At 38.2% G+C, this 119,733-nt stretch overlaps 6 protein-coding genes and 1 non-coding gene across 9 annotated transcripts; 3 read left to right on the top strand and 4 right to left on the bottom strand.

The window, feature by feature from the left end:
* Positions 1-13,577: 13,577 nt before the first annotated feature.
* Positions 13,578-15,295, top strand: LOC109399573 (farnesol dehydrogenase). Of its 2 annotated transcripts, XR_009998600.1 has the most exons (3): positions 13,578-14,223; positions 14,294-14,531; positions 14,604-15,295. XR_009998600.1 is itself a non-coding variant. In XM_029875319.2 (2 exons), exons 1-2 carry the CDS (start codon positions 13,660-13,662, stop codon positions 14,465-14,467), a joined length of 738 nt encoding a protein of 245 aa, XP_029731179.2. In that variant the 5' UTR covers positions 13,578-13,659; the 3' UTR covers positions 14,468-14,617. The 2 variants fall into 2 exon arrangements, 1 of the variants encoding a protein (XP_029731179.2); XM_029875319.2 differs by having other exon boundaries at positions 14,294-14,617.
* Positions 15,296-23,777: 8,482 nt separating this feature from the next.
* LOC109400781 (farnesol dehydrogenase) lies at positions 23,778-24,778 on the top strand. The gene is made up of 2 exons (XM_019673282.3): positions 23,778-24,408; positions 24,479-24,778. The coding sequence occupies exons 1-2, from the start codon at positions 23,845-23,847 to the stop codon at positions 24,650-24,652; spliced, it is 738 nt and encodes a 245-aa protein (XP_019528827.2). The 5' UTR covers positions 23,778-23,844; the 3' UTR covers positions 24,653-24,778.
* Positions 24,779-42,394: 17,616 nt separating this feature from the next.
* Positions 42,395-43,783, top strand: LOC109399572 (farnesol dehydrogenase). The gene is made up of 2 exons (XM_019672047.3): positions 42,395-43,236; positions 43,316-43,783. Exons 1-2 carry the CDS (start codon positions 42,673-42,675, stop codon positions 43,490-43,492), a joined length of 741 nt encoding a protein of 246 aa, XP_019527592.2. The 5' UTR covers positions 42,395-42,672; the 3' UTR covers positions 43,493-43,783.
* Positions 43,784-44,145: 362 nt separating this feature from the next.
* LOC115267834 (farnesol dehydrogenase-like) lies at positions 44,146-52,058 on the bottom strand. The gene is made up of 2 exons (XM_029875318.2): positions 51,346-52,058; positions 44,146-51,283 (listed from the first exon to the last, which is right to left on the bottom strand). Exons 1-2 carry the CDS (start codon positions 51,907-51,909, stop codon positions 51,113-51,115), a joined length of 735 nt encoding a protein of 244 aa, XP_029731178.1. The 5' UTR covers positions 51,910-52,058; the 3' UTR covers positions 44,146-51,112.
* Positions 52,059-71,260: 19,202 nt separating this feature from the next.
* LOC115267833 (farnesol dehydrogenase) lies at positions 71,261-72,650 on the bottom strand. The gene is made up of 2 exons (XM_029875317.2): positions 71,596-72,650; positions 71,261-71,530 (listed from the first exon to the last, which is right to left on the bottom strand). The coding sequence occupies exons 1-2, from the start codon at positions 72,157-72,159 to the stop codon at positions 71,357-71,359; spliced, it is 738 nt and encodes a 245-aa protein (XP_029731177.1). The 5' UTR covers positions 72,160-72,650; the 3' UTR covers positions 71,261-71,356.
* Positions 72,651-73,976: 1,326 nt separating this feature from the next.
* LOC115267832 (farnesol dehydrogenase) lies at positions 73,977-75,287 on the bottom strand. 2 transcript variants are annotated; one of them, XM_029875316.2, is made up of 3 exons: positions 74,646-75,287; positions 74,367-74,578; positions 73,977-74,318 (listed from the first exon to the last, which is right to left on the bottom strand). In XM_029875316.2, exons 1-2 carry the CDS (start codon positions 75,207-75,209, stop codon positions 74,405-74,407), a joined length of 738 nt encoding a protein of 245 aa, XP_029731176.2. In that variant the 5' UTR covers positions 75,210-75,287; the 3' UTR covers positions 73,977-74,318; positions 74,367-74,404. The 2 variants fall into 2 exon arrangements, with proteins under 2 accessions (XP_029731176.2, XP_029731174.2); XM_029875314.2 differs by having other exon boundaries at positions 73,977-74,298.
* Positions 75,288-96,306: 21,019 nt separating this feature from the next.
* Trnaa-agc (transfer RNA alanine (anticodon AGC)) lies at positions 96,307-96,378 on the bottom strand. Its single transcript has one exon. It is a non-coding gene; the product is annotated as a tRNA-Ala (tRNA).
* Between the last annotated feature and the right edge of the window lie 23,355 nt (positions 96,379-119,733).

Below are 119,733 nucleotides of genomic sequence, written 5' to 3'. Positions count from 1 at the left end.
AATTTGAAACACTGATGCACAACTAGTTGATGAACTTACAGTAAAAATTTGAGAATATTCGATGAACTTTTCGAAAAGTTAGAGCTAGTTGAACATTTTTTGAAAAGTGAAAATTTTTTCTGTCGCGTTCATTTTGTCTATCCCTTGTAGAAGTTAATTTAAAGTAATTCTATCATTCTGCTAGAATTACGCCAAATTTATTTCTATACAATTAAAGCTTGCGCTGCCATAACTCTTATATGGCATGTGTGTTGCTTGGGATCTCTCCTCTTCTATCTTCTCCGATTTGGCTTCCGCCTTTTAGCTTTTAACTTCCATTATCCATTCATATCTTTTTGTTGATGTGTAGTTCATGCTCCTAGTATTTAAATTTTTTGGTTTCTTTTTGGAATCCACATGCTAGTTAATTTCTTTTATATTTATTATTATTTTTTTTTTCAAACGAATGCAGATCGTTGACTGCAGCCCTCAAGAGCTCAGTTTACACGCACAGTAATTAAGATTCTACCAAGCAGAATCGAAGTGAGCTAATGAAGAACATTTTTCCGCATGCAGCATGCATAATTTCGGAGCAAACTGTTCTCCGCTCCGGCACTTTATGCAAACGTGCGAGAACAGCAATTTCACCAGTCAGAGCGCTGTTGGCTGAGTGGCGATTAAAGAGTACTGTTTATTAGCCACGTTTTTCCGGAATGCATTGGCCTGCCAGGCCCGGTGCTTCCCGCTCGACTCGAATCCGTTTTCCAACCATAACATAGGAACGCAATGTTGAGGCTACAAGTTTCGTCATGCGTGCTCTGTTTCCCTTTCATTTCGCTGCCACTGAAAAGTTGTAATTTGGCATTCGTTACTCTGCTGCTGCTGCTGCGTTCAGTGGAATGACTCCACACCATTTGAACGTCGCCATTCGGAAAGTTTACTTTACAACCCCGTTGCGTCGCGTCCATCACTCAGCTCAACTCAGCATCATTCCGAAGTTTCATTTCAAATGGGACAGCTTGTCACTTTGGGCACACACACACACCTTCTGCCAGCCACCCACACCCATAATCGTCACCGGGGTTGGTTGACTGACAGCGTGTGATGCGAATGACATAAAAAAGCTAAGGGAGCCGCCTAATCTCCAAACCAAATCTGCGATCGCGTAAAGCCCATCTAGGGGTGAGCGGACGGACGAGATGACTACCGAATGGAGTACCATTTCGTTGCCAGCCGCTTGAACACTCGGGTACCCGGTAGCTTTATTAGCCTTCTTTGAAGTTTGCCAGCTCTCTCAGATCGTACCTGAGGCGATAAACTTCAGCAGTTGGACTGCATAATACAGTCCAACTTGGTCTAGGCAATCAGTGCCGCTCCATTCAATCGGACGGTCAGTTTTGACGGAATAGCAGCTGTTTGTCACCACACAGTACTAACTGCTGACTTTGACGGCTAGTTTGAACTTTTCCATCAAGCTACGCGTAAGCTCACTTCAAAGCGACTGGATAGATAGTTGCGACAGTAGCGAGTATGGTTTCCAACCACCCACATCACGCCTACATGGTTCCGCGTCGGTGGTAGCCGTTCATATAAAAGTAAATCTTGAAAATATCTACTATGTGTCAAACATACAAGTTTCTTTACAAAAATCATCTAAATATTTTGGAAAATTAAACAGAATTGTACAACAGTAGGCTGCGGCTTATTTTTCAAAAGTTGTTGAAACCTGAAATTCGTATGCTCTTTTGGATTCAAATGACGCAAAAAGAGAAACCTCTGAGTTTGAGTCAAAAAACCTATTGAGATTTAGAGGTGGCGCAGTCGCCTCAAAGTTGAATTTCCGAGTGATAAAAAGGTGTTTCCACTTCAAGTTTCATAACTTATTCAATTTTCAACCGATTTTCAATCTTTTTTTATGAATCTCTCACAATTTAAATTTCAAATGAACTTGTAGAATTTTTTTTTTCAAAGCCACGTAAAATATGAGTTTTTAAAGATTTCATTTATTTTTTTCTTCTTTTTGCAAATATATTTGACTTTGGGACCCGATAGCTTTTTAACCGCTTGACCAATTTCAAATCTTTTGGCGTGCTTTTGTAGATATTTTTGTTTCGACTTATAAGGAGAATTCATGAAGAGAATTCAAAGAAATTCCTGGGTGTTGCAGAGGAATTGAATAAAGGTTTCAGGGACGTCCCCAGAGTTTCAGGGTCCCTGGGTATTTCGGGAGCGTTTCAAGATGTTCCAAAGGGTTTCAGGGGGTTTCAGAGGGACTTCAGAGGGTTTCTGTGAGTTTAGGAGGTGGTTGGGTGGTTCAAGAGGAAATTCAGGAAAATTTAGGGGTGCTTCAGAGGAGTTGCAGAGGAACTCCGGAAGACTTTCTCTTAAACAGCAGAGGCGTTTTAAAGGGTTTCGGAGCTTCAAGCGACCCCTGGTGGATTTCAGGAGGTTTTGATGAGTTTCGGGTTTTCAGCGTTGTTTCATGGGGATTCTGGAGGTTCCAGAGGCATTTCATGAGCGTTTCAAGGTGATTTTGGGTAAGTTTTTGTCAATCTATGAAACAACTCCTTCAAAATTCCAGCAACAGACATTAAATCCCTCGCCTGATGCTCTTTAGAACTCAAGAGGAACCAAGAGGTCTCAGGAGTCTTTAAGGGGGTTTCAAGGGGGTTCCAGCGGGCCACATGAACGCTTCAAGGGGTCTCAAGGGGTTCCAGGGGAGTTCCGGCGAGTCTGAAGGGCTTTTAAGGCTGTTTTATGGGCATTTAAAGGGGTACCAGGGTGTACCATGAGGGCCAGGGGCGTTTAAGGGGATCCTCATGGCGTCTCAGGGGGTCTCAAGGTGTTCCCGGGAGTCTCTGGGGTGATTCAGTGGGTTCCTGGGGTGATTCAAGGGGTCTCAGTGGTATTTTAGGAGGACCTAGGGGCGTTTGAAAGGAGTACACTACAGATACACCATTACCAGACTATGTATATGCAGTACCATGCGGCTCAGACGATGGAAAGATTTACGTAGGACAAACAGGTAGAATGTTAGAGATGCGGCTAAACGAGCATAGAAATAACATAAGGAAGAAGGATGCGAAAATAGGACTAGGACAACATCACATTGAAGAAGGACACAATTTCGACTTCCAGAACACCGAGATCCTGGAAAGAGTTGACAACCAGGAGAGCAGAACTATCGCAGAGGTCTTCCATATAAAGCTACTAGGGAGCAATACCACTGTAAACCTACAGCGCGAGTGTGGTGGTATCGACGCAGCGTACAGCGGACTAGTGTGCAAAATACAAATGTTGTCGAAGCGCACACAGCCGAGAAGATCCGAATGACGTAATATGACAAAATAATATACATAGAAGTAGGGCTTAAGGATTAGTTGATAGACCACAGTGATGGAGAACAAACGTTTTGTGTAAGTGGGTGGTAGTTTCAAATTGTAGACCAAGAAGGAAAATTGTACTAACTTGACTCAATAAATGTTCACAGATCTGATGATGGCTGAATGAAGTAGGGTACTATTACAACGGTGACCAGGGGGTGTTTATAGGAGAAAGCAAAGGAAGGTTACAGGGGCGTTTCAGGAGGTCCCAAGGGGTTTCAGGAGTACCAGATCATCTCAGGGGGGGTTTCGGAGGAGTTTTCGGGGGTTTCGGAGCCTCTCAGGTGCGTTACATGGGGTCCGAGGGGATTTAGGGGGGATCTTGGAGGCATTTCAGGAAGTTTCTGAAGATTTTTAGAGACCTCATCACATATCTTTTGAAATGCCCCTGAAATACCCTTTGATTTATAGGTGTTCTTGAAACCCCCTTACCTAAAATGCCTCGAAACGTCCCTGAAAATCCCATTGAAACGCCCTAGAAATCATCATAATCAATTTGAAATGCCTCTGAAACCCTTTTGACACCGTTAATAGGGTTCATAGACTCCCTGAAACTCACCTGAAAACCCCTTGAAACGCCCCTAAAATGTTATCAAACGCTCCTAAAACCTCTAGGAATGCACTCAAATGTTCCTGAAACACCCTGAAACTCTCTAAAATTACTCTGAAACGCCTCTCAAACCCCTTGCAACTCCCTTTAACCTTTTGGGGACGGATGGGTCCTATATGCCCAGCCGAGAAAATTGACCATCACAAACGTGTTTTGCATCCAGAAAGGTCAAAATTCCGTTTCCAAAGGGTTAAAGGCTCCTGAGATCCCTTGAATCGCCCTTAAGGCCTCTTGAAACGTCCCTGAAACCCCATTAAAACTATTGAAATACCCCTGAATTCTCCGTAATCCCATCAAAACGCCAACCAATCTTGACAGATAGCCCTTAAATGGCTCCTCAAATCCCCTGCAACAACCCCTTAAAACGCCCCCTAAAGCCCCCTTTTCTTGGGTTTTCTGGGAAATTTCTGAAACCCCCTTAGCCCCACCTCAAATGCCCAGGATCAAGATTGTCAAACTCTAGCAAACTTGATTCCCTCATTGAAGCCCAAACTTAATTTATGCATGAATTTCCCTCTTTTTTGCCTTTTCTTAATTTATGCACATGTTTAATTTATGCAGTCCCTGCCATATGCATAAATAGAGGTTCCAGTGTACATATATTTCAAGTGCGGGAGGGGCTAGCAAAAGTTTTAAGGGGCTTCAGGAGAGAGGATTCAAGCGGGCTGCAGGGATTTTAAGGTGTTGTATAAGAGTTTGACAAAAGCTCACCGAAAATCATCTTGGGAAGCATCCACAAGTGACGTAGGATTTTTTGGCCAATTTTCAAAATCCCCATCCGCCCTCGTAGCCTATTTTCCCATACCTAATACATGACTGGTAGCAATTTCAGGGACCCCTCCCCCACCCCTAAAATGCTACGTAATTTATGGATGGTTTCTTGAAATGCTTTCGGAAATTTCTTTGACAATTGCTTCGGAAATTGTTTTGTTAATTGATTTAGCACTTACTACGAAAAACCACCCTTCTGCATTTCATTTGAGAGCTCATTTACAAACTTTTTATTTTTTATCTTTATTTTTTCAGCTCTTCGACTTTTATTTCAAGAAATTATCAGGCAATTCCTTCGGGAAGTGCCTAGAAAATTTTACAAAAAGTTCTTTGGTATTTTTTTAGACAACACTTTTACAATTTCTTTGGAAATCCCTTTCAAAATAAAACTTTTGGAATTACTTTTGGGAATTCATTGAGCCATGCCCTGGAGGATTCAATGAGCAGTCTTTTTTCTGACTTCTTTCGTTAATTTATTTGAAATCTCATACGGTAGTTGCGATCATTTGCTTCGAACATTTCTTCAGCAATTTGTCAAGGAATAAGCATTCGAGAGGAGAATTTAAATGTACAAAATTGATCAAACCCCTTAGGCAGGGTTCGAAAAGTTGGTAAAAGAATTCCTGCGATACCTTATTTCTGCAAAGCCTTTGTTTTTATTTGGCAATTTCTTACAATATTTCTTTAGAATATTCGTTCGGCAATTATTATGGAGATTCAATCAGAAATTTCTTTACAAATTTCTTTCAATTTCTTTGAGAATTAATTCGACAATTCCTTTGGAACTTCCATCGAAGATGGCTTTGGGAATTTATCGTACTATTTCAATAACATTTATTTCAGCAAGTTCTCTTGGAAATCTTCCGGAAATATGAAATTAGAAATTCTTTTTGCATGCTTCTTTAAAAATTACTTTGGGATGTCCTATGATGGTCTTTCTTTTGGAATTCCCTTCGGTAACTTTTGAGACAATGCCTTTGGAAAGTCATTCAGTTATTCGTTTAAGGTGTGTTCAGCTATGTGGCTTTGTGAAATTTTTCAGAAAATTTGTTGGGAACTTCTCTTGGTTACCTTGGTTGTTAGGCATTCCTATGGTCATTCTTTCAAAATTTTTTTCCTGCCGTTCCATTCCAAATTCTCAGATTCTTTTTTAATTTGCAAGAGAATTTCTAGTTGACTTTCCGAAGTAATAAATGACGGATTTCCGATATGAACTACCAAAGAAAATACCAGAGAAATCTTCAAAAATTGCCAGCTTATTGACTGAGGATTTTTTTAAATATCTGTCAAATGAATTCCGAAAGAAACTTTAGAAGAAAAAAAAACAAAGTAATTGCCAAATAAATAACTAAAAAGTTTATCAGCAAAACTCTCAAAGTTGCTCAATTATTAAAAATATCCCGTAGGAGTTGCCTAGTAGATTTGAAAAGCAAATACCTAAGAAATTTCCACATGAAATGCCATGCCGTAGCTGTTTTCAAAAAATAATAACCCTAAACAAAAATACGAAAATTCGAAAATAATTGCCAAAGAAGTTTCTAAAAAAATTGCCAAACAAAATTCCAAAGGAATAACCGAAGTATTCTTCTTAAAGTTGCCAATGAATAACTCCAAAAAACCTCATGCGAATTGTTGGATCATTTTCAATAGAAATTGCTGAAAGCATTTCCAGAGGAATTACCGAAGAAATTCTGCCAAAGGTCATTCCAAAGACATTACCAGAAAAACAAGTCGAAGGGGATTTATTAAATAAATTTCCAAAGGAAATGCCGAGAGACTTGCCCTATCAACTTTCGTAGGAATTGACGAAGAAGTTTCCAGAAGGGTGTGGAAGAAATTCCCAAAGTAATTACAAAATGATTTTCCAAAGGAATTGTCAAAGGAAATCAGGAAGCAATTTTAAAAGGAATTCCCAAACAGATTGCCGTAGAAATTCTAGAAGACATTTCTGAAAAAGCTCCCAAAGCCATTTCCTACAAGAATTGATAAAAGGAGTTTCCAAAGGAATTGCCTAAAAATTTCTCAAAAGAACTACCGAAGAAATATCCAAAGAAATTTCTGAGGGAATTCTTACCTGCCAAAAATGTTTAGGGTGCAGAACGGTCCAATAACGTGAGTTGTACACGACTCAAGATAAACTGTAAGATCATTGCCACACTAGTGCCACGTAGTGGGCGAATTTGGAACTTATTTGATTTCTAGATTAAAGCAACTTTGGCAGAAACTGTATCCTGTATCCCTATGTAAGTGACCTACATAGAACGTGAGATATGCAAAGCACTAGAGTGTGAGCGAAATTCGTACTTAATTTTTTTAACAAAGTTGCTATTTTCCATCGTTCGACTGTCCCTCAAAGCTCATCAATTGTTTTTTAATGGTATGCGATTACACTGTGGTAACTGTGGTGCGATTGCTCGATAAAAAATATTCAATTAAAACAGTGAATGACAAGTGAGGGGCCCAGATGCAAAGGGGTGTAAGTGAACATTTTGACGTTTTTGAGCTAAGCATACACAGCTAATCGCGTTTGGTAATTTTTACCGAAATCTCAACCGCTGAGCGTTCGGCAATGGATTCTTACCGAAATTATGTAAAAAATTACAAAATTTCGGTAAAATGTTATCGTTTATCTGTCAAACCCTAACGAAGTTCGGTAGAAGTTGCAAGTTTTACACTCAAACCTCCATTTAGGTAGGATCCATTTAGGTAAAATCTATTAACCGTTATGTGGCCGGAAAACTTTTTGCTTTTTTCTACACCGTGTATGTTAAATGGGTGCTGGGTACCCGGGTACCCTGCCGGCCACATAAGGGTTAAGGTCCCTCCATTTAGGTAACGTTACCTAAATGGAATTTGATTGTGTTCACCATCATTGATGACGTCAAACCCGACATCAACCTATCATTGACCTGTTTTCTTTTTGGCCGGCAAACCCAATATAGACCCAACAGTTGTTCGATGTTGGTCCAACAGTGGCCCAACATACGATAAAAATTGACCCGACTTTGACCCGACATTGAATACTTTTTCAGTCTGGCGGAATTTTGCAGGGTTTTTCGTGTTTCGTGCCCATCTAGTTATTTGAATGAAAAATCTGACCTGAGACCCTCCAAAACCCCCGAAAATGCCCGAAAAGTTCCTCCTTTCCTGAGACTCCCTTGAAAATCCTCTGAAACTCCGCATGACCCCCTTTGAATCTCCTAGTCACTCTCCCTTCTTGAACTTCTTTTCAACCCTTTACTCCATTTAGGTAATAGACTGATCCCATTTAGGTAATGAATCCATTTAGGTAAAAATTCTATTTAGGCAGTCCCGACTCATTACCTAAATAGAGGTTTTGGTGTACCGAATTTTTCCTGTAAAACAAACTTAACGGTTGAGATTTCGGTGAAACATTACAGAAGTCGATGATTTTTTTTTTGTGTGTATCAAAAAAATTTTCAAATTACAAGCTTTAAGGATTTTTTTAAAGATTACTTTTACGATGTTTAGAAAAATTACAATAAATTGGAGAAAATTGGGTCGGTGTTGAAACTTCATACATTTTGTATGGGATGAAACATTTATGAAAAACCTTATTTACACGGAAGTGTCTGTTCGATATAGTAGAATAATAGAATAAATGTTGGCGCTGTACAAAAGTTGAAGTGCAGCTGCCAATTGGAATCTCTAACGTAGTGCCCTAGTGAACAAAAGAGTCAATTAGGTTAAGGGGTTAAGAATTATAAAAAAACCCTTCGAAACATCTTTGGAAATCTCTTTTTGCAATTTGACAATTCTGATTGAGAATTCCTCAATTTCCAAAAACAAAAACTGTCTTAGAAAATTCCGAAAACAATGGCCGAAAGATGTTACAAAAAGATTGTCGAAAGAACTTCCGAAAAGGAATAACTGAACAAATAAAACAAAAAAAAACAACGAAATTTCCAAAGAAATTGCCGTAAGAATTGAAAGAGGTTGCCGTTAAAATTTCCAGTAGAATGCTTAAAGGAATTGCTAAACATATTTTAAAAGAATTGCCGAATGAATTTTCAAAAGACTTGCCTAAGGAATTTTCAAAGAAATTACTGAAGCAATAAATACCAAAGAAATAATCAAAATTTCGAAAATATTTTGAAAGGTTCCTAAAAAAAAATGTCAAAAAAATTAACTAAGAACATTTTGAAGAAATTCACAAAGCAATTGTCAAAGTAAATCCCCAAAGAAATTGCGAAATAAATTACAAAAAAGATTCATTGAACATTTTTAAAGATTTTGCCATAGACATTATCAGATACATTTTCAAGGAAAATTTCTAAAGAATTTGCAAACAAATTGTTGAATAAAATTAAAGAACTTCCGAAAGATCCAACAATACTGAACAAATTGAAAAAAAAAACAGAATTCCCAGAGAAATCACCGTAAGAATTTAAAAGAAACTGATTTTGAAGTTACCAATGGACGTACTGAAGGAAGTATTAAAAGGCTTGTCTAAGGAATTCTCATAGAAATTACTAAAACATTTGAAATTTATTTCCGAAGAAATTCAAAACAAAAAAGACGAACAAATTTCAAACAAAATAACAACAAAATCCACAAAGCAGGAATTTTCGAAGAAATTGCCGAGTGAATTACCGAAGGAGTCACAAGATTTTTTTAAGATATTGTCGCCGACAATTCCAGATGCATTATCGAGGGTAAATTCGAAAGATTTTGCAAACAATTTGCCGAATAAAATTGAAAGAAATATCCGAATGAATCAACAATTGTCAAATTTATTGCCGAACCAATTAACAATGTAAATTCCGAGCAAACTTCCAAAGAGATTACGACAGCGCGAGTACAGAAAAGATAAGTATTTCCTGACTAGATGAGAAAAACAATATTATTACAGGTTGTGTTATTTTGTTACAGCGATTTTTGTAACAACTGTTTGTTATGAAACATATACCGTTAGTAGTTAAAACAACAAAAATTCAAGCAAAACTCGTTCCAGTTAAAACAAAAATATAACAATATGGATATAATCAAAACAAGATTACCGTAAAATGGGGTGTTAAGAACTCATGGGGTGTTAAGGGATTCATCTTCAGACACTACTTTGAAAAATCGCCAAACCGTTTACAAATTGATTTACTTATTCCAAATTCGCTTCAAATGTGTGTTGGAAATAAAGGCATACTATAAGGATTACCACTCATGAAAATACGCTTTTAACTGGACACTAGACATCAAAAATAGAACGGCATTGCTTTTTCTCAATTTCGCTACCATTGAAACATTCATTTGTGAGATCTGAAATATTATTAGGAAAAATATGTGAGTACTCGTAAGGTGTTCCACAACTCATTTCAAACGAAACCAAGGTAAAATATTTGATCTAACTACGGTGGTTTTCGAACACCGACATTTTTTGTGAAAAAAGTCAAGTTTCCTAAACTGGTGGGGTGTTAAGGGATGAAATTTCTCATATAACTATTTTATTTGTAACATGAAGTTTTCAGGCGATTGATTCATCCTATAGCAGTTACTATTCTGAATGACGTATTGCGGATTTCATTTTGAGTCATAGACATCCCAACAGTTGCTATGGACGATAAATTCAACTAATACAATATGGATTTAAAAAAAAACAAGTGTTAGTGATACAAACCAGTGGAAAGTGGCCAAAGGCTTAAACTTAATGCCGCAGTAGTCCCCTCTTTACAGAAGTTTGTGTTCTTTAGGTGTTTTGTTATGTTTTAACGAAGGCGTATTTTTTAAAATAGATTTTCCTTCTGTTTTCTTATTTAAATATTATTAATGATTGGTGCTAAAACGTGACAGCTTTTTGAAAATGTGGAATATGCTCACTTGTTCCATATATTATGTAAACCAGACTGCCACTAACTCTTGCAAACGAAAGTATTTATGAAGATGACTCGTGGCTACTAAAATATCTCAGAATTTAAAATACGACCTATCAGCGGTGCTCCAGAGTAGAAATAACAGCATTGAATAAACATTTTACACCCTGGGCCATCTAATGATGCTTGCATATAAAACATTTCAATATAGATGAGTTTTTAAGTGAACGAAAAACTATCAATACACATCCTTAGTTTACAACCTGTTGGTCAGTCTGAACTATTCAATTTGGTTACACTAAATAGTAACTGTGAATAATGTGTTTGTTCAAAATTGAAGCCACTCAGGTACAATTGACGGTATTTTTTTTCAAATTTCGAGGCTTTAACAAAAAAAAAACATATACACAAGTAGATGACAATGAAACTGTCCCTGCACCTTCAGGACTATGATAATATTTTTCGGTGGTGTTCAAGAAATAATACAGTCACAGTTTACAATTAATCAATTTTTACCTTTCCTTGAAATATAAGAACTTTTACATTCATTACCTTAAATTCCTTAACACCCCATTTTCATATTTTCTAAAAATTCGCACATTTTGTTAAATATCTTCAATTTCTCCAAAAAATCGTCAAATTTTGTAATCTATATGCGTAGCAGGCAGCAAGACAATGATCGGACTGCTTTTCCTGAAAGTTTCAAGAAGGAGAACTCATGAATTAATGGGGACGAAAATTTTTTCCGTCCCTTAACACCCCATTTTACGGTATATCAAATTTTGTTAGACTGAACTTGCGGAATCATAACAAAATTATAACAAGTTGTGTTTTATATTTCAGAACAAATTTGTTACAATTTTTGTTATAAATCTTTTGGCTCGAGTGACCGAAATAACAAAAAATATCAATCTTTTTCGCGACAACACAAAAAATCTTTTAAATTTTGATATAATTTTGTTACAAAAAATAAAACAAAGATTGCAATAAACGTGTTACAAAATTATTTTAGAGGCAATTATATTATGATGCATAATATAACAAATGTTGTTATACATTTGTTTGAATAAATAAAACAAGTTAATGTTAATACAATGTTGTTATGGATCCTTATCCTTATAACAGAATTATTTCAACTATTGTTATATCTAACGACAGTTGTCATAATTTTGTTATGACTTTGTTATGTGTTGCTCCGGCGACTTCAAGGAGAAATTATAACTGAAAAAGTAGCAGCCATAAAACCGGTATTTACCCACCCTAAGCTGATTTTCAAAAAAGCCTTCAATCGGTTTATTGTAAAGCTAGATAAATACTTTTGCTTAATGTTGTTGAAGAAAATTTTTGAAAAATTGTTGGTGGTATGACAATTTGAAACATTTTTCGCCAGGCGACGGATTTTACAGTAATGCTTGACACTCCTCAGTTAATTTTAAGAAAAAAATCTTGTGAAAATCTAGAAATCATGCGTTAAAATCATGTTGAAATTTCGAGCCAATGTATGAAATAGTTTGGTGTTGTCATTCTCGAAGAATTCTTCAATTGCTATCTGTAAGAATAAATTTCTAGAAAATTCCTAAGACATTTGAGACGTATTTTTTATGATTTTCGGCCCCAAAATAAAACTTTCGATAGGAGGCATATGAAATTGGATTCTGATCCACAGTGCGCTAACTTGTTAGCAGGGTTCACCTGAATTGTCACCCTGCCAAAGCCAGTGTGCAGATTGGTGTGACTTGCCGTTTGGGAGTAATCTATAATTCAGCTGTTGACAGAATGTGTTGTTGCTGTCACATGTCCACCACATCAGCGCTGCAGCGCCAGCCATCCAATCAACTACATCGAACTGTAACTATTTCAAATTTCCACCGATTCCCGCCTGCATTCCGCGCCGGTCCGTGTTGTTCGAGAATTCATCCATTAGCATTCCGGCACGGTTTTGTGCGTTTAGAGAACATGACATGCATCGGGTTTCGAGTGTTGTTCGCAGTCCGGGTACGCGCGACACTCGCTCGCGCACCGAAAACCATGGGACACACCAGTGAACGTATTTAATTTTAATTAAATGTTATGTTTGCTAAATTACATCTTTTCCCAAAATGGGGTAAATAGGAGTGAATCGTTTCGCACCGAAGCGTGCAAATGCAACACAACAACGTGGCCAATATTTGCATTCCAAAAACGTTCGGGAATTTGGAGTGGTTGGTTGTTATATTGCTGTTTCCCCGTACGGGAACTGTTTAGTCAACTTGTCCGATGACGAGACTGCTACTGAAAGCTTCGGTATACTATGGAGAAATTTTTGAATTTTCGACCAAGTTCTTGGGCGTCAAATGCTCGCAGTAAGATTTCAAGTGATTTTTACAGATTGTTCATAGTTCAAATATTGATGTATTTTGTAAAGTTTCTGTAGTTTTTAAGTGTATTTCGCTTTAATGGAGACTTGTATAACTTTAGTTTTTTCGTTACAATAACAAGCAGTAGGGATTTCAAACATGTGGGTGGATATGAGAACTTTCAAAACTTGAAATCAATGTTCGAGTCATCCTCAATACACCGTAGAGTTTATACATAAGGAACAACCAGTATTATACATATGTAATGATGACTTAGCTCTAATCCAAGAGGAAACAATCATTGCGTGATTCGCACAAACGGCTTGCTGTATCTTCACTTTTCAAACAAATGAATTAGACAAACACTCCAGGGAATCGCTTGCAATTGAAGATGCAACGTATTTCTCAAGACCGTCGGGCTCCAAACTATGAAAAGCACGTGCTTCATGACAAGGCAGTCTCTCCACTCCGCATGTGACGCTCCTCCAGTCCACTAGTTTCGATTGTCGACTTTTCAAATACGATGAAGAACTGCAAATAGATAACCTGCAAGTGCACGCGACAAAATTATGCAAAGTCATTTTACTATCACTTGCTACTAGCCAGTATCCACTCAGGTTAGAAATGACGAAATACAATCATCATTGGTTAGGATAAAAATAAGTAGCTAGAGTTTTTGCAATCAAAGCCTAGTCGCAATCGAGCGAGCAGCACAATCGCATCACGTTATCTTACAATATCTTCGGAAATCGGAAATGGATCGTTGGGCAGGAAAAGTGGCCGTTGTGACCGGAGCAAGTTCCGGCATTGGAGCCGGTATCGCAAAGGATTTGGCCAAGGCCGGAATGGTGGTCGTTGGCCTGGCACGCCGAGTGGAACGTGTTGAAGCGTTAAAAGCGGATTTACCGGAATCAGCTAGAAGTCGGCTACATGCGGTTAAGTGCGACGTGTCCAAGGAGGAGAACATCCAACAGGTGTTCCAATGGGTGGAGAAGAAGTTCGGGGGAGTTGACGTGTTGATCAACAATGCCGGAATCCTGCGGCAAACGGACCTGTTGGAGGCCGGGAATGCTCAAATATTGCGTGACACGTTGGATGTCAATGTGGTAGGGCTGGTGCTGTGCAGTCAGATCGCTTATCAATCGATGAAGAAGCGCTCGGTCGATGGCCATATTGTGCATATCAATAGTGTTGTCGGTCACAAAGTGGTCGATTTTCCGCAATTTAACGTCTATCCTGCAACGAAGCACGCAGTCACAGCCATCACGGAAACGATGAGAAACGAAATGAGGAATGCCGGATCCAAAATTAAGGTTACGGTAGGTTTTTGGGGATAATTTGTAAACAATAGCTAAGCTTGATTTGTGCCTTTTTATTATCTATTTTCAGAGCATTAGTCCAGGTGCGGTTAGCACCGAAATCATACCGGATGCAATGCTAGGAGCAGGCCATCCAATGTTGGAAGCGGAGGACATTTCAGAAGCTGTACTGTACGTTCTTGGAACACCTCCACGGGTACAAGTTCATGAATTGATCATTAAACCAGTTGGCGAAAAATTTTAGTTACTGAATCGATGTGCTGTGTTGATGTTGTTGTGGAATCGAGTTACGTTACATCAAATCATAGGTATACAAATCTGCATTTAACCATGATAAATTATCAATTCGTAGACAAAACAAATTGTTTGAATAAAATCAGAAATCAGCTGTCAACTCCTCCTCTTCTTGGCGTAAGTTCCTTTTGGAATTACAGCAGGATCCATTGGAAGAACACAAGAAGAATCAAGTCCAGGAGAAATCCCAAAAATAACTCCTTGAGAAATATTAGAAGGACCATCTGGAGCCTGGAGGTATTCCAGAAAAAACTGAAGGAAAACCACAAGGTGTCCCTTAAACAATCCAGCGGTAAATCCAGGAGAAATTTCAGAGAAAAAAACCGCACAAACCCCTAAAAGAGTTTCTTGAGGAATCTATGAAAGATCTTCTGAAAGAATCAGAAGATCCTTTTAGAGAAAACACAGGAAAAGAACATTCACACCTCATCCTACCTTACTAACAAATCTTCCTTCTCGCATTGGCGTAGCTAGAGAGGGGGCCTGGGGGGCCAGCCCCCCCAGAATCCACTGCCCCCCCCCCCAGAAATTTGTCATGACTTTATATATGGAAATTAGAAAAAATCTGAAAGCCATTGTGTTAATGATAAACATAGATCTATAAAAGATATTGATTTGGCATAATATGCGTTTAAATTGGTAGTTATTGGAGACTATTTTCAACTTGTCACACTTTACAAGATCATTGTCCCATTTAGACTATGTGATTGACTCTATTAGCTTTGTTTGGAAATATGATAGCAGAAATATGAATTAGAATTACATATATAAATAGCAATGCTTTGTACGACTTCTTTTTAAATCGCCGAATAATGAAATCTTTAGTTTTCAAATGAATTCTTTCTTGGGTATTCCAAAGAAGATCTGAAATTTCTAGTAGCATAACAGAATAATATTGATAAATGTTTGGATAAATGCTTCCTTGTGGAATTCAAGTATCATATGGAAAAAAAATCTGTTAGAATTTGAAATGGAATACAGCAGAAGTTTTTGGAGCCCCAGAGAAAATAGATATCACATTATAAAGGGCCCATATAGCTGAAGCGTAAACGCGAGTGTATTCATTAAAACCATACTGAAGGTGATTTCTAGTCAGATACATTTCATTGACTTTCTTGGGCATCGAGTATTAGCGTGTCTATCAAACAATGCATAAATTCAAATGTTCATTGAAGAAGTTATAATATTTTTCAGCGTTCTCATTAAACTCTAAGCGATTCAGGCGTTATTCTAGTTTAGACGTTACGCCAAAAAGAAGATGTAGACAACAATATGGTCAAGCCCCCCCCCCCCCCCCCCTTGGGTTTGAGCAGCCTCAGTAAATTAATACCAACTACCTTTTATAATTAAACGTAACACGATGAAATTGAAAATAATAACATTATGTTCTTGAAAAGCATTACTGCACTCTTCAGCATTCACGCTGTTGTATTTTGTACATTGCGTTTAAAAAAACCTCACCTATTCTATAAAAATCAGTGTGGTGCTGGTAGCGGTGATCAATTTCTGTTTTTTTCCTGATGAACCTCCATACAAACTTCAGACGAGTTTAGCACCGCCCAATTGTGAATGAATTAGGCTGAAAATCAGAACGAACTGAAATGGGTGCCCATCTAACTTTTTGAAATGTGTTTTTCCCATATAAGCTTGAGATGTCCTAGTAAGAATCTCTGCAGGGAATCCATGGAGAATTTCTTGGAAGTATTTCCGGAGAAAAATACTGGAATTCTTCAGGAGGAATTCCTGGGCAGTTTCTGGGAGAATTCCGAAATAATCTTCTCTGGATGAATTCCTGAAGGATTACCTGGAGAAATGTCCGAAGGCGTAAGTACTTATTTATTAAAAGTAAGTTACAGTGACTGTGTAAGAATCATAGGATATATTTCCGAAAGAATCGCAGGACGACTTTATGAGGAAACTACTGTACAGGAACTGCAGGGAGTATTTTTGAAGAAATTCATGGATGGATTCCTGAATAAATCTGTGGATGAACTCCTTAAAGATTTCTCGGAGATAAATTTGAAAAACACCTGGAAGACTTCTTGGAGAATTTCCTTGCTACTGTATACCTCTAAAATTAAATTAAAGAATTCCAATACAAATCGCTGGAGCAATTCCTCTAGAAATGCTTCAAGTAATTCAAAAACTCTTCAGGAAATCCTGGAAAAAAAATCTTGGGTGATTCTTTGGAAAATATGATTGACGGGTTACTGAAATTTTTTATCGAACCCTTGAATAATTTTTTGAAAAGATCCCGAGAGGAATGCCTGAAGGAATAACTACAGGAATTCCCAGAGTAATCCCTGAAGGAATTCTTGGAAAAATCTCTTAAGAATTCCTGTAGGTATGTCTGGAGTACATACTGTAGGAATCCCTGGAGGAATTTCTGAAAGTATGCCTCGAGGAATCCCTGGATGAATTCCTGGAGGAATCCTTAGAAACCGCATCAGGAATCCCTGTAAGAATTACTAGAAACATTCCTGGATGGACCCTTTGAGGAATTTCTGGATGAATTCCTGGAGGAATCCCAAGAGAAATTCTTTGAGAAATCGCAGAAGGAATTCCTGGAGAAATCCCTGAAGCAATTCCTAGATGAATCTCTGGAGGAAATCCTGGAGAATCTTCTGGACAAATCCCTGGTGGAACCCCTGGAGACCTTCCTCGATGAATTTCAGAAGGAATAATTGAAGGATTTTTTGGAGGCATCCTTGGAGAAATTCCTGGACGAATGCCTTGGACAATCTCTGGATAAATTCCTAGATGAATTCCTGATGAAACCTTTAGAGGAATTCTGGGAGGATTCCCGGAGCAATCCCTAGATGAATTCCTATAGCAATCCCTGGAGGAATTCTCGGATGAATTCCTATAAAAATCCCTGGAAGAATTCCTGGATTAATCAGTGGAGGAATTCCCAAAGGAATTCATGCAGGAATATCTGGAAGAATCCCTGGAAGAATTCCAGTAGAAATTCCTTGTGGACTCCCTGGAGAAATTCCTGTATAAATTCCTGGAGCAAACCCTGGAAGATATCCTGAAGGAATCCCTGGATGAATTTCTGGATGATTCCCTAGAGGAATTCTAGGAGGACTCTCTGGAGAAATTTCAGAAGAACCCTTTTGGCAAATTCCAGAAGGAATCCTTAGAGATATTTCTACAGAAATTCTTGGAAGAATCCCTTTGCGAATTCTTGGAAAAAATCCCTGAAGAAATTTTTTTGAGGAACCTCAGAAGAAATGCCTGACGGAACTTCTGGACAAATTCTTGTCGGAAACCCAGGAAGAATTCCTGGATACATCCCTGGAGGAATTCTTGGGGAAATTCTTGGAGGAATTGCTCTAGGAATTTCTGAAGAAATTCCTGAATCAATACCTAAAGGAATTCCTGGAGGCATTTCTAAAGGAATTCCACGGCACAAATGATTGTATCTTTTGTTCATGACTTCTTAGAATTCGACAAAATTGTTCTGGAGACCAAGGGCAATCTTATGATAAATTAATGGAATTTCTGAAAAAAAAAACTCTTGAGGAATACCTGGAGGAAACCTTAGAGAAATTTCTAGAGAAACTCTTGGAAAAATCCTTGGAGAGTTTCTCTAGAAATTTCTCTAAGGTTTCCTCCAGGTATTCCCCAGGATTTTTTTTTTCAGAAATTCCATTAATTTATCATAAGATTGCCCTTGGTCTCCAGAACAATTTCTAGAGAATCCTCAGGAGGAATGCCTGGAGGAACTTCTGGACAAATTCCTGTCGGAAATCTAGGCAGAATTCTTGGAGAAATCCCTAGAGGAATTATTGGAGAAACATCTGTGTAGTGATTTCTAGAGGAATCACTTTAAGAGAATTTCTTGGATTAATTCCTGGAGGAAACCATGGAAGAATTTACGGAGGAATCCCTGAAAAAAATCCTGGAGGAATTTGTGCAGAAATTCCTAAAACAATTTCTGAGGGAATCCTTGGAGGATTTCCTGCAGAAATTCCTGGATGATTTGCTTGTTCTGGAGACCAAGAGCAATCTTATGATAAATTAATGGAATTTCTGAAAAAAAAATCGCAAAGGAATTCCTGAACCAATTCCTCAAGAAATTCCTGGATGAATTCCTGAAGAAATACCTGGGGTAATTCCTGAAGGAATTCTTGGTGGAATTTCTGGAGAAGTTCCTCGAGAAATGCCTGGAGGAATATCTGAAATAATTCCAGGATAAATTCCAGGAGAAATTTCTGAGGTAATTCCTGAAGAAATCCTTGAAGGAATTCCTAGAGGACACTCAGGAGGAGTTCATGCTGGAATCCCTGGAGGAATTCTTGGAGTAATTCCTGGAATCCGGGAGGAAGTTCTGGGGGAATTTCTGAAGGAAATTGCAGTTTAAATTTCTGTAGAAATTTCAGGAGGAACTCCAGGATCAATGTCTGGAGGAATTTTTAAAGGAGTTCCTGGGGGAATGTTGAAAAAACCTCTTGATGAGTTCCTGGAGGAATCTTCAGAGAAATTTCTAGAGAAACTCTTGAATAATCCCTGTGGGAATTCTTGGAGAAAAACCCTGGAGGAACCCCTTAAGCAATTTTTGGAGAAACTTCAGGAGGAATGCCTGGAGCAACTTCTGGACAGATTTTTGTCGGAAACCCAGGAGGAATTCCTGGTGGAACTCTGGACAAAATCATGGCGGAATCTTAGGAGGAATTCCTGGAGAAATCCCTAGAGGAATTCTTGGGACATTTCCGTGGAACTATCCCTGGGAGAATTCCTGGAGGAATCCTTGAATTAATTCCGGGAGGAATCTCTATCGGAGTTTTGGACGGAATCCCTGGAGAAATTTCTGAAGAAATTCCTAGAGGAATTTCCAGATGAATATCTGGAGGAATTCCAGGAGGAATTTCCCGAGGAATTTCAGGAGGAATTGCTACAGCAACTTCTGGAGGAATTCCATGAGGAATTTTTGGAGGAATTTCTGGAGGAAATACTAGAGGAATCATCGGAGGAATTCCTGGAAGAATCTCTGGAAGAATCCTCAGAGGAATCCTGAAGAATTCCTGGGGCAATTTTTGGAGGATACATGAAAAATTTCTGGCGGAATCTCTAGAGAAATCCCTGGAGGAGAAATTCCTGGTGAAATTTCCTAATGAATCCCTGGAAAATTTCCTGAAGAAATTTCTGAATTTACCTGAGGTAATTCCTGGAGAAATTGTTGGTGGAATTTCTGGAGGAGTTCACGGAGAAATGCTTGGATGAAATCCTAAAGGAATGCCTGGATGAATACCTGGAATAACTCCTGAAGAAATTTCTAGAGGAATATCAGAAGGAATTTATGCAGGAATCCCTGGAGGAATTCTTAGAGTTATTCCTGGACTAACTCTGTGAGAAATTCCTGGGGGAGTTTCTTAAGGAATCCCTGGAGGATTTTCTGGAGATATTCCTGGAGGAGCTGCGATAATTGTTTCTGAAGGAATTTCTGTAGGGATTCCCAGGATAATTCTGGAGGAATCCCTATAGAAATCCTTGGAGGAACTCCTGGGGGAATGCCTGGAGACATGCCTGTAAGAATATCTGGAGGAATCTCTAGAGAAATTCCTTAAGAAATTTCTTGAGGGGTTCCTGGAGGACTCCCTGCATAAATTCCATTAGTAATCCCTGGAGGAATTCCTGGAGAATTTCCTTAAAGACTCACTGGAACAATTGCAGAAGGAATCCCTGGTGGAGTTTCTGGACGAATCCTTGTAGAAATTTTAAGAGGAATCCATGCAGGAATTCTCAGAGGAATCCTGGAAGAATTCCTAGAGGAATATTTGGAGAAATCCCTTGAGCAGTTCCCGCAGGAATCCCAGGAAGAATTCCAGAAGAAATAGAAAGTACAATTTCTGAGGGAATTCCAGAAGGTGTTTCTGAGGAAATCTCAGTACTGAAGAAATTGCTGAAATTCCTGAGGAAATCCTGAAATCCTGGTTTAATTCCTGGAGGAGTTTCTAAGGAAATCCAGGCATTTTTAAAATAATCCCGGAAGTTGTTCCTGAAAGAATTATAGAAGGAATTCGCGGGTGATTCCCTGCAGGAATTCTTGGAGAAATTTCTGAAATAACCCCTTGAGGAATTCCTTAGGGAATCTCAGGAAAGCTTTCTTAGCGAATTCCTGGAAGCATTTTTGTAGGAATCCCTGGAAAAAAAAAATCTGAAGACATCCGTGTCTGTAGTAATTTCTGGACGAATTATTGAAGGAATACTTGTATGGGCCCTTAAAGAATTTTTTGTACAAATGTTTTAAGCAACTCCTGGAGTATTTTTAAATATTCACTGGTATAGTTTTCTGGAAGTTTTTTTAAAATAAATTCCTGCAAAAATACTTCGAATTATTCCAGATGGAATTATTGGAGCAATCTCTAGCGAAATTCTGGAAGGAATATATGGAGAAATCCCTATAGATATCTCTGAAGAAATACCTTGAAGGATCTCTGGAGAAATTCCTGAAGGAAACCTCAAAGAGGAGGAACCACTAAAGATATCTCAGGACAAATCCTCGAAGATATGTCTGGGTGAATTCTTAAAAGTCATTACATGTCAGGCCCCCCTGGGCCCCCTCCAGAAAAAAAATGCTAGCTACGCCAATGCCTTCTCGAGACAACTGTGGGGATGCTGTGGATTTCACGGTTCCTAGTAGCAACGGTTGTCGAACTAATATTCCTTTGCTTTCCCGATAACCGTGAGGACGACGGCAGCCTCGATATAATTTGGAGTGGCTGAAGCAACCGGATATTGCCACCGCATCGGCGCAGAACTTCGAGGCAGCGTTGCCGGACGAAAACGAGCTCAATGAAGCCCCTCTAGAGGACTGCTGGTGTACGATAAAAACAGCTGAGACCAACGTTGGCTATGTAGAACGGAGCCAAAGAAACGATTGGTTCGACGATGAATGGGTGGTTCATGCTGCAGCGAGGGCGGTCATGCTGCAGCACGAGACCCGGCAGAACGTGAAGCGACATAAAAGAACGCGAAAAAAGCAGACCCCTCTCTTCTACGACGAACACTTGAATGGTGTGGAGAGCGCAGACATGGAGGATCAAGACAGCGGATGAAATGACTACGTCAGTACAGCAGGGAGCAACAACGAGCCAACGAGGGAAGTAAAGGAAGCTATCCAACAGCTGAAGTACAATAAGTCAGCTGGTAAGGATGGTATCGGAGCTGAACTCAACAAATGTGCAGTTATGGGCAGTTCAAGGCGGCGTACGACAGTATCGACCGTACAGAGCTATGTATGGAAAATCATGAGCCAGAACGGCTTCTCCGGGAAAGTCATTAGATTGATCAAAGCGACGATGGATGCTGTAAGAAACTGCGTAAGGGTTTCTGGCGATCTGTCTAGTTCGTTGGAATCTCGCCGGGGTTACTACGACAAGGTGATGGACTCTCATGCCTGCTGTTCATCACCCATCCGGCTCTGCGATGAGCCGGGTTCAACAGCCGAGGTACGACTTTCACGAAATCCGGACAATTTGTCTGTTTTGTGGATGACATAGATATTATTGCTAGAACATCTTCTGGAGGATCAACTGAGGATTTTAATATACGATTTAAACAGCTATGCAGCCTTTTAATACGGGAAAACGAGGTTTAGTTTTTGCCCGACGTTTCGTCACTAGGGTTTTGTGTCATCATTACCCCTGTTCTAGCAATCTTAAATTTATACGGCTACGCAGACTTTTAATATCGGAAAACGAGGTTTATTATTTGCCCGACATTTCGACACTAGGGTTTTGTCATCTTCAGGTGTAATGATGACACAAAACCCTAGTGTCGAAATGTCGGGCAAATAATAAACCTCGTTTTCCGATATTAAAAGTCTGCGTAGCCGTTTAAATCTTAGATTGCTAGAACATTTGGAATGGTGGCAGGCCTACACCCGCCTTAAACTTGAAGCATCAAAGGTCGGACTCACGGTGAACGCGTCGAAAACAAAGTGCATGCTGGCAGGCGGAACCACGATCGACAGGGCAAGCCTAGGCAACAGTGTAATGATAGACGGCGACACTGAGGTGGTGGAGGACTTCATCTACGGCAGACAGCAACGTTAGCCGCGAAATGCGAAGGCGCTTCATCAGCAGAATTCGAAGAGTGCATAAAGAGGAGTTTACGTCGGGAATGGAGGAGAACATGCAAAGGTTGAGGGGGTTCTTGGATGTCTAAAATAAGTTCGGAGTTGTTTGTGGGTTCCAAGGGGGTTTTCAGAGGATTTTATTGAGGGTTATGTGGAAACGGAGGCAATTGATGTATAAGAAGTGGAAGGGATAGTGCAAGAGGTGTTACTGGAGAATTGCATGAGGGACTTCATGGGAAAACGCAGAGGAAGTTTATAGGTGAGTTTAATGAGAGAAAGAAGATTCAGGGGAGTTGTACGATGACGAGACTGCTGCTGAAAAGCTTCTTACATACGGAACTACCAGTGTTATATATATACACTGTGGTGCATAATTAATCGGACAAACGCCGATTTTCATACAAAATGGCCAAGTTTAAGATGCTGTAACTATGGTTTGCTTTGTTGGATTGAGCTCAATTTTTGACACGGAACTACAAATATGCTGAATTTTGTGTATACAAAGTATAAAATGTTTTCGTTCACAGGTCTGGGCGTGGCAAGGCGTTGAAAATATTGCAAAAGTGATCGGACAGCGGTACCCCTTTGATTTACACGCGTGCCACTGTCCGATCACTTTTGCAATTTTTTCAACGCCTTGCAACGCCCAGACCTGTGAACGAAAACATTTTATACTTTGTATACACAAAATTCAGCATATCAGTATGTAATGATGACTTGACTCTAATCTAAGAGAAAACAATCGTCACGTGATTCGTACAAATGGTTTTGAGAAGACTTGAAGTACCACTTTTCAAACAAATGTAGACAAACACTTCAGGGAATTGCTTGCCGTTGAAGATGAAACGTATTACTTAAGACCGTCGGGATCAAAACTTTGAGAAGCACGTGCTCGTGACAAGGCAGTTTCCTCACTTTACGTTTGCTACCTACAAAAGACAAGAATTTGCCGATCTTCCACTCTGCATGTGACGATCCTCCAGTCCCAGTCGATACTGTGTAGTGTCGAGTGTCGACTTATCAAATAAGATGCCACTGCAAATAAGAGAACCGCAAGTGCACGCGAAAAGTTATGCAAAGTCATTTTACCATCACTTACTACTAGCCAGTATCCACTCAGGTTAGAAATGAAGAAATACAATCATCATCGGATAGAATAAAAATAAATAGCTAGAGTATTCACAATCAAAGTCTAGTCGTAATCGAGCGAGCAGCACAATCGCATCTCTGTTCGGAAATCGGAAATGGATCGTTGGGCAGGAAAAGTGGCCGTTGTGACCGGAGCAAGTTCCGGTATTGGTGCCGGTATTGCAACGGATTTGGCCAAGGCGGGAATGGTGGTCGTTGGCCTGGCACGCCGAGTGGAGCGTGTTGAAGCGTTAAAAGCGGATTTGCCGGAATCGGCTAGAAGTCGGCTACATGCGGTCAAGTGCGATGTGTCCAAGGAGGAGAACATCCAACAGGTGTTCCATTGGGTGGAGAAGAAGTTCGGAGGGGTTGACGTGCTGATCAACAATGCCGGAATGCTGCGGCAAACGGACCTGTTGGAGGCCGGGAATGCTCAAATATTGCGTGACACGTTGGATGTCAATGTGGTAGGGCTGGTGCTGTGCAGTCAGATCGCTTATCAATCGATGAAGAAGCGCTCGGTCGATGGCCATATTGTGCATATCAATAGTGTTGTCGGTCACAAAGTGGTCGATTTTCCGCAATTTAACGTCTATCCTGCAACGAAGCACGCAGTCACAGCCATCACGGAAACGATGAGAAACGAAATGAGGAATGCCGGATCCAAAATTAAGGTTACGGTAGGTTTTTGGGGATAATTTGTGAAGAATAGCTAAGCTTGATTTGTGCCTTTTTATTATCTATTTTCAGAGTATTAGTCCAGGTGTGGTTAGCACCGAAATCATACCGGATGCAATGCTAGGAGCAGGCCTTCCAATGTTGGAAGCGGAAGACATTTCGGAAGCCGTATTGTACGTTCTTGGGACAGCTCCACGGGTGCAAGTTCACGAATTGATCATTAAACCAGTTGGTGAAAAGTTTTAGTTACTGAATCGATGGCTGAGAATATGTGTTATTCATATGAATCATAGGCATAACAACCTGTATTTAATCATGATAAAATGGTAGGCAAACCAAATTGTCGGAATAAAAATATGTATCAGGAATCAAGTGTCAACTTTTTTATATACGAACGAACCATTATCATGTTTAAATTTTCTTAAACGCCGAAAACAGGAGGAATAGAGTGAGCAGCATACGCATTAAAAATGCCATTCAATAACCAGCAGAGCAGAAAACGTCTTTTATGCAATTCAGTATCATAATTTCAATTGTATACTACTCATTTCATTATCATAATGTCCTACTTTTCCGTACCGGTTCATTGCGCAACTGAAATGAGTTGCATAATGAAAAATAGTTGCATAATGTTCATAATGCAACTAATGTGAGTTGCATTATGAATATTATGCAACTCGAATGAGTTGTATAATGAAAAAAATCATTGCATAAAATTTTGTATGGAACTCGTTGCAAAACTCGATTTTTCAACACTCATCGTATTTATCCAACTCGGAGAGCCTCGTTGGATAAATGTACGACTCGAAAAAAATCAACTTTTTGCAACTCGTTACATAAATAACTGTTTCGCAATACTAGTCGCAACATCATTTTCTAGTAGGCCGAAGTAGGCCGAATAGCACAACCTCACCAAGTGCTGTTTTTGATATTTGAATCTGTTGTGAATTTGATAGTAAAAAAATAATGAAAATAAATACCAAACATTAGTATCCGTCATAGTCAACTCATAACCAACTTGACACCTGCAGAACAATGTCAACGTAACCAACAATGTTGGTCCGGGTGGTACTGTCGAACTGAATAATCGGCCGAAGTGCAGGCCAGTTTCCAATCCGTGAGTATCGGAGAAAAACCAGGAAGTCCTGGATTTCTCATGAATATCTGGTAACTATTAGATTTTACAAAAATTTATGATTTTTTTATTTTTCTACAAAAACCTTTTTCTTAGCCACTATGCATTTTTCAGATTTTTAGAACTTTATTTCGATAACAAAAAACAATTTTAAAGAGATTTTTTTATATCACCTTTTGACAGATGGGCACTGTTTGACGGCTCCGTCCAGTGCAAAATCCGACGAGGGGTGATCCAACTAATCGCTTCCATACAAACTTAAAATTGATTTCTAAAAGGTTCACGCCGTGGAAATTTGGATTTGAACCCGTCAAAACGTGCAGATTTTAAATATGGCAGTTCTTTATCGTAAAAGAAGCCAATTGAGGAATTTATGCTTGTGGGGTATTTTATGGATAAAAAAAGTACAGTCAGCGCACAAGTATAATCAAATGAATGTCCACTATTCTGTAAAAAGCTTAAAATTTTCCTTTGAAAACTCTGGACGGAAGTTTTCAATACATTTCTACACTGTTTTTAATTTAGGTTGTTACAACTATTTATTTCACTTGTTGTCCCACCACTCTTTGGCTCGTCAAGGGTGGGATAAAAATAATAAAGCATTTAATCTGAAAAATATTTTAAACTCATCGGATTTGGGTTGAAGAATTTTTAGCAAGACCCAATATTGTGATATATATTTTTTATATCTGCCCCTCTAAATTCAAAATTCACCCAAAAGTTTTTAATGCGGGGGGGGGGGGGGGGGTTGGACACAAAAAGTTAAAATTAAATTTGTATCAGCCTGAGCCTGAATCTACTTGGGACTGTTTTTGGAAGATCTTTTGGAATTCTTTCTAACAGAACTTTTTGCCTTTCTCGTGCACCAAGGTGTAGGCTACATGTTCACTCCAAAAACGAAAATTGGATAGAGCCCCCGGAGAGGTCAAGTCTTATATACCAATCGACTCAGCTCGACGAGTTGAGATGATGTCTGTGTGTATGTATGTGTGTGTGTGTGTGTGTATGTGTGTGTGTGTGTGTGTGTATGTGTACAAAAAGGTCACCTCATTTTTAGATAGTAAATATGATCCGATTTCAACGACCGATGGTTCATTCGACGCGGCATATTGTCCCATTGTTTCCTATTGAAAATGGTTCAGATCGGTCCAGCCGTTCCGGAGTTACGGCCATTTAGGTGTTCCGGACCGGTACCTCAGGAAGGGGCCAGATATAAAAATGCAACAAACCAATGCATGCGACCCATCAAACCACGGCATTTTCGATTATGTGATGATCGGTAAGCAGGAAAATAGTCGCAGACTACATCTGAACCGGAAGTGTTCCGGAATCGGTTCTGGGTGTCCCGCCGGAAGTGGCCATATATAATAGTGAACCAAACTCATGCATGCGACACATCAAATCGCCGCTTTTCCTATGACCTGATGAACGGTAAACAGGGAAATAGTCTCACTGAACTGGTAGCATTCCGGAACCGGCTCCGAGTGTCCCACCGGAAGTGGCCAAATATAAAAGTGATCCAAACTCATGCATGCGACACATCAAATCGCCGCTTTTCCTATGACCAGATGAACGGTAAACAGGAAAATAGTCTCACTGAACCGGTAGCATTCCGGAACCGGTTCCGGGTGTCCACCGGAAGTGGCCAAATATATAAGTGAAGCAAACTCATACATGCGACACATCAAATCGTGGCCTCCTCAATAAACTAATTGTGCGGTTAGCAAGAAACTAGACTAAGCCCACATTAGAAACTACTTGTACATCTGTCTCGCGGAGAGTGGCCGAATGTAAAAAAGAATCAAACCAATATTCGCGACACATCAAATGGCTTTTTAGGTATCCTGATGAACGAATAACCAGAAAAAATATCTCAGATCATAATTGGGAAAACTAATAGTGTCCCGGAATCGGTTCCGGGTGTTCCTCCGGAAGTGGTCAAATGTGGAAGGAAACCGAACCCCATGCATGCGACACATCAAATCGCGGCTTTTTCGATAACCTGATGAACGGTTTTCAAAAGAAAGCCTTAGATTACGTTAGAGACCACCGGTAGTGTTCCACTACGGGTTCCGTGTGTCCCGCAGGAATTGGTCAAATATAAAAATGAACCGGTTTAGAGTGTTCCACCGAAAGTGGACCAATATAAAAACGAATCAATTCCATGCTTGCGGTACATCAAATCGATTTTTTGTCAGTAACCTGATGCATGGATAATAAGTAAATCGGCACAGTCCACAGAAGTTACTACCGGTAGCTTGACCGGTAGTATTACTAGTTCTGGGTAATCTGTATCTGATAACAGTTAGTATTTACATAAGCTCAGACCACACTACCGGTAGTGTTTCAGAATCATTTCCGGGTGTCCCATCGTAAGTGGTCTAGTATAAAGTATACCAAACTCATGCATGGCACACATCAAATCGTGACATTTCGATAACCTGATGAACGATTAGCAAGAATATTTTCTTCTTGAGCCTATTGGCTCAGACCACATAAAAGGCTAGCGGTAGTGTTACAGAAGCAGCGTTGAGTGCTTCAGCGGAATTTCGAAAGTGAACAAAATCATTGCAAGCGATAGATATGTGTAAGAGAACCAAAAACCTAAAAATTACTGGAGCGATCTCATCAAACCACACCATTTTAGATTCCTGAGATGTTAACATACAGTAGGATGGGTCAACGTTGTATGGAATTAAAATTTTAGCGCATCAGCCCCGTACATTTTTTTAAAATCCCCTTTTGCGTCTAAAATTACTGCGCAAAATTTTGCTGCGACTGGAGGGCGAGCTCTGTAATGCGTTTAAAATTTGAATAAGATTTAAAATTGGCAATTCAAATTACTATATCACAAATTTTACATGAATTTCGTAACCAATGATAATAAAATATAGCCTAAAGTGTGCAGAATAGCTTTGTAGAAGACCTCAAAGTGACCTGTGAAAAAAGTTATATCCTAGCTTGTCAAGCAGTCAACTGAGAGAACTGATATTTTCAGCTCTGTCCATACGTTGAACATAACATCGGAATAAGTGCCCCAATTCGATGATGATTTTGATAAAATTCTCGTTTTTTCTAAATAATGTATTCTCAGGATTCAGAAATTCGTTGGTGGTACAGTCCAAGATCGCTGATATGAGAATTTCCTCCTTCTCATCCGTTATCAAGGCACAGAGCTTTGGGGCTGATCACTGACTCTAAGGCAAGATTGATTGCGCCGACGGAATGATCATGAGTACATATTCAATGAGAAAGGCACTATCACCACTAGGTGGATTAATCTGGGTTTTTAGTTTTTGTTTCCTAAACATTTGAAAATATTTTTAAAATGTTTTTCAAACATGGGCGTATTAAAGAGTACATATTTCTTCATGGTTTCCATGTGTTTAAAAGTTTTTATCTTAGTTCATTTTGCTCTGAAAATTAGAGGAAAACTTGATTTTATTTAGAAATTGTTAACAATTATAAGTTATCCCACATACGTAACCAATGAATATTTTGACAAAAAATTCAGAGATCCTGTATGACAATGACCTCCTTATTGAATCCTAATCAAAAAAGTTTAAATCATTAGGATTATTTAATCAAAAATCAAATACCGCAAAAAATGGAATGTCGCATTTTTTAATGGGTCATACTGTATAGCCAGTCTAAGCTAAGCTAAGTTAACCTAAATCTGACTAAAGCTTCGAAGGGGATTCTAGAGAATTTTTTCGATGAATTTAGCAAAGAAACTGATCAAATTTACGAAGTACCTGACTGCCAGACGATAAGAAATGTGGCCAGTTTAATAAAATATTGTCGACTGCACAAAAAAAACTGCAACAATTCTTATAACTAATTTCAGAAATTGCTGTTACGTAATAAGCTGGCAAACGAAACACAAACATCAAAGTCACACCATATTTATAAGAACTTAGAGTATGTTCTCCACACTTTGGCAGTATTCCAGGGGTTTTTATAGGCGTTCCACTGCTTTCCAATGGGTTTCAAGAGCGTTGCAGAGGTGCTCCGGATGGTTGCAGATGGTATCAGAGGCGTTCCATGATGCTTCAGGGAGTTTCAGGGGTGTTTCAGAAGGTCTCAGGTTTGAGCGGGTTCCAAATGTATTCCAGGGGTTTCAGAAGCATTCCAGGGGCATTCTAGGGTTATACCTCGGGTGTTTCAGAGGGCTTTATGAGGTCCAGGGACATTCCAGGGGTGATCCTGGACGCCTCAGGTGGTTGCAGAGGCGTTCCATGGATTTTCAGGGGGTTTTGGGAGCGTTTTAGAGGTGTTCCAGGGATATTTAAGGGATATTCCTGGGGTCTCAAAAGTCTTAGGGTGATCATTGGTATTCCATAGATTTTCAGAGGGTTGCAAAGGCTTTTCAGGGGCGTTATTGTGACTTCAGAGGGTTTTAGGGGGACTTCGGTTTGAAGGGCGTTTCCGGGGTTTTATGAGGGTTCCAGGGGTCGTTTCAGGGATGCCCCTGGAGTCTCTTGCAATGTTGCTGAACACCGGTGAAACATGCGAAGGGCGATGAATATTGCTTTGCCACGGACATGAGAATTGCGAGTGAACATATTTTCCAAAGCTTGAGTTTTGTTCGTCATCAACGAAGCGACGTCGTCGCTCGTGACTACTGGGAAAAATAACTTCATCGCCCGAAGATATGATTGCTTCGATGTACCCTGCGAAGATCAGAAAACTACAGTTGACTCTCGACATCTCAATATTGAAGGTACCATCTTGATAGGGAGATATCAAACTGAAGAACCAATTTGTAATGCACACTAGATTGAAAACGTCCTCCGTAACTAGGAAAAACCGCCAACAAACACCTGTCACTTCGTATTCCTAGAATATTTTGCACCTAAAAACGTGATCTAGCAACATGTAAAAACGGACATATCGACATATGGAGAGAAAATCTAGAACAAAAACGAACGAGATCGCATCGAGATAGAGACACATCGAAATAAGGAGATAGATATGTAGAAAGATAAAATGTATGTAGCTTGAAGGGACCGACCAAACCATCGAGTCTCGAGATAGGGAGAGATATCGAGATGCAGAACATCGACATATGGAGAGTCGTTTGTATTCGCCACGAGCACGGTGTACAACATTTAGAAGGTGATACATTGCAGATAACTAACATTTGGTGATGGCGTAGTTAATATCGCTGATCGAACGAGTGCAAGAGAAAACATAGCCTGCTACCTCCCAAGTAACCAAAAGTTCCGCTGCCCATGACAAAATGCTCTTTCAAGTTCCGCGAAATTCAGATTAAGTTCCGAATGGAACTTTCTGGCTGCTTAACAGCCCAACGATTTTCCCAAATGTATACCAGCCTAACGATGAGCCTTGCTGGAACTTCATACACAATTTCCGGAAAGGCTCATTATTAGCCTCTTAAGTAGCTTGAAACCCTAACAACCCCCCCCCCCCGTGGCTACGCCAGTGACAATAACACAACAGTAACAAATTATGAAATCAAAGCAACAATTAAGTGCAAAAATGGATCTTCGGCTCCGTAAAGCGTTATACGCAATTGAGCCTCAAATAAATAAATGAACTAGATAAATCAAAGCAACAATTCGATAATAATGACCTGTCCTTTTGTTTTGTTCCATTTTTGTATTCAGTTAGGATGGAAATTTCTGAACGAATCCTCTGAAAATTCCTTAAATAATATACGGAAAAACACTTGGAAGTTCTGGATGAACCCTTCGATACCCTGGAGAAGTCTTCAAAAGAACTCCTGGCGTAATTTTCTTAGAAATTCCAAAAGTAATTCTTCTGGACAATTATTGGAACTCTTGGCAAAATCTTTTGAAGGAGAATTCTTCGAAAAAAAACTCCTGGTGAAATTCTCAAAGAAATTTTCAGAGAAATCAGAAGATGAAATTCGGGACAAATAATCACGGGAAATTCTGAAGAAATCCTTGAAGGGATTCTGTTCATAATTTTGGAGGTATTTCTAGAGGTGTCTTTGAAAATCTGTAAATGATTTTGTGGAAAAATTCTCGAAGTAATTTCTGGAACATTTTTCTTTTACATTCTCTTAGAATGAATTAAAAACTGAATATAGTATTTTTCGATCATTTCAAGTATTGTTACTTATGTTATTGGTGGGTTTTTGAGACAAAGTGAATAATTTTATTTAATAAGTACCATAATTCACTTAGTAACGATTTTGATATTATAACAAACTTTGCTTTCCGATTATTATCAATAACATATTAATATCAAAATTTGTTTTTGAAATGTTTTCCAAATTCACTGTTATTAAGTTGTTATTCAAACTAACAAAACAAGTTACTAAAATGGTTTTCCAAGAACATTTTTTTGTTATGATATTTGTTATTTTGCCGCTTATGACAGACAAGTTTATATCATAATATGTTATGTTAATAACTTAAAAATAACCGACTTTATTATTCAGTTATTTTACACAAATAACACAGCTTCTTATGCTGTTGTTATTCCCATCTGCTCGGGAAGGGGGAGGGAGGGGATCTGAAATGCCCGATTTTAGCGTTACGTAATTGTGTACCATGCCAAACCTCCTTGAAAGCCTTATAAGTCCCCATTGAAACCGCCGGAAACCTTATCTGGAACCCTGCTGAAAACCCCTGAAAAGCCTAGAAACGCCTCTTAAACATCCAGGAAACCCTCTCTAGAAGCCCCAAGGACTTAAGTTCCAAATTTCCGATACAAATGTTCTGTTTTCTCGCAAAAAAAATGCAATTTAAGGGAAGGCAAATTCAATGGGAAATATGAGAAACGAGTGGATCTATACTTTCACTAGACATTTTCTACAACCATAGAGTTATACATGGGAAAACAAATAAAAACAACAAGTTGCATTTTCGTTTCAGCTATATAATCGAAAACTATTACCGGATATTTCAATTTAAAATCTTTGGCGGTCCTAGAACAACAGAGATCTGGAATTTTTAGTAATTTTACGATATCCGAAATTGTATAAAAAGTAAAGATTATGGAGGCATAACGTTCAAAACAGGTTTGGAAGTGAGTTGATGAATATTCAATGACAGGAGCACAGGCAAGCACAGTATTCGTACTGTAATTGAAAAAATGGGAGCAGATTTCAGGAGTTTTAAATAAATGCCATATCCCAACCAGAAGCACATAACAAGATCATAACAAAATTATGACAACTGTTGTTGAAAAATAGCAGAAGTTGATATAATTCTGTTGTAAGGATTTTTCGTGTGGATTAGTGAATATCCATAACAAAATTATATTACCATTTGTTATTATTTCAGTAACAACATTTTAACAAGACATGTTTTGTTTATTCAAACAGATATGGAACAACATTTGTTATATTTGCATTATAACATTATAACATTATAACATGTTTATTGCAATCTTTGTTATATTTTCTGTAACAACATTATTTCAGAATTTATTAGATTTTTTGTATTGTTGCGAAAAACCCAGGTAATTTTTGATATTTTGGTTGCACGAGCCAAGAGATTTATTACAAATTTTGTAACAAATTTGTTCTGAAATATATAACAGAACTTGTTAGAATTTTGTTATGATTTCACAAATTTAATCTAACAAAGTTTGATATCTCAACTTGTTATATGTGTATTTCAATTGGAACGAGTTTTGTTAGATTTTTTGTTTTTTTTTTAATTACTAACGGTACATGTTTTATAACAACCGTTGTTACAAAAATCATTGTAACAAAATAACACAACATGTAACAATTTTGTTTTTCCCATCTAGTCGGGATGTGATTCCAGGGAGCGAGGAGATCTAGGGATGTCAAAGGTATACCAGAAGAGTTTCGGAAGAGATTTGGGGGAGTTTCAAATGGGTTTAGGAGGGTTTCTAAAATAAAAGAAATAAATAAATAAAGTTTAAGGAAGATTCGAGGTGGAAAAACGTAAATTAGGTCAAGAGTTTCCAGTACCTAGAGTGCTAGAGAGAGTTAAAAGCGTTGATTAAGATTAAGGTTCAAGAGAGTTCCAGGGAGGTTTCAGGTGTATTTCAGGGGTTAAAGGAAGTTTTCAGAGAAGAGGAGATTTGAGAGGTGGAGGGGGTTGTCATAAAGGAGCACTTTTTCACGTTAACACGTGAAGTGTTGTCATTCTTATCGAGTACTAGACCGTTTTGTTCACACCTTTGAACGATTTGAATTACATGAACGAATAACTGTCCGTTTTCCGGAATGTTCTTCTCTTCTTCTTCTTCTTCTTCTTTTTCTTCTCCTTGGCGTAACGTCTTCACTGGGACAAAGCCTGCTTCTCAGCTAAGTATTTTATGAGCACATTCACATTTTTTTGAACTGAGAGTTTCCTCTGCCAGTGACCATTTTGCATGTGTATATCGTGTGGTTACCCGACTAGATGAACATAACAAGAATATATCATAATTATATCTTAATGTGATATAACTAACAAATTATGTTATAATTTTGTTATGACATGGACTGTTCATTACTTTTTCAAACTAAATTATAACAAAATGTATTATAATCTTTTGTAACTAATTTTGTTACAAATAAATCAAAACAAACTCTGTTATAACTTTGTTATTTTTGCAACTGAACAAAATGATCAGTTGAAAAAATAACATAATTATATAAGAATATGAAATAATTTTAATTTTTAACTATATTACAAAAAATGAGAAATTTGATTATGTATTCGTTTTTTTCATTGCTTGTAGAGCAAAACATCGATGGATAGCAGGTAAAAGATCAAAATATGCTTATCAGGAAACAGCTTTATTCTGTGTAATTGAAAAATTTAAGAAAAAACGTTCAATTGCTGTTGAGGGGCTGCAGTTTTGCTTGTTTTTTATTGCATAGAATGCCGGAAGCGTACCCTCAAAACTGAAAAGTACTCATATATTTCCATCTTTGAACCGATTTAAGCATAAGCGTAACTAGGTCATAGCTCTAGGGGGGCCAAGGCCATGTCGTTGTAAATTTTTTATACTAAAAATATACTTTTCGCCTGAATTGCGTGGTTTTTTTTTCCGAAATGCATCATTCTGGAGGAGGCCAACTAGTTTTGTTACAAATAAATCAGAACAAACTCTGTTATAACTTTGTTATTTTTGCAACTGAACAAAATGATCAGTTGAAAAAATAACATAATTATATCAGAATATGAAATTATTTCAATTTTTAGCTATATTACAAAAAAAAATGAGAAATTTGATTATGTATTCGTTTTTTTCATTGCTTGTAGAACAAAAGGTCGATGGATGCAGGTAAAAGATCAAAAAAATGCTTATAAGGAAACAGCTTTATTCTATGTAATTGAAAAATTTATGAAAAAAAACATTCAATTGCTATTGAGGGGCTGCAGTTTTGCTTGTTTTTATTGCGTAGAATGCCAGAAGCGTATCCGGCTACCCTCAAAACTGAAATTTTTCATATTTTTTCAACTTTGAACCGATTTAAGTGAACTTCGACTCGTTTAAATAAGAAATCTTTTTTTTATTGATTGGTTATGCGAATAGAACGATTGGGTTACGCGGTATTCCCAAAAGTCCAAATTTTCTGGAACATGTTTTTGCTATTGAGGGGCCCAGATGCAAAGAGGTGTAAGTGACCATTTTGTCGAGTTTGAGCTGAGCATATCAAAAAATCTTCAGATTTCAAGCATCCCGACTAGAAAATTGTAACAAAAATATAACATAATCCTAACATATCATGATATTTATATCTTATTGTGATATAATCATGTTCAAAATCCTTGGTGTTTTCAAAATACTATAAGGCGGATACAAATTTATTTTTGACTTTTTGTCCCCCCCCCTTCAAAAAATTTTGGCAAGATTTAGCATTTTGAGGGGGCAGATAAAAAAATATTTATCAAAATATCAGGTCTTGCTAAAAATTCTTTAACAAATCCGATGAGTTTTTAATTTTTTTTTCAGATTAAATGTTTTATTATTTTTATCCCCCCCCTCGACCAGTCAAAGAGTGATGGGACAAAAAGTGAAATAAATATTTGTAACGGCCTAACTCAATTATATCACATTATGTTATAAATGTTGTTTCATAACTCATTGTATTATAATTTAGTTTTGAATCTTCGACATTTGAGAAATAATGTAACAAATTTATATCAAATTATGATAGAAACCAGTAATCCAGAGGCTAAAGTTCATATCACATTTTGTTATAATTTCGATATGATTATAACAAAATAGGATATAATCTTGATTAGACCAGTGTACTTTTTGTTACAATTTTAGTTATTTTAACATCATCCTGCACCTAGCTTATAACATAATAAGATAGAGAAAAATATTATAACATCATAACACAATATGATACAAACTTGATATAATTTTCTAGTCGGGTTATTTTTATGATGATTAGAAAAAATACAGTAATCAGAGATAATTGGGTTGATATTGAAACTTGCTTTAATTAGAGTTTTTGGGTAAATATAGCATCATAGCTATTGATATGTTTATCTAAGTATTTATTTCCTTCTTTCAATATCCCAGTCCCGTTACGGTGCCAAAATCCTATCACTTTTCTACGATTCCCAATTCTTATAGGTTAAGTAAAATTTTAGCTTCAAAAAGTGATACATCTGCACATGAGTTTTTTTTTATCTAAAATTGAGTAAACTTACACCTTACACACTTAATTTTGAATACCGTGTTCGGTACTTTTTTGACGAAAATAGAACAGCTGAATACAGCAATAACGGATTGTTTACCTTTTGCACCCGTTTTTGACAGTTGGTGTACTGAGCCTCAGTAAAATCGATTACCGTAGCTACCGAAAAAGTTTTGCTGTTCTATTTTCGTCAAAAAAGTATCGAACAGGCAATTCAGGATTGATTGTGTAGTTGGATTTATATGTCATTTTAACAGTACTGCTATTCTAACTTCTAATTATAACGTCAAAAAGTACCGAACAGACTATATATTATGAAGTAATGAATGTTAGTGAGCATGGAGATAGCAAATGTGGTACCTACTAAATAATTCTAATCAATGAAAATGTCTACTATGTATATAGACAATTCTGCTCAATTGATGATTGCATTTGTCTATTATATTTTTTTTCTCTCGATGTATTATTATTCGACCATATATTATTTGACATTATATCATAAATATCTTTTTTCTTTACTAAAAATAATCTAAAACAGAATAAAACTAAACAGCATCTGCAGAAGTAATCATATCGGCATATGATATAATTGTGATCAATTAAAACAAAGCCACATTTTACCTTCGCTCACGTAGGTACGGGTATAATCGCCGTTCTCGCAGCGTGAACAAATTAAAAAATAAAATAAAAAATCATCTCCGTCCGGAAAGAATCTTTGTCGCCGCCAAAATGCACCCCATGACGAAGCTCAATCAAAAATAGTCGACTAGCAACTTTTTCGTCGTTCTCTTTGTTCCTTGGAAATAGCCGACGACGGGCCATGCGAACGCCACCACTGTTATTAGTGTTTCAGTGCGCATGTCTGCGCACCGCGATAGCGCTGTTGGTAAGAGAGAGAGGTTCATTGTTTGATCTTGCATTCAAATCTCTGTCTATTTTTGTCCTGCGACTGACAAACAAGAGATGAGGGAATAGGGAAACTGGCAATACGTAGAACCAGTAAAGCTTCTTTCGTCCTGCACTTCAAGTGCTGTGATAGCCTCATTGGTAAAGGCGACTGAAAATTTACGATGGCAGGATTGGTGGTTCAAAACCCGTCCATGTTTGTAAGTTTTATAATGAACTCAAAAGTTTTTTTTAATGTGACCCATTATTTTCTAAAAATAGAATAACACACTTAAAATAATTACCCAAAAATGAGTAAAAAATCAGTTTTTACCCTATTTGATTTTTACCCTAATTGAAAATATCAAACTGTATTATAATTTTGATATATTTTATCAAAAACTTAGAACAGGGCTTGATATATTTTTGATGTATTTGTAACAAACTCTGATACACTTTTGTTAGAACCCTCATGATTTTTAGTTAGAATTTTTGTTATTTTAACAACATCCTGCATCTAAATTATATCTGCCTATGTTAGAAAAAATATGTATAACATAATAACATATTATGATATAATTTTGTTATGATCGCCTAGTCGGGTAGCGTATTGAAAAGACATGGTCTCTCGTCAAACATGCTCCGTAATCAATGAGAGTCTAATGAAGGTGTGGAAGAAGATACTTCGTGTGCGTGAGATCCGTGTTTGGTGCAAAACATGTCACTACTACAAGCGAAGCGAGCTCCCATAAGAACGCGTGTCAAATAGTGACGTCACTATTTGTGTTTACATTTTTCTTTGCTTACTAATACATAGCCATCTCTTCTTCTTCCCCACCTGTAATATACTCTCATTGCTCCGTAATGATTACTTTGAAGTCAATACTTTGGGCCAAGACTGGGCAGATATGCTATTGCAGCTAGTCTATGGAAAATTCCACGGATTAAATGAGATCAATATTGTCGAAATCGGAGAACATTTATCGCAGATATAACCATTACATAGTTAACCTTCGTTAGTTTATTGACTGCTGTTTTATATTATGAAGTAAAAAATAAAGGCATTGGAACTTCTAGAAACTTTATCAGACTCTTCCGTATTTTTTATTTGATTCATTGCTTCAATTTGAGTTTTTGAGCAGTCCCGTTAGGGAGCGTCCATAAATTACGTCACGCAAAAATTGCTCATTTTCAACCCCCCCTCCCCCCTATGTCACACTTTTTGTATGAGACCTCTGAAATTTTTGTATGGACTGTCACGCTTTGCTAAACCCCCCCTCCCCCCTAAAAGCGTGACGTAATTTATGGACGCTCCCTTACGGTGCCAAATTCATATCACTTTTCTACGATTCCCAATTCTTATAGGTTAAGACAAAAATTTAGCTTTAAAAAGTGATACCACATGAGTTTTTTTTAATCTCAAAATTGAGTAAACATAGTTGTCATTTTAACAGTACTGCTATTCTAACTTCTTATTATAACATCAAAAAGTACCGAACAGACTATGTTTTATGAAGTAATGAATGTTAGTGAGCGTGGAGAGGGTATATGTAGTACTAAATAATTCTAATCAATACAAATGTCAACTATACAGACAATTCTGCTCAATTGAAGTCATCTCCGTCCGGAAAGAATCTTTGTCGCCGCCAAAATGCACCTCATGACGAAGCTCAATCATTAATAATTTTTTCGTCGTTCTCTTTGTTCCTTGCAAACAGCCGACGACGGGCCATGCGAACGCCACCACTGTTATTAGTGTTTCAGTGCGCATGTCTGCGCACCGCGATAGCGCTGTTGGTAAGAGAGAGAGAAGTTCGTTGTTTGATCTTGCATCCAAATCTCTGTCTATTTTTGTCCTGCGACTGACAAACAAGAGATGGGGGAATAGGGAAACTGACAATACGTAGAACCAGTAAAGCTTCTTTCGTCACTCACTTCAGGTGCTATGATAGCCTCATTGGTAAAGGCGACTGAAAATTTATGATGGCAGGATTGGTGGTTCAAATCCCGTCCGAGTTTGCAAGTTTATAAAATGAACTCGAAAGTTTTTTTATGTGGTCTATTATTTTCTAAAAATAGAATAACACACTAAAAAAATAATTACCGAAAAATGAGTATAAAAAATTTAGTTTTTACCCTATTTGATTTTTACCCTAATTGAAAATATCAAACAGTATTACAATTTTGATATATTTTATCAAAAACTTAGAACAGGGCTTGATATATTTTTGATGTATTTGTAACAAACTCTGATACACTTTTGTTAGAACTCTTATGATTTTTAGTTAGAATTTTTGTTATTTTAACAACATCCTGCATCTAAATTATAACTGTCTATGTTAGAAAAAATCTGTATAACATAACAACATATTATGATATAATTTTATTATGATCGCCTAGTCGGGAGGCACGAAGACACTCTATGCCCAAGGAAGTCAAAGAAATTTCCTTTACGAAAAATTTCTGTACCGACCGGGTATCGCACCCGGCACCTCCAACATGGTCATGCTGGATAAACACGCCTTTACAGCGGTGGCTATATGGGCCCACTGAATATATCACCTTCTAATTGTTGAACACCGTGGGTTGTAATGGAGTGGATTTGCGGGGGAATTCAAAGCGTGAAAGATGAGGAGTTTGCAACCTCGCTGGTATCGAACACGTTTGCTATGCACGGTTCCATAGCCGGGATCATATATGATACCTTCGGTTACAAAGGGTTAAAGCGGGAAAGAAAGAGAACATGCAAAGGAAATTGCAAAGTGTGGGGGGGCTTTTGGATGTTTTAAAATATGTTTTACGCTGGTATAAGGAGGATTTCAGAGGAAGTTAGCAATCAAACCACGGTCCTCCACCATGAAGGAAACGCGACCCGGACAGCACACCGGTCAGTGCACCGAGTCACGAACGTTGAGTGCTAAGGTTTGCAGAAATAGTGTGTAGGTCCAAAGGGTAGTTGCTGGGTAGTACCGATCGTGTGATCGATATACATTTTCTGTGGAAAAAAAGTTAGTCTTGACTCAACTGTTATGATGTGCAGTCTTTTTTAAAACTCCGAAACCTTCGGTTAGAAAATTCTGAAGAGATTATGTGGAAACGAAGGCAACCGTACTAAAACCCTTTCGGGACGGAGCGCAAAAAAGTGAATTTTCCATACAAATTGCACAACTTTGACTTTCCAGAACTCTTATATTTCCCAACAAAACAACAATTATTGATCCTCATTTGGAAGAACTAGTCTTCAACGTTCGATTTCTAGCTTTGACTACCTTTATAAATCGGAAATAAAATATATGCGACAGATAAAACATTTTAATGTTTAACGGAATTTGTCCACTTTTTGTTTAACTTGTTGTGGTAAATCTAACATGCAACGTAGACAAAAGTTTGTTTGCACACATGCAAGTATACATAATGGGTCAATTATTAATAGTTATTTATGTAACGAGTTGCAAAAAGTTGATTTTTTCAGCACGAGTCGTACATTTATCTAACGAGACTTGCCGAGTTGGATAAATACGAAGAGTGCTGAAAAAATCGAGTTTTGCAACGAGTTTCATACAAAATTTTATGCAATGATTTTTTCATTATACAATTCATTGATTGATTTATCTTTATTTGAGAGACTTTCAGCCCTTGGCTGGTTCGTCTCTTATACAATTCATTTGAGTTGCATAATATTCATAATGCAACCCAAATGAGTTGCATTATGAATATAATGCAACTCATTTTCATTATGCAACTCATTAAAGTTGCATTATGAACCAGTTCGGAAAAAATGGCTATTAGGGGCTGTCCATAAACCACGTGGTCATTAGGGGGGGGGGGGGGGTTCGGCCAATGACCATTTTGTATGGACAAATAAAAAAATTTGTATGGACTAATGACCACGCGGGGGGGTTGAAAAGTCCCAAAAAAATGACCACGTGGTTTATGGACAGCCCCTTATCATACCAAAATGAGTTACATAAAATAGAAATTATGATACTGAATTGCATAAAACAGTTTACATTACATAAAACGAAGACTAAACAGATGAAAAAATTATGCAAAACTGTTATTGCTCAACAGCACAATTGTGCTGGTTCGTCACGAAAGGAATAAGCAGTAGAAGGGGTAGTGCAAGAGGTGTTACTGAAGGATTGTACGAGGGGCTTCAGTGGAAAAGATGAGTTTAATGTGGGAAAGAAAACTCAGGACTGAAGTTTCAGAGCAGGTATACACATGGTATTAGGGAATTTTAATAGGCTTCAGCAAGGGATATACCAAGATTTTTTTGAGTTTTCAGTTGTAAAAAGAACGGGATGTTATAGGATGTTATGAGAAGATTTGAAAATCAGGGGCGTCTCAGAGGGACTTCAGAAATGTTTCAAAGAGATTCAAGGGTGTACTAAGTGTCTTAGAGAAATAGAGAGGGACAAGGGGGTGAGTTTCGGAGAATTTTGAAGAAGTGAAGTGCATAAAATTGGTTGTATAGAAGAAAAAAGTGGAATAAGATGAGAACGAGGATTTTTTAGGGCTTTAAAAGAGCAAACGGGTTTCAGGAGGGGATTCGGGGACAAGAAGAGTTAAGTGGTGGCCTACAGGGGTCACAAAGGATCCAGAGAGAGCCATGGCGTTCAAGCCACTATAATCTTTAACTACAATTTATGACTTACGGCAATATGTCAAATGACGATTATGATAAATGGTTTATGTCAAATGGCTTTCTGTCAAAAAGGGAAGAGCCTTCTTGGAGAGCGTTAAAACTTAAACAGTCATTAACGACGAACGAAACAAAGTTGTAGTAGACAGTGTGAGATTGAACTTCGTTCTTGATTTTTTTTTTGTATTTCTTAAGCACCATCCATAAATGACGTACCATTCAAGGGGAGAGGGACATTTCTAATTGTGCGATGAGTCAAAATGGGCAAAGGTGATACACAAATTATGTGACGCAAAATTGGACCTTTTCCAACCACCCCTACCCTCCTCTCTATGTCACACTTTTTATAGGTATGTTACCCCAATATATAAACAATGTATCATAACTGCTAAAAGGCTTAACATTTACCAAGAATTGCATCAGAATCGAACCGACAGAATTTCAAAACAAATGCTATCCCCTTACATCATCGAGAACGACTCAGCATTTTTGCGATCCAAAATAATCCAGTCCTTATGCTTCATTATCACATTCACACGAGTTCCCATCGTAAGGTATGTTTGAAATCCAGTAATCCAACAATTGATAAGTACTCACCGTGTATCTGTTTCAGTAGCAAATGGCAGTGGGAATGTTCGCTTATCAAGTTTTCTATCTGTTGCTGAAATCTTTGCGAAACATTGCGTGTATTCGCTGTCCATCCCTAGCTGCGTTCAGTGTCGATTCGGTGTTGACTTTACAATTGCTGTACGGCCAGCGAGTAGGCAGGCGGTGCCGTCACACGTTAAATCATCGAAATTTCGCTTCGTCATTTGCCCATTTATAGCCGCGGCGGTGGTGGGATCTCGAAATGATGAATCGTAATAAATTCTAATCAACGTTAGAAAGACAACCGGCGATAAGAGAGCTTGAATTTTCGGACTCAAGTTCAGTCGTAATTGGTCGTCCAGTAGGTTCAGTTCGCGCAAAGTCTCGGTCTTCTCGCAATCATGGATCGTTGGGTAGGAAAGGTAGCCGTCGTGACCGGTTCCAGCTCGGGAATTGGCGCTGCAATCGCTAAGGATTTGGCCAAGGCCGGTATGGCGGTTGTGGGGTTGGCTCGTCGAGTGGAACGCGTTGAAGCGCTGAAGGGTGACTTGCCGGACTCGGCCAAGGATCTGCTGCATGCGGTCAAGTGCGATGTGTCCAAGGAAGAGGACATTTTGAAGACCTTCAGGTGGGTCGAGGAGAAGTTCGGAGGAGTTGACGTGCTGATCAACAATGCCGGCATCCTTCGGCAGACGGATTTGCTGGATGCCGACAATACCCAAATGTTGCGTGAAGTGATTGATACGAACGTGATGGGTCTGGTTCTGTGCAGTCGGGAGGCTTATCAATCGATGAAGAAGCGCTCGGTCGATGGTCACATTGTGCATATCAACAGTATTGCCGGTCACAAGGTGGTGGATTACCCAAAATTGAATATTTATTCAGCGTCCAAGCATGCGGTTACGGCCATCACGGAAACGATGAGGAACGAACTGCGGACGGCGGGAACGAAGATCAAGGTCACGGTATGTATGATTGATTTAATAATCGTGTGGGATGGTGGGATGCTCACATCGTATGTGTGTGTTTTTTTTTTCATCGCAGAGCATCAGTCCCGGAGGCGTACGAACAGAAATCCTACCAGTTGAAATCATGGACAGCACTGAATACCCGCTCTTGGAATCCGAAGACATCTCCGATGCGGTTCTTTATGTGCTTGGCACGCCTCCACGAGTGCAGATTCATGAGCTGACGATCAAGCCGATCGGCGAAAAGTTCTAACGCGTAGGAGCTAGTGGCGACCGATGTGTAGCAGTGTGGAATATTGCTAAAATCGACAGGATTGTGTGATGAATAAATTTTTTTTTCTACAATTTATCATTCACTGTGACCACAACCACACACAAACAGACGTAACACTTCGAATATTTTTTGAAGAGTTTTGCCAATCATTAACTGAGTGGCGTTAGTGAACAAATTTCAAACTCGAATAAAAACAATGCGAGTGACACGGATGGCAGTTGGAAAACTGCACTCCAAATCACTTTAGAACTCCAGAAATTTGAAACTTTATCTCTGGATGTTACTTATTTTCCATTTAGTTCATAAATCGCTATTTGGGTGACCTCCATCAGAAAAAAATCGAATTGCGTGGAACTCTATGAGAATGAATTAATGAACTGATATTCCACTTTCACTCTTGAGAATGGAGATTTTTTTTTTCATTACCGTATGGGTTTGGGCCGGAGGGTCTCAGATTTTCATGAAACTTTTTCCACAGGCAGGGCTCATGGATATATGAACAAAAAAAATGAAAAAAAAAAATCAGGGTCGCCTATTTTCCCGGAAAACTTAGGTGGAAATTTGTTGTTTTCCCCTGACACTACTTACTTTGAAAAATCATACCTCAAGAACGAAGCATCGTAGAAACAAAGTTTATAGAAGATAAAAGCAAATTTTCTCAGAAATCCAAAAAAAAAAATACGAACTGGAAAAAGTTTCCACAAAATTTCCCACAGTTGAGAAAATTCGTAAAGAAAAGCCGGAAAAACTATGCCCGAACTCGTGCAAAATTTTCAAAAAAATATTTTTGAGAAGGTTATTTCATAAGCTTTAATCGCTGAAATTTTTGGAATGGACTTTTTTTTTCGTTTTTGAGTTATGACCAATTTTGTTGAAAAATGTCCAAATGTGCCTAATAAGCCTGTTTTTGAAAAATCATAACTCAAGAACGAAGAATCACAGAAACAAAGTTTTTTTTAATGAAAATGAAAGCAAACTTTCTCAGAAATCCAAAAAAAATATGAAGTGGAAAATGTTTTTCACAAAATTTTCCACCGTTGAGAAAATTCATAAAGAAAAGTCAAAAAAACTATGCCCGAATTTGCGGAAAATTTTCAAAAAAATATTTTTGAGAAGGTTATCTAAAGTTTTGATCGCTGCAATCATAAGCTTTGATCGCTGAAGTTTTTGGAATGTCTTTTTTTTCGTTCCTGAGTTATGGCCAATTTTGTGAAAAATGACCATATATGTATATGGTAATTTTTCACAAAATTGGCCATAACTCAGGAACAAATAAGTGGAGCGGACCTGGTGTGATGGTTAGAACACTTGACTATCACGCTGAGGACCTGGGATCGAATCCCACTCCCGACAAACTCACAAAATGTGAGTTCTTCCTTCGGAAGGGAAGTAAAGCGTGGGTCCCGAGATGAACTAGCCTAGGCCTAAAAATCTCGTTAATACAGATAAAAAAAAAGGAACAATCATTGATCGCTAAAATAAGCTCTCAAAAATATTTTTTGTAAATTTTCCACGAGGTCGGGCATAGTTTTTCCAACTTTTCTTTACGAATTTTCTCAACTGTGGGAAATTTTGTGGAAAACTTTTTCCAGCTCATATTTTTTTGAATTTCTGAGAAAATTTGCTTTCATTTTCTAGAAAAAACTTTGTTTCTACGATGCATCGTTCTTGAGATATGAATTTTCAAAGAAAGTAGTGTTGGGGGAAAACAACAAATTTCCACCTGAGTTTTCCGGGAAAATAGGCGACCCTGATTTTTTTTCAATTTTTTTCTGGTCATATATCCATGAGCCCTGTCTGTAGAAAAAGTTTCATGAAATTCTGAAACCCTTCGGCCCAATTTGTACGATAATTAAAAAAATCCCCGATTGACAATATTAGACAACGACTTCAGAGAAAGAGACTTTCTTTATTACCTGTACGGTACAATTTCCAATAGAAGCCCTAGAAGAACCTAGAAGAAGCAATTCAGAGAGGAATTTCCGAAGGAATTTTAAGGAAATGTTACTGAATAAAAACAAAAGTATTCCTGAAGAAATTTCTGTAGGTTTTTCTAAAGAAAGCTCTGACGAGAAACATCTGAATAATAACCACTGGACGAATTCCCAAAAAAAAAACCCTGGATGAATTTCTGGAAATAATCATTGAAGAAATTCTGAAGCAATCCACGCAAGATTTTTTTTTTTTTGAAAAATTCCATCATAGATATTTTTCAAAGAATCCTTTAAATAATTCCTAGGAAAATTGTTGGAAGCATCCATGGAAAAAAGGAATCAATGGAAGAATTTCTGAAGGAATTTTTGGAAGAGTTTCCCAAAAAAAAAACGAAATCATTTCTGAATAAATCACGGAAAGATTTTTTAAAGAAATCCCAGAATAAATTTCTGAAAAAATGACTCACAACTTTTCAGTTTTGTTCACTTCTTGTTTAACTCGTTATGTTAAATCTCATATACAACGATAACTAAACTTTGTTTGCACACATGCAAGTACATTATAACTTCATTTTGTTCAGTTTATGTTTATGCACTTTACATCTATGTACCTTTTTTATGCCCTGCATCTTGCCCTGCATTGAAAGAGCTGCTCAGAACCAATATTGTGCATAAGAATGTATAATAATGACGGTTACTATGGCAACGGCACCCAGGGGGCATTCATATGGGAAACCCCCTTTCTGAGATGGTCACAAATGAGTCTACGTAGTTTATGGACAGCGCCTTAACATACTAGTTTTTTTCGCCAAAAATAACGAATCACGTATGCATAAAATCAGGAACTCTAAAATGTAGTGAATTATATATTTCCAATGAGAATGGCATTTAGCCAGATATACGTAATATTTTAAATATAAAAGTAGTGTATAAATAATAATAACTATACACTGAAAATCACTTTGCGAAGCTAAAGACCACAAAATCGTTTTTAAATTTACTATGTTAAAACATGAATATCACACCACAACCGTCTCTTTACTGTGATTGGTCTTCTTATATAGAAAATAATTCGATAGCTGATTGGTCATCATGCGATTATAACAATAACAAGGTTCTTGGTTCGGAGCCGGTTGACCGCAGAATCTTTTATTTTTTATGTGTCACATGTGCCCATATAGCCGAGGCGGTAAACGCACGGGTATTCAGCATGACCATGCTGAGGGTGACGGGATAGATTCCCGGTCGGTCCAGGATCTTTTCGTAAAGGAAATTTCCTTGACTTCCTTGGGCATAGAGTATCTTCGTACCTGCAACACGATATACACATGCAAAATGGTCATTGGCAGAGGAAGCTCTCAGTTAAAAACTGTGGAAGTGCTCATTGAACACTAAGCTGAGAAGCAGGCTTTGTCCCAGTGAGGACGTTACGCCAAGAAGAGGAGAGGAGGAGGATGGTCTCATGATAAACTTAAGAACATGTAAACAATGTGAAAGAAAAGTCTTGGAATAACTCTTAAGCCGAACTAAGTCGGGGTATTACTTTTTTAAGAGACATACATACACTCCCGATCAAAAGTTTGGGGTCACCTTCTCAAAAACATGTCATTTTTTTAAGCCCATATCTCCGCCAATTTGCGTCCGATTTCAAAACCCTAGGTTTCATTCAAAAGATAATAAGTCAAAGAAACTTTGAACATGATTTAAAATAAAGTTTTTCAAAAAACTTTGTATTTAAACTTAACTCAAAGTTGCCGAATTTTCTAAAAAATTCATATAAACTTACGGCAGTGTCGCTGGAAATTGGGTCGACCAATTTTTAAGATGAGAGCGGTAATATAACCCATTTTCTAATAGTTTTCAACTGCTTTAAACAGAACTTAGCTAAAAAATCTAGAAAAAAAAGTTATTAAGTAAATTAGCCCTTGATGTCATCGACCAAAAGTTTGGGGACACTATCGTAAAACATGGAAAAGTGATTTATTGATATCTTTGTCATCTTTCATTAAATTTTAATTCTTCATGGCTTATTTGAAACATAATGAATGATACTTACTGCATAGACATTGAACCACACATATTTTTTGAAATTTACATACTAAAACTTAACGTAAAGTTGCCTCATATTTTGAAATGTGGTGAAATGTGTTAACTTTACATAACATTTTTATATACAAAAATCGTTAAATTTGTTAAGTTAAAACATCAAACGTAAATTTAGTTAGTTATCTTTGAAATGAGCCAAAAAGAATTGAAATAGAACTATAGATGACGAAGATATCACCAAATCACTTTGCCACGTTTTACGAAAGTGACCCCAAACTTTTGGCTGATAAATCATATTGAGGGGTGATCCCAAACTTTTGGTCGATGACATCAAGGGCTAATTTACTTAATAACTTTTTTTCTAGATTTTTTAGCTAAGCTCTATAAAAAGCAGGTGAAAGCTAACAGAAAATGGGTTATATTACCGCTCTCAATCTTAAAATTTGGTCCACCCAATTTCCAGCGACACTGCCGTAAGTTAATATTCATTTTTTAGAAAATTCGGCAACTTTTGGTTAAGTTTACTTGCAAAGTTTTTTGAAAAATTTTCTTTTAAATCATGTTCAAAGTTTCTTTGACTTATTATCTTTTGAATGAAAACTAGGGTTTTGAAATCGGACGCAAATTGGCGGAGATATGGGCCTAAAAAAATGACATGTTTTTGAGGGGGTGACCCCAAACTTTTGATCGGGAGTGCACATGCTTTAGATGAGTAATTTCTTCAATGAGTTTGCGCAGCTTATTTTAACATGAGCGCTGTCCATAGTCTACGTAGAACCAATTTTGATTATCTCCAACCCCTTCCCTCCCGTTGACTTTGGTCCTCCCATTTTTTTTTTAATTTGTATAAACCGTACACTTTGGCATCATCCTTCTTCGAGTCAACGTAGATTATAAACGAGCCCTCAGTAAATTCTTTTGACTGTGGAATTGTAGAAACTATGAACGCCAATATCGTTTTAAAAATAACATGAAAAACAGGCGATTGTGCACTATGCATCTCTCTTAGAAAATCTAGAACTCATATTATTAATAAAATTGGCTTCCACTTTCCTTCCTTTTTCTGGTATGTACAAATTTGAATAGTGTGGAGCGGATCTGGTTGGATGGTTAGAACACTTGACTATCACGCCGAGGACCTGGGATCGAATCCCACTCCCGACAAACTCACAAAATGTGAGTTCTTCCTTCGGAAGGGAAGTAAAACGTGGGTCCACAGATGAACTAGCCCAGGGCTAAAAATCTCGTTAATACAGGTAAAAAAAAAATTTGAATAGTAGTTGGACATATGTGTCAAATAGATGGGCGAAGCTCGAGTGCGCAAAGATTTTTTAGCCTTAAATTCATTCAATCAACATTTGAGATCAACTGATAACTTGAAATATCTTTTTTTAAGGAAATAAAAACGTTTATAGAAATTTATCAGATGCATTGACATTGTATCCTGTATCATTTATATTTTTTTTTTTTATTTATATCAGTTTAGGCTAAATATAAGTCCAATGAGATTTCTGGTCCAATTGGCTTACGTCCCACATTGGAGTAAATCATATCAAAACCTGATCATAAGTGGAAAAACTCAAAATGAAGTAATCGGGTTTTCTGTTGTGTTTTTGCCAAGTGTAGTTATCGTGTAATCGTTTGACAGCTAAGCAGTGTCCAAATGTTTTGTTTACGCTTATCAGAAGAGGTTTAGTGAAGCTGAATTTGAGCCGTTTTCTTTGATATAACTCACAGCGTGTGCTAGTTTTGACCGTACAAAGTGAATAAAATTGATAGTCAATCAATTCAACGATGCAGTTTGTTACAGAAGGTTAATGTTGTTATTCTGTTAATTTGAAACCCAAACAAATTGACGTTAAGTTTACATACAATATATGAAAATATTGAAAAAAATACATTCAAAATGAAATAAGTTGATTTTCCGGCTGTTTCCGGGAAATCTGCTTTTAGTGTATGATAAAACTATTGTTCCTCTTTCAAATGCAGAAATAAAACCTTCCGGATGTTTCCGATTTCAAAAGTTGCAACACTTTGAAAAAATCGTGATAATTACATTATTATATGATATTATTTTCCTAAAAACACTATGTATTTGGCCCTCTGAACGTATTTTTGCTGATAACTAGAATTCAACAGCTTTCAAGCAAAAAAAAAATAAAGTTTAAAGTCGGTCAACTGGTTCAAAAGCTGTGATTTTTTGGAAAAAAATTGGTTTCGAATAATCTTGATTTTTACAATCATAAAATTGGTCACCCTAATGACGAAATGAAAAAAAATACGAGTCTAATTATTTTCGATAAACTACAAAACCACCAAGTATCACGATGTTCGAAGACACACTATATCGATTTTCTATGCAATGGTTGTATTATTTAAAAAAAAAATCTTGTTGAAGTCGGTTAGGTTGGTTGTTTCTTACTGCTAGGTGAATTTATTGTTATAAAATTCATTGAAAACTATGAAATACGATTCATTACTAATTTGGGTTGTATTTGGGTTGCGAAAATACGTTAACATAATTTTGATCAGTTTTGATGTTCTAGGTGCTCCACTGTGCGTCCCTGATAAATGAAGTGCTCTCATTTTTGTGTGTACGTTAGAAGTGGGAATTAGGCCCCTGCAATAATATCTTATTGCAAACATTTTTGAAGCCCATTCCCTGAATGAGTTACTTGAGTTGGGGTTTGCTTGGCCACATACTTATTTCTGACATATATTTTTCATTGATGTGTGGAAATGAACTTATATGCATGAAATTCCATTGCTCTAATTTTCTTCTAGAATTTCTCCTTTCTTAACGTAATATTCTTTTTAAGTTTCACCTTTTATCATGTATTAGGTACATACATATCTTCATATGTTTCGTTTTCTTGAAATTTCTTTCACGCAGTTTCATCTTTGTTGAAGTTGATCTCGATTGAAATATTCATATAGAAGTACGAACTTATTCTCATTACAACACTTAAATACTCATATTTTCATCAACAAATCAGCCAAAACTATGTTCAACACAACTGATACTCTATGCAAAACGATTGTTCGCGTGAATATTTCATCAAATTCTTATAAAAAATGGCAGAGTACATAAATATTTAGATTCTTTCCTTGAAAACAGGACTTTACGCCCTTTATAAGGGCGTAACTCCAAAATGGGTCCTACGATTTTTTTTTGAAATTTTGCCCAGACATGCAGGATAGTCATAGAAAACGAATGATGGGCACCGGTTGGATGGAGATTTTTATTTTATAATAACGGTCTGGGGAGCACCGTGGCGCCAGTTCCTAAGCTGGATTCGGTCACCACGGCTGCTTTTCCCACCCAACGAGTCAACCCCGGAGCAAATCCAATCTCCACGAAATGTTGAAATCAATATTCCTAATGCTGCATGATTATAAAAATATACTGACCTCTCTATCTTATCAAACGTGAAAAAGCATTGTCTAGCTGAAATGCGATACTGATGTCGTTATAATAACGATGACAGTAGCTGGTCGAGCAAGATTAATAATTATTTTATTTTTTAATGATGGAATTTGTTTAATAGAATTCATTTGTGGTGCTCATTCTCACCACTGAAATGGCATCGTATACATTCATTAAAAACATATTCTAGCATTACATAGTTTCCCCTATCGGTTTAATTATCAATTCATGGATTTGTACTCGTGGAGGCGTCCCAAGTACATACAGTACGGCTTCTGAAATATCCTCAGATTTCAACATTGGCATTGTAGAACGGATTGAATCTGGTAAGATTTCTGTCTCAACCATACCGGGGCTGATGCTCTGTAACAAAATAAATTCACAGTGAATTTCACGAACTTTCCACTCCCTAGAAATGTTCATACCGTAACCTTAATCCCCGTACCCGCTGTTCTTAGTTCGTTCCTCATCGTTTCTGTGATGGCCGTAACCGCATGTTTGGACGCAACGTAAATGTTCAGCTTCGGAAAATTCGGAACTCTGCGACCGGCAATACTGTTGATATGCACAACATGGCCATCGACCGAACGCTTCTTCATCGATTGATAAGCCTCCCGACTGCACAGCACCAACCCCATCACATTCGTATCCATTACATCACGCAACAGTTGAGTATTTTCGGCTTCTAACAGATCCGCCTCTGGCAGAATTCCAGCATTGTTGATCAGCACGTCAACACCTCCGAACTTCTCCTCGATCCACTTGAAGGTCCCAAGAATATCTTCCTCCTTCGAAACATCGCACTTGAACGCATTGAGTCGATTTCGAGCAGATTCCGGTAAATTCTGCTTCAGAGCTTCGACGCACTCCACTCGCCGTGCCAGCCCAACGACCACCATTCCTGCCTTGGCCAAGTCCTTGGCTACGGCGGCACCGATACCGGAGCTGGAACCGGTCACTACGGCCACTTTTCCTACCCAACGATCCATTCCGGCGGCGTACGATCCGAAGCTATCTGACTACCGATTACGAATGATCGTCCGTCTGAATGCTTACATATCGTATTATCTTATCAAACAATTGATAAGGCATTGATTCGGGCGGACATGCGTGAAAAGTGGATTACCGTTGGCAAAAATAATTTAAATTGAAATAACTTTTTATCGCAATTTCACTATAACTTGCTTGTTTCCAAACTGCGTTCCCATGAAATAAAAAAGTAGAACTTGAAAACAATACTATCGTAGTAGGGTGACAATGGGTATTATCGGCAGATTTTTTTTCTCTTCGTCATTGGGGGTTTTTGTCATCCAAATTGCCTGAAACTTGGTCATATGATTCAGCTTAGTTGGGAAGGATTTGAGTCCAACTCTGAGTTCAAAAGGTTTATAAAAACCCCAAAGACGAAGAGAACAAAACGGCCGAGAATAGGTAATTTCCCCTATTTGGTTTCGCACAGAAAGAACTCACGAAAGTCCACTTAAAATTATCAGTTCTCCTTATCTAGTACTACTGTATTATGCGAATTGCATCCACCATCTGTTTTGTTTGATGGAATTCGAACCGCATCATAGACAGGTACAGGTATCAGGTATCTGTAGGTCTGCTCCAGAGGCACGTTCTCTACATTTGAGAAATTTGTGGCATCGCCAATTTGCCGAAATATGCAGAGATAAAGACGGAGGCCACTTGACGTACGGACGTGAGGTGATCCAAATATGGGACCAGCACTTCGATCAGCACCAGGGCGGGACGAAAGTTGGAAAGGAAGGTATCGCAGCTAAACTCATCAAGATGGGCCCAGAAAAGTTGGCTACCTGTCTGCACCGGCTCATAGCCAGGACCTGGGAAACCGAACAGCTACTGGAGGAGTGGAAGGAAGGGGTAATCTGCCCCATTCAAAAGAAAGGCGGCCATTTGGTATCTGAGAACTTCAGAGCGATCACTATTTTGAATGCTGCCTACAAAGTGCAATCCCCGATCAACTTCCGTCGTCTGTCACCTAAAACGAATGAGTTCGTGGGAAGTTATAAAGCCGGCTTTATCGACGGCCGGTCGACAACGGATCAGATCTTCACCGCACGGCAAATCCTCCAGAAATGTCGTGAATTCCAGGTCCCAACGCATCACCTGTTCTTCGACTTCAAAGCGGCATACGACAGTTCATTCGAATCTCGTCGGGGACTGCGACGAGGTGACGGACTCTCATGCCTACTCTTCAACATCGCTCTGTAATGCGCCAAGCCGGGGAACGATTTTCACTAAATCTGGTCAATTTGTGTGTTTTGCGGACGACATGGACATTATCGCCAGAAAATTTGGAAGACAAATTTGGAAGCAAAGATTGGACTGGTAATGAATGTCTCAAAAACAAAGTACATGTTGGTAGGCGGAACCGGAAATGACCGCATCCGTCTGGGTAGTAGTGTTACAATAGACGGGAATACCTTCGAGGTGGTGGAGGAATTCGTCTACCTCGGTTCCTTACCGAACGACGGCTGACAACAACGTGAGTCGTGTAATTCCAAGGCGCATCATCAGCGAAAGTCTGGCCTACTGCGGTCTAAACAGATTCACCCACGCACCAAATGCACCATGTACAAAACGCTAATACATAAGACCGGTGGTCCTCTACGGACATGAGACATGGAGCATGCTCGAGGAGGACCTGTAAGCACTCGGAATTTTAGAGTGACGCGTGCTAAGGACGATCTTCGGCGGCGTGCAGGAGCATGGTGTGTGGCGGTGAAGGAGTAACCACGAGCTCGCTGAACTTTACGGCGAACCCAGCATCCAGAAGGTGGCCAAAACCGGAAGGATACGGTGGGCAGGGCATGTTGCAAGAATGCCGGACAACAACCCTGCAAAGCTGGTGTTTGGCAACTGATCCGGTTGGCACAAGAAGGCGTGGAGCGCAGAGAGCACGATGGGCGGACCAGGTGGAGCGTGACTTGGCGAGCATTGCATTGGGCGCAACCGAGATGGAGAATGGCAGCCACAAACCGAGTATTGTGGCGTACTATTGTTGATTATGTCTTGTCCTAAATGTGTTGTTGAGCAAATAAATGTATGTATGTATATATGTATGTATGTGGCACTGTGAAAATGCATGCAACGTTAGGAGAGCCTTATCTCAGCAGGTTAAAACAGCAGAACATTCTGAAGATTCAGGTTGAAGTCAATTTATTTTATTAAGTGTTTATCGAGTACCCCGAAACGCAGCTAGAATAACTTTCTAGGTTTAATCACCGCATGACTTTATGAAAATTGAATTTTATTGGCTTTTCTCGGTGAACTTAATACTACTCAAAGAAGGAGGGAGTAATGAAAGTAATGAAAGAAACAGTGGATAGAATCGCAAGTGTGCGACGAGAGAAATTGAATAGAAGTTGAAAATTAACAGAGGGCCATAATTGAACAACACAATCACAACGACGACCCCTTTGCCTAACGTCCTCGTGTTGAACGGCTAGGTACTAGTAGTTTGATGATGACTACTAGCCCTAGACAGGCAAAAAGATCGTGGTTGTGATCTGTTAAATGTTGTTCGGCTTTGATTTCGGTTCTATCGATCTGTGACACTTGTTCAGATATTCATATCGAGCGAACGTTACTTATTTGATTTTTCGCGCTTTCATCTCGTATGCTCCTATTGAATAAGATCATTTGGACACAATAGGAGCATACGAGATGAAAGCGCGAAAAATCAAATAAGTAACGTTCGCTCGATATGAAAACATTAAGTTCACCGAGAAAAGCCAATAAAATTCAATTATCGCAGCTAGAATAAACATTAAGGCGAAGACTACTTTATCGAGAATGCATAGAATTCTACAGTTTTCCCATACTAATGTTGAGCTCAGGTGCATAAAAAGGGCTGCTCAGGGTGTCCTAGAGGCGTTTAGGAGGATACCTCAAGATACCTTCAGGAGGTCTCCGGGTGTACCAGGAGGTCTCAAGGGCGTTCCAGGAATGAAGATGTGATTCAGGGGGTCTCAAAGGCACTTCATGCCATCTCGAAGGCGCTTCAGAATGTTCTTCTGGGTTTCGGTAGGACCGACGGAATTTCAGGAGGTTTCCAGAAGGTCTCAGGAGTATTTGAGGGGGTTTTAAAGCCCCCTCATACTATTGAAACATCCATGAAATCCCCGTAATTCCATTGAAACGCCAACGAAACTTGTCGCAACGCTCTGCCTAGGATGGAGAATGCAGTTTTGAAATCACCTAATGAAGAGAATCCATTTAACCACAGACAAACAGGCGTAACTTTTAAAGGAAATTCATCAAAAACTTTGGCGAGTTTTTTTTTATGAGCACACTGCTTTAAGCAGCAACCTGTTGGTAAAACCGCGCGAGACGCTGTTGGCCATGATGAATTTCGTTTTGACATTTGTCTAACACGCACGCTTGCATCATTCAGCAACGTGTACACTGGCAAACGTCAAAGCGATCGAACACTAGCGCCTCTGGTGGAAGATTCCCAGAAATCATATGAAATATGAATTGATCGCTGAGGAGAAACATCAGATAATGCAAATATGGCTGCCACAATGGCCGACTTGGTCCCCTACTCACGTTTTCAAGAAGACCAATCTTAACTCGTAAATAAATGTTCTCGCTTTGGAAAAGCTGCCTTTTTTTGCAAGTGAGCAAAGCCAGGATAAACAAGTATGGCTTGGTTCGATGCTTCGTTCGTTAGATTTGTGCCTTTAAAGTTAGTTTGTTTTGAAGAGAGTTACGTCTGTTTGTCTGTGATTCTACTGTTTGACACTTTAAACCATATCGAAATACAAAAAGTTGAAAAATGCTCATCGAAGTTTATTACTGCTACGAACGTGACACTGCTCGAATATATGTATGCTTGCCACACATTGCCGCGCTTCACACTTCCATCCACCTACTATAGATGTCCAGCAACACCAAACGCAAAAGTGCGTGGATGGTATTGCGACATAATGCGGTGCACCGCCGACGCAACACTGACAATCGCCACCACGCTGTGCACGTGGCGGAGGCGATAAACCCCAATCCATTGTTCTTCGATCAACTGTCGGTCGTCGATCGAAGTTAGCACTACCTACTGGCATGGATCAAATTTCTTTCCGGTCGCAAAGACCTGCCTGTAAATACAGTACACTCAGCCAAATAAACCTAAGATTATCATAAGGTCTAACTTATGAAATGGCCGTTAAACAATTCATAACGATTAGAATGAACTTCATAAGGTCGCTTTATGGCGCAGAATCGACTCACAGCTTGGCTCTTATACGCATTCAGCAACACCATATTCTCAAGTGTCGATAGCTGTGTGTGTTGGGCACGAGCTCAGTGATCTCGACGTCCATGGATCGATTCCAGTGTGCATCATTTTACCATTTTTCTGTTCTTTTCATAAGTTTATCTTATGTAATTAGGTCATATCGAGAATCATCAATTTTCATAAGGTATTCTCATGGCATCCATACACTTATGGCTAAATTTCATAAGGTATTTTGATGAATTTCGGTAGTTTACTTCGCTAAGTGTACGTACAATGGTAACACTCAAGTTGAGCAGGAGGCTGGCTGGCTACCGCCCCAATGCATTTTTAAAGTTCGACCCAATCCGTAAACAACGAGTCTGTTTGTATACATCGCATTTGACCGATTTGACAGCCAAACAACACGCTCCCCCGTCACCGAAGCGATAATTTGTCAAAATTAGTCATCATTCTCGTCACAACACGGAGGAGACATCTTCATCGATCGCAGAGGGACGTCCATCTCCAACACGATGATGCGTGAAATGAAATTCTTGACCAAGATGCCGTCTTTCCAGCATTCGTCGGTCGAGCCTTTCCGAATGTTTATTCCTCTGGTGTCGTCGTCGCCATACCATGCAAATGCAGAAAGACTGCTAGACGCTATAGGAGGGTGTTAATCAAACCATAAATAATAAACATAAACAACGGCACACATCGCCGGCATCATATTTGCTGGTTGCTGGTATGGACCAGCACCCGAGAGAGGAGAACCATGGTTGAAAATAGAAACATTAAATAGCATTTCTGTGTGTACACACTACTAATGCAAAGCTCTCCAGAAGTAGTGTAATATGGGGTGAGAGATCAAAATTTGTTGAAAAATAAATAGAAAACAGTTACATTTGTACAACAAATAATAAAATTTATACATTGCACGGTAGAGTGAAGGATCCTCACTCAGCGGCTATCGGTTCGAATCCGGTGGGCGACATACAGTGTATCAAACAATTGTCCGTACAGCCATTTTTTGGTCAAAATAATTTTTCATTCAAATGTTCATAACTTTTTTATACGTCAATCAAAAACGGTGAAATTTTGACCAATCATGAATTATATATTAAAGCTCTATTGGTAAAACTTTGAGCGAGATCGAATAAGTTTTCTGAAAGTTATAGAACTTTTAGAAAAACTTATAAGATTTATAAACGCATTTTTAAAACATTATATCTCAGTATGTACTCGATTAAACTTTTTCATTTTTTTGTGTGTTATAGCTGATACCTAAGGTTTTCATATGGAGCTTCTTTTGAGGTTTTATATTCATTACAAAAAATATGAAAAATGTGCTTATGTAGTTGACGATTTATAAAAATTTACCTTATTTTGCACATATAATCTGCCAAACGTTTTCCACCAATAATAGTGCATTAACTTAACGAAAAATACATATGACCTACTCTTCATATGTAGTTTAGTAGGTCCTGTATAAAAATACTACATTAAGAGAGTTTAAAAACGTTGAAAACACCTGGCACTTTTATTGATCAAAATATGATACATTTCCAAATGACACTCTGAACATATACAGATTTTTCATATTTTTTGTAGTTAATATAAAACCTCAGACGAAGCTTCATATGGAAGCCTTAGGTATAAGTTCTATTACAAAAAAACCCAGATTAATCCACCTAGTGGTGATAGTGCCTTTCTCGTCGAATATGTAGTCAAGAGCCATAAGCCGAAGTGTTCCTGAATTCTGAGAATACTCTAGAATGGAACAAATCTCATTTTCTTCTTTTGTCACAGTGCTCGTTGACTTATCAATGGGGGAGTAGAGTTGATAAATAATCAATGTATTTGATGAAAAAATATCCAGACAATTAAGCTAAGCGGATTTGGTAAGAAATTTCTGGAGGATTCTAATTTCACTTTAAAATTTAAAAATTTATTGGTTACGGGGAATTAGGGGCATAATGGACACCCTAAGCAAATGAGTACGTTAGGCCTGTATAACAGAGAAAAACTTAACATATTATTAGTTGGCTTACAACTTTAGTTTATTTCCTACGTATTTCAATCATTTACAGCAGGTAGAATGTCTTTATTGTGAAGAAATAATGAATTGTAAATCGTGTGTTTTTTTAGGGCTGGCAGAGAAGGTACGGGGCGAAATGGACACCCATCGGGACATAATGGACACGCCGGCATATTTTATGCTAATTCTTTGATTACATCGATCACTTAAATAATTTGCCCACGGAGATCGATATCATAGATAAAATACTCCATCTTAGACGAGTTTACAAAACATCAAGGTTAATTAAATAAACTTTAGGCTAAAATAATCCAATTGATTTTTTCCAAACACTCTTAAACGCATAAGAGTATGCAATGCGCGTACATCCATTCGTAAATACCAGTGTTCATTTCGCCCCAAATCGACTACAACATTGAAATTTCTATTTTGAGTAAATTCTTATCACAATTAAAATATTTTATCCGTTGCTAAATCTACGTATACATGCAGATAAGGTAGCAATTCAATGGTTTTTATGGTGGACACACTCAAACACTCGTGCACATGCCTTATTTGCTGCTGCGTTGAAATTATAAGAATTTCACCATATGAAAATCATATTTCAATTTCAATGATATTTAGGTTACTTTGGAGGCATATGAATGTTACTTTTGAAAAATAGAACGTTGACTTGTTCCTTTACACTTATGCATTAAAAGTTTAGCACAAAAGTCAACGGTTTCGGCAAAAATAGGGGTGTCTATTTCGCCCCGGGTGTCCATTATGCCCCGATCTCCCCTATTTATTTGTGCCTTTCCTCAAAATGATGAATTCCCAGTTAAATTTCCAAGGGGGACCCCTCTTGACTTAAGAGAAAATCGAAATTTGTATCAGCCTTATTCAGAAAAACAACAATTATATCAAAGCCATAATCGAATTTGGAAACTTATTGATGGCTCATATTCCGAAGTTATATATAATGTTAAACGTATAAGCAGAGCTGAAAAATATCAAACCTCTCAGTTGACTGCTTGACCCCCTTCACTAGCACTGGATGCCGATCATTATCAAGATATATCGGCAAATTTTTTTCTGAACACTTCAGCCTTTATTTTATTATCGTTGGTTATACGATTTATGTAAAATTTGACAAAAAAAAGTGCAAGCTAGTAAAATTTATCATTATAAAACCCATTCAAATTTCAACCGTTTTACAGAGCGCGAGGGCTCAACCAGTTGCATCAAAATTGTGTGTAGTAATTTCAACCGCAAAAGGGCATTGATGCTATGAAATTAAAATTTCTTCATACAACGTTGATTCATCCTACTGTATAATTACGTCTCAGGAATCTAAAACGGTGTGATTTGTCAAAAGCACTTTAATTTTTTTTTTCAAGATTTTGCTCTTTTACGCATATTTATCGCTTGCATTGATTTTGTTTACCTTCGTAATTTCAGCGATGAATCCAATTCTGATTCTGCAACACTGCTGGTAATCTTAGGTGTGGTCAGAGACTATTTTCTTGCTGCCCGTTTATCTGGTTATCCAACATTTTTGATGATTTGAGGTTTCATATACATGGGTTTAGTTCACTGTTTTAACTGGCCACTTCCGGCGGGACACCTGGAACCGGTTCCGGAACACAACCGGTTCAGATATGTTATTTGTGGATTGATTGGTAATTATCGGTGACAAATATCGGAAACAGCTTGTTAAGCGTTACGCGTTACGACCTACTATTCTTCGGTCATCGTCAGACGCATTCAGTTGGATTCACCCCTACAACTTCGTCAGTTTAATATATAAGCGGTTCAGACATGGTCTGAAAAATTTTTCCTGCTTACCGTTCATCTGGTTATCGATAATGCCGCTATTTGGTGTGTCACATGCATAGGTTATGTTCACTTTTATATTTGGCCACTTCTGGCAGGACACCTGGAACTGGTTCCGGAACACAACCGGTTCAGATAAGGTATTTTCCTACTTACCGTTCATCTGGTTATCGAAAATGCCGCTCTTTGATGCGTCACATGCATGGGTTTGGTTCACTTTTTTAATAGGCCACTTCCGGCGGGACACCCAGAACCGGTTCCGGAACACTACCGGTTCAAATATGGTCTGAAACTACTTTCCTGCTTACCATTCAACTGGTTATCGAAAAAGCCGCTCTTTGATGTGTCACATGCATGGGTTATGTTCACTTTTATATTTGGCCACTTCAGACAGGACACTCGGAACCGGTTCCGGAACACAACCGGTTCAGATCAGGTATTTTCCTGCCTACCGTTCATCTGGTTATCGATAAAGTCGCTCTTTGATGCGTCGCATGCATGGGTTTGGTTCACTTTTTTAATTGGCCACTTCCGGCACGACACCTGGAACCGGTTCCGGAACACAACCGGTTCAAACACGGTATGAAACTATTTTCCTGCAAACCACTCATCTGGTTATCGAAAAAGCCGCTCTTTGATATGTCGCATGCATGGGTTTGGTTCAATTTTTTAATTGGCTAATTCCGGCACGACAACCGGAACCGGTTCCGGAACACTACCGGTTCAAAAATGGTCTGAAACTACTTTCCTGCTTACCATTCAAGTGGTTATCGAAAAAGCCGTTCTTTGATGTGTCACATGCATGGGTTATGTTCACTTTTATATTTGGCCACTTCCGGAAGGACACCCGGAACCGGTTCCGGAACACTACCGGTTCAGACATAGTCTGAGACTATTTTCCTACTTCCCGTTTATCAGATAATCGAATATGCCGTGGTTTGATGGGTCGCATGCATGGGTTTGTTGCATTGTCATATCTGTCCCCTTCCTGGGGTATCGGTCCGGAACACCTAAATGACCATAACTCCGGAACGGCTGGACCGATTCGAACCATTTTCAATAGGAAACAATGGGACCAGATTCCGCGTCGAATGAACCGTTGGTCGTTAAAATCGGTTGATGTTTACTATCTAAAAGTTAGGTGAACTTTTTTGTACACACACACACACACACATACGCACACACATACATACACACACACACACATACACACACACAGACATCATCTCAACTCGTCGAGCTGAGTCGATTGGTATATAACACTTGACCTCTCCGGAGGCTCTATCAAATTTTCGTTTTTGGAGTGAACATATAGCCTTTCGGTACACCTTGGTGTACGAGAAAGGCAAAAAATGGAAAAAGGTTCATCGAGTACATATTGAGATATAATGTTTTAAAAATGTGTTCAAAAATCTTATAAGTTTTTCTAAAAATTCTATAACTTTCAGAAAACTTATTCGATCTCGCTCCAAATTTTACCAATAGAGCTTTAATATATAATTCATGATTGGTCAAAATTTCAGCGTTTTTGATTGACGTATAAAAAAGTTATGAACATTTGAATGAAACATTATTTTGACCAAATAATTGCTGTTGAATTCAAAAATTAAATTCAAATTTTCTGTCCTTGAAAGTTCTCTTATGAAGTTGTTTTTGCTAAAATGTCAAAAAAAAAAATCAAGTTGCTGAAACGAACTTCTAAGAACTTGAAAGTTTCAATAAAGTTCCGAGTACAGGCAAACCTTCGAATGGTAAAATTTTAAATATCCAATCAGTTCAAAACTTGCAGATTGTATTATGTTGAATTATAATGCAGGAGTTTTCAGCCTTTTGACACGCGGAGTACTTCATATCAATAAATTGTTTTGTGGAGCCCTCATAATAGAGCCAAAGCCATACCTCAGGACATACTAAGTTTAATATATTTCTCTTAATCTCATACTTCTCTTTCTGACTTTATTTTTCATATATATCTCTCGCTTTGTCGAAGATCACGATGATACTTTGCTATGGGATGATTATCTGGCGATATTTTTTTACAGATCTTTTAGCAAGGACAACATTTTTGGCTTATGCATGCAAACTGCCCGCCCATTCGCCAGACTTTTCCTCAAAGTTTTCTTACAAATTTCTTTCGACATTTTTTATCACTTCCGCATCGAGAATTGTAATATAATCCTGAAGCAATTTCTGGAGGCATCCCTGGAGGAATTCTCAAATAAATTCTAGAAGGAACTCCTGTAGGAATCGCTGGAGAAAACCCTGAAGAAATTCCTGGACGAATCCGTAGACGAATCCCTGGAGGAGTTCATGGAGTAATTCCCGAAAAAATGCCTGGTGGAATTCGAGGAGAAATTTTTTGGACGAATTCCTGGCGGAATCCCTAGAGGAATCACAACAGAAATTCTTGAGGAATCCCTGGAGGAATTTCAGGAGGAGTACCTGAAGGAATTACTGGAGAAATCCCTATAGGGTTCCCTTGAGTAATTCCTAGATGAAGATCTACAGGATGGCCTGGAAAAATGTCTGGAGGAACGCCAGGAAGAATTCCTGGAGGAGACCCTGGAGCAATTCCTTGAGGAATCCCTGAAGAAATTCCTGGAGACATGTCTGTACGAGATCCTCCTTAGCAAGGACAACATTTTTGGCGGATGCAGAATTGTAATATTATCCTGATATTTTGGTAGATGCCTTACTATCTTGTCGTGTACTTGGCTGATTGAATTCCAAAATTTGTAGCAAATTCGATGAAAAGGTCATTGTAATGCTTCGGCAGATTACTGACAAGATGTGTGATATATTTTTCCAGTGCTCCATTCCATGGTAAAATCAGAGCGCCCCTTCACTGGTACATTTCCATGGATGAATTCCTTGAGGAATCTCTGAAGGAACCGCTTGAGCAAATCCTGAAGGAACTGCTGGAACAACTTCTGAAAGAATCCATGGAGCAACTTTTGAAGAAATCCCTGCTAAAATTTCTGAAGTAATTCTAGGAATATTGGAGAAGTCTCTAAAGATACTTTCGAAAATATCGCTGAGAAAATTAAAAAAGAACTAAAAAAAACTCTGAATGAATTCCTGAAAGAATTATAAAAAAAACAGGATTATTCTAAGAATCCATAGATGATTTTTTTAAAGAAATACCAGAAGGAAAAACTGAAGAAACATCACGAAATCCCTGGTGGAATACCCAACAAAACCTCTTGAGATATTTTTGGAAAAAAATCCTGGAAAAATTCCCTAATAAAATTCCTAAACAAGTTTTTTAATCAATTCCTGGGGAAATCCATAGAGAAGTTCCTAGGGATACGCTTGGAGGAAATCCTGGAAGAATTTCTGAGAAAATGCATACCCGGTGAAATCTTTGTGTAAATTCTGCAGTAATCTCTGCAAGAATGTCTTCCAGCCTTTCCATAAGAATCCATATAAGAATCTCTGAAAGTATCGGTAGAAAAATTTCTGAAAAAATCCTGGGAAGATTTTCTAAGACTTTCTATAGAAATCATTGGAGCAATTTCTGGAAGAGAAATGTCTTGAACGAACTTCTAAAGGAATGTGAAGAAATCTTAGGAATTTCCACTTGTAGACTTTTTTTAAAGCAATCCTTAGAGAATATTATTTGGGAAGCTTCTGAGAAAATTTTGAAGGAGTTCTGAATTTCTGCTCCTCAATGTATCCGTGAATCATTTCCTAAAAAAAATCCATGGAAAATTTTTGAGAAAGTTCATGGAAGGTTTCCTATATGTATGCTTTGACAAATTTCTCAAGGAATCTCTATGAAAAAAAATTGAAGAAATTCGAAGATGAATTTTTGGAACAATCTCAAAAGGATTTCTCGAAGTATTTTCTAATGGAATCTATGCAACATTTGTAGAAGCTATCCGTTCAAGACTTTCTTTAGGAGTCCTTCTGGAAATTTCTGGAGGACATTCTAAAGTCTTAAGGAATCCCTAGAAGATTTTTAAAAAGAACTTCTGACTGAATTTCTTTAGGATTTCCTGGATGATTTTTTTAAAATAAAGCTACGAGGAGATTACATAGGAGTCCCTGAAAAATATCTTTAAGAATCCATGGGAGATTTTTTTCTTCAAGAACTCGTGAAAGATTTTTTAAAGAATCGTAGGATGGATGTAAGCAAGTGTCCATGAAATAATTATCGGAAAATCTGATGAAGTTTTTTTTTTCAACGTAATCCTTGGAAAAATTCCTGAAGAAATCTCTGAGGCAAATCTGGAGATATTTCTAAAGAAATTATTAGTCGAAATTATAATAAAAGCCATGGGAGATTTTCTGGAATAATCCGTGTTACGTTTGTAAAATAAGGTACACCGGGGCAAGTTGAAACGGGTGGTACAAGATGAAAGAGCGAGTTAACATGATGTTTTCTAATGATGATAAAGAGTTTGATCATCATAAAGCATAGTTTTTGGTTCAAACAATCTTTTAGCGAAGGATAAAAAACCAAATTGTATTGAAATCTATTTCAAAACTTCGTGTTTCAACTTGCCCCGGTGTATCTTACCCAAGAAACAATTTTTGCTTTAAGAAATGTTTCTCAAAGCAACGTTATTAAGCTGCTAGTCGTATTATATTTGAATAGCATTGAAATGAAACTGTGCTTCAACTCTTGTTCGCCCAAAAATGAGAATCTATTCAACATCAACCGTTCTATAAGCACGATGAAAAGAATGTTTATCCAATGACCGTACATCGGTTGTGAAACACTTGTTCAACGTTAGAACCATCAGCTATTTACACAACCATCATAAACTTTTCTTCAACGTTTAATAAGCAATGTTATATGACGCTATTTGTTTAATCGTTTGTGAATGGTTTTAGAAACCATTATTCTGCATTAGCAGCATATTGCGTAATAACAAGCTTTTTTCGACATTTATTCCACCATAATATAATCAAAACATGCTGGTGCCGTGGTACACCTCACGAAATTTATTTCTATTAATAGATATGGTTTTACAATGGCTACGAAAACGTTTCTTAAATGTTTCTTAAATATCATTGTAACAATAAAATAGCAAAAAATAATTTAACTTTTTACATTTCTGCATTTGTTTTTAATCTGGAATATCTCTCTCTTCTGATCTATAGCCACAACCTCTCCATTTTATTACATTTTTATGAAACAAATCACATCAATTGAAAGTCTCGAACTCTGGACCTTTGGATTCACACTCGTCTGCATCTGCTCTGCTTCAATCCGAATTACATGAATCGGCAGATTTAAAGCAGTATATAAATATTCAATCCCTGAGTCGAATACATTACCGTACATATGCTGCTTAAACATTGCTTAAATATGTTATTCAACAAATTGTCGTTATAAACATTGAAGCTGATCAATGTTTGAATAATTGTAACCGCAACGTTTAATCATAAGGCATGCATGTTGATTGTTTTTTGCTAGTCCGTCAGTATTCACGGTGGTGTGTTGTAAGATTGGTGACACTTCGAACTTTTCTTTAATTTAAACGCCCAAACAAGTGAACTTATCTGGTTATTTTCACCTCTCCTGTTTTGTGTCGAGAGGAAAATGGGTAACAATTGTGTATATCTCCAAACAGCTGAAAATATGAACATAAGGAAGCTGAGCCCGGTTTGACCGGTGCCACCATAGTGGGTAATCTAACTCGTCAATGCCAAATAGAGGAGCCGCCCAGGATCCACTTCAGTTTCATTTTCTGGTGTTTTTGTTGCTGCTGATGCTGTCGTTGGAGCGTGTAGTGTAAAAGGTGAGTCAGAATGTTTTTAAAAGTGTGAAGAGTGTGATATTTAGAGCTGCTGCAAGATGTTTGTTTGGTCTTCAAGCTTGTAGCCGGGGATGCTTTTCTTAGACCCCTAATCAGCAATCGTGTTTACAAACAGGAGCAGGGCGAACAACGATTATTGAGTGATACAGTACCACTTCTAATCAACATTGCTTGAATAAAAGCGTAACATTTGTATTAAAGAAACCTGATTACATCTAGTTGTTAAACTATATCAGTGTAGTTGAATAAAATGATCAAGCAATAGTTATTAAACTTGAGATAAACTACTTGTTCCATTGTAGATCATATGTGGAATAACGGCATCCAATACGTCGGAAGCAGCTTGTATTCTATCATTATTAGAGCACTATTAGACAGATGATGTGAATACCTAAGCAACTATCTTTAAACTTCTGTACGATTAGTTATTCAATCAACAGAAATATATTTAACAAACGTACAGTTTCCACGGCATGAAACATTTATTCGCCATTTTGTTCAAAACATACTCTTGTTCAACTGTCGGCGCCTTTGTGGAACATTTAATCAACTGGAATGCTTATTAATGATTTTGAATTGTTACTTGGGTAGTTCTAAGAATTTTCCATGAATTGCAGAATGAAATTCATGATAAATTCTTCAATTGTTCCATGGAGTGTGTTACGTTTGTAAATTGTTGTAAATTTCGTCAGTTTATTTCGAATGTTATACTGTGGTTTGAAATCTGTCCCTGACTTTAATGCGCATTTGTAGCGCTCCAGTTATTCGGGCAGCGATCCAGTACAAAATACGCAAGCCGTCCCCTAACACGGGCATCAAACGATGGACGGTCTTCTGTTGTTGCCCGAATGGGGGCATCCTGATTAGAAATTCCTAGACCAAACACAAGCTATGAAAGCAACTATCGCTGCGAACTAAAGGCAACCAGCCAGAAAAAGTACAATTACATGATTGGCTGCTGGACCAAGCACAATAATGAAACCTCGTCATCCTGGGATTGGACTTCGTTATCTATTTAGATAACTGGGCACGATTAATGTTATGTGTTGCATGTTTGTGTTTTGTGCAGTTGTAATGCTCCATTTTGCAATGCGCATTTGTAGGGTTCTGATAGCAGTTGCCCGTATTGTGGTACCCATCGGGAGCACAATGCATTTGTAGTGTTCCGCAAAATTTTATCTGTTACATTGGTATAATTTTTCGAAGGAATCCCTACGGCAGTTTCTATAGGAATCCTTGCAGAAAAGACCCAAATGGATCTCACTATTTTTTTTTAAAGAGTTCCTGAAGGAATCTCTAAAGAAATCAGGAAGATTTTCTGACAGAAATTCAGATTTAAAAAAAAATCCCTAAAGCAAACCCCGGAGATAGTTTAGGAATAAATCCTTGGAAGATCGTTTGAGAGAACGCTTGAAGTAATTTCCGAAGGATTTTTCTGAAAAAAAAAATCCTGAACGGTCCCGAAAAAAATAGTGTAAAGCTCTGAAGGATTTTGTAAAGAAATTCCTGGAGGAATTTCTGCAAAAACTCACACACATCGTAGCACACATCTTTCTTACACAACTCTTTTTCCCTAGTGGAATTCCTGGAGAAATTGGAACTTGCTGTGGGAATATCTGGTGAAATCATTGGAAAAAATTCCAAAGCAACCCCAGTACAAATTTTTGAAGGAGCTTTTAAAACATTTTCTGAAGAACTCTGGAATAGTTTCCAAAGGCATCGCTGAAAGTTTTATTAAAGGAATCTCTGGACAAATTTATGAATTAATGTCTGAATAAATTTCTGAAGAAATATTTGAACGGATTTGTTAAAGAATCCCTGGAGGAATTTCTGCTCAAATAGTAAATCATGCAAGATGTTTTGAAAGAATTAAGAATTTGTAGAGTAGGAAGAATTTCTAAACAAATCCCTGAATAAAATTTCTGAATAAATCCATGGAAGGTTTTTTGAAAGAATCCTTGAGGGAGTTTTTAGACGAATACTTGGACGAAAATTTGTCCCAATTTTTTCAGAAAGATTTTTAGAAGAATTTCTGAAGAAATTTTTGTAGACTTTCTAAAGGAATCTCCATCAGATTCTCCAAACGAACGCCTAGAGAAATTTCTGAGTAAATAACCAGCGGATTTTTTTTCTATTTAAAGAGATTTTACCCTCTAGGGGCATTTATCTCTAAGCTATCTTTATTTCTTTTTAAGTACAAGGTCACATTTTGCAAATAACTTTTTATTTTCTACCATAATTCGATCGAGTTTTCTGCAGTGATAGACATTCCATTCCTCCGTTCCCTTCATCGGCATTGTATCTTCATCGGTCTGTTCAACTGCGCAGTCCATTTCGATTATATCAGACTCTAAAGCATCACGTTCTCTTTTCGTTTCTCTCGCTGGTTCAGTTGTGTCGTCCAGTGTTGGTAAAAACTCAAATTCTCAAATCTCATGGTTGAGTTGTTTCACGCGCGATTCTTGACTCGCCAAACTCACCGCCGAAAAAATCATGCATGAGTTGACTCGTGATTTCACTCATTGCTTTATTTCTTGGTGTTCTTATTGTTTACATCGAAGTTTTTATGATTACATGAAAGAACAAAAGCAAATCTAGCGTACAACAACATTGAATGTCGTTCAAATTGATTTGAATTAGTTTTGCAAGCAAACGAAATTTCGGCGCTTGACTCGTGAGAGCGAGATTTTGCATGAAAAACTCGCGCGTGAGAAAACGATTCAGAATCGCGCACGAGTTTGCTCACGCAGGAGCGGTTCATGAGTGTGCTTTGAGTGTGAGTTTACCAACACTGGTGTCGTCAGCCTTGTCGTTTTTGTCGTTGGTTGGTTGAAGTGGTAGATTGTTCGGCCGCTGCAATGGTCCAGTCGGTCCAGTATCAGTGGTGTCACTTGGCTTCTTCGTTTTCCCTGCGTCAGAACACTTCATGTTTGGATGCGATCGTTGTGAGCAGCTTCGGCATGTAGTTGGTTGATTTCGGTAAGACACCGAACTCATTTGATTCTGAATTTGGATATATGAAGAAACATGCTTTTCCAGTTCGATACGAACTACACGAACGGGTGTTCCAGGGAAGTATTTCTTCCACAATTCACGTACAACAGATTTCACACGTCCGTATTGCTCAGTGGCGTAGCCAGAAATTTGCTCTGGGAGGGGTTTTCGATGTTCAATATTACTTTTTTTTTATTTGACACTCACATTTCGTAAAAATAAGTAGTTTAGGCAACCCTGAACCCCCCCCCCCCCGTGGCTACGCCAGTGGTATTGCTTCATATGCTCTGCAATGACAGCATTAGTAGAGGTGTCTTCAATGAAGACTGGAATGCGAAACTTTTTGATATCTACTTGTATTGAGTGCTTCAAGTTGTGCGAAGCAGCCAATGTCTCTGCTGCGTCCATGCTACCAAACTCGATGAGAGCATGCTTTCGGATGCTATGTAGCTGTAGATTCTTCACTTTTGTGACGTCGAGTTTAATTTTGTCCACAAGAAAACTGTGCACTTGTGCTGCATTGAGCCGGGTAGGTAGCACGCTAAAATCAACGACCAGTGTATTCTTGCGAGCGGTATCCATTGTTGGAGCCACACAATAGCACAACACGAGAGGCAAGACACAGCCAGAAGGGACTACTGCATCGAACAAGCGCTAGCTAACTACGACCAGCGGAATTCCAGAAGTAATCTCTGGGCAAATTTCTCAAACAATCTCTGAAATGATTTGTAAAAAATCATGGAGGAATTGGTGAAGCAATTCATGCCAGATTTCGTAAAAGAAGTCATTGTGACACTTCTGGACAGTGCTGAAAATGTCATTTAAACATAGCTGAATCCAACCATATCCAGCTAATTTTAGAGGTTCAACCTGAGAATATGGTATACGAAAAACTTGTGCGGCTAGACCAGTTCTACAAGAAAGTCACGGAAAACCGCTCTTTTCTGAATATTTAAGGTAAATGTCACGGACTACCTCCGAAAAATGCCAGTTGATATTCACCATGAATATCATTAGCATTTTTCGAAGGTAGTCCGTGACATTTATATTAAATATTCGAAAAATATCGGTTTTCCGTGACTTTCTTGTATAACTGGTCTAGCCGCACAATTTTTTTGTGTACCATATTCTCAGGATGAGCTTCTAAAATGAGCTGGATGTGGTTGAATCTAGATATGTCGAAATGACATTTTCAACACTGCTTCTGGAGGAACACATGGAAGATTTTCTGAAATGATCTGTTACATGATTGGGAAGTTCCGGGACTGTCTCCGTAATAAAGTTGAAAAATCTGGGTTCACTTAGTTTTTTTAAACCCCGCAGAATACCAACAAAAGGCGACTGAGTACACAGCGATGCAAAATTACACTACACAGAAAGATCATATGGCAAATACAGCACAGCCAGTAACCACGCACTATCAAGTGCTTGTCACGAATCTCTAAATTTCTGAGGGAGCCCCTTGAGGAATTTTAGGAGGGATCCCTGGAAGAATTTCTAAAACAATTCGTAAAGAAATTTCAGGGTAAATAAAACCTCGCATACAGTTTCAAAGGAATCCCTGAATGAATTTCAGAACTTTTTGAAGTTTTTGGGACATTTATACAAATAGCGTTATTGTGTAATGTCCATTTCTCAATATATTGTCTTTTGAATCAACCATACATCTTTTTGTAGACAAAATATTTCGATCGTTACAAGCTAGCGAGGTACATTTTTTTTTGTTATTTAGCGAGAATTACTAATATATGCCAAAAACTTCGCGACTTTTATCGAAAACTCACTTTTCATGTAGTTTTCATATGTTTTGGTACATTTTAGTGTACAATTTAAACAAAAATGAAATAAAAAAAAATGTATCGATTTTATGTAAATTTCGATTTTATAGACATTTTGAAAATTGAAATATCCACTAAATCGAGGTATACCTGTAGCATCTTAAGCAGCTTTTAAGCTGCTTAAAATGCAAACAATGAGTCATGGTGGAAGTTCCAGCAACCCTCATTGTTAGCCTCTTAAGCAGCCAGAAAGTTCCGCTTGGAATTTTATCTGAGCTTCGTGGAACTTGAAAGTGCATTTTTTCCTGGGAAGCGCAACTTTTGATTTCATGAGCATGGTAAATTTACACGGGTTCACTGATTCGGTTACATTCAATCTTTAATTATACTGAAAAGCTTCAGAGCAGGACTCACCCCAGCTTCCACTACGCCATGCTAGTGCCACAATACACCGCCCCATCGTTTGAGGACCCTTGGACCAGCAGAGTCGAGCGAAAAGTCCTCCATCATGGGCCCACACATAGCATTGCATGATGGGAGTCAGCCGTGGAATGTGGAAAGTGTGCGATACGGGATAAGCGTTGCCGGTTGGAACTGATTTGAATCTTTACGGTCGGACTGGGCTCTCCGTACAATCGTTCCGACCTAGTCATAACTATAGCTATGGGATGTGACTACGGAGAATGCGGAAAAACTTCAGCAACAGCATTGGCTTTAACATTTGTTCCACATTAAGGAAACACAATGCGTTTTTATTTAATCAAATACAACAAATTTGCATCACTTCATAGATACGAGAAATGGTTATAAAGTTTCTCCAACTGGTCTGATGGTCAATTCTTGGATCTGAACTCGTGGATGGGTTCCAAGGGCGTACAACACTGCTTCCGAAATGTCCTCGGCTTCCAGCATTGGAAATTTTCCATTGCGCATGGCTTCCGGGATGATTTCCGTTTCAACAGCTCCGGGGCTGATGCTCTGTGAAAGTTCATTGAAAAAAATGTCACACAACTGTTCGGAAAACCTCTCGCAATCAAACTTACTGTAACCTTGATCTTTGTCCCGGCGTTTCGCAGCTCGTTCATCATCGTTTCCGTGATGGCCGTCACAGCATGCTTCGAACCCGTATAAATATTTATTTTAGGAAAATTGAGCACCTTGTGTCCGGCAATGCTGTTGATATGAATGATGTGACCATCGACCGAACGTTTCTTCATCGATTGATAAGCCTCCCGACTGCACAGTACCAGTCCCATCACATTCGTGTCCAGCACTTCCCGCAGCATTTCGGTATTTCCCGCATCGAGAAGATCCGTCTGGCGACTGATTCCGGCATTGTTGATCATCACGTCAACTCCTCCGAATTTTTCCTCAACCCATTTGAAGCTCTTCAAAATGTCTTCCTCCTTGGATACATCGCACTTGACCGCGTGGAGTCGATTTCTTGCCGATTCCGGCAGTTCCTCCTTCAACGCCTCGGTACGCTCCACCCGTCGTGCCAATCCCACAACCACCATGCCAGCCTTGGCCAAATCCTTGGCAATGGCGGCACCGATGCCCGAACTGGTACCGGTCACCACAGCTACCTTTCCTACCCAGCGATCCATTCTGATTCGAGTTTGCTAATACGCGACGTGATTCTCCTGACCGACTGGCTCAGACTGAGCTTGACAAAGACATATTTTGCTTCTTATCTGCTGTATTTATTTCGAATCATTTTGAAATAGTGTAATTGGAAATGATAAGGCCAAATCGGGTTATATCACGAGACATGCTACAGTGATTTGGGATTGTAGGGGAAGACGGAGTAAGATCGCCACCCTTATCCAAAAAAAAAATCATAACTTTAAACTGACAATGAATTACACTAGTTTTAACACACCATATAATTTTACAGTGTATTAGGCATGCAAGAAAATTATCTTTTAATTCATGATGTTGGAACTTTCATAATTTTGAGCCACTTGAAAATGTGATTAAAAAGCACTTTAATTTTTTACCCCGGGGCGCCCAGCAGAGGAGTAAGAAGGACCATCACGATTTTTTTCAAATAATAGTGATTAGAAATGTTTGAGTCACATACATTCTAATAACATATGACTCCCTTAAGTCCTTCACATGGAAAATTAGTTGGCAAGGGTTAGCATTTATTATTTTTATTAGGGCAGTGTCAATATGGATACTCAAACACCCATTATTATCACAAAAATGTTCGAGCTCAAACAACGCAAACATGAGTTTATTTAATAGAAGTAGCATATTTTTAACAACTTTTTTTTTTCGAATCTCAATCCCGCTCCTCTTATGCTTTGTTAACATTCCTGGTAAGTTATGAACGGGTTATGTTTTTGGTTAGAAAACGTTTTTCCGAATCAAAATCCTTAAGGTTATATGCGACAAATTTAGATCATCATGAAGCAAAATCTTTGTTTTGTTCGTTTGTTTTGAAAATCTCAATGTAAACATTGCACAAATTGGTTCAAAATGATAAATTTCTTGCACTTGAACAGAGTACGTAGTAGGTGAAATTTTATAGAAAACGGCATTTTCATGCTGAACTGCAGGTGGTTCGTCTTACCCCGCGTTTCCCTATATCATAGCTTCCCAACCTTCGTTTCGCGACCCCCCAACCGCTTACAGGCACGCTTCGATTGTTTTACAAAAAGCGCAGTGACGACAGGCTGGGGGGTGGCAAGAGCCAAGGTTGGGAACCGTTACTCTATATGTATGCCTTCTTCTTTCTACTCAACAAACTACAAAATATCAACACGCACGCTCGTCGATGATTAACGTTCCAATTGATGGTGCAATGTTCCAATTGAGCCTGTTTCTCAGTTCTGTGTTGGATGAGTACTTTCATAGTTATTTATTGGAAGATGCCTTTGCCAATTGAACTTTTCATCTTGGAACATCATGTGCCAAGGAATATAAGAATAATTGCGTTACGAAAAGATCCTGGACCAACCGGAAATCTAACCCGTCTCCCACAAAATGGTATGTATGTATGTAGGTAGCCACCATCCTAGTTTGTGTCTTGAATCCGTCACCCACAAAATGGTCTTGATAAACTCAACGGTTTAAAAGCATGCTTGACCTCTCTCTACGCCATGCTAGTGCAACAACACAGCAAACATCTTTTGAGCATCCTTGGACCAGCCAGATTCAAGTTCTCCATCATGGGCTCACATAACATTGGAGTCAGCAGGATACGGAATAAGCATGCTTATGCACAGTGTACGCAGAGTATGCCACCGCAAGCGAAAAATAGGCAACAAAGAAGGCACGGCAACAACGCTTTGTTTTTTCGTTAGCAGATAATGACAAAATCGCTCCCAAGTTTGTTCACAACAAAAACGGTAGGAATATTTGTCTCGTTCTATTCACATCGTGATTTTCGCATTGTTTTAAAACTGAAACTAAACTCTGAGGTTTGCAAGAGTCTTATTTTGTCCAATTGCTAATGAATTCGATAATGTGGGTCGAAAATTTCAGCAGAAAAGCCGGAATATCAGCACACGCACGGCATGCGATGTTTGTTTTATTGCTCCCATCGCCTGACATGCGTTTGTTGCGGAGCGCCTTTGTTACCAACATGCACCGCTTAGAACAAAGCGTTTGTTTTTCGGCGTTATCCGTTTTTCGTACCCTGCTTATGCATCGTCCATTGGAACGGATTTGAATCTTTGCGGTCGGATTGAACACTCCGTACATCGTTCCGATATCGCCATAGCTAAAGCTGGATGTGACTGCGGATAATGTGGAACAACTTTAAGAACGATTTTAACAATGAACGTTTTAATCAAATAGAACTTACTTATTACTAAACTAACACTTTATGCATAGGAGAAATGCCTAAAAAGTTTCCCCAACCGGTCTAATCGTCAGTTCTTGGATCTGAACTCGTGGAGGTGTTCCAAGGGAGTACAGTACAGCTTCCGAAATGTCCTCGGCTTCCAGCATGGGGAATTTCGCGTTGCGCATGGCTTCCGGGATGATTTCCGTTTTAACAGCTCCGGGACTGATGCTCTGTAAAATTTCATTGCGAAAATGTAAAACAACTTTTCCGAATAGTCCGCTTGAAACCATTACATACCGTAACCTTGATCTTCATCCCGGCGTTCCTCAGCTCGTTCATCATCGTTTCCGTGATGGCCGTCACGGCATACTTCGAACCCGTATAAATATTCATCTTAGGGAAATTGATCACCTTGTGTCCAGCAACGCTGTTGATATGAATGATGTGACCATCGACCGAACGCTTTTTCATCGATTGATAAGCCTCCCGACTGCACAGCACCAGTCCCATCACATTCGTGTCCAGCACTTCCCGCAGCATTTCAGTATTCCCCACATCGAGAAGATCCGTCTGGCGACCGATTCCGGCATTGTTGATCATCACGTCAACTCCTCCAAACTTCTCCTCGACCCACTTGAAGCTCTTCAGTATTTCCTCCTCCTTGGACACATCGCACTTGACCGCGTGCAGTCGATCTCTTGCCGATTCCGGCAACTCCTCCTTCAACGCCTCGGTACGCTCCACCCGTCGTGCCAACCCTACAACAACCATGCCAGCCTTGGCCAAATCCTTGGCAATGGCGGCACCGATGCCCGAACTGGTACCGGTCACTACAGCTACCTTTCCTACCCAGCGATCCATTGCGATACGAGTTTGCTCATACGCGACGTGATTCTCCTGACCATCCAACTCACACTGCGCTTGATAAAGAAATATTTTGCTTCTTATCTGTTCCATAGGTGACGCTTGTGTATTATTTATTTCGAATCATTCTGAAATAGCGTAATTGGAAATGATAAGACAAAATCGGGTTATATCACGAGACACGCTCCGGTGATTTGGTATTTTATTTTTATCTTCTTCCAACAGCAAGCTCCAAAATATCAGCACGCAGCATCGTCGATGGTTCAATGGAATACCGAAAGGGATGCAGCTTGTATTTCACAATATTGCAAACATCCAAATTAGAACCCAGGAAACGTATGATCGTTTGAGATAATAATATTCTTTATTAAACTCATTGTTAATTCTTAGTGTTTTTGTTCACATTTATAAAAAAAAACTTGCAGCTTGGAATCTGATTGTGATATAAAAAATATTCCAAGCATAAATTCTTGAAGATTGTTGTTTAGCACTAGGGTAACGGACGAATTTTGGGCCCCTTGAGTACATAGGTTGGAATGTAAGTCATACAGATTCAGAGAGTGTTACACAAAATGATCACATGGTATGATCGTCAAAGCCTTCACTGTCCGGTCAAAAATCCTCAAGGTCATTTTTGAAGAAATGGCGAGTTGAATATGCTATGCCACTCGTAAATCCTCAGAAATTTCCTCGTTTTTAATTTAAAATAAGTTTTCACAAAAGCTTTCTTCCGGAAACATTTTATCAATTATTCCCGAAATTTGGCAAGGAAACTGATAGAATCTCCTCGACTCCAAAACTTTTTCACTGCTTCCAGGACTTCTGTAAGCATTTTTCGGTGGATTCTCGAATAAACATTGAGAATATTAACATTCCTATTCCGGAAGAAGATTCTCGGAAATATTCTCAGAAGAGTCCTCGAAGGATATCGTTGTAACGTCTTTGGAGGAATCTCTGAATGAGTTATCTGTGAATGAGTCTTAAAAAAAAAATCAGGGAAAATTTTGTTGAATTTTTCACAGGAGCTTTCAATGAAACTTCTGGAACAATTTTCTTGGGTCCAGCAGAAATCCTTTTCTGGGAACTCTAAAAAGTCATTGAGCGCATCTAAAAGAAAATTCTGAAGAGGTCCTATTAGGGAATGCAGTAGGAATCTTAGGGTACTACTCTGGAAGAAGTCGTCATAAGAAATTCCTCAGATATCATCGAAAAAAATTCGGGTAGCATTCTTGGCAAATTATTACTTGAGCAGGAAATAATAACTGCCACATAACTGCAGGATACCCAAAGTCAGGTATCATTCCAAAACAAGGTATTGCAAGGATATCCTGGTATTAACAATAGCTTATTTTGATATGGTGCAGGTATTAAATTACGAGGAAAATATACCTCAACGTGTTATTGGTTTGGTATTGAGGATTGCTTCAGGTATTATTCAATGATTATTATTATTATTAATATTTATTAAAGACACTTTACCACTTATGTGGCATTCGTGTCTATTCAATGATTGAGAATCATAATTTGTATGGAAAAATAATAATATTCACCAGGCATTCGTTAGAAATACACTTGTTAGCTATTATTTTAGGTATTTCACCTCTTATGCAGGGCTCTTCAATACCTTATCCAGGGTATTTGTAGAAATTCCTGGAGAATTATTTTAGGAACCATCGCAGAAATTTCTTAATGGATTCTCAAATGATCTTCTGGAGGAGCAATCTTTTGAAAAATGTTCGTAAACATTTCTGAGGAACTTACTGAAGGAATTTCTTGAGTATTCCCCGGAGGAAAGGGGTTTAGGGAGTTAAACCCTTCCCATTGGCGATGTTCCAAACACTATGCGCCCTTCCGCTATTTGCCAAAATTAGGAATAACCCCTCCCTTGTCACCTTTTCTGTGCACGGGCTTGCCCGGAGAAATTTATGGTTCTATATTTGATGATTATCTGGGGGAATTCTCACACAAAGTTTAAAAGAACTCCTGGCAGAACTTTTTAGGGGAGTCCTCAAACGAGATTCTAGAGGAATGTTTGTAAGATTCATCGTAGAATTTTTTTGAAAAACTCTTTGAACGATCTTCGTGGAAACCTATGGAAGAAATTTCAGAAGAACCTGTGGACAAATCCTCGAAGAAATTATTAAACTTCTGTTCCCGGGGAAACTTTTTGATGAATCCTTGAAGTAATTTCTGAAGGAATTTTAAGAAAAAAGTGTGAAATAATACTTTGAAGGCAAACGTGGCGGAATTCTCGAAGCCTAGCAGGAATTCTTGGAGAAATCACAGGTTGAGCTTCTAATGGAGGAATTGTTAAAGTTATTTCCAAAAAGTATTCTGATGGACGAACAAATAATCGAGTAATGTAATACAGAATTTTTAAAGAATTTCTGATGAAATCCTCGGAGAAGTTTCTGGGAAATACCTTGGAGAAATTCCTTAAGTTAATCTTAAAGACTTAAAAAGATTCTGGAGGGAATCTTTATAGGATTTTTAGGAAATATATAATATAGAGTAGTTCTTGGGAGAATTCCCTAATTTTCAAAGAAAAAAACCTTGTTGGTATTCTTAGATATTCTAATGATTTGAATCCATGAATGCTTTACTATTACTATGAATCCATGAATGGTCAATACCAATTTTTGATTCTTCCCACACTTTTGCATAATTTTTTTTTCATCAAAAAATCTAAAGGAATTGGTGCAGAAAAGTCGAAAAAGTTATATTTCCGAAGGAACTCTCTACGAATATATCATAGTAATGATGTGATGAATTCCTGAAATAATTTCTGGAGAAATTCCCAAAGAAATTGTTCGAAAAAATTGCCGAAGAAATTTTTCAAATGAATTCCCGCAGAAAATTCTCGATTCTGAGCAAACTTTTCCAAATCAAATTGCCGAAAGAATTTTAAAAAGAGTAACCGCAGAAGGTCCCAAACCAAACATGTTTTCAAAAGATTTGTCTTTGATGTTTTGCAAACTATTATCAAAACAATTACAAGAGGAATTTCCAAAATAGTTTTCAAATTATTTGCCGCAGAAAAATTATCAAAGAAATGTTCAAACCCAGTTTCAAAAAAAAATCGATTCAATTTAAAACAAAATACTGAAAAATTCACGAAGAAATTGTCCAAAGAATTGTTTTAAGAATTAATAAAGTAATTTACAAGCATTGCTGAAGGACTGTTGTAAGTAGTTTCCGTCAAATTTCTCAAAAAAATTATCGAAAAAATTCTCAAACTGATAAAAAAAAGTCCAAAAGAGTAACTAAACAATTAAAAAAAAATAACTAAAAGAATTCCAAAGTTGCCTAAGAATTTCCAAAAAAGGAATTTCCGAATAAAAATTCCAAATTCATTATAAATTTCTTAAGACATTTAGCTAAACGATGTATTGAAGGTGAGTGCTGATGTTTGGAGAGCTTCTACCCAGTACTGTAACGGTGAAATTAAAGCTGATTACTCAAGGTTTCCAAATTTAGGCGCATTTATACTTGCTCGCTCCTATGGGAATGACTTTATTATTGCGCTCATAACGGATTATTTGGAAGATTTTGTAAAAAAAAAAAACATTCTGTAAAAATCTACGGAGAAATTCCAAATGGACTTCTGAAATGATTTCTGAATTAATTTCTGGACGAGTTTCTGTAGATATCTCCGAAGGTATTCTTGAAAGAATTTCTGAAGAATTATCTGAAGGAAGTCAGAGAAAACTCTTGAAGAAATCAAAGCGGCATGTTTGAAGGCTTTCCTGAAGGCAACCATGGGAAAACCCTGGAGGATTTCTAAAAATAATTTCTTCAGTGCATTTTTAGAAGAATTCCTGGTGAAAGTTATTCATGGCATTGCAGGACGATTTTCTGAAGGAATTCCTTAAGGAATTCGTGAACTTATTTCTGAAGGAATCCCTTAAAATTTTCCCAAAGAAATCACATGTGAAATTTTTAAAACAACTCTTTTGAAATTTCAAAGCAATAGTTTTGATAAGTTTCTTGGAAGATTTCTTTGAAGGAAAATCTGCAGGAATTGGTGAGAAAATAAATATAAATTAATAAATAAATAATTTCTGCATGAATCTCTCGTTGTGGAAGTCATGCATGAATCTCGTGAGGAATCCATAAAGAAATTCCAAAATATGTTGGATGATTTGAGAACGAACATTATAATTTTATGACGGAGTCGCTGAAGGAATTTCTGAAGCAATTCTTGTAGAAATTTCTGAAGAATTTTCAAAAGAATTCATTAAAAATTACTGAAGGAATTGAACGACTTCAAGACCCTTAGAAAAAAAAAAACAAATCTGATGCAATCCATGTAAGAATTTTAAGCGAATCCCTATAAAATGATTTAGAGTAATCCATTGAAGATTTTATAAAGGGAATTCCTGCCGGATTTTATGCGGCGATTTAGGAATCAATCCATGAAACATTTTTTGAAGGATTTATGGGAGATATTTCTGGATTTTTAAAAAAAATTGCAGCAGCTATTTAATATAAAATTCCTGGCAGATTTTTTGAAAGAATCACTGATGTGAATTCTTAGGAAATCCCAGGGGAATTTTTTCGTGCAGACATATCTAAAGGAATTCATGAAGGAGTCACATTTCTGAAAAAAAAAAATCCTTGTGAAATGTCTGAATGGATCCCTAGAACAATTAATTTCTTCGAGGAATTTCGATGGCTTCCTAGGAGAATGGATTGAACAAAGATTGTTTTGCACGTATAAGGGTGCACTTTGGCGTTTTGAACCCTATTATTATAACTAGATTAAATTGGATATTTTTTTAACATTTCAGGACGCGCGCCTGTTAGATTCTAAAACTGCACCGCGCTCGCGTTGTGTACTACGATCGAGGTTTTTTTTGGTAGCTTTGTACTTTTTACAACAACGCGTGTCCGGAAGGGTTAATCTTATATTTATTGCAAGAAACAAAGGTTTTTGTACACGTGCAGTTGTGTTCATAAAAAAGTAGTAAAAGCCGGTTTCCATACAAAATAACCATTTTCGATGTGCTGTAACTTTGTTCTTCTATGTAATCGAGCTGAACATTTGACAGTGACATATACAGTGAATCTTGTTATTACAAAATTTGAAAATTTTCGAAGTACGAGGAAAAAAGTTAACCTTCCGGCAGTCGTGTGGTTGAAATTCCTCCGGAAAATTCTCCAGGAATTCTTCCGGGGATTCCTCCAGTAACTGCTTCAGGGATTCCTCCAGGAATTCCCCCGGGAATTTCTCCAGGAATTCCTCCGGGAATGTCTCCGCGGATTCCTCCAGAAATTCCTTCGGTAATTTCTCCAGGAATTCTTCTGGGAATTTTTCCAGGAATTTCTCTGGGAGCTTTTCAAGGAATTCCTCCGGGAACCTCTCCAGGAATTCCTCCGAGAACCGCTCCAGGAATTCCTTCGGATTTTTTCCAGGATTTTCTCCGAGAATTTCACTGAGAATTTCCCCAGAAATACCTCCATGAGTTTCTCCGGGAATTCCTCCAGGAATTTCTCCAGGAGTTTCTCCGGGATTTTTTCCAGGAATTTCTCCGGGAATATCCCCGGGAATGTCTCCGGGAATGTCCTTCAGGAATTACTCCGGTGATTCTGCTAGGAATTCCTTTAGGACTTCATCCAGGAATTTGCCGGGAATTCCTCTAGGACTCCCATCAAAAATACCTCCGGTGATTCCTTCGGAATTCTCAGAGAAATTCCTACAGAAATTTCCTAAGGAATTCCTGGAGGAAGTCCTAGAGGAATTCTCAGAGGAATTCTTGGAGAAATTCCCAGAGAATTTCCTGAGAAAATCCCGCAAGTTTTCCCGAGAAAATCTCGCAAAATTTTCTAAAGCAAATGCTGCAGGTATTTCAGAAGAATCCCCGGAGGATTTCCTGAAGATTTTCTGGAAGATTTCCTGAAGAAATTCGCAAAACAATTCCTGGAGGATTTCCTGGAGAAATTCTTGACGGAATTCCTGGAGAAATTCCTAAAGAAGTTCCTGGAGAAACTCATGGAGGAATTCCTGGTAAATTCCTGGAGATTTTCCAGGAATAATTCCTGAGAAAATTCTCTGTGAAATTCTCGGAGAATATCCTGCAAACAATTCCGGAGAAATTCCTGGAGAAATACCCGCAGGAGTTCCTGAAAAAATCCCGGAAGAAGTCCTGGAGATATTACCGAAGGAATTCCTGAAGGAATCACCGGTATCAGTGGAACTCCAGGAAGGAATTCGTGATGAAATATCTAGTGGAATTTCTGGCGAAATTCTCGGAGGAATCCTCGGAGACATTGCAAGAGATATTCCTAGAGAAACTCCTGGAAAAAAATCCGCAGAAATTCTTGGAGGAATTCCTGTAGAACATCCCAGAGGAATTCCTGAAGAAATTCCCGGATGAATTAATGGAAGAATTCCTGGGGAAATTCTCAAAGAAATTTCCGAAGCAAAAACTGGAAAAAAAAATCGGAGGAATTTCTGGAAAAAACTCCCGAAGGAATTCCTGAAAAAAATCCCGGAAGAATTCCTGCAAAAATTCCCGGAAGAATCCCCGGAGGAATTCCTTATGGGAGTCCTAGAGGAATTCCTGGATAAATTTCCGGAGGAATTCTCGGAGACATTTCGGTAGGAATTCCTAGATAAATTTCCGGTGGAATTAGTGGAGAAATCCCTGAAGGAGTTCCTGGAGGATTCCCCGGGAGAATTCCTGGTAGATTTCCTGGTGGATTTCCCGGAGGAATTTCTGGAGGATGTCCTAGAGGAATTCACGGAGGATTTCTTGAAGAAATTCCTGGAAAAAGTTCTTGAGGAATTCCAACAGGAATTCTTGGAGAAATTTCCGGAGGAATTCCTGGAAAAATTCCCGGAGGAATTTCTGAAAAAAATTCCCAGAGGAATTCCTGGAAAAAATCCCGGAAGAATTCCTGCAAAAATTCCGGGAAGAATTCCTATAGAAATTACCTGATACATTCCCGGAAGGAAAACGGACCAAAAGAAGCAAAATTGTGGGGTGACCAAGGGGTGACAAAATTTGTTCGCAAAGGGTCAAAGACGGTGTAAAAGTATTGCCTCTTGCACCACCGTACTCGATCGCCTACTATCCTGCCAAATAGCTCTGTGCTTGCTGAACAACAATGCTGAAAACGGAATTCTTTTTGTTCATTAGGGTGCTCACACAAGTTTTTTTTTTACACTAGTCTGAACCTATCGAATAATATTAGAACCAAGGATAACAGATACGTCTTACTTTCTTTTAACTTTCGGAGCAATGTGCTGGGCATTTTCAGAATTTTTAAATAAAATTATTTGAACATTGTCACCTAGCGTCACCATTGCAGGATAGATCTCAACCTGCCGAATAGTTTTGCAAAAACGCCATGCTTTTAGCTCATTATTAGAGTATCGATATATACGTGTTTAAATATTTTGCACAAGGTGCCATCTAGCGAATAAATCACGCATCAAAGACAGTTTTTAGCTTGCTGAAGAACTTTGTTGAAGACGGCATCATTCTATCTTATCAGGATTCTGAGATACAGAAGTTTGAACATTTTTGAACCAAATACGCCATTGCCAGATAGTACTTAGCCTGCTGAACAACTTTGCTGAAAACCGCATGCCTGTACCTTATTAGGGTATCGAGATATACGTATTTCAATTTTTCAGACACAAGACGCCACCTAGCGGATAAATCCCAAACCAAAGAATTTACTATCAGATAGTTCTGAGCTTGCTGAAGAACTTTACTGAAGACAGCATCATTCTATCTGATCATATTTCTGAGATATGCGGGTTTGAACATTTTTGACACTGGCGCCGCCTAGCGGCCGAACCGCGAACAAAAGTCGCCATTGCCATTAGTTCTTAACCTGCTGAACAAATTCGCCGAAGATACTACACACTCATTTCTGAATTGCCTGTTCGGTACTTTTTTGACGAGATTATAACAGCAGTACGATCTCGGTAGTTTCGGTAATCGATTTTACTGAGGTTCAGTAAAACAACTGTCAAAATCGTATGGAAAAGGTAAACAATGCATTTTCGCTGAACGAGGTCGGTGCTCAGCAGGTTTAATCTCGTCAGAAATTACTGAACTCGGTAATCAAAATTAAGTGTGTATACTTCTACCTCATGGGGATCTTGAGGTATACGTTGTGCAAAGTATGTGACCAATTTTGGTACCCCAAGACAATCTGGAATAACTCCGGAAACATGTGGACCAGGCACCCATGTCCCCAAAATCTTAAACTAGAAGAGTTTTTCGGAAAGTTGTGAAAATTTCATCAAAATCCATCAAAAACAAAAAAGTTATGACCATTTTTGTGCTTTTCCGAAGGTGACAAATGTACGTTGGCTGGATGAAGGTTAATGACCTATGGCGGAACCACTGTGAGACGGGACAAAAGAGCGTGGGTGAACTCCCTAGCCAACGAAAGCGAGAAAGATGCAAATACTAGCGACATTCGTCTTCTCTACGATGTTTCACGTCGTCTTAGTGGGTCTAAGATGAATGCTACGATGCCCGTGAAAGACACATCTGGACAGCTTTTGACCGACCCGGCTGACCAGCTAAAACATTGGTACGAGCACTTTGGAAACCTTTTTGAAATGTCGACCACACCACCAACAGCTCTCAGGCGCAAGGGTATCCAAGAGAAAATTATCGGCCTCATTGAAGCTCAGAACAAGGCCTTTTTAAGCAGAGCACTGCACAACAGTGTCCTTTCCGGTCCGATTCCATCCGGGTCGTTGCCGGTGGAAAGATGCAAGGATGTATAACAACCAGATTAGTTAACGCATCAAAATCCGAATTTTCAACTCGAACGTGAAATCTGTGCTGATGTACGCCAGTGAAACCTGGTGTGTATCAGTGGAGAACACTCAACGGATGCAGGTTGTCATCAATAGGTGCGTGCGGTATATAATTCGTTTGTGGTGGTATGACCATTCGATCTCCAACGTGGAGCTCCATGGTCGATGTCATAAAAAGCCGATAGTGACAGAAATTCGGGAGCGAAAGTGGAGGTGGGCCGTGCACACTCTACGCAGAGGCGGGGAATAAACCTGCAAGCAAGCTTCAGATTGGAATGCAGCAGGATATCGCAGCAGAGGCAGACCCAGAGGCTCATGGCGGCGCAGCCTCAACAACGAAATAAAGAAAGTCGACTGAAATTTGATCTGGCCACAGATTAAGGCGATGAGATGACGGGCAATCGCCCAGAATGGAGATCTAACGATTCGGTCCTCTACTCCACCATGGGTGCTCGCTCAGGCATGAAAGTAGGTAAGTAGTTCCCCATACAAACTTTGGGTTTAAACCATGGAGTTGTGTTCCGATATTATTCAAACATTCCTTAACTATCTGGCTATCTGGGTGGTCGAAACTTTGGGTAATTTTGGGTATCATCCCATATCGAACAGTGTAACTGAAAATAGAGCTCTTTGGGACTGAGAGTCGTTTTCAAAAACATTGGTTCTATGGCGATGAACCAGCCTCGGGCTGAAAATCTCCCTAATAAAGCTAATAATAACATAGGTTCCAAATCAAGAAAAAAATGACGATAGAAACTCCACCACAAAACACGCCCCCATGACACTAACTGTATCGAACCGCGTACGCGTCGTGTCGGTCCCGGTTTATTTATTTATTTATTTATTTTACTTAAATTTAGAAGAGGGAAAAGCCCCCATGAGGTGATTTCCATTTGAAATCTTCCTCAAAGAGGCACAAAACCTCTTTATCTTTTCTAAAAAACGTTATAATAAAAGGAATAAAAATCAGGCTCATCCGGAGTAATTCCATATCGGAGCCGAAGCCATCAAGGGAGTCCATGTGTCATCGCGATACCAAAGGTCAAGCTTGAAACATCAGTACGGGCATAGAAAATCATTCAAAAAACAAGGTATCTGAAAATAAAATGCAAGAAAAAACAACAAAAAGTATCAAACAGAATAACATATATCAATTAAATAATTATAAATAAGTTTCATAATTGAAAGATTTTTTTGAGCCAAAACATCTCGAATAAATGCAGGAATAATAAAACCCAAACTGGATTGTCGGTCCCGGTATATTGATGTTCTGCTGCAACACGGCACATGCTACGGCATTATGCTACTGAGTGCTGCAGAGATTTCCCAGTGTTCACCCCGGCGGAACAGAGGGAGGCAAAATTAATTTATAATAACCATTTATTTCTCGCCAAACTGCACCGATTAGCCCGTAGGTAGGTGAATGCTGGACACGGACAACCTTCCGCTGAAACGTGTTGACTTCAACGCTCTGGAACGAATCAATATGTGCTGCACGACGGGTAGCATCAAACTTTTTGGTATGTCCTCCGTACTAGACCTGTGCGCCGTCGAGCCACGCCGCCGACACTTTTTGTCCCACGCTGCCGCCGACCGAGGTATCGGCGGCACGCCATACGCCGCTGTTTGTCACGCCGAGAATTTTCATTGTTCACTTAAGTTCAATTAAGTTTACATAAAGTTGTTATAACTTCACTATCACTATTATAAGAGTTTGACTGCAATAATTGATTTCTCATCATTGATTCTCTCATCTGCAAATGTAATACGAAAACAATTGATTATTCATATTCGGTTATTTTTGTATTTATAGACGCTAGTCAAAACCATTTACTAGCGGATTACCATGAGATTATTCAGAAACGAATTGTATTTTGAAAATAATACAATTAAAAAATATCAATAAAAAAAATCAATACTTAAGTTATGCCTTTCAATTTCAATATCATAAACTGAAAACAGTACGTTGTAATAATTTGAAGTCTGGTCATTGGAACTTTGGTATGTCTTTTTCTTTTGTTTTGTATTGTTTTAGACAAACTCTGCAGAAAACTGTTATTAAGAACTTCTGAAGAAATTCAAATGGAATTTCAGGATGTCTATTAAAATACGAAACTCTTAAAACTATTTTTCATCAGTTTTTTTTTTCATTATTTATCATTTACATCTTTTCAGCAGTTTCCTCATAAATTCTTTCAAAAGGATTCACCAGGAGATTCACCAGGGATTCCTCCAGAAATTTTTTCAAAAATGCCTCCAGGAGTTTCAGCAAAGATTTTCTTTCAGAAGATCTCTCAGGAAGATCTTGACAGGAGTATCTTCAGGGAAAACTCCAGGAGTTTCTTCTGAAATTCTTTCAGGAGGATTCGGAGATGTCTCCTAGAAATACCCATATAAGGCCCTTCAGAGATTAGTCTGAAAGTTCCTTCAGGGATGTCTTCTGAAGTTCCTTCAGAAATTCCTACAGGATTTTCTTTAGGAATTTGTCCAGGAGTTTCCTTAGATTTTTCAGAAATTCCTCTAGAATTCCAACAAGTGATTTCGTCTGACGTTCTGTAGGGCTCGCTCAAGGAGATCTTTCAGAGATCACTCCGGAAGCTTCGTCAAGGGTTTCTACAGGAGTTCCTTCCAGCATCCCTACTAGAATTTCTTCAAGAATCCCTCCTGAAATTCCTTCGGGGATTCCTCTTGGAATTACTTCGGGATGCCTCATGAAAATTTTCTAGAGATTCTTCAGGAGTTCTTTCAAAGATTGCTCCAGAAGTTCCTTAGGCGAGCTCTCCAGGAGTTCTCCTTAATAGCTCCAGGAGGATTCAGGGATGCCTCCAGGTGTTCATTAGAAATTCCTTCAGAAGTTCCCTGAGCTATTTCAACAGGAGTTCGCTCAGGTATCCTTTCGGAAGTCCCTTCAGAGATTATTTCAGGAGAATTCAAAAATACTTCAAGATCCTTCAACAATTCCGTAAGAAGTTTCTACAAGAATTCCTTCAGAAGGTCTTTAGAAATTAGTCTGGGAGTTCCTGCAGGGATCCCTTCAGAAGTTACTTTAGAAATATCTGAAGAAACTCCTGGACTGATTTAGGTCCAGGTTTTCCTTCAGAGATTCCTCCAGAAGTTTCAGCGATTCTTGCAGATGTTTCTTCAGAGACTCCTCCTGAATTTTTTCAGGGATTTCTACAGAAGTTCCTTCAAAAATCTCTCCAGGAGTTCCTTCAGGGAATCTTATAGAAGTATCCAAGGAGACCTTCACAGGAGAATCAAAAGATTTTCTATATAAGAGTTCCATGTAAGATTCATTCAGGCAATCTCGAGAAGTTTCTTTGGAGATTCTTCCAGGACTTCTTCCTGGGGTCGCTCCTGAGGTTATTTCAAATTGTTGATTGAGATTGAGATTTTTCCAGGAGGACTCCATGGAGTTACATCATAGACTTCTGCAGGAGCTCATTCGGGAATTCCTACAGAAGTTCCTTCAGGGAATCTTGTAGAAGTTCCTCCAATAATTTACTGAGGATAACATTCAGGCATGTCTCTAGATATTTTTGAGGGATCTTTCACGGTGTCCTCCAGGGTTTCCTTCTGGAATTCTTCCAGGAGTTCTTTAGGAGATACCTCCAGCAAATCCTCCCCTCTACCCGGATAGATTCCCTTAGAGAGATTCTGCTAAAAGTACTACGGTTTCTTTTGTAATTTCTTCGAGGATTCCTCCTGGACTTCCTCCGAAGATTCATCGTAGGATTCCTCCGGGAATTTCTCCTGGATTTTTTTCGGACTTTCATCTTGGAATTCCTTCAGGGAATCGTCCTAGATGTTCATTCAGAATTTTCTTCTAGACTTTCTTTGAGGATTCCTCCTGATATTTCGTCGTGGATTCCTTCTGGAAATCCTTAGCGGTTTTCTCCTGGAGTTCCTCAGGTGAGTCCTTCTATACTTGTTTTAGGGATTCTTTCTGGAATTTCTTCGGGAATTCCTCCTAGACTTCCTTTATGGATTCCTCCTGAAATTCTTTCGGGGATTTCTCCTGCTATTCAGTTGAGGATTTCCCCTGAAATTTCTTCGGAGTTTCCTCCTGGAATTCCTTCAGGGACTCTTCGTGAAATTCGTCCAGGAGTCCTCCAGGAAATCTTTCGGTGATTTCTCCTAGATTTCTATTGGAACTCTTCGTGATTTCCTCATGGAATTCCTCCGGGAATTATTCATGGAATTCCTCCTAGAATTCCTTCATGGTTTCCTTTTGGGATTCCCTCAGTGATTGCTCCTAGAATTTCTTCGAAAATTTCTTCTGGAATTCTTTCGGTGATTCCTCCGCTGGAATTCATTTGGGGACTCCTGCAACAATTTGTTTGTAGAATATTGCTTGAATTCTTTCAGGATTTCCTCACGAAGTTCCTGCGGGGATTCCTCATAGAATTATTTCAGGGCTTTCTCATGGAATTCCTACGAGGATTCTTCGTGGAACTCTTTCGAGGATTGCTCCAAAAATGCCTTCGAGGGTTCCTTCTAGAAATTTTTCAATGGTTCCTGCTAGAAATCTATTGTGGATTCCTCCCCGAATTCCTTTGAAAATTATTTCTGGGGATTCCTCCTGGACTTCCTTCATAGATGCCTTCTGGAATTCTTTCGGGGATTTCTCTTGATATTCCGTCGGAGATTCCTCCTCATTTTTTCCTCAATTCCTTCGAGGGTTCCTGGTCGAATTCTGTCCTCCTAGAGTTCTCTCAGAGATTTTTCCTGGAATTCGCTCATACATTCCTCCTGGAATTTTTTTGGGGATTCTTTTTCGAATTCCCTTGGAAATTCTCGCTGGAAACTCTTTGGGGATTCCTGCTTGAATTTCTTTGGGAGTTTACGTTGATTCCTCCGAGAAATCTTTAGGGGATTCCTTCTCGAATTCCTTCAGAAATTCCCGCTGGAATTTATTCGTGGATGCCTCCTGGAGTTCCTTTGGGGATTCTTGCTGTTATTTCTTTAGGATTCCTGCTTGAATTCATTTGGGGAACCCTTCTGAAATTCCTTCGGGGATTTCCTCCTCAAAATCATCGAAGATTTCAATCAGGGTTTTCTTCAGAAGTTTCTGCAGGGATCACTCTAAGAGAGATTCTTGAATCACCAGAGATTCCTGCAGAAGTTCCTCCAGGGTTTCGTTCAGCAGTTCCTGAAGAGATTAATACAGAATTTTCTTCATGAATATCTCCAAGATTTTCTATAAGGCTCCTCCTAGAATTCCTTTGGGATTCCTGCCTGAAACCATACAGGGATTCCTTAGTGTTAATAGTACGACCTTCCCGACTAGAGAATTGTAACAAAAACATAACACAATCCTAACAAACTATGGTACTTATAACTCATTGTGATATAATCATGTTCAATATCCTTGGTGTTTTTAAAATACTTTAACTCAATTATATCACATTTTGTTATAAATGTTGTTTGAAAACTCATTGTATTATAATTTAGTTTTATATCTTCAACATTTGGAAAATAATGTTACAAAATTGTATCGAATTTTGATAGAAACTAGTAATCCTAAGGCTAATATTCATATCACATTTTGTTATAATTTTGATACGATTATAACAAAATATGTTATAATCTTGATTAGACCATTAGGCATTTTGTTAATTTTTTTGTTATATTAACATCATCCTGCATCTAGGTTATATGTAACATAATAAGTTATAGAAAAATATTATAACATCATAACACAATATGATATGAACTTGATATAATTTTCTAGTCGGGTTATTATTAAACTTGATAGCATCTGTAGGTTCTAAGAAAACAAAACGAAAAGTAAGTAAAAAAAATCGCGTTAAGTACTGTTCCTTTGAATTCCACTAAGAATTTGCATCCTTTGACAGATACGTATTTCGACCTCAACTGTAAGGTCGACTTCAGTGTCTTGTACTTGACTCGACTCGAGTACAAGACACTGAAGACGACCTTACAGTTGAGGTCGAAATACGTATCTGTTAAAGGATGCAAATTCTTAGTGGAATTCAAAGGAACAGTACTTAACGCGATTTTCTTTTTACTTACAGATATTCCCCTACCAAGCCCAGGTGAATCATCAAAACGAAAAGTGTTTTTGCCCTTTATATGCCATGGACTAATGCAACATGCGCTACACTAAGGATACGGGTTATGTCACAATAGGTCTAATATGGTCGCAGTGACGGACCCGAACAGAAATAAAAAGGTATCCATTCAAACGTAATATCATTGACTAATTTCAAGACATTGATGTACCAAAAAAAACCATTAAATTTTGTGTGTCCTATCCGGTACCCAATAAAATTAATTATCGTGTATTTTTTCCGTGTAAATTGCCTTTTGTGTAAATTATATTTAGCGTGTCACACCGATCTGACAGTAATGGACCAAAAATAAATTACATAATTGGGTACCGATGATTGTTCACAATCTGCGAACTTGACTGTGGAAAAAATTGCGACCATGACACCGCTGGTAATAGCTTATGGCATCAACGGTCACGAAAAATCTCAGGCTACAAATTCTCGGCCGTATTGACAACTTCTCTGCTTTTCCAATGTTACATTATGGTCAAATTTTGGTCACGCCGATTCACGCCGCCGCCGCCACCGCCGCCTCCAAAAGCTGTCACCGGCGCGACGCCGATGACGCTGCCGCCGCCGGCCAAAAATAGCCCTCACGCCGCCGCTGAGCAAAATATAGTCGGCGCACAGGTCTACTCCGTACTTGTGTGTGCATGGGCATTAGAGTGGATCTGTAATTATTTTCCTGTACATCGCTCAAATGAGTTTCAAATGTAATGTAAGTGTTCTCCTAGTTGTTGCGGAAAGCTTAAAAGCAGACTTTATTTCAAATGAGACTCAACCAAAAAGATGAAGATGAATAATTGAAAGGTTTGTTTTTGAATTATTATTTAAAATATTGAGACAAAATTAAGAAATGCATTATTAGGTTCTAAACATATTTGGTACTTTTCTATGATCAATAACGTGTACACCTCGTCCAAACGAGTAGAGTGGCACCACACCACTCAGTAACGATTCCAGGTGAGCCTGAAAGTAAAACCTCCTGCTCACATTTACGGCACAAAACCGCAACATAACCCAGGCGGTAAGCTAGCCTCCAGCGTACGGCTGCATCAGCTGCTTGTTCAACTTTGCACCATTGACCGATAAGAAACTCCCTCATCGAATGACGACTCGCGATGTCGATGCCGATGGCGGATGGCGGATGGTTACACCAAAGTCATGTTTTGTGCCCGGTTAAAAGTTTACCCCGTTTCGCTTTTGTATGGACCGCTTCGGAAAGGGGCTGTCCATAAACCACGTGGTCATTTTTTTGGGACTTTTCAACCACCCCGCGTGGTCATTAGTCCATACAAATTTTTTTATTTGTCCATACAAAATGGTCATTGGCCAAACCCCCCCCCTCCCCCCCCCCCACCCAATGACCACGTGGTTTATGGACAGCCCCAAAGCGTCGAACCGATCAGTTTTTTTTTTGGTTCCCGTAGCCTTTGAGAAGCTGCTGCTCGCGCTTGGTGTAAAAGTTGAAGTCTTGCTCTTGATTTATGGTTATAAAATTGATTTTGGATGCAGCCGGCAGGGAGTCCGCCACGGACCATAATCGATGATGATAAAAAGCGAAGGCGGGGAAAGCCGTTTTTCCTTATTTTCAGACGCTGCTGTCGGAAAAGGTGCAGAAAAAAAGTATGTTCGCAAATCGATTTCGGTATCACGCGCTTCTGTTTGGAAGGTAGTGAATGAACACGAGCTTTACGACGAGAGGAAGGTTACAAAAGTGGCTCATTTGTAGCTACTGATATGTAGCTATATGGGAAGAGGCAAGGTGACGCAATGAAGAACGTGGTTTGTTCCAATTTGGAACTTGCCAAATACAAACGGGTGGAACAACTTTCCCATGAGCGTAAACGAGCAGAGAAACGCTGGCTGTGGCGCTCCGTAAATCAATCAATCAGGACCGGGTTGGTAGCTTTAAAAACGGGCAAACGGATCTTTAAAGATAGTTGGTGACAATTTTAGAGACCATTGCACAGTGGTCCACGAACCACATTTACGAGGTAAGATGAATTCAACGCCATCAAATGAGTTTTTAGGCAAATATGGTATTGGCCCTCTTGCCAATGTGCATGGAAATTAGGGTGGTCCATATTTTCAAAGAAATTGGTAACCAAACTTTTTTATTTGCAAGAATAACTATACACATTCTTCGGGAAAGTTGTAGATCTATCAATTTTGAGCAAGTTTGCTGAAGACATTTAGACATTTTTTTATGTAGCTTTAAAATTGACCGATCTAGAGGTGTTTTTCTGAATAAGCTTAGGGTGGTTCAAGAAAATTCGGTTTTCTGGCGTTTACTTTTTCAGTTTCCATTTTTCATCAAAGTCACCCAAGAAACACTTGTAGAGCATTCGAAGACGCATCGTTTTGTACCCTGAGATGGTCGTTATCTCTTTTGGTTCAAAAGTTACAGGTGTTTTTCTTAAAAAAATCATAGTTTAAAAAAAGGTGTTATGCCGGGTTGGGGCAAACATAAACAATATCTTTTGTCCGCATTCAAACGAAGAAATGTTGTTATAAAACATATCAAAATATTAGAGGGGTGTCATTTCTGTAACTCAAGTAAAAAATACTTGAAAAGTGCCTTTTTTGGAAGCTCTAAAAGTGGTTCTTATGCGACTTTGACGAGAAATTTGAAACAAAAAAAAATAAAGCAATCAAACGATTTGTTCTAGCGTCACCCTATGAAAACTATGGGAAAATGCTCCAAATTTGGTCAAAACAGTTTAAACGCTTTATCTTTTTTGTTTCAAAATTCTCATCAAAGTTGTCAAAAAACCGTTTTTAGAGCTTTAAAAAACGCACATTTTCGTGCGCTGAGAATGTTGCTAAAGGAGTCATTAAAGGGTGTTACAAGGTATTTCAGGGTTATTTCAAGACACTACAGGGGCTTTCAAAGGCGGTTCATGGGATTTCTGGAGCATTTTAAAGGCGTATCAAGGGGTTTCATTGGCATTACAAATGGGTTACGGTGAATGCAAGGGCATTTCAATGGGATTTTGGTAAGTTTTAGGGTCGTTTTGAGGCATTTCAGGGACGCTTCAAGCTCTTGAGACCCTCTGAAATGGCTCTGAGCTCTTCAACAACCCCCTGAGATCCATTTGGAGCCCCTGAAACGTCCCTGAAATATCATAAAACGACTTTAAGATACCCTGAAACACCGCAGAAATCTCCTGAGAAACCCTGAAATTAATGAGATCTATGAGAGACTGAGACTTCCAGATTGATTTGTATATTCCCACGACGTATTTTAATACATGATTGCAATAATCATGCATGTGATATAAATCAATGCGGTAGAGTCTAATTAAATTATATTTTTATATAATCTCTAAAAATGAAGAAACTGGTGAGATAATTCGGTCGAAATTATAAAAAATTGCCGTTTTGTCTGGATTTGGCGAAAAACTACTAATTTTTGTATGGTTAATTTAACCCTAATTTGGGTAAAATCCAGATCGAACTTTAAAGTGTATTCCACATCAACTATCAAATGTTTATTGGAGGCTGCCCATAAACCACGTGGTTATTTTTTGGGAGATTCCGCAACCAAAATATTGTTGCATGTTGCAACTTAAAATTGCCACAAAAGTTAAGCTTATTGGATGCAGTGGCTTCATTTCCCCAACAGGAGAGGCGAAAAAAATCTTAAAATTGCAAGACATTTGGCGTAACTTTGTTCAGCAAAGTTTTAGCTCATGCATGGTGGAATCACTAAACGGTATTTATTTATTTTTATTTGCTTTGTATTTTGAAATATATTGAATTTTCAACTAGGATCGAACTTTTGCCCCACCTTACTCTATCGCATATTGACGTCCGCGATAGCCATCGCAATTCTATCGATTGCTCATCAAAATAGGCAAATTTTCTAATATCTGTCCCAGACAACCAGGAATCGCATAATGATGCACGCATTACATCAGGGGCGGAGGGACAATTTTCATAGTATGTATATGGTGCTGGTTTTGAACTTATTGCTATATATCTGGTAAAGTCTTTCAAGGATACAAATGAACTCACATAAGTTATGACTTGACTTCATCGCAAAAAAAACGAGATCCTAATTATTTATTGCGATGAAAACAATTAACTCGCATGAGCGTGTGAGAGAACTCATAAAGTGTAAAATATATTCATATAACAACGTACTGCAATGATTATACGACTTCACTAAATATTTTAACTTATTATGACACTATCAATAGCACAATCCGTCTGTATCGAACAACAGCAGGGAAGGAACTGACTGAAAAGCCTTTTCTTTCTTTCCATTTTTTGTTTTGGTTAAAAAAATAAAAAAATGAATTGAACACTTTAAGTAGACCCATAATAGCTTAAACCACCTCTGAGATCTACTGATACTCCTTATAAACCCCTGAAACCTCTGAGACCCACTGAAATGTATGCTGGTTGTTCGGCTTGACCCATTCACATAAAAAACAGAATTTTTAGAGGAAATCTTGCATGATTTTTTTTACGTATTCTCAAAAAATTCTGTTTGAGTTTTATGTGTTCTATAGAAAAATATTCGCATGTGTTGACGTTGTAATTTTCGCTTGAAACATAACATTTACGTCCTAGAATTGACGTTGCTCAATAATATTAATACACAGGGATAAAATATAGAACTTTGAACAGAATTTTTTAAAGAATTCTTCTATTAATGCTTCGTCGAAATTCTCTTAGGTCTTTGTCATGAATTTCCGACATGACTATGGGTTTCAATGCCATGATGCTACTTGCCTAAGGCTATTTTATCTCAAATGTTTTCTTTACAATCGATTTTACTTACAGAACGGCGTTGGTTCAAATTATTTCGCAACATCATTTTTTTGCGAAGAAATAAATATTTCTCGCGTTTTTTTTTTTCATTTGATATTAGCAATAGCATGGTTTCTAAATACAACAACTTTGTTTCTTGGATGACTGATTTTGGCGGGACTTCTAATGGTTTCGGCTTGCAGTCACAGAAATAAGCGTTGGTTCATTTATTTCATCGCCGACGTTTCGATCCTCCGCAATAAACCATTCGCATGAAACGACCGCTCTTAAACCTACTCCGTGTGTGTGCTATTTGTAAAGCTGTGAAACCGTCGCCAATAAAGTCTGTCGTTACCCGTCCGAGAAGCAAAATGTTTAATTCGCACAAGTGCGCATTGTCCGACGATTAGAACCGTCCCGTGAAGTACGTAAGTGAACATTTTGTCATACCTCCGTACAAACACGGTACTTCACAAGTTGGTTAACTTCGAGCCCTGAAGAAGATTCAAACCCGAAGATCGAAACGTCGGCGATGAAATAAATACAACAACTTCTGTGCAGGGGTGATAACAAAACCTGCTAGCAAGCGTTAGATTGGAACCCAGCTGGACATCGCAGTAGAGGCAGGCCTTAAGGCTCGTTGTGGAATAGCCTCAACAAAGAACTAAGAGAAGTCGACAGAAATTTGACCTGGTCACGGGCGATGGTGGGCAATCGCCCAGGATAGAGATCTTTCAATTTGGCTCTCTGCACCACCATGGGTGCCCAGGACTGAAAGCATAGTAAGTAGTGAGTAAACACAACATTTGTGGACCTTCACAACAGCCATGAGAAAATTTACGACAACCCAATGATCATTTTCTCAATTTTATGGATCATTTCGAAAAAAATATGGATCGTTCCCAAAATTTTATGGATCGTCTTCCAATTTACAACATGAGATTCTTTGAATTATTTAAATCATTTAAACTGTGGCCCCCAAGCAATCAACTGCACTATATTGTAAAAAGTATACTTTTTGCTTTTTTGGGTTTGACATAAAATTGTATTATTATCACGGAATAAATTTCCAATTATCGCGCTACAATAATGGTAATGTCGCAACCTGTATTTGTTGTGACAATACAACACTGCGACATAGCTTTGCCCTAACTTGAACAAATTGTCAAAGATCATAAGTCCGCAGAATAATCTTGAAAGTAATTTTGATAACAACATTTTCTTCGATAAACGCTTTCTGTTACACAATTACTCAATTATAACAAGATCTGTTATGTATTTCATAAGACATGTATTATAAATTTTGTTATGAATATCTTGGCTCAAATGACTGAAAAAATAAAAATTATCGACTCACTCAAAGTGCAAATTTTCGGTAATACCAATCCGTGTGGTCAATTATGAATTTCAAATAACTCAACGTACATATGTACAGATGGGTAAATTATTGGTTAAATTGGGAAAAAATCCACAGCTCAGGTGAGATTTGAACTCACGACCCTTATTCGCTAGACAAGTGCTATACCAACTAAGCTACCGAGCCAATTAATGACCCGGCAACCTAGTTGTCATAAGGTTCAATTCTAATCTCATCGATCTATATCATCTTCACCTAAACCGCAAATATAACCACAACTAGGTTGCCGGGTCATTAATTGGCTCGGTAGCTTAGTTGGTAAAGCACTTGTCTAGCGAATAAGGGTCGTGAGTTCAAATCTCACCTGAGCTGAGGATTTTTTCCCAATTTAACCAATAATTTACCCATCTGTACATATGTACGTTGAGTTATTTGAAATTCATATAAATTATCGCTTATTCACGATAGCATAGCATAGCATGAACACTTGCACAAATCGTGGATGGAGTTGCAAAGATGAGCATATCCATTGCTATTGCAGATTTCGCTACTGTCTACAATAGTATAGACCCACTTATCTTCACACACCTGGCCAAGTCCTTGCAAGCATTTTTATATTTCAAGGGGCAATTTCTTCACCTATACTTGGGCATTAAAACTGGTTGAACTATATGGATTGAACAAGTTTACGAATTAAGCGGAGGTGATGAAATTGGTCCTAATTCCTATCATCAACTTATAAAGCGTCCAGAACTGAAACGGCTTCCGATAGATGATAAGATGGTAAAAATAGCGAATACACATTCCGAACATAAATGATCATTTAATAATATAATGTACAGAAAGTAAATCAGAAGGATCTCACCAAGTTCCATTTCATCGGACGATCGCATCCACGCCTCGATTTTTTTTCCATGATGCGTTCTTCCGGCATGCAATCTTCATAGTCTTCAGTGCACACCAACGTTACTGCAAAGTTATGTAGGTTCAAATCTGCAAAATGTCACCTACGACTTCGGTACAACATCCCCACTTTATCTTATTACATTTTTCACTTTTCTAACCAATTTCAATTGTTTCGCATTCTCAAATTATCGCATATTCACAAAATATCAAAATTTGAAATAATGTTGCTACAAAGACTATAACAAAAATACAAACAATGTGAAAATTGTTGTTATACGTACATCTGTTTTAACAAATAAAAAAAAAAGTTTTATTTGAATATTGTTACTAAAATAATAACAAATTTTGTTACAATTTTGTTTTAGATATTCACATGGAAAAAAACTTAACAATAAAATTGTATGAACTTCCGATCTTTCTAACTACAGTTGTTACGATTTTGTCAGCCCCATTTTGCGACAAACTTTTTGCTCTCGTTATCTTACGGTTAAACTTTAACCAATTCATTCATGTTTATCATCAAACTACAGCTTAAATGCAGAACATAGAAGAATAAAAAGTTTAAAAAACAGTTCATATTTTCGAGAAGAGCAAAAAATGTGTTCTGAAAAGGGGCTGATAAAATCGGGTCACTAATGTAATCTTCATTTTATAGATAATCTGGAAAATCCATAAAATCATTTACCCGGAAAATCTGAAAAGCTAAAAATAAAGAAGATAAATCGTCAACACTTCATTTTGATTGCAAACTGACACTCAGTTACAATTATAGGATTTTCATAGAAACAAATACTATAAGTTAATAAAAATATTTCCAACAATGAGCGCTGAAAAGGTCAAATTTTTTTCTAAGATAAAACCAAAATATAGCAGTGGGTGTTTAGCAGGCAATTAGTTCCCACATGCTGAGTGGGTCGTTCCGATTGCGAAAACTTTCCCTAATCGAGTCACAATCTGTTCCTTGCCATCTTAGTTTCGAGATATGCTGTGCGCGAATGTGATATGTTCCAATGAAATCGACATGGCAAGTATGTTTTTTAGCGTAGATACCAACACACATGATGATGGAACAGCTCGCGGGCGTTGTTGTCGCCGTCTTTGGTCGATGTTTCGGATTCGACAGAGCGAAGTTGTTGTTACTATTATTTATAACTTCGAGAGGAGCAAGTTTAAATTTCCGATCATTCATTTAACACAACTTTTCCGTTTCCCCGGAACCGCGACCAGAGAGATACGCCGGCCCAGAGGGCTCGGTTTGTTGGCGAACGCGCGTGTTCGATGACTATTTGCTTTGGGGCAAGTGTTTCTGCGAGTTATATTGCTTACATGTGAACTCCGCGGAACGGGATCCACCACGCTGGAGATGTGAGTGGGCCACCATGTCACGGTGGGAAATATGAAGAGGGGGCGTATTTCACACTACACTATCCGGCACTATCCGCCGCGCCGTCGATGATGAATGAGCCAATGAACGGAGCACTTGAGGCTGAGGGTATGAAAATATTGGTCCATCGACTTCACGAAACTGATATATTTGTTTATCCATACCCATTCGAAAAAAAGCGGTCATTCGGAGACTTCTGCTTGTTTATAGAAGACTCGAGAAGTCAAACCCGTTGAATTCTTTCGCCTTCTAGGCGCGTATCGAAATGAAATTCCCCGATCCGACAGGTTTGCTGAATCTGCACTGGTTTGAGCGCCAAGTTGACCATCCAGCAGCAGCAGCAGCCAGCCGGCAACATTACCAATTAATATATAACGGCAATGCCAGCAGTAATAGCCCCAGATAGAGAACGTTTCCGAGATAAATTCCCAAGAGTGGCGACCCAGACCCAATACTGTCTGTCTTTATCGCGGGAGCGTTATTCGCGTGGGCAGATGGGATTTCTCTCTTTATGTCAGTCGTCTTATGAATTTTTACGGTCATATTTTATTACTCCAGTCTGTGTGTTTGTCTAAGCACCGCGAGCGAGCTGATGCTTGGGAAAAAAATGTCGAACTGCGGTTTCGGTTGCCTTCTTGTAGTCATTTGGTGTTAAGAATTTCGGATCTAGTCGCGGGTGTGATGATGCTGTGATCATTACAGACAATATTGCCGGAAATTTAGTACACTTTGCTCCCATTAGCATTTCCGGACAGGCTTTTGTTTTAATCTTTTTTTTTTGACTGAAAGCCGGATAAGACGGATTTTAAGGCTGGCTTTTGGGAATATGCTTCTAGCTTGGAAATCAAATGATCACTGGTTTTTTTTTTTGCTTTTTTTTTCATTTATATTTATTTTAGTAGCTGAGCATTACTCACACTGCAAATTTTGGTGTGCTGGAAATCATCCAATTTTGCTGATCATTCAGTACTTTCTACTGTTGGGAACCAAACTTTGTTTACATATTTGGCGAAAAAATCGGTTGGAAACTAGTTTTGCCTAATTTCATATTCCAAATGCGAACACAACGTGTCCGGATTAGAAGCAAAAGTTTGAATATTCATCGAAAAATCTTGCGCATGGCAATTAACGTTTTGGAATTCTGTCTACAGATGGCAACATCAATTTTTATAAAAAATAGTTCATTTTCAGAGGAGTTTTAAAATAATGAGTAGATTGTCTACTTCGGTGTTACGATCAGTGCTGAAAATGTCATTTCGACATATCTGAATTGAAGCATACAGCTCATTTTAGCAAAACAAAGCAAAGCAAAACAAAGATAACCGTACACTTTTGCGCTTGCAGCGTGCGCGTTTTTGCACAGAATATGCGCGCTTTGTTTTGGGTGTAGTTGCTACTCCGTGATTGACCAGAACAATCGAACTTGCACAGAGAACCAATTAATGTGAAAGCTTGAGACTAGCTAACCATTCTCAATGTGCACAATTCGACTAATAGATATTGTTTGTACTGCAGCTATCTCTGGTGCAATTTTTGGTTGAATATTTAGGATTATAAACTGAAGAAACACATTAAGATACCCTTTTTATGCTCGGAAAAAAAGAATTTTTAGAGACTTCTGGGGAAACTCTGCCAGGAATTTCAAGGAGAAAATGCTTGAGAAATTTCTGGAGGTTTTACTGGAGAAATCCGTAGAATTCTGAAAGAATCTCTTACAAATGTCTTACAGATGTTTTTTTTTATAATAGTGTTAACAGATGCTGGGTCATTGGGCCGAAGGTCATTAGGCCGAATGGTCATCAGGACGAATTGAAAGTCAGCCGTTATGAGCCTGTAAAGGGATCTGTTGTTTTTACCTTTTCCAACAAATTTTGCCAAAAACTAGTTTAACAATGAAACTAGAAAGAATAGCCTATGTTTTAAAAAAGGAAAAATTTATGAATTGAATATCCGCAGTTTCAGCGCCAAAAACTATTTTAGCAATGATACTGGAAAGAACAGCCTATGTTTAAAAGAAGGAAAAATTCATGAGTAAAATATCAGTAGATTCAGCATCAATAAAGTATCTTCGTGCCTGTCACACGATATACACATGCAAAATGGTCATTTGCAGAGGAAGCTCTCAGTTAATAACTGTGGAAGTGTTCATAGAACACTAAGCTGAGAAGCAGGCTTTGTCTAAGTGGGGGCGTAACGGCAAGAAGAAGACCCAATGACCATTAGGCCTGACGACCATTCGGCCTGATGACCATTCGGCCTAATGACCATTCGGCCTAATGACCTTCGGCCGAATCGCCTTCGGCCCTATGACCTTCGGCCGAATGACCTGACACCGTGTTAACATACGCTAGTTCAACACATTGTCAAGCTATGGGTCAACAGAAGGGTACCTCAACAAGGGAGCGCAAGAGGGGCGTGGCAGAAGCAGTAAAGGTGATCCAGTGGGGATACCTTCCGATCCTAACCAAGAGGTCTCGTCATAAAGAAATTGCAGACTAAGGTGGAGTTCTTGAAGAAACCCGTCAATAAATTTCTGAGAGATCCCTGGTGGATTTTCTGAATGTATGCTTGGAAGATCTCCTGAAGATACCTCTGAAGGAATTCTCAGAAAAAAATATTGTATACTAAACTATCACCTGAAGAAATGTTTGTAGAAAATCCTGCAGAAACAACAAAAATCATGGAGAAATACTTTGGAGATCCACTGGAGAAATTAAAACAAATGGCTCAAAGAATATTTGAAAAAAAAAATTCCTCGAAGAACTGGAGTTCGCTTTGCAGATTTCATTGAAAAATTTCTAGGAAATATCCTAAGTTAAGGAATAAATTCTGGAGTTATTTCTGCGGGAATTGTTGAAATACCTTGAAAAAAAAAACTTCTGAAAGAATTCTTGATGGAAGTTCGAGATAAACCTAAAGCAATGCCTGGGTTTTTTTGGAGAAACTCCTGGAAGCAATGTGATTTAGGAAAGGTGTGTTAGTAAGCCTCAAAATGTAAACACAATTTAAGGGGAGGGTGGTGACGTCATACGGTTTTATCAACAGATAGTCACCAATATAACTTTCAACGGAAGTTTTCTTTTCGCAACTAGTTTTATCGTTTTTTTTTTTTCGATCAATTCAAATTGTAATTAAACAAAAAGTACTAATATAAAAAGAGCAAATTCAGCCCAGTTACAAATATCTTTGTTGTTTTTACATAAAGAAAACAAGGGACATGCCATTCAGAGCACTCCCGATTCGCTGAAACTTTTCGGCATCCTCTTCGAACCACTATCATTAGTAGTCAATCATTTCCAATATTCCGAACTATACATTATTTGGAGGTTAAGCTCTCAATTTCGCATCCTAAAAAATAAAACCTATTAAAACTAATTCAATAAAACCAAGAATAAAACAGCATAAACTACCTAGAGCTGGAACACCGTCATCCGTCATGCTGTGCAATGCACAGCACGCTAAAACCAGTTATCGGAAAAGTTTGTTCTTGCGTTCCAAAATGACTTTCCAAATTTAAAATCAAAATAAGTTTCTATAGAGTAAGGTGGGGCAAAAGTTCGACCTTAGTTGAAAATTCAACTTTTTTCAAGAAATCGTAGCAGATAAAAATAAATGAATACCGTGTGGTGATTCTACCATCCATGAGCTAAAAATTCGCTGAACAAAGTTACACCAAATGTATTTTCAATTTTGAGTTACAACACTTTTTGTATGTGTGTGTCTAATTCGAACTCTTGCCCCACCACTGGGGTAGAAGTTCGAATCTAGTGTTTGTGGAATTTCGCTAACCGTAGCACACTATTTCGACACTTTGGTAATCTGAATGCCTAAAACCAATTAATATTTGATGTTGGAACTGGAATACACTTTAAAGTTCGATCTGGATTTTACCCAAATCAGGGTTAAATTTACTACACCACAAATTAGTAGTTTTCCGCCAAATCCAGATGAAACAACATTTTTTTTTCAACTTTGATCGAATTTTCTCACTAATTCCATCATTTTTAAAGATAATATGTACATTTTGCAGAATTTTAGGTTTTTACCTAAAGTTGCTACATGACTCGAACTCTTGCCCCACAATTCGAACTTTTGCCCCACTATGTGTAAAATATGATTTCCAAATCTTTTTTGCAAAAAGTTATACATGCTAAAGCATCTTCAAAATATACCTAGCTAAGCCCCAAAATAAAATATAGAATTCGATTTCATTACAATTCCACTCCATGCGTTGGAAGAACCATCGCATATTACAATTTTTTGATCAAAAACCAACAATTTGTCATAACTTTTAGAAATATTGATCAATTTTCATAATTTTTGGAGTGAAAGACTCTTTTTCAAAAAGACTTCGAACAACTTTGACACCCGAAAGAAATAATTTGAATTGAGCTCAAAAACTTCAAAAGAAACTCTTGCCCCACTCGAACTTTTGCCCCACTTTACTCTAATCCGGAACGACTTAAATTTCTTTCTTAAAATAATGTGTACATACTTAAATATTTATTAGAGGGAAGGAATAAACAGTTCATGACAGAATTTCGATATAACATCGATATGGTTTAGATTTGTGCACTTTGTGCTGCTCATGCATCAGTTTTGTTGTAAAATGGTTAGCGTGTATGAAAGTTTAATAACAACTTGTATGGCGTCAGGTGTTGTCAATCTAGAAGGGGAAATTACATAAAACGATCTCTTCGCCTTACTTTTACCACATTGCCCTGGAAGAGCTACCAGAAGAATTTCTTGAAATGTTTAATAATAACGTGAAAGAGACATCCTTGCTGGATTTTTTTTTAATGAAATTTACAAAAAATATTTTTGAAATTCTTGAAAATTATCCAGGATTACCTCCAGGGACACCGCTAGATATTCCCTTGGGAATATTTTGAGAATTTTTTAACCGTTTTCTGGGATGTTTACAGAAAATAGATTCTCGCAGAATTTCTTAGAATGATTTTGGCAAGGATAAACAACAGAGAACACAAATGTAGCTGATACAATGACCACCTTGAGCATCTACTCACGTTTTCAAGAGCACTGAACTTGAGAAATATTCAACAAATGCGCCTGATTTGGATAATCTTCTTCTTTTAGCAAGTGTGAGCAAAACCAAGATAAACAAATGCAGCGTGTTTCGATGCTTCGTTCGTCTGATTTGTTGTTCTAAAGTTTCTAAACTGAAGTCCTAAACTGTGTCTAAACTGTGGTCCTTGAGTTTCGAAACTGAAGTAAGACTTTCACCTGAAAGATTCCTCTTAGCATCCGCTCAAAATGCATCCATGTCCATGGATTTCTTTGAAAATTTCTCCAGGGATTCCTCCAAATATTAGCAGGAATTCCAACAGGATTTTTCTTAGCCCTTTTTCAGGAGTTTCTGAACAGACTTCTCAAATGAATTATCTTGAAACTCGTTAACGGGATCCTTCCGGCATTCCACCTGGGATTTCCTAAGGAATAAAATAGGAAAAAAATCAAGGATTGCTACATAAGTACATACTTGTGTTATTTCATGTATACCTTCAAACATCTCTGAAGGAATTCCTCCAGCAATATTGCCAGATTTCGTTCTAGGAGTTTTTCTTAGGGAATTCTCCGAAAATTCTCAATAAATTCTTCCAGGAATTTCTCCAGGGGTTTGTACAGGAGTTCTTACATACGTTTGTTCAAAAGAAGCAAATACAGGAGGATTTTTTAAATGATTCGGAGATTCTTTCGGAAATTCCTCTAGAGTTTTCCTTTAGAAGTTCAGATTCTTTCAATAAACTTTACCAGAAAATATTGCTTGTATTTCTCCAGCGGTTCCTTCAGTTTTTATTTACTACATTTATTCAGTTTTCTCTCGAAGATATTCTTCTGGAAGTTCCTCCGAGGTTTTCTCCAATAGTTTCTTTAGGTGTTCCTCCAGGCATTATTTTGGATTTATTTTTGGACAAATTTTCTTAATAAATTATCATTCAAAAGATTCCTTCAGAAATTCATTTTTAATGTCTTCAAAGATTATCTAAAGAATTCCTCTAGTATTTGTTTATTGTTGCTGGAGGATTCCGTTTAGATATTTCTCCTGGCAGTAGATGCGTTTTGTGAAATTTATCCAGATGTATCTCCAGGAGTTCTTCCAATCACTCCTTCAGAAAATTCTCCGGGGGACCATCAGAAAGAAGATTTGTTTCCACATAATAGTTTTGTAGGAATTCCTACAAAAAAAAAACAATTTCTTCTGGGAGTTTCCAAAAACGGCTCCAGTAGTTTTTAAGGGATTTAAGGCAAGAACTTCAGGAAATCCCAAACTCGGTAGAGATCTCTGAAGAACCCTCTAGATGAACTCTAAAAACCCCGCAAGAGCAATTTTGAGAGCAATCCTTGAAGGAATTTCTACAGAAATCACACTGAAGGAATTTTCTCAATTCTTGGGAAAACCCTGAGAAGAATTTCCGAAGCAATTGGATTTGTAAAGATAGTTTTAGAAAATTTCTGAAAAACTTCTTGGAAAACTATCAAAGCTTCTGAAAAAGAAAAAGCCCAAAACTGTGAAAAAGTCTCCGGAAAATAAAATAACTCCTCAAAGGAATTTAAAAAAAAAACCCACCAGGTATTTCGGAAAGAAAGCCTGAGGAGTTACGTGATCAGGAAGGCGCACTCTCACCTAATGTGCCAGTTTGAGTCTCCCATTCTAAGAACGTATGAGTACAATTCAGCAAAACTTCACTTTCGATTGCAACGAACTTTGGTAGTGAAATTCTACACACTATTTTTGAATGAACCTCTGGTGGAATATTCTAGGAAATCCCCAATGAGTTATTAAAGGAATCTCAGGAGAAATTTCTTAAGAACTTCCTGGAGAAACTTCTCTTCTTAGTGAAGCCTTGGTGGAATTCTTAAAAAAAAAAACATTTAAGGAATTTACAGGAAAATTCCGGACGAAATCTTTTTATAAAATTCTTGGAAGATTTTGAAAAGTTTTCTTGAACAAAAATTTCTGAAAAAAAAATCCTGAATACCTTAAGTAACGCATAGATAGCGTCTGGAAAAAATCTATAGAAACACTCTAAAGATATTTCTACAGGAATTTTCGTAGAAATTCTTTGGAAATATTTTCAAATACATTTTGTAAATAATTCGTGCAGAAATTTTTGATAATTTGAATGCCGGATAAATATATGAAATGATACATCTATAGGTCTATGGAGGACACCATGAAGGAGTCTCTGTATGAACTCCTCTAGGAATCTCTGTAGGAATTCCAGCCTGAATCACTGAAAGTAATCATCCAAGAATCTTTTGAGAAATTACTGCAGGAAACATCTGTTGGAATTCTTTGTGAAGTACCTGAAGAATTTATCAAATAATGTCTGAAAGATTTCCTAAAGAAAATCCCTTTGGAAGTTCCTGATGATTTTTTTTACCAATCTGAAGTAATCCCTGGTCGAGTTTCCAAAGGAACCCAAATTAATATTTCTTAAATAATTCTTGGAGAGGAAATATCAGAAGGAAACTTGGAGAAATTTTCTTGAAGAATTGTTGGAAGCATGTCTGAAAAAAAATAGCCGTAGGAGTTTCTATAAGAAATCTTGCTAAAATGGAAACTGAATTTCTGGAGTAATTCCTAAAGTATAAATGGATAAATTTTGAAAGAAATCCATAGAAGATTTCCATAGAAAATTATCTGGACAAATTTATGGTGGAATCTCATGAGAAGTTTTTGAAGGAAACTCCTGGGAATTTTCATACTTAGCATCATTTAAAAGAAAACAGTTTGCATGATAAGAGGGAAATGGCATCCGTTTCCGTTATTGACGGATGACGCTTTCGTATGGATAAATTTGGTGAGTTCATTCTGAATTGAATACAGTGTAATGCTGTAGTTATGGGATTTTTGGTTAAGGGATCATTTGGTTTTCCTCATTTCAGAGAGCGAGTACTGGAGCTTAAGCCTAGGATTTTCAGCCTAAACATTACAATGCAGTTCCTGTGTCCCATCCCAGGATGAAGAGCATCGACGGAGTGACATTAACTTTCCTAGCATAGTCACTCCAACGTATTTACTCCACACTTATACTAAAAATGTGAAGACTAGACTAGAATAGAATCTCCTGGGAAATTTCTAAACGAATCCTTGTAAGAATTTCCGAAGGAGTCTATAAAACATTTTCTAAAGAAATCTTTGGAAAATTTACTGAAGGAACCATTGAGTTTCTTAAATAATAGTTGAATGCATTGCTGAAGAAATTCATGGATTTCCTGGAAGTATTCTCGAACGGTTTTCTAAAAAAATCTATAGAGGATTTCTTAATGAATCCATAAAAACCATAAAATCTTTTTCAGAGATTTTTTTGGAGAAATTTTCATTTTTCAGTCATTGTCTAATTTTTGCTTTCTACAAAATTCTAATCAATTTTGCATAGAGCTATTACATCAAAATTATATCATTTTCGCTATTTAACAAAACATGTTCCGTTGGCCTATGAAATTTTACGCTTAAATCCTTATATTAATATGTATTCACTGTACAATTGCACTTACCTCGATAAAAAAGCTTAATATTCGATTCAGCATCCGCTTTCGATCTTCCCTTCGGAATAAATCACTTCACGCAAACAACAGCACCGACAGCGTTGACCGTGAACTACAGCTCTTCTTCAAACAACATCAAGCACAATCGAAAGCAAACAAATTCAGCCATCAATAATACATACACACACTGCTGTACTGGAGGAGATCCATCCATTCTCGCGCGCACTAGTGGCCTTTCCCATCAATTAAATCAATGCATTAAAATTTCCCTCCCGCGCACATTTATTCATCGGCACAGCCACACACACGCAAACAACACAAACCGTAGCGTGGGGCACTTCAATCCGATTTACGGACCCGATCGGAAATCACTTCGATTCTCATTTCTCTCATTACGGCCGATGGGTGATCTTCCGGACGCGAACAATGATGCAATGATGGTGGGGAGGAATACTGCACACTGCACATTCAATCGATGTTTAATTTCACTTGTTTCGCAGCTTTGCACAGCACTCGAGATCTCGCGAGCAGCTTGCAGCTCCACGTTCGATTCACTCCGGGGTCTGTTTGTTATTTTTTTTTTCGATTCTTAATTTTCGGGTGAAATGCGCGAATCACGCGTGGAAACCTGCGGAAAAGAGGAAGTAGAATTTTAATTATGCTTTTTGCTTATTTCCCCACGCACCCCAAAACAAAAAAATAAAACAAACTGAGCAACGTGTGCGTTAAAGCGGTGCGGATATGCGCGAGCGCCAAAAATTAATCGGCCGATGTATGCAAATTCATGCCCCGCGCGCCAAATGGCACCAGAAAGTAGCAGGCAGCAACAGCGACGTAATGGACACTATTTGGCGAGGGTGAAAGGTAAATGGGACAACGATGAATCAGACCAGCAACTCATATCTTTAGCTTCGCGTGGAAGATTGGGTGACATGACAGAGATACTGGGATTGCTTTCCTTCTAAAAAACCTAGCGTTTATTTTTAAGGTTGAAAATGGCTAACAGCAGCGTTTTCCCTTTCTTGTACACCAAAAGATATTTATGGGCTATGAATAACATTTTTAACAGACAGGCCTCATGGAATATGAACGAAACAAAAATTGAAAAAAAAAACCAGGGTTACCTATTTTTTCCGGAAAACTCAGGTGGATTTGTTTTGTTTTCCCCTGACACTACTTACTTTGAAAAATCATAACTCAAAAACGAAGCATCGTAGAACCAAAGATTTTTTTTAGAAAATAGAAGTATATTTTCTCAGAAATAAAAAACAATGAACTGTAAAAAGTTCTCCACTATTTTTTTCACAGTTGAGAACGAAAAAAGGTGCATTCCAAAAATTTCAGCGACATTTTTTTTTGGGTTTCTGAGAAAATTTGCTTTCATTTTCTTAGAAACAGTTTTTTTTTCTACGATGCTTCGTTATTGAGTTATGATTTTTCAAAGTAAATAGTGTCAGGGGAAAACAAAAAAAATCCACCTGAGTTTTCGGGGAAAATAGGCGACCCTCAATTTTTGTTATTTTTTTGTTCATATATCCATGAGCCCTGCCTGTGGAAAAAGTTTCTTGAAAATCTGGAACCCTTCGGCCCAATTTATATGATAATAAAAAACAATCCCCATAAACTCAAAAAACGAATTTTCGATAGAGCGATCAACTCAGCTCGACGAATTGAGGGGATGTCTGTATGTATATATATATATATATGAATGTGTGTGTGTGTATATATATATATATATATAAATATATATATATATATATATATATATATATATATATATATATATATATATATATATATATATATATATATATATATATATATATATATATATATATATATATATATATATATATATATATATATATATATATATGAATGTGTGTGTATGTATGGTTGTGTATAAAAATGTCAATCACTTCTCAGGCACTTCTCAGGCATTTCTCATTGGCCGGTTTTCCGGATTATATCACGAATCTTACCGGAATTTTACCGTTTTGTTTGCTATTAAAAATGGTCTGGGTTGGTCAAGGCCTTTTGGAGTTATGGCCATTTCAGTGAACCAGACCAGCAGCGGTAGAACTGGCCGTATAAAAAATTGAACGAAACCCCATCATTCGACACTTACATTCCACAACGTCAACTCCCAAAACTCAAAATGGCGGCCTAATATTCAAGATGGCGGCTCAAAATTCAAAATGGCTTCTGTTTATTAGAATTTTAGACTCCAAAACCATACAATATGATATGGCAAAGATGTCTGGATTTCAAAAATGACGGCCAGAATATCCAAAATGGCGGCCCCAAAATTCAAGATGGCGTCTATTTAATGGAGAGTTTCAGGCTCTAAACCCATGCAATATGGGTATATTTGGTATGGGGAAGATGTTTGCGATCCAAAAAAAGCGACCAGAATATTCTAGATAGTGTTCCAAAATTCAAAATGGCATCGAACAATTCAAGATATCGGCTGCTTAATGGAGCTTTAAGCACTAAAATCATGCAATGTGGGTATATTTGGTATGGGAAGGATGTCTGGAGTCCGAAAATGATGACAATAATATACAAGAAGGCGGCTTAAAATTAAAGATGGAGTTTGAGGGTTAAACAATCAAAAGCCAGATAAACGATATGATTTCAGGTGCTAGAAAATGGTTTTTTAACGCATCAAAGTGCGATGTCTATCAACATGATAGTTAAGTTTTGTTGTCAGGGGTTTGCGAAGGCACGAAAAAGGCGCCATCACCGTTCAATTCAATTCAATTTTATTAAAGATTATTCGATTATAGGGTGTACGGAAGCACTGCACTTTTTGTACTCTAATGAACGTAATGTTCCTCTAAAGAGACAAAAAGCACTGTCAGGGTTGTTGTTGTGGTGTTAGAATGACTGTTAAAATAGTAGTAAGCTATAGCTTTTCCTTCCTAAAGATACCTGTCTAGATTGTTATTTACATACCTTTTCAAGTTTTTCTTAAATATAACTACATATTCAGAATTTCTTACAGTAATGGGCAAATTATTATTAATGAGAGGTACAATTGCTGTGAATCTTCTTCTACCTATCCCAGAAGTAAAATTAGAGGCAACGATACGATCTAAATTGCGAGTTTAATATTGATGTGTTACATTTTGTAATTCAATATTATGATTTATATCATGAATGTATATGATTCCTTGGATTATTATTGATGTTTGATATTCGTGCAAGGCGCTGATGGGAACTATGTTATGGCCCAAACTGTTGAACAAGTTTATTGTAGGATGGAGGAACGGAAGTCGGTAAATTGCTTTAATACATCGATTTTGTTGAATTTGCAAGCCTCTTAGCTGATGTTTTCCTACCGAACCCCATACACAAGACGCATATTGGTAACGACTATTTATAACGGCAAGATAAATTTTCAAAAGCACATGTTGAGGAAGAAAGTATGATGGTTTCCTTAGCATACCGCACATTGGCGCGCAACTCTGAACTTCACTTTTTATATGTTCCTTCCATGACAGCGTAGAATCGAGAATAATACCTAAATGTTTGAAAGAATCAACTTCTTCAATTTCTATATTCCTAATCAGAAGTCGAGAATGTGTCGAAACGATTGTACGAGGCCCTCGGAATAATATGAACTTTGTTTTCGTGGCATTTAGGGATAGCAAGTTGTTTTCTAAGTGTTCACTAACAATATGTAAGTCCTCTTGCATCGTTGAAACAATTTCTTGAGAAGTTTGGCCGGCATAAGAAAAAAACAGAATCGTCCGCAAAAAGTCTAGGAACTCCATTCAACTGTAGCTTATTCAGATCATTCACATATATAAGAAATAGAAGCGGTCCTAGGTTGCTGCCCTGTGGGACTCCAATTATAACACTGCGCTCACTACTCCGATATTCGTTGATAACGACAGTCTGTTTCCGATTTTGCAGATAGCTAGAGACAAAGTGTTGGGAAGACCTCGAATTCCACAAGATTCAAGTTTTTTTTTTTCAAAAGAAGCACATGATCTATTGTATCGAAAGCTTTCGACAGATCCAAGAACAAGCAGCCAGCAGAACGGTATTTTCGATCAATTGTATCGGACAGCTCATCTACAAGTTCAAGCACTGCTGTCTGAGTCGAAGAACCCTTGCGGAAACCGTATTGTTTTGTATAAAAAAATGTTCATATCCAGGAATTCCAGAAGACGTTGCGCGAGCAGCTGTTCAAACACCTTGTAGATCGCAGGCAGTACAGAGATGGTTACTTAGTTGTTTCTTATCTCCGTTTTTGAACACCGGATAAACAACTGCCGTCTTGAGGCAATCGGGGTATATTCCAGCGGTGGCAGAATCGTTGAAGGCATCTGCAATAATAGTCAACAAAACAGCTCGATGGTGTTTTTTGTTAAAGCAGAAATCGGCAATCCATCAAATCCGGTTGCTTTGGAACTATCTAGATTTAAAATTATAGTCAACACTTCATCTGCAGTTGCAGGATTTAGGAAGAAACTGTTTGACACCTCCCGGATAGTGCCATGAAGATTGATTATATTGGACGACGATAGTTTTTCGGCTAGTTGATTCCCAATTGATGTGAAGTATTCGTTGAAGATGTTGGAGACCCGCGCAGCATCGGAAACATTCCTATCGTCGATATTGAGCACGATCTCATGAGCCTCATTGTGGGTGTCCAATAGACCGTTAATGCGCTTTGGGACTTCTGGCATTCAGAAATTGGTTGTAATACTCCTTCTTAGCTAGTAGTTAGTATATTCCATGAAGAGCACTGGAAAAATTGTTCACCTGCAGATTTAAACTGATTTGATGATAGCCATCCAAAGCAATGTTGCTTATAACATCGTAGGTAATCGTAGGTTTCTCACGAAGATAGCCAATCCACCAGCAGAATTGGTACGGCAAGAGTAAATATTGGAAAAACCATTCAGATTGTAGAACCTTGTTCGTTCTTGTTTGATGCACGTTTCGCAGATTACCATGCAGTCTACAGGTATTCCAAAGTTGTCAATGAATATGGGCAGTGAGTCAAATTTTTCGATATCATTCATGCCCCGAATGTTGATCTGCAACATATTCAAACAGGAGCCTCCTCGCGCGAAAATTGATTGTTGGATTGGTGGTTCCAAGTAGAAATTATTGTCCTGCATGTTGATTCTATTTCCATTAACTAAACAAGACATTCAATCAAGTATTTAATGTACTCGAGATGTGGTAAGCTTAAGAATGTCAGCACGAGACCTTATTACGACAGGTTTCGAAGACTTGTTGACCCTGACAAGGATTTCTCCAGCAATACTGGCGCACACATAAGAGAATCTCATTTTTTCCTGGGATAGCTTGAGCTCTCGTAGAAGCTCAATTGTCAACGGGGATAGCTCGTTTCGCACTGAAACTAAATCAGCCCTTTCATGACAGCGTACTATGGATCCAGCTCGTAGTTTTCCGTGATCAATTTTGGCTCTAACAAACTTCTGTTGTTGAAAATGACTCGAATCGGAGGAGTAGTACCATAGTGATGTTTTGTAGTGGGCAAACGTTCACAGCGTTTGACTTATTGCATAGTAATATGAGGCGACACATCAGACAAGGTTTTTTCGACTATCATAGCAGTGTCCTCTTTTACAATTCAGGGTATTCCAGAAACAATTGCGTTGCACGAAATGAATTCTCGACAGTAGTCATCCATTCGTTTACCCTGGCAATGCACGGAATGGCTAAGTGACTTGATTTTTTCATCAAGCAGAGCAACAGTGTTCCTTAACTCAGTATTCTCACGCCTTAGAGAGCGAATCTCTTTACACAATTCTGCAAAGTCGTCAACAATTCTGTCAAAGTTAGAGGTCATAAACTGCTGGCTTGCTGAAATTTGATCCATAAATGAATCGAGCCCTTTCTTTAATGTAGCTATAATCATGTTTGGAGTAGCTACATTTTCTACGCTGCTCATATTACCGGCCAAGACAACAACGGATCGAAAAACTAATACAGCACAGCACTTTAGTACACTCACTTACAAACAGATGGCGCTGCACAAAATCCAAATGACGTAGCCGTTTGTGTATCAATAGTTTGACAGCATTCTCGCATAAAGGTCCAGATTTGAAAATACCTGGCAAAAATTGCCAAATCATAGTAGTCTGCTAGTTTTAGCCTAAATGAATGTATTGGAACATGATTTAGCGCTCTATTTCATATTTATGGCTAGCTTCCACTTCGTACGTACTGTGCAAAAAGATAGGACAAGTAATGGTCAAGTAATGATTCCGCTTCAAAATTACTTGTGCAGTTCGCAGATGGCAAGTAAGGAAAAAAGTGTAACACTCGTAACGCCTCCTGTGCGAATCAAATGGAACTGTCACTTTTCCTTGCGGAAAAATAGTCCGCGCTGTTATTCAGTAAGGAAAAGTGACGTTTCTCCCCATGCTGGATCAGTTGTCAAAATTACTTGCAGAAAAAGGTGGAATTTTACTTGAGCGCTCTACTTGGCAACAAGAAACTAAGCTTAATGGCATTATCATTTTTTTGTCGATTCCTTCGAACAAAATCCGAACAAAATGGATGTTTATCATACAATTTGACTATACACATATCTTCATAGCGCTATTGTTTTGGCAGCTTTTGGCAGTTGCATTTTTCCTTAACCGATTCTACATACATAAACGTGCATTTGAACGGAATATCCCCGCGGGGAGTAGCGGGGAGCGTTTTGTAAGGAAGCCGAAGTGTAAGAATTTCTCGTACTAATGATATGTAATGTCAATTTTGAAACCAAAAGTGTTATTTTTATCTCTTGCTTCATTGCAGATGTATGATATACACAAGAACAAATAAACTTATGGAAGCAATTGAATTACTTATATGAACAGACTTTTGTTTTGGTTGCACTTGTTTGTGTACTTTATCAAAAATTCAGTAAATTTTCCATCAGCAGCTATTCAGTGCTTTAACAAGATACAAAATCAATATTTCCACATTTTTAAAGGCCAGTCAGTGCTCCTGGTATTATAGATGACTGCTCGATATACTGTATCCCATTAAGGACATGTTCAAAAATTGAGTTTCTGCCAGCTTTTTTTTTCAAAATTGGACCATCCCTAGCAAGAAATCGAACAGGGACCCAGGGGTCGATCACATATCAGCTGAGATGCTCAAAGCTGACCCCGTAGTATCCGCACAACTACTGCATCATTCATTCTGCAACTAGAAAACCGCGACATTTTCGGCCGACTGGATACCCAAAAAGGGGGACCTGACTGTATGCGATAATTGGCGGGGTATCATGTTACTGTGTATTATTCTCAAAGTCCTCTGCAAAGTGATCCTTAACCGGATACAGGAGAATATTAACGCAACTCTCCGGCGGCAACAAGAAGGATTCCGTTCCGAACGATCCTGTGTGGACCATATTGTCACGCTCCGTATCATTTTGGAGCAAATCAATGAATTCCAAGAGTCTCTCTACCTGGTGTTCATTGATTACGAAAAAGATTTCGACCGTCTCAATCACGAAAATATGTGGAGAGCCCTCAGCCACAAGGGTTTACCTGAGAAAATCATCGGCCTCATTGGAGCACAGTACAGGGCATTTTCATGCAGAGTACTGTACAACGGTGTTTTGTCCGATCCCATCCGGGTCGTTACTGGCAAGGATGTATCCTATCACCGGTACTGTTCCTCATCGTAATCGACGAGATCCTGGTAGGTGCGCGATTGATCGTGAACCAAACCGTGGGTTGCTGTGGCAGCCCATTACCATGGGGCACTTAAATGACTACGAACTGGCTGATGACATTACTTTCCTAGCTCAGCGCTGTTCCGACTCGCAGAGTAAGCTCGATGGTATTGTCGATCGCTCCTCTGCGGCAGGTCTTATCATCAACCTCAACAAGGCCAAATCGTTGGATGTAAACACGGTCGACCCTTCCAGCTTCACGGTTGGGCAATCAGTGGAGAATGTTGAAAGCTTCCAATATCTTGGTAGCCAAATGGCGGCTGATGGCGGCACCAAGATCGACACCAAGGTGCACGGATCATGAAGGCGAGGGCTGCTTTTGCGAGTTTACGAAATGTATGGAAAAACAACCAGATCAGTCGACACACCAAAATCCGAATTTTCAACTCGAACGTGAAATCTGTGCTGCTGTACGCCAGTGAAACCTGGTGTGTATCAGTGGAGAACACTCAACGGCTACAGGTCTTCATCAACAGATGACTGCGGTGTATATTTAATTCGAGCATGGTGGCCTCCCAATTGGATCTCCAACGTAGAGCTCCATCGTCGATGTCATCAAAAGCCGATAGCGACAGAAATTCGGGAGCGAAAGTGGAGGTGGGTCGGCCACACTCTACGCAGGGGCGGAAACGAAACGAAATCTGCAAACAAGCGTTAGACTGGAACCCAGCAGGACATCGCAGCAGAGGCAGACCCAGAGGCTCATGGCGGCGCAGCCTCAATAACGAAATCAAGTAACTTGTCAGAAATTTGACCTGGTCACAGGTCAAGGCGATGGCTGGCAATCGCCCAGGATGGAAATCTTTCAATTCGGCCTTCTGCACTATAATGGGTGCTCAGAACTGAAAGAAAGTAGTAAGTAGAAGTGAAAAAGCTCTTATCCAATCTTTTTCATAGATTTTCTCCAGAATATTCACTCTTGCATAATTCCATATCGCTTCTGCTGCTGCTCTAGCTAAAACCCCATTCATCGCCCGGAAAGTATATCACTATTTCAATATTTGCACATTTGCTTTGATAATATTTAAAACACAATTTTCGCGCTCGTAAACACACAAGCACGACCCGCGCGATGAGCGCCGCCGAACGGATGTGCTCTGTTCTGTAGCATCACCACACCAGCCTGCCGACTCTTATTGTAGTGTGCCCGCTCGGCGGGCGGGAAGTTTGATTTAAACTCGATTTATTCGATTTCGATTGCCAAATGTTGAACGACCGAAGGACAGTTCCGCCCGATCGGTAGGGCCGCGGGGGGACCGAACGAAAGCAAATACAAACAGCGTGTGTGTGTACAGTACAAGTATTGATGGAAGGAACGTCGTCGCTGGAGAGGCAGTTGTTTTGGCTATTTTTGTAACACTTGGCCAAAAACCAATAAAATCCGGTGCCAACCCCGATCACGAGAGCGTGCAACACTTGAACGTAAACCACATGGATTGTCCGTTAGAATCGCAAAACTGGCAGTGGATCATTTGCTCATTCGTACAAGGTGGTGTTGAACCAAACAGTAGTAAACATCAAATGATATACATATAGGGGAACAGAACCCATCGAGTGGTCCCAGGTAACCAATACGCACTTGAATAAGCCGTATTTCTGTTGTATATCTGCATTCAGCCTGCTAAGCTGCCTTATATTAACAATTCAAAGGCAATCTGACAGTAAAGCTATCGAGCGCTTCTGATTCCACATTCAATATTCGCGTCCCCATCTCCCTACCGAGAAAACCGACCGACTCACGAAAATAGTCGCGTGTTTCTCACAGTATTGAACTTAGAGTATACAGAGAATGAACTTTCAAGCTTAGATTTTCGAATTATGTATTTTACTAAGAGTAGTGCCATGTGTTCCCGACTAGATGAACATAACAAGAATATATCATAATTATATCTTAATGTGATATAACTAACAAATTATGTTATACTTTTGTTATGACATGGACTGTTCATTACTTTTTCAAACTAAATTATAACAAAATATATTATAATCTTTTGTAACTAGTTTTATTACAAATAAATCAAAACAAACTTTGTTAAAACTTTGTTATTTCTGCAACTGAACAAAATGATCAGTTGAAAAAATCACATAATTATTTCAGAATATGAAATAGTTTTAATTTTTAGCTATATTACAAAAAAATGAGAAATTTGATTATGTATTCGTTTTTTCATTGCTTGTGGAGCAAAAGGTCGATGGATGCAGGTAAAATGTCAAAAAAATGCTTATAAGGAAACAGCTTTATTCTATGTAATTGAAAAATGTATGAAAAAACATTCAATTGCTGTTGAGGGGCTGCAGATTTGCTTGTTTTTTATTACGTAGAATTTCGGAAGCGTATCCGGCTACCCTCAAAACTGAAAAGTACTCATATTTTTTCAACTTTGAACCGATTTAAATGAACTTCGACTCGTTTGAATAAGAAATCTTTTTTTTATTGGTTGGTTATGCGAATAGAACGATTGGATTACGCGGTATTCCCAAAAGTCCAAATTTTCTGGAACATGTTTTTATGCTATTGAGGGGCCCAGATACAAAGAGGTGTAAGTGATCATTTTGTCGAGTTTGAGCTGAGCATATCAAAAAATCTTCAGATTTAAAGCTTTCAGGAACATTTTAAAGATTATTTTTATGATGATTAGAAAAAAATACAGTAATCAGAGAAAATTGGGTTGATATTGAAACTCCATACATTTTGAATGGGATGAAAACTGGTGAAAAACTTTAAAACTCATTTACTCGAAAGTGGGTTTATGTAAAATCGTCATTGTTGGAGTTAGCGTATTGAAAAGACATGGTCTCTCGTGAAACATGCTTCGTAATGATTACTTTGAAGTCAATACTTTGGGCCTAGGCTGGGCAGATATGCTATTGCAGCTGGTCTATGGAAAATTCCACGCGTATGGCAATTCGGGTTTTCCTTAACCCACGATGACCAGATCGGTTCAGTCGGATTTGTTTTAGATGGAAAAAATAAATCTGGATTAAATGAGATCAATATTGTCAAAATCGGAGAAAATTTATCGCAGATATAACCATTACATAGTATACCTTCTTTAGTTCATTGACTGCTGTCTCATATTATGAAGTAAAAAATAAAGGCATTGCAACTTCTAGAAATTTCATCAGACTCTTCCGTATTTTTTATTTTATTCATTGCTTTACTTTCAGTTTTTGGGTAAATATAGCATCATAGCTATTGATATGTTTATCTAAGTATTTATTTCCTTCTTTCAATATCTCAGTCCCGTTACGGTGCCAAATCCTATCACTTTTCTACGATTCCCAATTCTTATAGGTTAAGTAAAATTTTAGCTTCAAAAAGTGATACATCTGCACATAAGTTTTTTTTTTAATCTCAAAATTGAGTAAACTTATAAGTTATAATTATAATTGGATTTGTATGTCATTCTAACAGTACTGCTGTTCTAACTTCTAATTATAACGTCAAAAAGTACCGAACGGACTATGTATTATGAAGTAATGAATGTTAGTGAGCGTGGAGATAGCAAATGTGGTACCTACTAAATAATTCTAATCAACTATGTATACAGACAATTCTGCTCAATTGATGATTGCATTTGTCTATTACAACTTTTTTTCTTTCGATCTATTATTGTTCGACCATATATTGTTTGATATTATATCATAAATATCTTTTTTCATTACTAAAAATAATCTAAAACAGAATAAAACTAAACAGCATCTGCAGAAGTAATCATATCGGCATATGATATAATTGTGATAAATTAAAACAAAGCCACATTTTACCTTCGCTCACGTAGGTACGTCTATGGTCGCCGTTCTCGCAGCGCGAACAAAACAATAAATAAAATAAAAAAATAAAGCTTGTGGAGCGGACCTGGTGTGATGGTTAGAACACTTGACTATCACTCCGAGGACCTGGGATCGAATCCCACTCCCGATAAACTCACAAATTTGAGTTCTTCCTTCGGAAGGGAAGTAAAGCGTGGGTCCCGAGATGAACTAGCCTAGGGCTAAAAATCTCGTTAATATAGACAAAAAAAAAAAAAAAAAAATAAAATAAAAATCATCTCCGTCGGGAAAGAATCTTTGTCGCCGCCAAAATGCACCCCATGACGAAGCTCAACCATAAATAGTCGACTAGCAACTTTTTCGTCGTTCTCTTTGTTCCTTGATGGAAATAGCCGAACGGGCCATGCGAACGCCACCACTGTTATTAGTGTTTCACTGTTTCAGTGCGCATGTCTGCGCACCGCGATAGCGCTGTTGGTAAGAGAGAGAGGTTCATTGTTTGATCTTGCATTCAAATCTCTGTCAATTTTTGTCCTGCGACTGGCAAACAAGAGATGGGGGAATAGAGAAACTGGCAATACGTAGAACCAGTAGAGCTTCTTTCGTCGCTCACTTCAAGTGCTGTGATAGCCTTATTGGTAAAGGCGACTGAAAATTTACGATGGCAGGATTGGTAGTTCAAATCCCGTCCATGTTTGTAAGTTTTATAATGAACTCGAAAGTTTTTTTTTATGTGACCTATCGTTTTCTAAAAATAGAATAACACACTTAAAATGATTACCCAAAAATGAGTAAAAAAACTAGTTTTAACCCTATTTGATTTTTACCCTAATTGAAAATATCAAACAGTATTATAATTTTGATATATTTTATCAAAAACTTAGAACAGGGCTTGATATATTTTTGATGTATTTGTAACAAACTCTGATATACTTTTGTTAGAACCCTCATGATTTTTAGTTAGAATTTTTGTTATTTTAACAACATCCTGCATCTAAATTATAACTGCCTATGTTAGAAAAAATCTGTATAACATAATAACATATTATGATATAATTTTGTTATGATCGCCTAGTCGGGTTACCTGTGATCGACAGCCATTGAGGTAATTAAGCAAAATATTTTTAATTTGCTCAATGATTGTTGTGAACTGCAAATACTTTCTTATAACGTTTTTATCGCTTCAATATTAGGCCAGCACCAGAGCTACATGATTAATTTGCAAATATTATCAGACTCC

This window comes from Aedes albopictus, chromosome 3 (genome assembly GCF_035046485.1).
Source record: "Aedes albopictus strain Foshan chromosome 3, AalbF5, whole genome shotgun sequence".
Taxonomy (NCBI): domain Eukaryota; kingdom Metazoa; phylum Arthropoda; class Insecta; order Diptera; family Culicidae; genus Aedes; species Aedes albopictus.
The sequence above is the reverse complement of the archived record's forward strand: the minus strand, read 5'-3'. Positions and strand labels throughout refer to the sequence as shown.

Excerpts from the sequence above, each read along its gene's own strand:
- LOC109399573 (XM_029875319.2), top strand. The coding sequence starts at position 13,660 with ATGGATCGTTGGGCAGGAAAAGTGGCCGTTGTGACCGGAGCAAGTTCC. Across the intron at positions 14,224-14,293 it reads GATCCAAAATTAAGGTTACG|AGCATTAGTCCAGGTGCGGT; the intron begins GTAGGTTTTTGG and ends ATCTATTTTCAG.
- LOC109400781 (XM_019673282.3), top strand. The coding sequence starts at position 23,845 with ATGGATCGTTGGGCAGGAAAAGTGGCCGTTGTGACCGGAGCAAGTTCC. Across the intron at positions 24,409-24,478 it reads GATCCAAAATTAAGGTTACG|AGTATTAGTCCAGGTGTGGT; the intron begins GTAGGTTTTTGG and ends ATCTATTTTCAG.
- LOC109399572 (XM_019672047.3), top strand. The coding sequence starts at position 42,673 with ATGGATCGTTGGGTAGGAAAGGTAGCCGTCGTGACCGGTTCCAGCTCG. Across the intron at positions 43,237-43,315 it reads GAACGAAGATCAAGGTCACG|AGCATCAGTCCCGGAGGCGT; the intron begins GTATGTATGATT and ends TTTTCATCGCAG.
- LOC115267834 (XM_029875318.2), bottom strand. The coding sequence starts at position 51,909 with ATGGATCGTTGGGTAGGAAAAGTGGCCGTAGTGACCGGTTCCAGCTCC. Across the intron at positions 51,284-51,345 it reads GTACGGGGATTAAGGTTACG|AGCATCAGCCCCGGTATGGT; the intron begins GTATGAACATTT and ends ATTTTGTTACAG.
- LOC115267833 (XM_029875317.2), bottom strand. The coding sequence starts at position 72,159 with ATGGATCGCTGGGTAGGAAAGGTAGCTGTGGTGACCGGTACCAGTTCG. Across the intron at positions 71,531-71,595 it reads GGACAAAGATCAAGGTTACA|AGCATCAGCCCCGGAGCTGT; the intron begins GTAAGTTTGATT and ends GAACTTTCACAG.
- LOC115267832 (XM_029875316.2), bottom strand. The coding sequence starts at position 75,209 with ATGGATCGCTGGGTAGGAAAGGTAGCTGTAGTGACCGGTACCAGTTCG. Across the intron at positions 74,579-74,645 it reads GGATGAAGATCAAGGTTACG|AGCATCAGTCCCGGAGCTGT; the intron begins GTATGTAATGGT and ends GAAATTTTACAG.